The sequence below is a fragment of the Vidua chalybeata genome, chromosome 2 (genome assembly GCF_026979565.1).
Source record: "Vidua chalybeata isolate OUT-0048 chromosome 2, bVidCha1 merged haplotype, whole genome shotgun sequence".
Classification (NCBI taxonomy): Eukaryota; Metazoa; Chordata; class Aves; order Passeriformes; family Viduidae; genus Vidua; species Vidua chalybeata.
The window spans coordinates 79355806-79499694 of record NC_071531.1 but is presented as its reverse complement, the minus strand read 5'-3'; the positions used below and the strand labels follow the sequence as shown (position 1 = coordinate 79499694).

The 143889-nt window shown below is 43.2% G+C and overlaps 4 protein-coding genes and 1 long non-coding RNA gene across 9 annotated transcripts; 2 read left to right on the top strand and 3 right to left on the bottom strand.

Moving 5' to 3' along the window:
* Positions 1–1710: 1710 nt before the first annotated feature.
* Positions 1711–5021, bottom strand: FAM181B (family with sequence similarity 181 member B). The gene is given in 4 exon segments (XM_053934767.1): positions 1711–3860; positions 3862–3915; positions 3917–3979; positions 4935–5021. Coding segments are annotated over 4 exon segments (1524 nt in total). The 3' UTR covers positions 1711–2540.
* A 24534-nt stretch (positions 5022–29555) lies between these two features.
* PRCP (prolylcarboxypeptidase) lies at positions 29556–56683 on the bottom strand. Of its 2 annotated transcripts, none has more exons than XM_053935005.1 (9): positions 56431–56683; positions 40765–40905; positions 39570–39671; positions 39049–39230; positions 38217–38374; positions 37450–37622; positions 35945–36109; positions 34664–34851; positions 29556–30338 (listed from the first exon to the last, which is right to left on the bottom strand). In XM_053935005.1, the coding sequence occupies exons 1-9, from the start codon at positions 56554–56556 to the stop codon at positions 30134–30136; spliced, it is 1440 nt and encodes a 479-aa protein (XP_053790980.1). In that variant the 5' UTR covers positions 56557–56683; the 3' UTR covers positions 29556–30133. The 2 variants fall into 2 exon arrangements, with proteins under 2 accessions (XP_053790980.1, XP_053790981.1); XM_053935006.1 differs by lacking the exon at positions 29556–30338 and adding an exon at positions 32293–32476.
* A 190-nt stretch (positions 56684–56873) lies between these two features.
* Positions 56874–65968, top strand: DDIAS (DNA damage induced apoptosis suppressor). 2 transcript variants are annotated; one of them, XM_053934999.1, is made up of 6 exons: positions 56874–57121; positions 57224–57349; positions 59246–59372; positions 60123–60284; positions 61364–61481; positions 63186–65968. In XM_053934999.1, the coding sequence occupies exons 3-6, from the start codon at positions 59260–59262 to the stop codon at positions 65673–65675; spliced, it is 2883 nt and encodes a 960-aa protein (XP_053790974.1). In that variant the 5' UTR covers positions 56874–57121; positions 57224–57349; positions 59246–59259; the 3' UTR covers positions 65676–65968. The 2 variants fall into 2 exon arrangements, with proteins under 2 accessions (XP_053790974.1, XP_053790975.1); XM_053935000.1 differs by lacking the exons at positions 56874–57121; positions 57224–57349 and adding an exon at positions 57408–57428.
* Positions 65969–70133: 4165 nt separating this feature from the next.
* RAB30 (RAB30, member RAS oncogene family) lies at positions 70134–118899 on the bottom strand. 3 transcript variants are annotated; one of them, XM_053935008.1, is made up of 6 exons: positions 118415–118899; positions 105059–105158; positions 87031–87131; positions 85577–85660; positions 80627–80810; positions 70134–78680 (listed from the first exon to the last, which is right to left on the bottom strand). In XM_053935008.1, exons 3-6 carry the CDS (start codon positions 87121–87123, stop codon positions 78430–78432), a joined length of 612 nt encoding a protein of 203 aa, XP_053790983.1. In that variant the 5' UTR covers positions 87124–87131; positions 105059–105158; positions 118415–118899; the 3' UTR covers positions 70134–78429. The 3 variants fall into 3 exon arrangements, with proteins under 3 accessions (XP_053790983.1, XP_053790982.1, XP_053790984.1); XM_053935007.1 differs by lacking the exon at positions 105059–105158; XM_053935009.1 differs by lacking the exons at positions 85577–85660; positions 105059–105158 and having other exon boundaries at positions 118415–118898.
* Positions 118900–119434: 535 nt separating this feature from the next.
* Positions 119435–124872, top strand: LOC128783130 (uncharacterized). The gene is made up of 2 exons (XR_008429012.1): positions 119435–121365; positions 121648–124872. It is a non-coding gene; the product is annotated as an uncharacterized LOC128783130 (long non-coding RNA).
* The last annotated feature ends 19017 nt before the right edge of the window (positions 124873–143889 follow it).

The following is a 143889-nucleotide window of genomic DNA, read 5'->3' as shown; positions in this document are numbered from 1 at the left end:
CACTGGGAATGAGGTGCCAGCCCAGCCTTGGATCAGCCCAGCTCCGCTGGCACCCACAGAGCTGCTTCTCCCACTGGTTTTAGACAAGGTCTAACCCAAGAAAGCTGATTGATGCTCAGCTTCTGAGCAACACAGGTCACCATCTACAAGGCAGCAGAGCACCAAATGAGCAAAAAACACCATCTGGTCACTTTTGTGGCCCTTCAGGGCTACTTAGAATAAGAAGGCGAGGTCTGTGAGCAATCAGACTATTCAGGTTTGCAATGTCTGTCCCAGAACCAATTACTGAAAACCTCTTTTGACTTTTTCTGAGCAAAATCGCACTGACATCTGTGAGACAGCTGACATGATAGATTAGATTAGATTAGATTAGATTAGATCCCCAGTTAATTTTTGCCTATTGAGTTTATGAGATAAATAAATCCTAAAAAAAGTGGGTTTGTTCCTTACCTGGGACCACTGCATTATCAGCTCCCCCATCCCACCATTCCCTGGCCTGCTGAAAGCACAAATCTTAGGTGCACAGCTCAGGGGAGTAAAATGGGCACTGAGATTATTAGCACAGCATCATCAAGTTGAAATAATTCTGAGCAGCTGTCAAGCCATGCTGCAAATTCACATGCTTGAAGTAGGAACTAAACAGACAAAAGAATAATACAACACACCTCCACCTGACATAACTCCCCAGCTGGTCTTTCCCAGGTAGTCTCAGATGCAGTTAGATGCAAGCTCTGCTGGGATTTGGCAGTGTGCAACTCACTAATGCAAGCTGGGACGTTTGCCAAAGTGAAGAAGGTAGGACAGATCTTACAGAGCAGAACATTGTCCCATCATCAAAACCAGCAGCAGGGCAGGATTAACCTAATTTGTAGCTACCTTGGCTGCCCATTGATCCTCATACACGCTCTCGAGAAACTGAGTGAAATAAACTGCTGCAAAATTGTTCTTGAAAAGTGCATTTCCTCAACAGTACTCAGCTATCAAACGCCGGAGTGTTGTGGACATTCATCCATGGTGGTTCCTTTCCGTACAGCTTGTGGACACCTTGGGCAGCTTGTGGGGAGGAAAGAGGAGGCAGCAGTTACAGCTCTTGCTTATAAAAGTAACATTAAAACATTTCCCAAATGTTATGATATCTCAGTTTATCTCCAAAAGATTTTGCTTCACCTCTCCACAGTTGCCAGCATGCTGACCCCAAATCTCTGAAAAGTTAAATCTGGGTAGAAGAATGAAAAAAAATTGCTTTACCTTCCACACTATCTTTTAAAATACAGAAGGCACAAGGATTTGTCACCACCACCGATAGTAAAACCCCAGGCTGATCCCTATGTGGATCCCATTTAAAAACAAACAATCCACTTGGGGCTGGCAGGGAGCCAGATTGCGGGATTGCCTTTGAAAACTTGCATCTCAATAGGAAAGCTCAGAGTATTTTGATCTGTTTTCATAACTGTAACAATTTTCATCCCTTGACTTTGTAGCATATTATTGCTCCTTTCTTTCTACTAAATTACAGAAACAGACAGTGCAAATGAAGGCCAAACAAGCATGGGTCGCTGTGGATAAAATACGGTATTTCAAAAGATTTAGAAAAGACAAAACCTGCTGCCTGTCTTAACTCCTGCCAAGAAACCATTACAGAGGATGGAGGCACAGTGAAAGCCCCCTAAACGCCGTGTCTCAACAGCAGTAACAACCACACATCTTGGATCTATTGTGCAGCTTTATTTTTATAGGACCTATCATAGACTCTTTTACATAACTTAAATGATTATCAAATAATCTCCTGTACACAGTGAGACGGAGCCGCATCGCTTTCTGAGCTTTGACACATTCCTGGAAGAAATCCAACAGTATGTAGGAATCACATGGCCGCAGTGGCTACAGTAAATTTTTGTCCCGAACTTACACCATCGATTAACTTATGAATCATTGCGAATTGCCGTTTTGCAAGATCCTGCAAGATGCTGTTAAAATTTCAGGACACTGAGTTTTGGTAGCAGCATTTTTAATTTTGCTTCACTTTCTTGCCTTTGTGTCCTCAGCTGAACACCTGCCAGCACTTGTGACAAACGTGAGCCTGGGAAAAATGTTAAATGCACCTCAAGTTTTGACATGAGCTTTAGGTTTAGACTGAAATCATTGACGAGCGGTCTCCGCGGCCTCTGAGAGCGCAGCCCTTGTCCCCACGTCGCCTACAGGTACAGCAACGCGTCTGCCTACAGCCAGCCAAGTCCTGGCCCCTAAGGAAGGAGGATGAAAGGGGGGCACCGGCCGCTACAAAAAGACCTGAAGAAACCCAAAGTTTCACATTTTATTTGCAGCGTCGCCCAAACCGCAGGAGGAGGAGACTGGCAGTGCACAAGGGTGAATCCTGCGGGGGCCGTGGCCGCGGTTTCGGCTGCGGGGCTCTCACATGCAGCGGAGTGTGCGGAGCCCCGTGCGGCCTCCGCGCTGCCCCAGCATCCGCCCGCCCCCGCGGGGGCTCCGGGCTCCGCTCCCCGCCTCGCCGTCCCGGCGGACCCCGAGCCGCGGCCGCCCTAGAGCCCGGGGTAGCCCCCGCGGTGGTACCCGCCGCCGTAGTCGTAGGGCGGCTGCGGCGGGGGCAGCGGGCACTCGGGGAAGAAGGGAGCGAACCCCGCGGGCAGATGCCCGCCAGGCTCCTCGCTGCCGCCGCCGCCGCTGGGCACGGGCTCGGCGCCGCCGGGGTAGATCGGGCGCAGCGGCTCGGCCGGCGCCTTCCTGGGCGGGCTGCAGGGCGCAGCCGGGCTCCAGGGCGGCTCGGGGTAGAGCAGCCCGCCCAGCAGCGGGTGCGGCCCCGCGGGCAGCGGCAGCTCGTACAGCCCGTGCTCCAGCCCCAGCTCGGCGGGCAGGCGGCCGCCGAAGGCGTCGGTCGTGGCGGCGTGCTCGGGCAGCAGCGCGCCGTACTCGGGGCACAGAAGCTCGAAGAACTCGGTGGCCTCCGCGCCCCCGCCGCCCTTCTCCGGCTCCTTGGCGGGCGGCCCGCGGGCGGCGGGGCCGGGCAGCGCCGGCTCGGTGAAGAAGGAGGGCGGCAGGTTGCGGTCCCGCAGCGGCACCTTCCGCGGGCCACTCGCCGCCTTCTCCCCGCCGCCCGCCTTGGCCTCGGCGCCGCCCGCCGCGCCCCGGCCCCGCTGCAGGGAGCCGAAGAGGGCGGCCAGGCTCTTGCTCTGGAGGCTGCTGCCGGCCGCCTGCGCGGGCTCCCGGCGCGGCGGGGGCCGGGCGGGGCAGGCGGCGGGCGGGCAGGCGGCGGGCGGCGGCGCGGGCGGCGGGGCGGCGGCGGCGGCGATGATGCCGGTGCAGCGCTTGATCTGCTTCTGCAGGTACTTCCTGTGGTTCACCTTCCGCCGGGACTTCACCGGCCGGTCCAGCGCCAGCTTGATGTTGCTGGAAGCCGAGTCGATGAAGCTCAGCAGGTCCCGGGTGGCTTCTCTAAAGTCCCCCGCGTCGCCGCCGCCGCCCTCGTAGCCCTTCTCCAGGTCGGCATAGCCCAGGAGCCCGCCGGCGGCGGGGAAGCAGAAGGAGAGGAGGTGGTGGGGGCTGAGCAGCGCGGCGGGCACGGCCATGGCCGGCGGCGAACGCCGCCGCCCCGAGTTCCGACAGAGTCCGCTGGGATGCGCCCGGCGGACGGCGGCAGCAGCAGCAGGGAAAAGGCGGCGGGCGGGGAAGGAGGAGGAGGAGGAGGAGGAGGAGGGATCAGAGCGGGGCTGGCCCCGGCCCTCCCCGCCTCCCTGCCGGGAACCCGGGGGCCGGGCTGGCTGCACCCACCAACCCACCGACCCGGGCGGGAACACTGGCAGCGGCGGGGCGGGACAAGCATCACCCCCGGGACTTGGACACACCCGCCCTGGGACAGATACGCAGCCCCGCGGGACAGGTGTACACACACACCCCTGGGACAGGTGCACAGGCATCCCCTGACCAGACACACGCAGGCACCCCAGAGCAGGTGCACAGCATCCTTCAGACCCCATCAGTCTTGTCCCCCCTCCCGCAGCTGCTCAGTTGGCAGAAAACATGTTCCTCCGTCTGGGGTCAGGTCTGGTGCTTGCAGGGCTCTGGGTGCGAGGGCACGGGGACATGCTCTTGCTCTTGACAGCCGCCAGGATACACACACTTAAATTGATTTGTAAAGGATGCTTTTTTCCAAGCTCATTGATATGCACATTACATAGCGTAGTCTCTGTCTAGTCAAGTCCTAAGAAAATTCAGAGCTGTGATCCAGTAGAGATTTCGAATGACTGGGTGCATGGAGTTAAAGTCATAGAATTATGTAGTGGTTTGGATTGGTAGGGACTTTAAAGATCATCTAGTTCAACTCCCCTACAATGAGCATGGACACCTTCCACTAGACCACCTTGCTTGTGGTGGTGCATGGATTTAGTGAAGCAGCAGTATAAATCTTCTATATAGAAGGTAAAAAAGTTAGTGAAGTGGCCACTTAAAGTACTGCTAACAGCTTCTGAAGGAATTGTCTTTTTTTTATGGAGAAAATGTATTTCAATTTGCCTTCAGAAGACTCTTATGTTTATGCAGAACAACCCTCAATCCAGCTCCAGATTTATGTTCAATGCTTTCATATGTCCAAATTTGAATGAAGATCCATATCTGATTTGGAATTAAGTAAAGTGAGTTTTCATGGTCTGCATCAGTTCATTAGAAATGCAGCAGATTTGTATTGGAAGGAAAAAAGAGAAAGCAAAACTGCAGAAGGAAAGTGAGACAGGGTCCTTGGACTGTAATTAGTGGTAAAATGGAAAAACCAGCCATATTCACCTCACTGTGGTTTGAAACACTTGTTGAATGCAAAGCAAGTATTGCAAAAAGAAAAGAGGAGAAAGCACATATTTTGTGAGAGGAAAAGGAGGCTCAATATCCTCTACAAAACAAGATTGCTGATTTTCTTGATCTCTCACCAGCATCTCAGCAGGTCTCTGCAGGGTCCCAGCGGCAGGCAGGACCTCACAGTCCCAGGCACAGCCTTGGCTCTGGTGCCAGCCCATCTGGACCAGGTCTCCTTTGCAAAACTTGCTCAGCTGGAATCTTCCAGAGTCTCATATTTCAGGACTTGCTCTGAGTGTAACAGTGTAACTGAAGCAAAAAAAAAAAAAAACCCTGGTAGGCAGAGGGCTATGGGAAGTTGATGTATCTCTCCATGTCAGAATGAGTATGTCTACATAGAAGGTGGATTTAAACTACTTAGCTCGAATACAACTGACAGGGATTAACGATCCGAGCTGTTACCCTCAGGCCCTGTCAAGCCCTGTCAAGCTTTGCAGCCTGCTCCAAGCTCCCTTATTGATGGGAAAATATAAAGAACAACATATACATCCCCTGTGTGCTCCACTAGATAGTTTTGCACCCCCTGTGAGGCCACTTTGAACTGCACATGGGTCTAGAAAATGGGGGTCACTATCCTTCACGGGATGTGCAGACAGTCTGGGACTGTTTCTTATCTGAGCAACGCAAAATTATTCAAACAGAGTGGCAATGAAGTTGTCCTCAAATTAGCATCCGCTTCAGCATGGTAGCAGCAATATTCCATAGCTTGTCTAAAGGGTTTGTTAATGAGTCTGGGTGGCATTATATGCAGAGTGGATAAATATCCGGTGGCTCAGATAAAAAAGAGCTGAAAGCCCCAGCTTCTCTTCTGTAAGGCTGAATTCATTCAATTAAACAGCTTTGAGAGCTCAGCTACGGTTTAGCGGGAGACTTTATTACCTCCTAAAACTTGGAGAGTATTAAAACAATTGTCAGGCATGCAAAGGAAAGTTTGCATTCAGTTGTGCTAAGCAGCTGAATTTACATATTCTCAACCAGATCTGGAGATTTAGAAAGCCTTCATAATTGCATTAAACATGCTTATTCTCCGTGTTCTCTCAGGCAGAGCTGATTACCCCGAGTTGGGCAATGCCTGGAGGGAAATTTGCTAAGCCACATGATGTCAACAACTTGTAAAGAAACTTGATTTTTTTTTTTTTCAAGGAAATAGTAGTTTGGTTATTCCTGAAAAACATCTCTTTTCTAGCAGCTGTATGAGCCTGCTTGTCTTCTGCCTGTGCTCTTTCAGGATGCTGATGCTCAGCCCACTTGAGGTGACTCTCAGGCCCAGCTATCCACCTCAGCTCACTAGCAGGAAATGCTGGAAATGCTGGGTTTAGACCCACAAAATAGCCCCAACCCCAAGAAAAATTTTGGACCAGATGTCCTTTTCCCTCCACTTTATCCCTAACAGACTGGGGTGAGTGAAGTGGCTGTAGAATTGCTTCCACCACCCTGAACCTTCATCCCACAGGAGAGCACTCAGTGCTTACTAATGGGCTCCAGGGGTTATACTGCTATTTTTTTCCCTCTTTTGTGTAGGAAATTTATCTGGTTTTTTAATTTTCTTGCTTGTTATAGGGAGCAGCATCTCAACCACCTTTGGGGGTTGAACCAAGGCTTCTGAGAGTAATGCCCTTGGCATCAAGCTTGGCTTTTTTAGAAAACCAGGGCACAGTCACTCTGAGAATCAAAGGAGGTAGGAGCATGCCCTGATCACTAATGCTTTCCTCTGGCCATAGACTGAGCTCATGGCCACACGATCAAGCCCTTCACAAGAAGAATAATTTGTTATCCTTGCAGACCAGGCTGGACAGAAAGGAGAGCAGTTTCTACAAGCAAGGAAGCCTTGCATAGTCGAGGGCTGCGTTACAATGCCAGCACTTCTGTGGAGCAGCTCCTCACTGGAGCCAGTCACAAAAGCTCTGACTGCCCTCCTGGTGCTCATGGGCCACCCATCTCAGTGTCCAGCCCCAGGGTAAATCCTCTGCCATGCCGGAGCAGGATCTCACTGGGATTCAGCCTGAAGGAAACATCTCACATTGTGCCTCATCACTGAAAGGAAATAGATTCAGGCTGATATAAGGAAGAAATGTCTTATGATGAGAGTTGTGAAACACTGGCACAAGTTACCCAGAGAGGTGGAAGTGTTCAAGGCCAGGTTGGATGAGGCTTTGAGCAAGCTGAAGATGTCCCTGCTCACTGCAGGGAGGTTGGAACCAAGTGATCTTTGCAGTCCCTTCCAACCCAAATTTTTCCATGATTTTATGATCACTAGCAAAACCTTCTCCTAGGGAAGGAAAACCAAATCCAGCACTGAGCCCAGCTCTCACAATTCACAACACCCATTTTCCTTTCATCATGGCATCAAGAAGGCAGCATGAAATAAGAAAATCTCTGCGACAGGGGAGGGAGGTCTTTTTTTTTTTTTCCCTTCCTGGTTGTATGGCCCATATGGTTATTGAGTTATGGGAAAATCTGGCTGCCCAAACAGGTGTCACTGCTCCCAACCTACAGACTCATTTCCTGATTGCGTCTTAATCGGCAAGTTGGTTGTGAAAGTTGATTTCTTGCACATTCTTATATCAGTGGGAATTTCTGCCCTTCCCTGACAAGTATTATAGGCAGCCTTTGACATACAGCCCTACAGGACCTAAATAGGCTGCTATTCTTTCCCTACACTGAAAGGGAGCTTTGTGCCAGGGATTCATTAAACTGCACTGCACAGCCCTTCATAAATGGGCTCAATAATGAACAGTCGATTTAACTGGAAAAGCTGCTGGAGCTGTTAAATTAAAGGGAAATAAAGTGCACTTCAGGCTCAGTCTGCCAGAAGAAAATGTTGACCTAAAAAAAAAAAAATCTTTATTTTACTCAATCTCTTGCAAACAGGCTAAAATCTTCAGGAAGTTTATACTCACAACAGTAGGAACAATTTTAAAACATACTGATTTGCTTTCCTACTAATAAAGAAAGAATTGCAATAAACTACTCAATGAAATCAGGAGAGATTAAAGGAAATATTACACTTAAGCCAAATTTAGTCCCCTTAACGTGAATTTAATATTTATATGTAGATCTCTCATCCCATCAACTTTATATAGGCAAAGTTTCCACTGGAGCGGAGTTCATAAAGTCATGAGGGAGATACTTTATTTCCAGTTTGCCAGTATTTCTGAAATTTTGCAGTGCTATGCAGTCCAGTCCTTCAGTGTCCAGTTCTGCCATCATGTTGCTCATAATGCAGTGGTTGTTTTGCCCATCTGAGGTGTGCAGGACTCAGCTGAAAAACAGGCACACACTCCATTTAATCTTCTGAATGAATGCAAAAGTCTATCATTCAGCTGAGCCTGACCCAACTCTTGGTTTTGGAGGACTGAAATTCCTTATTTCAGTGAGGTTACTCCAATGTAAACCTGGAGCAGTGAATCAGCTCTTCCATGACAGCCAACTTGCTCTCCTTCATCTGGACAGTTTTAAATCCTGTTCCTCACCTGTATTCTGTACTTTATACATGAAATATTGTGAAGAGAATCTATCTGTGTGAAGGTAGACTGGAAGCTTAAGGACAAGAAGATCAGAAGAAGTATGCAATGGGGAAGGGACTATGTCCAAATCTAATTCCTGGGGCAGCTCATCTGAAAAGAAACCTCAGCACCAGCTTAAAAAACTTGGTGTTGCTTTCACATTTCACTTTGTAGCTATTTTTTCCTTTTGTAAACTTCCTGATTGAACTTCCCTCATCTTCTTCATCCTGTTGTGATTTTTGTTCAAATCTTGTATACAATATATAAGCTGATGGCAGCAGGCTTTGAGCTCTTCACAGCTACCTTCAGTGGACTTAATATTTTTCAGACTCTGAAAACATGGAGCATTCAGGAAGAATGCTGAAATTAGCTGAAATATGCCAGTCTTCCACCTAAATTTTCTATAATTATTTAAAGTTTGATTATAAATTACCTGGAGTAGATCAAAATCCTACAAGAATTGCAAAATCATGAACTTGTCTGTCAAAAAAATAGTGCATTTAAGTTGATAAGCCACCTCTTGTGCTGGTGACTCACCATTGCAAGAGCTGTGCAAAAAAAAACCACTGGCATCTTCAGGAAAGAGTTTTGGGGGTTGAAATTGTAATTTTTTTTCATTAATTATTCATGCTCATAATCCTGCACATGGCTACTGGTAGAAATCTTCTATGAGGAAACATTTACAAATACATGAAATTAATTAGAAAATAAATAATTTTTCATACTATTGAGAGTATTTTTTTTTGTCCTCAGTTCTTGTGTATTCCTTGAAATTTTCAGGGTTTTATCTTCACTCAGAGACATTTCTGAAGGTAAATATGCAGGGGTTAGGATTGAATTCCTTCCTTTATTTCTCTAGTAGTGCAGGTTGCTGCTTGGAAGAAACGTGAAATGCTATCAGACAGCAAGTAATGTCAAGCACTGTCTTGTTTGCTGCAGACTGTCTTCCCTGTAATGTTTTTTTTTTTTTTTTTGCTTGGCAGGAGCCAGCTTGTTTGATCTCCTGGTCCCTGACAGGCTTTGGGGAGGTGCTACATGGCTTTGAGGAGGGGCTGCGTGGCTTTGGGGAAGACAAGAGCTCCTCAAACCTCACCTGATGCAAAGAGTGAGGATTTAAAAATGCTGCTAAAGACCCTTCATGTATCTCAGAATGGCCACTGATACCACAGGTGCTCGGTGTCCCTCAGAGGTCTGGCCATGCACCATCCACAGCACAGGGGAGAGCGCAAGAGGGCCAGGTGCTGGCTGGGCTGTGATCATGGTCACACACAGTTTGGCAACGCTGATTCAGAAAGAAGCTTTTCTCTTTCAGGATTTATGCTGTGAAGTAAGGACCTGGTCCCATTCCCAGTGAAGCAATTTCCACTGAATTTCATTAAGAGATTAATAACTCTGGCTGATGGATCTAACGTTCACAATTGCTGGGCATCAGCAATTTTCATGACTCTGGTAAGCCAGTCCCTATCTCTGCCCTCTGTGAATAATCAATTCTCTTGAGCCAGGAAACCCCATGTCAAAATCTTCATATGATTTGTGGCATCTTTGCTCCATGTAGCTATGAGCTGAACTCTGCTTGTCCTTCCAGCTCTCCCGTGGCCTGGGATCAGCACTCTCTGCCACTCTTGGGCAGCTCTCAAATGCTTCAGCCATGCTCACTTGGAGGTGACTTCTCTCTGACTTGAGTGTGATTTTCAGGTACCTCTAATCACAGCAGTGTTATCATAACTTTTCCTACTCCTTTATGTCTCTCAGACAAACGTGGTTCAGCTCAGCTGATGGATCAGCCTGGAGAGGAGAAGGCCCTGGGGAAATCTTGAAGCACCTTCCAGTACCTAAAGAGGTGGCGAGAGAGACAGAGAGGGGCTTTCCACAAGTGCATGGAGTGACAAGACAAGAGGGAATGGCTTTAGACTGAAAGAAGATTGGTTTAGGTTAGATATAAGAAATAAATTCTTTATTGTGAGGGTGGTGAGGCTCTGGAATAGATTGCCCAGAGAGGCTGTGGATGTCCCAGCCCTGGAAGTGTCCTAAACCAGATTGTATGAGGCTCTGAGAAATCTACTCTAGTGGAAGGTGTCCGTGCCCATGGTAGGGGTTTGGAATAAGACTTTTAAAGTCCCTTCCAACCCAAACCATTCTGTGATTCTGTGTGACCCCACAGCAGACAACAAGAGAGCCCACTCCTCACAGATATTTACCCACAGGGTTTTTCTGGTGTGTTACAATTGTTATGAGATATTTGCAGTGCAAGTTCATCTGTAAAGATACTGTTCAGCAACATGTTCCAGTATTTAAATAAAAATAATTAGTTAATTAATTCAAATAAATGAAAACTGATTAAACCCCATTTCTTTACAAGAATCTTTTTCTCATAAAAAGAAAAACAACTGTGGCAATTTTAATTGTTTTATTTTTAACTTAGAAAGCTATCAAAACGGCATCCACTTTTGTCTATTAGGAAATTTCAAATCATCTTTAACAAGCTTAACTCAACAGGCAAATATGATTTTCTATTCCCAGCCTTGCCACCCATCCACTGCAGCACTGGGCTGCTCTGAGGGGCCCTCCAAGATCTGAAGCCAGACCAGGAATACGTTTTGGCCAGGGTGACATGAAGATCCATGTGAAAAATTATCAGGCGCAGGACAGCTGATGTTCCTTGTCTGAGCTGCCACAGGGAAATCAAAATCCCAAATTAATTTAACAGTCTTCAGATACCAGGACCAATTTTATTAACTCTATTTTTTCTCCTATTTGTTTTTCTCCCTTGCTGAGGTATGTCTGCAGGGAGTTTAATCTCACGGAGAGCAGGAATTGGTCCCAAGACCCCTTTCTTAAAGCAAAGATAATGTTCTCAGTGGTGCAGCACAGCCTGGAGACTGAGACGGCCGCTGTTCTGCAGGACCTGGGCATGGCAGGAGACTGTTCCTGCACAAAGAGCTTCCTTGGCCCACCCTTGGCCATGATATGTTCTCCCATGGGAAGCCCCAGACTGTAAATCACCACAACACCAGTGTCAGTCACCCAGGCCAAGCTCTGGGTTTCAATGGGTTTGCTCTCCTGCTTAGTTCTGGGCATATCTTGTGAGACGAAAGACTTTGCTCACAGCAAGAGGGGTCAGAACCAGTTTGTGGGGCACAGCTGCCTTTTAAATGGTACCTGTTGTAGGTTTCATTAGGAGTTTAGATGCTAATATTTTATTTAGCTATAAATTGTCTAGATAAACATATAACAAAGACATATATAGCCAGAGTGGGAGCATACTGTGTTTAGGAGCTTTGGATACAGCCAATACTATATATAGACTAAAATATAGACTAAAAATGCTGTTAAGAAAAGACCTATTTTGTAAAGCTATAGCTGACATAAATATTGCATTCTTGGTTACCAGAAATGTTTTCTTAACCAGATGTTTTCAGTCTTTTCTTAACAGAACCACTCACAGATTGTTCCCTGAATTATTTCATGTTTAGAAATGGTGTCTGGTTAAAAGAGAGGGAGACGGAGGGAGAGAGTCGCACAAACTGCCATTATCATGCAAATAGCTCCAGAGGAAAAAGGACAGTGAAAATGATAGCACTGATCTAATTATCTGCAGGCCAATATAGCTAAGTCACTGAAAGAGGCCCACAGAAAAGGCTGCCACAGAAACACAAAAAACAGCCAGAAAACAATAAGGAACTTAGCAACAGTATAAAAACGGACTTCTTTCTGTGCACAAAGACTAGTTTTATGAGCATTTTTCTTGCTTTCAGTTTGCAGAAAAGGTTAGAGCACATTTTAAATTCTATGCCAGGATATTCCCCCTCTTCAGCTCCTAAAGATCCTTTGGCACGCCGTCATATCGCGGCATGCCCGGCGGTGGGAACGTGCTGCTCCTGCTTAGCGTGTCCAGACCGCCAGGCGTGATGGGGGCTGTGGGGACCATGTGAGGTGGGGTCTGGCAGCACCGTCCTCCATGGCTTGGGCCTCCATCACCAGATTCAAGCATTGCCCCTTTCCTGTGTTGATGCTCTTGTCTTCCTTCCTGCGCTCTCAGGGGTTCCCAGCTGGAGGATGGAGGGTTTCTTTGCCTCCCACCCTCCCTCGGGTGAGCTGTGCAAGGGTTTCTCATCATCCCCTCCATGTGGAGCCAAAAGAGGAGCCCAGCTGTGCTAGCCTGAATGGGCACAGCCATCGCCACAGCCGTCATCCAGCTCAGCAAGGACCTTGATAAGGACCACAAGACCCTGCACACCAGATTGCCAAATACAGACATTGACAACCAAACAAGAAATACTCAGAAGCCATTGATTGTGGCTGTCAAAGAGGACCCTACATGATCTCACCCCTAATCTCTTATTCATGGGGAGAAACAGGCAGCTCCAGAGTAACTTCCCTGCCCTATTTCAGTGATGCTGCTGACCTTGTTTTCCTGCTGACCATGAAAAGGGCCCCATTATCAACCTAATCAAACTAATCTCAACCAGATCTGAAGAACTCAAGGCACCTGCCGACTTGTCCCAACATCCATTGGAGCTACAAGTGTCAAACCAGTGCAGGCAGTTGCCCAAAATGTCCTGAAAATGGTTTTTAGAAATTCAGAGGTCACCACTCTCCTTTTTGAGGAAGACACTGCCATCCAGTAACTACTTTTGTTCATTGCAGGTTTAAATTGGACTGGGACCAAAGCTGGAAAGGGAAAAAACACAGAGCACCTCTCTCAAAAATCTCCAAGTCATCTAATCCCTCCTAATCCCATTTTTAGGTTTAGAAAGTCTGCTAATATATCTAAATATCCATAATTAGCCTCATGCCAAGAATGTACAGACACTACAACAAATAGTTGCCAGATGTAGTAAGCCTTGTTCGTATGACTGGATGCTCAGGAAAAAGAAAGTGAGTAAGGGCATTGTCTTCCAAACAACATTTAATTATTTCTTGTGGGCCTATGAAAGGGACTTTTAAAAAGGATCTGAAAGGGAATATGGAGCCATCATTCAGCTTGGATGGGGACACTCACCAATACTGACAAAATTCAGTCTTCTTGTGGCATCACAGGAAGGAAGAATAGAAAAAAATCCTCCACTGGAAAACTCTGAGGGATGAGAGGATTCAGACTGCATCCTCAGACACAGACAGGGTGGGCACTTTTGCCAATGACTCAAGCCAGTTCTGAGCCTGTCACCCTCACAAACATCCAGACATGAAGGTATGGAAATACAAACACTATGCACTCAATTTTGCCCAGAGGAAGTTATGTATACATGTTTTGAGTACATCTGGTGATATTTTTTGTGCAAGATACCAACTTTGAGCCATCTCTGCAGTGTGGAGCCTTCATCTCTGATCTTCAGGTGGAGACCACTAGATGTGAACCTCTGCAGAATTAACACATGGCCTAGATGCACTATTTAAAGGTGGTTTTCCTTAGAAGCATGATTTTGGTTCATGGGATGGTATGGGCTTCATCAAGGAAGAAGCAGAGGGAGAAAGAGGGCAGAAGGACTGTTAAGAGAATTTTGGAAGTGGTGGGCAGATTCACTTGAAGAATTTCTTTCTTGAGGAAGACAACTATCAGGTGCTTAAAAAAATAATTGTGGATAAAATGTTCCCGTATCTATCCTTTGAGGGCTCCTTGAGATCCTGCCCAGTCCCATCGGACTCACTGGGGGTTTATAATGCACATGACTTGAGTGGAGATCTATGGAAACTTGGGGCAGTTTCAGAGGGAATTGGTCAGGGCAGCAGAATCTTGTTAGATTAGAAATCTGCTAATGAGCCACAGGCAGACCTGTGCACATCTGTCATGGTCATTTCTTTTTCCCTGTCTCAACCCCAGCTTCCACCACTGTCTGTAGCCAGCATCACACAGAGCCCCATGGTGAACTGCCCAAATTGCTGCTAAAAGATAAACCTGCCCTTTTTCAATTTTGACAGGTTCACCTGAACCCTGATCAAACTCCCAGAGCCCTTTGCTGCATTGCCAAACCCTTGTACCAGCTTTTCCTACCTTACAGACCTCTTGGAAATACAGAAAATCACAAAGGAAGCCCAGAAGTCAAGTTGGCATGAAGAGTATGGCAGGCAGCTCATTCTCCAGTGTGGCCATCTAACTGCACAAAGTCTCCCTGTGTCTGAAGATACAACAGACAACAGCAGAATAAACAAATAAACAAGTATTCAGCCCCTCCATCCAGCTCTCTGGGGCATTCATTACATCTTATTTTGATTTTGTAGTGCCCACAAAACCGATATGTTTTCTAGGCGAGCTTTGTTAGCATTTATGCTATTGTAGGGGGAGCTGTCATGTCTGTGAATAGTCAACTAAAGTCAGAAAACAGATTTTGGTGGCAAAATTGGTGGTGTCAGATAAATGTTAGTCATGGTGATTATCTGCCAGGGAATGTGAACAGGCTATAAAATGATAAGAGGAGCTGCTGGCACCAGAGATCCAGTTTAATTTTTTTCCATGGAATTTAATTTATGCCATCTTTACAAAAAATACCTGACGGCTGTGTGAAATGGTCCAGCACCAGAACAGCAGCTGCCAAACTGGTACCCAGCTGAACTCACCTCCTTGTTTGCTGCACCAGAGAGAGACTGGAGGGGAGTTTGAGCCTTCTTCCTCACAGTTCTCTGCATTCTTTGATCTTCCACACAGAAGTCTCTCCCCACCTGATACTTCAGGGAGGAACTAGATCAAGCACTGCTTAGGTTAACAAGGGCCATGAAAACTAGACTTTATTGTCAATATCTAAACCACCCCCTTATCATTTCAGGAAGTGATGGGTTTAATTCCTTTCTGTGTTTCCCAGCTGCAGAATACACACCAGTAATCAGCTTGATGGAGGTGTGGAGATGAGCCTCACAGTCTGATGCCCACCATCCATGATTTGCTCTGTGACATCAAGGGCTGTGTAGAGAGGTCCAGCAATAACCCAACGGGGTATCAGTCTTTAGGGCTCTGAGACCAGAAGCAGCTTTGGGAGGATGCCCTGGGTCAGGCACCATCATTAAAGAGCTGTCTGTCAAGGCGCTCTTCCCATCACCAAGAAAAAAATATGGGCTTTTAAAAAGTGTCTGGGATACACAGATCCCTTTCTGAGAGCATGAAAGATATGTCTGTGTTAGTAGCCCAGGGAACCAGTTTCCAGCTACTTTGACTGGTAGTCTGATATCTGACTTGCCCTTATCCTTGTCCCAGCTGATCCTGCTGGCCCTGGTCCACAGTTACTTGCCAAGGAGGGGATGGTTATACCTCTGTAATATTTGTCAAAATTGGGCACCTGGGGCCACAGAGGCTGCCTGGGATGTTCAGACTGATGTTTAAGAAAACATTTCCAAGTCACTATTATATGCTTTCCTCTGGGGATGGCTGAACACTTGCTTGCCCGTAGGAAGTGGGGAACAAATTCCTTATTTTGCTCTGCTTGTGTGTGCAGCTTTTTCTTCACCTATTAATTAAACTGTCATTATTTCTCACTTCTACCTTTCCCATTCTCTTCCCTGTGCTGCTGAGGAGAGTGGGAGAATGACTGCATGGCTGTGGGGGGCTGAGCCGCTGGCTGGGGTTAGACCACAACAAAATGTTAATTTCAGAACATAGTGCAGAAGTTGACTTGCACCCCTCACACTGGTGTCCAATAATTGAGGATCCATTGGGACAGCAAGCTGAAGAGTTCCTGTAGCTTTTGTGCCAAAGGCTCCTGCATGGGTTGTGAAGCCCTGGGTTCAGGTATTGGCTCCCAGTGCTGCTTTGGTGTTTAATATGACAGATGAAAATGCTGGTCACTTTCACTTCCATCCTCTCCATTTCCTCCTGGATCAGCAAAGATTGATGTATATCTTTGTATCTCCAGAAAGGACCTTCATGTTCCCTCTAGTTGTCACAGCAACCTCTGCCTTGAGGATGAGTCCCAAAGACAAGGATGTTTCATACACTGGAGTTTTAGCTGGAGAGAAGATGCAGTTTGCTGCCCACAGGGATTTTCCTGTTAGGCTAAATCTTGAGGCTCAGACTCCTAAAGGTGTCCAATCCCTACCAGTTTTAACATGACTCAGGGATATATTGCCTAAGGCCAGAGATGATCTGTGATGGTAACTCTTCAGGGTTGTGAGACTCTGTTAAAGGAGAGTATGTGACACTTGGTCAGGTTCAAGCCAGCTATACTTTGGAATTTTATTCACATTTCCCAGTTTTCCTTTTTCCTAGTTTCCAGTCCATCCAGCACACATATCACTATACTTTTGCTTCAGAAAAAGAGAAAGAAAAACAGAAAAGAATGAAAAAATAGGGAAACAGCAACCCCAGCTTAAAAAGTAAAAATGCTTTATTTTAAGAACACTTGGCAAAACAAATGTCATTTAGCAATCTCAGCCAGCTCTTGGTAACAAGTTGCTCTAGGAGTAGCGCCATATTCCTGGTTCTATTCCTGTGGCAGGCACATGGGCACACCATTCACACTGCCACCGCTGCCTTCCTCCACTGGCCACAGCCTTCCCTGGTCAGGTCCATCACGGAATCATAGAATCATGGAATACTTTGGGTTGGAAGAGACCATTAAGGCCATCTGGCCCAACCACCCTACAATAAGCAGGAACACCTTCCACTAGATCAGGCTGGTCAGAGCCCCATCCAACCTGGCCTCAAATGTTTTCAAGGATGGGGCATCCACCTCCTCTCTGGGCAACCTGTGTCTCTATACCCCCATTGCAAAGAACTTCTTTCTTATACCTAATCTGAACCAACACTCCTTCAACCCTTGGCTGCATGCTCTGAGCATGTGTGGGCTGTGTAAATTCCCATTCTAAGCAAGGGGCTGCTGCAGCTGCATTTTCTCTCAAGATGTGTGCACGTCACAGCTTGCTGCTGTCACTGTCCTCTTTTTTTTTTTTAACATAAAACCTTGCCCAAAAGCACTGTGTAAAGATTTAATCAGATAAGTGCTTGTAATTAGGATAACTTGGAAGGAGAAAGGCTGGAGGACTGGTAATGTGGGACCCTTACCCACCTTGAGGACACAGCCTACTTATGGAGTACAAAGCCACCAGCACATTTTCAGGACCCAATCATTTCCTGACAGGGCTTACCTGAGAGTAAGACCACAGTGGTCACTGTGCTGAAATCCTGTTCTTCCCACTGGATTTAAGCCCCCTGTGACCACAGTGGGAGCAGAGATACCCTGTGATAACTGATATAACCCTGTGATAGCACCAAGCCATAGGTCCCAGCCTTGCAGCAGCCCTCTGCATGCAGCAGACACCTCCTGAGTCACTTTCCCAGGCTCTCAGGGCTGTTTCTCCAGGAGCCACTTATTGACTCGCCTCAACCCAAAACAACAATGTCCATCATCATTCCTCTTCCCAGCTCAGTCCCCCGCCCCGAGCAAGGAAAAGTGTGGAATAATCCTCCTGCTGCTCCCTTCGTTTGGTGTGTGGTCTGCTGCTCGGTGTCGTCATGCAGACAGTGCAGAGACAGGGGGTCAGGCGGGTCATCAGAATGCTAATAAGAAATCTGATTGATGAGCCGGTGCCTCGGGGATGAATGGGATACTTAATTAATGACTTCTGCTCTGTTTAAGAAAAAGTTTTCCTTACCTTCCGTCTCTCTTTTTCTAGGAAAAAAAAAAAAAGAAGGAAAAGAAAAAAAAAAAAAAAAAGAAGAAAGACAAAATCTCTATAATCCCAAGTTTTCCAAACAACATAAAGGGAACTTCAAAGACAGACGTGGTCAGTTTTTATGTGTTGGGTTGGTTCAGTGATTCTTTCCTTTCTTTGTTTACAAGGGCAGCCAGGCTTGATTCCAAGGCTGAAAAATAAAAGGCCACATTGTTCAACCAGATTCTGAATTTTTACAAGAAATTTCCTCCTTCCCAGTAGGGCAATTAACTGCTTCATTTCTGGCTCTGCCAGTACCAAAACATGCCATCAGGCCTGTGAAACTCAGCAGAGGTCAGTTCCTGCCAAAACACTGCTCTGCTTCGGAAACAAGATGTACTATGGAGATGCTATTGTCCCATTAAATCCAACCAATGATCCAGGACTGGTTGTTTGTGGTTTTTTTTGCAAGGAAATAAAAGCCCATCGGGAAAAATACCTGGTAGGCACTTAGCTTAGGAACATTGGACTGTGTATTCAGGGCGATTTGAATGGGATTTCAAACCAGCAATTAGCAATGGGAAAACAGCAACAGTTGCAAATTATCTCTTCCGGATTGATTTGGAGGGTTATTTCATGCTAAATGAATAGCAGCAGGAAAGAAGATGAAAAGAGAAGAAGGAAACCCACACAAATTATTTTTTTTTTCCCTTTGAGTTTTTTTTTTTTTTTTTAGGAATAAGCTCAGCTGCAGCATTGATGGCAGAACAAACTGCTTGGTGTCAGCACCTGGGAAATGGGAAATAGCAATGAAGGGATTGCAGGGAGTCCTATTGGGTCCCACATGTTTCCCACACAAATTCATTCACTCCCAGCAGACGGCTCCTGGTCTCCATGGGCCCCAACACCACATGAAGCCAGGCCCACAGGCTCAGCAGATCTGTGGGATCTTGAGCCTCTTTCTGGACCCAAGCAGGGAAGGAAGCCACATCCCTCAGCCTCACCCAGGCTTCACCAGCCCTTTGCTGGGGTTTAAGTGTGTCCCAAATGCTAGGCTCATTGCAAGAACATTTTGGTAGGCAGGAGCTGCTCATGCACCACTAGTCAGTGTGTATTTAAGTGCTTGGTTGATCTGAAACCTATGGGAGGAAGGCAAGGAGCCTGACCAAGTCCATGGCTGCCTCTGGCAGTGATGGTCAGCTCAGGATCACAGCATCTGCAGGCTGCCTTTGGCTGGATTGGGATTGTGAGAGCTGAATTTTGATGCTGGTGTCTCATTTTTAACTTCTCCCTATAGTAATCCTGTACATATCAAACATAACCTGTAAATATGTTCAGCTGTAGCTTTAAATACAATTTAAAGTAATTTATTTTTAAAATAGGCAAGAGATGCTGAGGACACAGAGAGTCAGCATCAGACTGAAATTTGGGCACATCATGAAATGTGCCAACTGCAGAAGAAGAAAGGGCAGGCATGGCTTTAACCTGGCAGCCTAGTCTACTATTTGTCCTTTTTAAAAAATTGTGCATGAATTTTCTAAGTGAGTAGGCACCTGCTTTGACCTAAGGGTTTAGAGCACTGGTTACTCTCAGCAGCCTCGCTAGTTTAAATCCCCCTTTTTCAAATCCCACTTGTGAGATATAGGAGTCACTCATTTAGGTAGTTTATTACCTAAAAATTCTGACTTACTTAAAGCAATGGGAAAGTTCAGAGTCCTTCCTCCCTCTGATCTTGGGTCCCCAGAGCTGTGATTTCCTACTCAGTTTTGTCCAAGGGATGAGCTATGCAGAGCAGCAACAAAGCAGGAACATACTGGCTCACCTGTTCTCATCTGGAACCAGTGTGGCCCACCTGACTATTATTTTAGGGAATTTGAGTGAGCTCTGGTTTATTTTTAGCCCTTCAGATCTTTCTGCACAAAGGGTTAATAAAGACACAAGTCGGGCAACAGGAGGAGGAGGAAGAGGAGAGCAGAGGTGTGGGAATGAAGCAGGTCTCTGACCCTCCTGGGGACCTCGCTTCGGACACACCAGCTAAAGGAAAGGGAGGAAAAGAAACAAGTGAGAAAAGACCTGCCAAGCAATGCTGGCCAGACAGAGAAAAAAAACCCCAAAAACAAAACAAACAACAAACCAATGTCCCAGAGCTGATTTGCATTTGTATTGGGCACTTGGGGAATACGGATAAAACACTCTTTATTTTTCAGGGGAGTTGAGGGAATATCAGTAGCAACATCCGTGCATGAGCACAAAAGGGGAAATAGAGGAAATAGAAGTATTTTGGTAATCCTGTTCTTAGGCAGTAACAGTGATAACATCACAATAACATATCTCTCACCCTTTTTTTCCTGGGTCTCATCAAGAGAAGCAGCACAGGCACAAAATTGCCATCACTTCTGGCAGTGCTGTGTAGGAAAAGTCAAGGAGAGAGGTTAGATGGGGGGGAGGCACCAGCAATATATTGCTGAACTGTGAACAAAAGAAAGGGCCCAGAGTCTAAAACTAGTATCAGAAGGCCCCCATACCTCTCGTCATCAATGCCTGCAGTGCTCTGTAGACCTCCTGTCTGCCTGATGGGCACTGGCAGCACAAAAGCAAAGCAGAACTGAAACCTGAAAAAGAATGCTGATCTCTATTGAAATATTCTAACATTGAAAAAGATCACAGAAAGAAGTAATTTGTGGCCAGTGAACAATTTGTATGGCTGAGCTGCTTCTTAAACCTCAGGCTGTGACTACTCACCATGGGTGTAGGACACACTCATCTATCCTACTTCCCCCTGGTTCCCAGCCAGAAATCCCATCACATTTCCTTATATCAAATGAGTTGGGTTGGAAGGGACATTTAAAGACATCTAGTCCATTCCCCTTGCCATGGATAGGGGCATCTTTCTTTAGATGGCTCAAAGCCCCACCCAACCCAACCTTGAACATTTCTAGGAATGTGGCATCCACACAGTTATAGGGTTGTCCCTCCCTGCATTGCCCAAGTGCCTACCTGCTGGGACTCTCTCCAAGCCTGGTGGTTTTGCAGGTTCCCAGGCACTTCTCCTTGGCAGATGAACATTTATCAGCTGATGGACCTCTGCTTAATTCTGATTTAGTTACACAGACATCTGGATTCTATCCAGCCTATGAAAAAGCAGTGAATTGACCGTGTTCACTTCTCACATGCCAGGCGTGCCCAGTGGAGGATGAACTTGTCCAGGGTACTGCCTGCCACTGGGCAGCTCTGCATGGCCTGCTTCTGTTTGCCACAAAATTTTGTGGAGATTTACTCATTTTGCACTTTTAAGTGGCAAAAAGGACCACTGAGTTCATCTCATACCCCAAGTCAAAGTGCTGATGCTACTGCTACTGTAACAGCCTGACCCTGTGGCCAGAGATGCTCCAGGAGGGCCCTGCAGAGCAGGGCACGTCAGGCATGATGGTCACTTCCCGGTCAGTAGTGGTGGCCTATTCCTCACACACGTTGTGGGTGGATCAAGTAAGGACATGGACCCACCACCTCAAGGAGTGCCTGAGGTAACAGCCCAGCTCCATCACTGTGTTACAGGAACAACCCTGGGGCTAAGAATCTTCTACTGTAGGCCAATGTCTGCTATTTTATCCCTGACATAATGGACAGCTCCAATGCTCTAAAAGCCCTGAAGAATCACTTGCCCTCATGTTTAAATAAACTGCGTGCTCCTCTGCATGAGGAAGGATCAGAACCAGGAGGGCTCTGCTTGGCTGTTTATTAGCCATGTGTACCAGATCAAAGCAAAGTAGCAAGTAGCCCTCTGCTGTCATTTCCCAACTGAGAAACAACTCGGGGTTACTTCAGGTTTCATTCCTTTCAGGCTTTGCCCATGTAATTCCTTATTATGCATTTGCAGTCACCTTTAGAGCACACAGAACTTCAAGTGGGACAGGAAGGTTCAGAAAACCCAAAGTGGTTTTGTGAAATTATTTTGAAGTACAGCTGTGCCAATGCCACCCTATTGGCACTTGCATCTCTTGGCACCTGCTTGCCAGGGTCCACACACATTGCAGAAAGCACTGCCCTCTACACCCACTCACAGGTTTCCTATACATCCTTCCTATCCAGAAATTCTCCATCCACCAAAATGTATTTTTGCTGCCATTTCTTGACATTCTGGAGGACAGGGGGTGGGACGGGAAGGGAAGGAACTGAGGTAGCAGAGGTCGAGCCCCAGGCTTACTCTGCTGATCAAATCCTGGGCTGCGGCATTACCTTCCCTTTCGGCTGACCCAGTCCGAGTGCTGTGACTGCTTATTCCCACGCCACGTCAAAGGGAAGGTTTACATTGTTCACTGGATATTAATTTAAATTATTCTGGGGTGCTTGGAAACCACCTCCTCCCCCACTCCTGTTCAGTCTCCATGGGGACTATCACAGAAGCTGGGCGATAGAAATGAGCGGCACTGACACACGGATCTTCCTCCCCTTCTGTTGCAAACTGCCATCAGCCATTTCCATTGCCACAGGGGACACATTCATATTTCGCTGAATGACTTGCTAAGACAAGATAGATCAGTTTCTAGAGTCTGGTACAATATCCTACTAACACCATTTTCCATTTGTTCCTTAGGTTCACACGCTTGTGTTGTGGCTCTTTTCTTCACACCAACATCCTGCTGCTTGTTGATGGTATTAATAACACCCGCGGCAGGAGGCTGCGCCCCCCGGGGCCTGGGCTGTCGCAGTAATTATTGAATGACATTGGGGTTGTTCTGTAAATTACTTTGTGACCCAGGAATTCAGCAGGTTACCGCTATAACTCAGGCTCTCACAGTTGATTGCACTCACCTCCTGCTGCCCCGACATTTATTAGTCTCGTTTGCCTAGCAAGCGCTGGCCTCATCTGTGTGCTCACGCATAGATACGTGTCCCATGGAGGGCAGCACGCTGTCCTCCCCTTAGACCAAAGGAATGGGGCTCACATCACCAGAGCCTGCCTCAGCCAAAGAGTTGAGCACAGCCAGTGGATCTGTGAGATGCTTGGAGGAACACCAAGAGACATTAGACAATGCAAAAAGTGGGGTTGCTTTGTATCAGACTGATGCAGGTGGAAGCAGAGCTCTGGGCACTCTGGGAAGCCAGTCCTGGAAATAGTGACACACTGAGCTATGCCTGCCATCACTCCAGTGACTCCTCAGCATCTGCCCACACGTACTGGATAACTTCCCAGGGAATGCTGAGCAGCCCTGGAGCACCACTCAAGATTTGGACAGAGACACACATTAAAATGTTTATAATTCCTTCTGAAGAGAAATAGTCAAGACCTAAGTGGTCTTACTCTGGTCCAAATTCCCTACTTATGAAACAGTTATATAACACCTGTGATGAAACATTGGTGATCCTATGCATAGCCTCTCTCAGACTTGTTTGACCCTATTAACCACCCTCTAAAAGAAATTCCTTACCCTTGTAGGGAGGCAGCCCAGACTGCTCCTCTTCCTCATCCCAGTTGCTTGGACAGTGATTAACTGTTAAACCTGCCTCACAGTACCTCTAAGAAGTGACTGGGCCCTGTTTTCATTGCAGCATGGAGGCTGTGAGGACTGAACATCACTTCTAAAGCTCAGAGCAGCCAAAGCTTTTCCTCCCTTGTCCTGGTAGCTGGTCAGATCTCAGCTGAGAATCCATGATAGGATTGATGTAGGGATGCAGACAGCAAGAAGGTGGTCAGTCTTTCAGTGCTGCAAAAGTTTTAAAGAAAAAGTGTTTTCAAAACTAGTCCAAGCATATCTCCTACAAGAAAGACAATGAAGAAGCTATGCTGTTCTCAGATTTCAAGTTCTTTGGAATGTCTTAGCCTTGCAGATGACACCAAGTCAGAGGGAAGAATTGAAGGAAGGGTGGCCATTCATACATGTGCTGAAAGAAGGAGACAAGAACTTCATGGCATTCAGTGAGAGTGAGCACAAAACCCTGTTCCTTTGGGAAGGAAGGACTCATTGCAGTGGTGAAGAATTGCTTCCCCCTCCTTCAGAATATTCAGTTTGATACAATCTGGGACTGGTTTTTATGTGGTGCACTAAGTTCTTTAACACTGTCTCTCTCCACAACAGAGAACCCAGCACCAAGTCCACACATAGTGATGTTGAGGTACCTCCTTTTCCTGTGTTGCTCTACTGGGTGGTGAGAGGAGATTGGGTTTCATTCCAACTGGGAAAGGCAATAGCTCAATATCCTTTTCCTCCTGATGTGCTGTTTTGAGGATGCTCAGAAAGCATATTAGAAAATGCAACGTGTTTGTCTCTGTTGTAAAGCCAAATCCATTTGCTAAAGAGCCCCAGAGCCACTTCTTGCTTTGTTAAATGCTTCAGCAACATGAGGGGTTCTACCTATCTTGCTAACAGTTCCCAACAAGATTTCCTAATGTGTCTAAAACCTGTGCCTTCAGATGGACATGGGGAAACCAAAGAACCACAAGCCCAGGCCTATGAACAGCAGAGAAGCTGAACACCACCAGGCTGGTGCCAGACAAGATCCAGCTGTGGCTGCATCCCACAGCATCACCCTTTGGTGCTGTCCTCCCTCCCCTGCTCAGGCACCACTCTGCAAAAACTTGTCAGAAGGTGCAAACCTTTCCAAGGGGTTGATATGGAAAACCGGACCTTAGGGTCTAAAGCCCCAGATCTGCACGGGTAAGGCTGCTCACCCAAAGCACAAAACCAGACAGAGTCTTAACATCCAAGTAACTGCAGACGACTTCACCACACGCTCAGAAAGGAGAATGCATTCTTGTATTCCATGTTGCAAGGAGTGTGGTTTTGCAGGAAGGCAAAAAAGGAGGACCCTCTATTCAGGTGGCAGTCAAAGGGAGCAGAGAGTGCTCAGCCGCCTGCCGGAATTGGCCCTGTATTGGTTACACCCCCAGCTATTTGAGGTAAAACTTGGCCTCTCAAAGCTCTCTGCCTCTCTCCTGTGCCTTTGTATTCTCTAGAAGGTGAAGCCTAAGGGTATAAAAAGCTGCAAACAAGTTCCTACCTCTGGAGACCAGGCATTTACTCTAAGAAAGAAAGACCAATTGCTTCCCAGAGCATTGTCCACCCACATTAGAGAAAGGATTAAGCAGATACATTCAGCTATTCTAACAGATTTTCTTTAAACCTTGAATACGCCTCTCACACTTGGTAAGATAATCACATTAGTTTTGTCATTAAAAGATCCCTTTTATAGAAAGTACCTAAACCGCTTAAACCACCCAGAGAGGTCGCATACATTAGAAAACAACAAGACAAACGGAAGGGATTTGCTATTCCCGGTCTCAGCGTTTCACTGCCCCTACTTTCTAAACTGGGGGATGGAACCAAAAGATTTTTCAAATGACCAGCAGAGGGAAAAGCCCCTGAGAGCCCCACCCGCTCTGGGGAGCCCTGGCTCCACACCCAGGAAACACTTGGGTACAGCACTGAAGACTTCGGAGAGAACATTGTTACACAAGGAGATGCCACAGGTTACACCCAAAGCACCCCCACAGCTGATTTTCCTCTGCTGAATATCCGGCACCCAAAACCCATCTGCAAGATCAGCGACAGCCGAGGCTGAGCTGATTACTGCCTTGCGGAGCACAGCTGTGAGGTGCTCTGTGCTGAAGGAGCACATCCTCGCTCTTCCTGGTGTGGGTGTTGAGGGCATTGCTGTCTCTGCATCGTGCCCCAGGACCACAGGATCCCCACAGGGGGTGCAGCAAGGACAAAGCAGGTCCCCACCTCGGCAGGGTTCAGGGTAGGAGTGCAGTCAGCTGTCAGCACTCTCTGCTGTAAAGCAATTTCTTCATTGGCCTTGTATTATTGAAAGGATACAGAGATGGATACTGCCTTGAGGCATGTGGATCAAATGGTTTCACATTTGCTGGTAAAATAAAGTTGGGCTGGGGGGTAAAACAAGAAAGGCTTATGTTCCTGCAGCTGGAGGCAGTGCTGGGAAATTAAGGAATGCAAGCAATACAGGAGCACAAGTCTACTACGACCAGTGGAAGTTCCAATGCCCATCATCTTTAGATGATAAATCTGGATTTTTTTAACAATAGAAGGGAAATTAAAAAGTACTTAAGCACTGTTAATTTACTGCAGACATCTTCAGTTCATATTTTTTGCCACTGCTTCACTGCACATTTTCTGCTAACCTGCACTGCTAAAACAAACCATTTTAGGTTTTTTGACCGGGACAGTCTTAAAAAAAGACAGATTTGCAGTCATCTTTATAAGACAAAGGCTTTGGTTTAAAAACACACAGAGAGGTTACATTATTTTAAAAAACTCCAAAACTTAGAGGCTACAGTAGTAACACTCAGTAAGATGCCAGTTATGGCATAATATGATGCTCTGAATCAACAGGGGAGAGGTAAAAATGGAGGCTTGGAGTATGCAATCCCCTGTATTCTTTCATCCCATGTTTAGTGGTTTCATGCTGTCCTCCTGACTGCCAGAAAGACAATGACTGCACCCATTAGTCCTGCAAGGAGCTAAAATATCCCAGTGTCTATGTGCTGTCTTTAACCTACATAATGCTCTTTAGGTCACTCATTATTCCTTAGAGATTCAATTCACAACAGCTAAATACCCATTTTAAGAGCAGTGGTAGAAAAAGAAACCCCTTTATTTAAAGCATAATGACATTTTTTGCAACATCCTTGGTGCACAGTCAGCACGGGAGACAAAACTTCTCACTTTTCCTGTGATTTAGAATCCATGCTCCAGGAGGGAATTTCCTTTCTATACACTCTTTTGATGATGAAATACTTGATCATCTTCAAAATTAAAATTATCCTACAAACAAAATGAGTTGCAGAACCTATTTAGCTCCTTCCCAAGAGTCTGCAGCCTAAGCTCTATCCTGTTACCTACTCGGTTAAAACCTCCCCTTGCCAGGTCAGGGGACATTACAGATCTGTCCTCACAACCTTCCTCAGTACGGACATGGGAAGTGCGTGTTTGCCTGGGAAAGCTTTCAAAAGGAAAATGGACTTTTCCCATTATAGGTAGCTCGACTGCATTCATTGTGGTCACCTACAGAGAACAACCAGCTCATACACCTGCTCCTCACCACAGCCAAAGCTCTGAAGTGAGAAACTCCCAAAGGAGTGCAGACTCACCATCTGTCATCCTGACTGCCATGTGTGTGACTCGAGGATTCCTGTAACCAGCTCTCCCCTCGCTCCTCAAGAGTCAAGTACAAACCAGACAATGTCACTTGCAGAACTTGGAATCTGCCAAAGGATAAAAATTGATGTCCCTGCAAAAAGCCAGTTCCAGAAACTCATAATTACTTTAATGCATTTTTATCTATACGAACTGCAGGCTCACCACTAAGATTCAGGCTTTGGGGAAAACATTAACTCTTTTTCCTTCTGCGTTTTTCCCAGTGAGTAGGAAACACACAATCTTAAATTCCAGTAATTTCTAACACAAGCCAAGGACTTACATAAGCGTGAGATGAAGTATGGCCCATCATCATATGCCTGGAAAGAAAAATCAACCATTTGTTATGGCTGAACTCGTTCTCACCTGTATGAAACACACAGGAGAGCTAACATTTAGATGAGGTAGCCAAACCACAAGGCAGTCCCTTGGTAGCATTCAGAGATGTGTACATGGATTTTAAGATGAAGTCTGAATGTTTGAGATAAATAAGACCTAAAGTTTTCACTACTCAGCTTGACGGGAAAAAAAGTAAAATTGATTAAAAATTCCATAAAAACAAGTCACATCATTCATAAGCTGGTCCAACCAATAAGAACCTGATCCAAAGTGCATTTGAATCAGTCTCACAGACAGAAACTGTATGGAACATTAAAGCGTATTAAACCCCCCCACAACAAACAAAAAACACAAACAAAACTCCTCTGAAAAAAAATTTCTAAGTGTCATTTCACAAAACTTAAAGCTGAAAAACTGTATGTTGTCTTAAATGTTGTTGAAGGTAACTTTTCTTGCTTATGAAAGGAGTGAAAAGAGAAAGAAGAATGAAATTTTCAATTACTTATGCAGATTGAAACTAAAAAGTGTTTTCCATACAAAACAAAGCAGCAGCTGTTTCCTGAGACAGTAAGTTCACTAGCAGGGGAGAGAGGAGACACAAGCTGACTAATAATACAGAGTAGCTGTTAATTTGGGCTGTTCACATCTTTATCCATACAACAAGGAAATGCATATCCCAAAATTTTCACTTTGAGTAGCACCCTGAGCAATCAGTGGACTAGTGGGAGCAATTGGACCAGGATCTTGTTTGCTCAATTAAATAATTTCTGATCCCCAAATTTCTATTAAGACTTACAGGTTTCATTCCTCGCCCTGCAGTAAACTGGGACATTACCACACATCAATTAATGTGTAAGAAGATACAACAGTATTTCTAAAAACTTTGCTATAACATAACTGATTAAAAAACCAATAAATTTTGTTTCAAAAGAATCAAGGATATGTTATTCTAAAGTCCATGAGTGAGAGTCTGGAGTATATTTCCAGCAAAAAACTGGAAGTATTGGAAAAGGGGAACACCAACAGCTTTCAGTCAACAGGTTTCAGGCAAATCCTACACAGCTCATCTTTTAGCCCTGGCCTTGTTCTCTGGAGTCTCTAAATTACCTTGCTCAAAAGCACAGGCATGTTCAGACTGCAGAGTCTGAACATAAATGCCATGTTTAACACTAGATGAGGAAAAAGATAATCTATTGGAAAGAAGATACACAGGAGTGTTTGAAAATACAAAAATTTGGTGTTGGGTTCTCTTTGTTACCAGAGGACAGGAGGAGACTGGAAACAGAAAAGGCCACCAGGGATCTTAGGAATATACTCAACTGTCAGGCATATCACCAAAGCTGAGAAAACTTTTCAGGAGAGATGGAATTTTAAAGAGTCTGGGGACTTGAAGACTTGCCTGAGTCATTCTAAAATGGAGTTGTCCTTTAAACTGCAAAGAATCCTTTCTGAAGAAGGGATGCAGTGTGAATGAAGCTAAAGCTGGAAAACAAGGGGACTTCCCCAGCCATTTATTAATGTCAAATATGCTGTCTCATGAATCAGGGCAGTTTGTCTGGTTTGGAAGCCTTACAGAAAGCCCAGTGCACCTGGCTTGGTGAGCTCAGCATCAGGCTTTAGGCTGATCCAAGGGAATAGCTGCATTCTGTGTTTTCAATAGTTTGTCCAGCAAACAATTTTTTTAAAAGGCTTTTATTGAAGAGCCATCAGCAAACAGATCATGCAGAATTTGAACAATACACAGAATGGAGGGGAGGGAAGAACCCACACAAGGCACAGCCCCAATTATTTGTCACTTCATAAGATGTAGCCAGCACAAGTGTCACATTTGCTCTTCAAGAGACTTGCTTCAAAAGCTTCTTGATTTTAAAAAGCTAAGTATTTGTGAGGGATACACACACATACACACACAAAATATACTCAGTTTTCTTTGGTAACCATCAGCACAGATAGTGACATAGCTCAGAATTAGGACTCATAGCAAAAAGTAAAATCTTGATGCAGATTCTGCATCCTCAGCCAGTTATCAGCAGAGTGAGTCTGGGCCCAGCCCTGACCATTCAGTACAGCACAGAATACAAAAACCCACCAATTAATAAGCTGCTGGAAAACTAGGTAGGAAAAAAAATTGTATATTTATTTCTTTTCCAACTCTGATTCCAAAGGGTAAGGGCTGTTCAATTTTCTTACAAACAGCACAGCCACTTTCCCCAGGCCTTCCCTACCTCTCCCTTACAAACATCACAGTAAGATGTGATTTCTGCTCCCTCATTATCTCCACCAGCAGAGGATGTCTGAAATTCAATCACAGTGGAGGCAGCAGGAGTTTCACCACCAACAGCACTCCCATGTAATCCACTGCTGAATAAACCAGCAATCACTCAGTGCAGTGAGGAGAAGAGCAACAGGAACAGGAACCCATTACTGTCCAGTAAAGAACAGCATTTGAGAAGAGCAGAAGAGGAAAGCAAACCAGAGCAGGCAGCTCAATCCATGCACTTTGACTGGAGTTTATCATCTGAGAAGGCTCTCCATCCATCTGCTGCTTGCCTCTCTCATGGACACAAGCCATGGTGACCACTGTGGTGCAGGTGAGGAAGCAAGAGGGAAATGCTCCAATGACCATATCACAAGGCCTGGCCCTACTCCCAGAAAAGCCAAGAGAGGTGTAATGGCCACAGTTGTACTACCACTTCAGTGGCTGTGCCTGCCCTTTTCAATCCACTCCTTCATGAGGCAGATCTCCATGGCTCGAGCTTGCTGCACAGATTTGGGGTCCAAAGGGTTACGGCTGCGTAGGTCCAGGTGATGCGCTCCATCCGGGATCACAACTGCCACGAGGGAATCGGTGATGTTCTGGGTCACCCCACCTGCAGACCATGGATCCAGGCCACCATTGCTGTAAGGAAAGACTATTTCATTAGGGTGCATGTGCACAGCAGTCAGCGAGGCTGCAGCTCACATCAGCCTTTCTACTAGGTTTGCATGTACAGCAACAGAAACAGACCTCAACCCTGTCTTAATGTCTTGTGCCCACCCCTCTGCTAAAAAGCAACTTCTTGACAGAGCTATGGAGATATCATCAGCTTAAGCAAGGTTACACTTCTCAATTATCTGCTAATTCAGATAATAATCTCTAACAGTGCAAAAGCCTCTGAAGAGAAATCTGCTGCCACCTGTAATTGTCATTAAAGTCTCTACCAAAACATGCCCAAACTCCCAAACCAAAGCACTTCACTTTGCTTCTTCACAGTCTGCCATAAACAAATTACTCACTGGACCCTGTAGAGCTGAGTTTTTAGGAAGTTCTACCTTTTGCTGTCTCAGCTGAGTGCCGACCTGGTTCTGCAAAGAAATGCTTGGATGGTTTGTTATTGCGCTGACTTTAATAACAATCATATGAAAATGGAGATTATATCCCTTAAAAAAATGTCTAAACTGACTCTTCCTCTATGACAGGACAATTTAATACCATTTACTCCCCCTCCTCACTCACCCTAGATCCATTTCAAAAATTCCTTACGCTATAGATACGGCTCCAAAGAAGAGTCCATAAAGCACGCCAATGGTTCAGCTGAGAGAGAGCTTTCCATCTCTCTCTCCTAGCTTTGGACTTGATCCAATAACCCCTACTACATCTTATTTTCCTTTACTGCAATGACCTTCCCAAACATGGCCCATCTTTCTGCACAAAGAAAGCAACATCCATACACTTGTGGAACTGCACAAACCTAGATCTGTTTCTCACTTAAAACACTGGACCTTGCCCACAAAAGGAAATGTCAGAGATAGGCTGTGGTATGAGAGGGTAAATTTCTAGAAGAAGCTAAGAAATTAAAACATCCTTGACACAGAGATATGCAGCTAGAAAAATACCACCATGGTAGCACCATAAAATAACAGTAAAATAATGAATTTTTAAAAAAGTTTTTTTTAGAAATAACCAGAAGTAAAAATCTGGGGTCTAAACTAATATTTTAGGTCTTGTTTCACCACTGAAAAAAAACCAAAACAACTAAGTATCTTGAGTCTCTGTAGTTCTTCACTTTCAGTGATTCTAAATATGACTTAAGACAAGAGAAACATTTTGTATCTGCAAAACAAAAAGCACTGAGAGCTGCCCAATAAGCCAAAAGCATTGGATTTAAAAGGTCATCTGAATCAGCAGAGCACCTTGGCAACAGGGGATGAGTTGCTGAGAGACTCATCATGCACATGAACTTGGATGTTTGGTCCCAGTCATGTGGAAGCTAAGCATGCCACAGGCTTTTCTGTGAGCTAATGGCTGCATCCACTGCATCTCCTTCCAAAGGATGGCACCAGAGGCACTGACACAGTTTGGGAAGTGAAGCTTGAAGGGAGAGGGATGAAGGGCTCACCACAAAATCATAAATCTTTATGGTTTTTGCAGATTAAGATCATTCCAACTGGAATCATTTATTTATGTGTTAAAACTAAGCAAGCATGTAAGTACTCAGTTGCCCATCTCACGGGACAGGAATTTCCCAGTATAAACCAAAGAAGCAAAAGAAGAGAAAGAATAAGTTAGCCATTTCTTTCTAGCAGTGGCCAAGCAAGCAGGACTTCAGGAAAAAAAAACGAATGCAAAAAAACAGCATGCTAGTCCTGTTTTCAATTAATATACTTCCTTGATAGCATACATAGGGTTCTGCCTATCCCATAGCACACAGTTCTCTTTCCTATATTCTCTTCAGTCTCCTCAGCCCTCCTGCCCTGCCCAGAAGTTTAGCACAATTGTAGCAGCACTGTCTGTGCATCCTTTTTTAACATGACCACCCTCCACAATTGGCATGTTTCCTGTTAACTTTTTTCTCTAACCTTTTCTCTTCAGCCACACATTGTTCTGCCTTTTCTTCTCTGCCTCCATTCTCTTCTTTAGTGCTAACAATTCTCCCTTCTGCACAGAGCACCAGAATCTCTTAAAATGGAGCCTTCATGTTCTGCCTCTCCCATGCCAGTGCAGGACTGGATATGTGGGTGCCCTGACTTAGAATCCTACAACTTAGGTGTGATTCACTGAGATTGAAAAAAAAAAAAAACATTTTTAGACTCTGCACACCAAATTTCATACTGTCTGATATAACCTGGACTGATTTTGACTACCACAGTATACTGATGATGAGACACTACAACTGCTACAAGCCCTCTGCCACCACATGTATGAACAGCGTTAAAATGTCACTTCCCACCACTGTGCAACACTTCCACAGCAAGTACACAGCATGTTCCCATAAGAGGAGGGGAAATTGCTGGAAGGGAAAGGGGAAACAGCGTTCTGAAACCCCCAATTTCCTCAGACTAGTTTTAATAAAGGTGTACTGCCCAGGACAGGCAAGTACCACCTGCTCACAGCCTAAGTAACCACTTACAACTGCATAACTCCAGGAAGGTACCAGAATGGCAATGGAATTCCCTACATTAATCCCACACAGTACAAACAACAGGGTGACTGTGCAGAGTGATGTACTGCTCACAGAGGGAGAAGCAGCAGCAGCAGTTTAAGCATCCTGGCCAAATCCCACTGCGTCTGGATAAATCCACCCTACAGTGGTTCTCTTTAGTAGGAATGCTTTTCCCTTCCTGCTCTACGCTGTTGTGCAAGTTGCCTGTCACTTGAAACACAGTCCTTTTCACCCCACAGGGAGCCACATCCCCTGGTAAACACTGGGATGTTTTTTGTAAAGCACTCTGCAGTGTTTGAGGATAAAAAGCTCTTATATAAAATGTACAGTGTTGACAATGTATTTATTTCAAGAGAAGCATCCCAGCTTGAGATCCAAAAGCTTTGTGTGTACAGCACTACTTTAACATTCATTTGGTTGCTTGCAGGCTTTTCTCATTTCCAGCTCCTTCAGCTGGCATAAATTCTTAAACACTTATTTAGATTTGTTTGCTTGTCTATGGCTTACAAAGCAGATTTCTTCTGTACAGAACTGTGCAGCCTTGGAAATAAGCAACACTGCAGAAACTAAGTGAAACCAAAAAAATTTTTTTATTAAAAAGTTCCAAAAGAGGGTGGGACTTCTCCCTCCAGAGTAGATATCCTGCTGGGACAGAAACAGCAAGAGGCAAACAAGAGGAAAGCAAAAGGCCTTTGCAGCCAGACCAACACTAACAGCTGTGATCCAGAAAATATTCCCCAATTCAAGTGAGAACTTTCTACTTTTAAAATGCATACCTATCTACCACATCCAAAAGACTAATTCTGAGCTTGGTTTGTAGAAGTGGCAAGGTGTTTTATGAAAAGGCCTTGCAAAATTTTAACCAGAACACAGAAGAATACATATCCAGGAGCTTCCCACAGTGTGCAATGGATACAGCAAGTCAGGACTCCTGACGTCTCAATGGGTTTGTGGAACAGCTCCTTCCTACATAAGCACCTGATGGATAGACAATACTCACCTGGATCACCTCACAGCATAAGTAAAACCTCATGAACCTCCCTTTAAAAATAGCAGAGTTTACTCTTAAAAATCAGGGAAGTGAAGGCTGAATAGAGAACAAGCAGCACGGACTAGTTTTTTGTGCTAGACTGAAAGGTTTCTTTCACTTTTTGTCCACATACAAAGGTGATTCAAACTTTTGTTGTATTACCAGTATTCCTTACTAAAATAGAAACATCTTTGTATTTAGATCTTATACTTTGTTGAAACCTGCCTAAATGCCACTAAAAGAAAAAGCTGTTGGCAGTAATAGAAAAACTCCCAAAGTTACTTCCCTCTCTTTTCTGTACCAAAGGGAAAAAGGAATGCCACGCCAGCCTCTTCACAAGGCTATCACTCAGAGCAGTAATTTTGGTGACCAAGATTCTGTGTTATAGCTAGAACTCATTTAGACTTTCCTTTTGTGTGTAAGCAACAGTGTTTTGGGTTCATAAAAGTAGGAATTTACCAGCATGGGAAACCTGGAATTTGGCCACAAGATAAGAAGGAATCCACACGGAAAGAAGACGTTTGGCAGAATCCCAGCTCAGATTCTTCTTTTAGAGTCACACAGGCAGTAACAGAACAGTTGGCTTCCTTGGCCACTGCAGACTGACCATTTTACTCTCAATAGCAACACAAAGCATGCTCATCATTTATTCAGCTGGAGTGCTGGAGACAGATCCCTTTGCTATATCCCTTTGCTATTTGGAGCAGATTCTCTACACTGGAAACCCAAACTGGTGGAAGACTCTACAGTATCAGTTGAAACAAGGCTTACCTGAAGATGATATTGCTGTGTGAACTGATGTTTTTTCCTCCATACATAGAAAGAATCCAAGAGAGGCGAGGCCTCACTCCCCACATCCTGTAGCACTCTTCTGAAAGGGCATCAAAGTCCCACTTCTGAGGCTCAAACATATCATGGACACCATCTGTGCACAAGGGCATCACCATCTCAGTGCAAGCCTGAAAGAAAGGGCAGGTCAGTAGAGTATATTCCAAGGAGAAGATCCAATAGCTGTTACAGCAGTATTTAAAAAGGCAAGTCCAAACAGCATTTGATCAGTAATTATTACCTAACTGTTACAGAATAATTTAGGTTGAAAAAGACCTTGTAAGAGTGAGTTCAACCATAAACCAAAAAGTGCCAAGTCCACCTCTAAACCATGTACCTATGTGCATAGTATCTTTTAAAAAACTCCAGGATGGTGACTCCACCATTTCCCTGTGTAGCCTGTCTCAGTGCTTGACATTCTTCCTAATATTCAATCTATATCTCCCCTGGTACAGCTTGAGTCCACTTCTTCTCATTCTATTGCTTGTTACTTAAGAGACTTAAGAAACCCACCTGCCTACAATCTCCTTTCAGGGAGCTTCTCATCAGACTTGTGCTCCAGACCCTTCCCCAGCTCTGTTGCCCTTCTCTGGACACACTCCAGCTCCTCAATGTCTTTCTTGCAGTGAGGGGCCCAGAACTGAACACAGGACTTGAGGTGAGGCCTCACCAGTGCCCAGTACAGGGGACAATCACTGCCCTGGTCCTGGTGGCCACACCATTGCTGGTACAGGCCAGAATGCCATTGGTCTTCTTGGCCACCTGAGCACACGCTGGCTCATGTTCAGCTGCTACTGAACAGCACTCCCAGGTCCTTTTCCACCTGGCAGCTTTACAGCCACTGTGCCCTCAGCCTCTAGCCCTGCCTGGGGTTGTTGTGACCCAAGTGCAAGACCCACCACTTGGCCTTGTTAGACCTCATACAACTGACTGCCCCACACAACTTAAAATTGTCTGCTGTACGTAATTTTCCAGCCTATATGAACAGCTGAAACTCAACAAGCAGCTAGATAATGAAGATACAGTCTAAACCTCCTGGGAAAGCTGCTTCTCTTTCCTGCCTTGCCTTCCTCACTACAATCACACTTGGTTTGTGACTAATTTTGTCATCAGCACACATCAATACTTTTGGCACAATATATTGACAGCTAAATGACAATTCTCATCAGCTGTAGATTAAAAAACCACCACTGACTTGCAATTTATAAAGATTAGTCAGCATACCTGGTAGTACCAGCCCATGTCACCCAGACTCTTCGTTGCAGTCTGTGACACATCTAAGCACGAGGCTTCTCCTGTATAATTGTAATATAAATTTACTGCCTGGAAAACATTCTGCAGCAACAATTTGTCAGAGAGACTGGGATCCTTCAAGAACTTGCAGACTTCCTGCAATAAAGAGATAAGAAGTCTCAATCTATAGGAATTAAATATTGATACATGACACCTGGTGGGATATTAATTTCTTGTCCAAGTACAATCAGACCATTTCCAAAAAGAGGCTATTAAGTTATATAGCCCAATTATCACAAAATGCAGTATCACACATGTGTAGTGCGTACTACTATGAGGAACCTGAAACTTAATATTGCCTGACTAAAAAAATTTTTTAAAAACCCAACAGTTCCACCTTCATGTTTCATTCACCAAATTTTTCAATCATTCTCACACTTCCTCTCTAATTAAAGACAGCACATATAACAGAGAAGCTCCAGGTATCAACTGGGGCTGCCTGCAGTTTGAAGTAGGTAGCTCACAAGAGAGAACAGATTAAACATACATACATGCATACATATATATATATATATATATATATATATATATCCAGCTACTCATTAAGGTTAGAAAAGACTTCCAAGATAATCAAGTCCATATTTCCCTCCCCCTTTTTTGCCCTCAGAGTCCTAATAGAGCTACTGTTTCAGATAATAAAGTATCCTAACAGCTTATATAAATCAGATTTCATACATTAGTATTGTTCAGATGGGTAGTGGCCTTTTCTGGCTCAGGTTTATAAGCAGAAATAATTTTCAAGGTGTTTATCCTGCTCTTTGCAGTCAGCCACATAGCACAGATTAATTTCCCTCTCTCCTCCACCAGGCAGCTCTACACAAGGGAAAGATTTTGTTTTATAATTAATTACTGCCTAAAATACTTATATCTTACCTACCTCACATAGTAACCCAAAGTCCTGCAGGGAAATTCAGCCAGAGTCTTAAAAGAATAAGAACACTCCAAGGATAAACAGAACTGCACAAGTGAAGGCTTGCAAGTGTAAGAAGAGGTTCTGCTTTGAGAAGAGACCCTGCAAGGAATATGTTTCTGGAGATCCACATTTTTCTCTCTCACTAGTTTTCTCACATCAAAAAGGACATAGGCTCAAAACTTGTTGAGTTGCAAACTCTGTCAGCTAAGTCTCACATCAGAAACTCTAATTGCATGTGCTTTTTGTACAGCATTTCTGCTACTCAGGAACAGCTCTGCAGGACAGTTGAGGTTTCTCAGTCATCCCTGGCACTTTTTTTCTCCTGGGTTATTGATATAACCTGTTAGACCTACAAGGGGCAGTTAGGCAACAAATCATGCACAAGATATTATCTTGGTTGTCTTTTCTCAGCACATTGCTTCTGTGGAGCCACGAAAACAAAGGAAAAGGTACAAGCTAGGAGAGGAGGAGAGAATTAATTAAACCTAATACTTAATTCTATAAGATATTGATTCTAAATTACCTGTATAGGCCAAGCTGGCAGAGGCTGCAAGAAGTCAGCTTTATAGGGATAATTCACCATAGCCAAGTTTACCCATGTTTCACTCAGCCAATTTTTCAATACAGCAGCATCCTGAAGAGTTTTTAAGGGGCTGCACAAATGAAATGTGTTGGAAAGCCACTGCAAACCTGCATCTTTAATAAAAATAAATGAATAACACAATATTTAATGTATTGTACCATTAACACATACATCAGCTGTGCTGCTACTAAAAATATTTTCACTTAGCCTAACTAATTTAGTGAAACTATTCCACACACAAACAAGCACACCAGATCAAATTTTAGTCAGCACCTCATTACAACCTCTTTTCCGGTAGCTGTTTAATCACAGAATCACTTAGGTTAGAAAAGATCTCTAGTCCAACTGAGTTCATAGTGACTACAGTAATTTTCTTTTCCTGAATGCCTCAGCTGGCAAACAAAGTACTTTTTTATAGCAATGACTATCTGGCCTATTTTGTCAGAAGGAATATAAGCCTTGAGGTTCTGATCTTAAGTCTGTTGTTATCTGACCTTAGGACTGTTTGGACCTGGATTTTGCATCCCACCAGGCCTAAAAGAAGTTTGTGATACAACAAAACAGGCATTTAAAAGTAGTGCTAGATTCAAGTTTTCAGTACTAGGAGCAGAGTTTCAAAAAACCCAATACATACACAGGTGAAACCATCTGATCATACACACTCCTGATCATTACTATTCTTTGAAAAAGCACTGGTGAGGTCTTACCTGTTGAGGAAAGGTGGTTAATAGCATTCCAGGAATTCCGGATGCTCTCTGAGCAGCCCTTGCCACTCTTTTTGAAATCATTGGTCACTATGCTGAAAAATGTGCCACATGGAACCAAATCACCAAACTGCCAGATTGGGGCAGAGGCTGCCAGAGCTCTGCAAAGGGACATAAAAAGATACTGAACTCCTGCAAAATGGACTTCCATACCCTCCCCACAGCCACTATCTAGGCAGCATTTATAATTCATCTTGGACACTGTGCTCTAGGTGAACTAACCATAATGCTGCAAAATTATGCAAAAGGCTGCTGGACGATATGGCTATGGATATGTCTTGGACACTGGTACAACAATATCAGCAAATACAAAAGGCAGACATTCAGACTTGATTACTTTATTGTTTTTCATTCTCATCTACCAATTAGGCCTTTCTCACTAGGCATTGTGTGAACTCAAATGAAGAGAGGCCCGGTCCATGAAAATATACTCTCTAGCTTGTTTCCAAGAGGGTAACTAGGGTATTGAAGAGATTAAAGACCTGCCTAAAGTCTGGAGACCCTAAAAAAACATTAGGTGCCAAGTCAGTGTTCACAAGTTTTCACAAATCTAGCAGATAACTCAGACAAAATACACCATCCACTACCTGCTGACCAACATTTGCCTTTGTCAGGCAAACAGCACCTCTTCCCAAATTCAAAGTAACTTGAATCCTTCTTCCAGTACTGAAAAATTCAAGCCAGCTTGAATTATGGTACTTCTCCCAGAGCAGTAATATTTATAGCACAGAAGTAACAAATGCCTGCTCTGTTTAAGCAGGAGGAGCACACTCACCCAACCACCACATGTGGATATTTCATCCTAAACCAGGCTGCAAGCATTCCTCCATAAGACCCTCCAATAGCTATGACTGGACTGTGCTGGGCTCCTGCAATGGTCGCCTTTAAGTACTCAACAAGTACTGCAAAGTCTGCCAGAGCTTGTTCTGATGTCAGGTAATTGAGATGCTTGGAATCCTGAGAGAAAGAAGGCAGGTTACGGACAGCATGAGTGATTTCCAGCAACAGTCTTTCTGTTCCCCATGGCAGCTACAGCTAAAATCAGGTCTACAGCTAAAATCTCAAATCTAAATCTGTGCCTGAGAACAAATGAAATATTCTTTGCAGGTACATGAAGCACTAAAAAAAACCTCTAGTTTGTTGTTTGTTTTTTTTTTTTTTTACCCTAGAATTGATAGTTACAAAAGAGTTACATATTACTCAAGTTAACACTCAATGCCCTGGCAAGAATTAAAATATGCAGAATTATGTTTGTATGGAATACATTTATTAGGAAGACAAAAAGATGACACTTACGCTGAAAGACTCATTCCCAAAGGGCAAAGACTCTCCATAATATCTATGTTCAGCAAATACCAACATGGCATTAAGTTCTTCAGCCACATCCCACATAAAACCCTGGTTGGAGGAAAAGACACTCAAAATAATTGATTCAACTTGTTTAACAGTCTCTAGTTTCAGTCTAGTGTATTCCAATTCTTTGATTAGAAAGGTATCACTACCAAAATGCCACTAGAAAGACAGAGTGCAATTTGGTTTTAAGGTATCACTGAAGTAAGAAAACACACAAAACAGGTATCAACCCAGAGAAGGTGATATATACAAAGACATATATATATATTTCATGCTGCAAAATATTAAGTATCCTTGTTTTGTGACTACACACAGGAAATTTAACAGAACTCCTATGGCACAAGCTTAATGCACAGGAAATAAAAAAGGCTACAGGAGAAAAGCATGCATTTGAGCTAGGACTACATTACAGAAAACACAAAACTTGTTTGGCAATAAGCAATAATCTAGAGCACTGCAATACAGTTATTTTCAACTAATAAATAAGTACAACTTGTTATTACTTGTTGATAAGAGTTTGCTACCACCAGCTATGAGAAGAAGCAGACAGAGATCATCTGCTGGCTGCACAAAGCATACAAGCAGTCCTTGGTGGCTTTGAGCTCAGCACATGCCACCTCCTGTCATGTTACTGGACATTGTATTGGAATGGCTGAAAAATGCTACACACTCCCTTCTGCATTTGTATCAGTTAGGGAAGTAAAAACTTCCACATGTACTGTAGAAAACAAGAATTATCTGGCTCTGATTTCCAGTTCCCTTCATATTTTTCTTAATAAAGAAACAAAAATCCAAACATGAAAACCCTCCATTTTACTAGGATAAGTTTAATTTGGTCCAAAATTCTGAACTGTTAGCTCAGGGCAACTACAGTGTTTCCTCTAGAAATTTTCTTCACTGCTCCAGGAATTTAATACAAGTGTATCCCTTTGGTTTGTTTGGGTTTCAAATAGGACCCTGACCCCCATAAACTTTTTCTGTGCTTTTGTTCAGCTTTCTCTTCCCCGTATAACAATCACAGCAATCATTACAAACTTATCCTTCAACGACCTTCTGTGACTGTCTTGTTGATCCTCCTCACTTTTTCAGTATGCCATTTCTGGCAGGCAGGGCTGTAATCCCATTATTTCCCACGTACCGTGTTGTTGCAGAACCACTCGATGTCTCCTTCATTGCCTGTATAAAACAGTATTGGTCCATTGTCCTTCTGCCAGTACTGATCTGCTACCAGGTACCGCTGCTGGAATGTACGATTTTCATCAAATCCAAAGTGATCAATCTGTAAGAACAAACATCAGCAACATGGTTAGAAAGCTAGAACTGAACCTGAAGGCCACTGGGAGTGCTGACAGTTACTTAACAGATTAAAAAAAATATGTCATTAAATTAATTTATATTCCTAATCCATCAAATTATTTCTGATTTGTGAAAAAAATTCATCAAAATTACAGGTGTGTATACTGAAGGAGAAATGCTATCTTCAGGCATTAAGAAAAAAAATCCATGCCCTTTTTATAGCATTCTACTTAACACCAGATATTCTAAATATATTTAGGAAGTCAGACCAACCAGCATGCTGAGAGGTCACAATACCTCATGCAATAAAACTGTATGAACAAGTAAAAAGAGTCATCACAGGATGTTTTGAGTCTCAGGAAAACCTTACTATCCTAGTTATTATTAAAAAACAGCAAACTAAACAAAAAGAACTCCAAAACTAAAACCAACAAAAATCTCACCTTTTCTTTCTCTCCTCCTTCTGGCATAATTAAATTTAAACAGATTCTTGTTAGAAAGTGGGTTTTTATTGTTTACCACTGCTCTACAAATATTGCCAGCCTATATACATCATACCCCTTAACCCAAACCCCACAGTGTTAGATTTATTCCCTCGTTACAAATTCAATTCCTAAGGTAATTTTTTTCCAACTTTAACTCACACTGCTTTGTATTCACCATCCACCTTGACCCTTCCCGTAGAATTCATGCAACTGAAAAGTTGTGCTTTTACAAGTAAATTGCTTTTACAAGTAACTTCCTGCATAGGCATAATCTTATTCTGGGATACCCACACAGGCTTTTAATATGAAATATAAAAAAAAAAAATAAAATGTAACCAAACCACAGAATTACTCCAGAAGATCTATCCTACTTAATTACCATGTATTCAGTATTGTTATTCATCAGCTGAAGATGACCTGTAGCTTCCCAATTTTGACTTTTATCAGTGCATCGATCTACCTTTTCCTGTCATAGTTCCTGCTAGTGGTAACAGCCTGACATCTGCTGGCTTGAGGATCTCTGCTCACCCATCCATCTGCCTTCACACCCAAACTCTGCCACACCTCTCAGATGCTACAGGAAACAAACTTTCACATTCCCTGTTTTGGGAGCATCTGCAAGTTAAAGCTGAAAAGCAGCAGATCACACCCAAATCCAACCACTTGCTGTTATCACAGTAACATACCTGCTAGGTGGATTCCTTTAGGCAGCTCAGAAAAGCCTAATGCTTGACCTGCAGGAGCCAGCTATTCCACACCAGGTACTTCTATTTGCTTTGGATGAGAGAGAGCACAGGAACTTATTTCAGATGTACAGCCTGCTGCAAAATGTCTTTTCTGAACTCCCTCAGAGGTTACTCACTCTTGGACTCAAGTGGGAGGATGTGTGTGCTGCAGCTCACTGCTACAAGAACAGTGAGGTCTGTGCATGGTGTGGACAGACATGAGACGAAGTCTTTGCCTCAATAAATAACTTCAGTGACTGCTTCCAGACCCAAATAAAACGATTTTATGTACTTTCACGGTTTTCCTCAGGGAGGCCAATTGCTCCTTACTCTTAAGTACATGGTGATGCTATCATGTGCATGTTTAAGGGCTCTTTCACTGAACTTCAATACTGACAAAACATGCTGGGCTTGTTTCACACTGACAACTCACCTGTGTAGCTATTTTAGTTTCACCTATTAAGAGTGATTAAATGTAGAAAGGCAGAACAAGGTCAACTGAAAAAGTCTTTGGTCATAAGACCTTGGGACAATTAAAGAGAACAATCAGTTAAGGCACATCTAAAAAGTCCCTGTATAGTTTGATAAACTCCAACACTTTTAGAAAGTACAACTAACCCATCTTTTGTTCCCTGTGTGTTTGTAAAGGGAGAAATTATTTTTCTATTTAAAATTTCTTGTTAGGCTGCTTGCCAGAGATAGGAAAAACAGGCCCTTGTGTCCTGCTTGCCTTTTATGGAATCATCTAAAATTAAATATTTAGATTTAGAACTTGATTCTGCATCCTTCCTGCCTGAAACCAGAGTGTCAGCTAGAGGACTACACCCCAAAAAGTATTCAACTTTCCTAATTACAAAGATATATACCAGTGCAGGTAACTTAACATGCAACAGACAAAAAAGAGTACAGAGGGAAAGCCAAAGCAAAAACCAAAAAAACCCCAAGCAAAAAAAAAAACAAAAAAACCCCAAAAAAACAGAGAAAATTCTTGATACCAGGCTGAGCTTATCCAACGGGGTATTGTGCAGAACAGATTCTAAAGTCCATCTTACTGTTCCTGTTTCACAGGAGCCAGAAAATTAGGAGAGTGATACTCCAACATGCATATCTTTTCCCAAATTATGGCTAGTTTTCTTTAGAGATGCGATTTACTGGAGTTTTCCTTTCATGTGATCTGCAAATCTACTTCCCCAAAACAAACCACAAAATAACAATACTCTAGCGAGTCTGTCTTTCAAAACCAAAAGGGAGAAAAATACAGGAATTTAAGTTCTCTTTTGGTGGTTTTAGTAACCATGTTGATCAAAGAGTCATGATTCTGTCTTGACTCTGACATGCTCTACACTCCCTCACTGCCATCAGCCATGTTATTCTTTCCCATTCCTCCCTCAATCTGTAGAAATTTGATACACCCACAACAGCTAGATTGCCTCTGTTCATCACACAGCACATCCAGCCATGGACACGTGTAAGATCCCAGGCAGAACAAACACAAATCCAGACTTCTCCAGAAAAAAAAAAAAAAAATCACAAGTAGCTATTACTCGGCTGAAGTGCAGAAACTCCTTCAGTTCTAGATGATGGAGCTTCATACCTTGTAGTAGCCTGTCTTTGCAAGGGTAAGACATACGACATGAGTAAAAAAAAATCCAAACCAAAACAAAACCTAATGTTTATAAAGCAGTCAGGGAAGAAAGTGTCACAAATGCTGGTTATTGCCAAGAAATTCAAAGACATTCTAAATCCAGAACATCAAAACACAGTGTGGAGATATCCCAATGAGTATCTTCTCACAAGAGTAAAAACTGTGTTAAAATTTGTCAAGCCAGAGGGAAGAAGCCCGAGAATCAATATAAAATTGTGAGGTGAGAGGTTTGGACACACAGGGAAAGCTGCAGTTGAGAGCAGCAGATGGAGCTGTTGTGTAGCCAGAGTGTGCAGCAGGAGCGTGCAGGGCTGGGCACAGGGGCTGCTGGCTCTCATTCGAACTACTGCTCTACCTCACCATTCTTCATGGAACAGGCAAGCAAACAGATAATAAACCCCAGCAACTGTGTGAAGCCTACTGTAGTATTCAAATCAATCAGGTATTTTTATAGCTTTTTTTTTTTCCTTAAGCAGATGTCATTAAAAAGATGAACCAGAAAGGGGTTTTTTTCCCCACTCTTACACAAATGAAGTAAGATAAAAGTAATGACTTTTACAACCAGACCACAACAGCAAAAAGAAAAAAAAATCTGTTTAGTACACATTTAAAATACTTTAACTTCTGGTTAAAACAATTGTAATGGTATGCCAGCAGATATGCGTTTTTTCCACTTAAAATTTTCATAATTACAACTGTGTTCAGGATGTCAGCAGTAAGTACAAAGACCTGAGCAATCCTAAACAATTTTTAAATTTGCCCTGCTCCCTGTGTGGGAGGCTCGAAGAGATGATGGCAAAAATCACTTCTAAAACAAAACTATTCTAGAATTAATGCAAACCAGTTACTCAGCCCAAAGTTCTAAGCTTCTGTAAACAGGACTATCTGGCAAGTTTGGTAAAAAATAACACAGTCATCATCTGTGATGCAACAGAAATGTTTAACAGAAGGAAGTATGATCGACTGACACAAGAACAGTCATTCTGATACTAATAAGAGGAAGGATACAATTAGAAAAAGCAGCACTGAAACTCATAAGTTATGGATAAGTTTTTAAGAGAAATTCTTGTCAGCTGAGGCAGGTAGGATGGCAAAGTGAATACTTAAATTTCAGTTCCACATACAAAAACTTTTGTGAACACTGCTTGATTAAGAAAGCCTTGTATTTTCCTGCACACCTTTGAGTCCAAAGGCTCACAAAGCATTTAGGGAAAATAAAAACAAACATACAGCAGATGGCTCGCCAGGGAGGCAGCTCTGATGGAAGACTGTAGGTGCTACCCAAGGCAGGACTGCTGCGAACTGCACTCCCTGAGCTGATGACAAACATCAGTGGGCAGCACAAGGCATTGAGCCCATGAGACTGATGAGAGCACCAGACTGAAGGCTCAAATCAGCAGTTTTGATCCTTCAGCTCAGAGAAACTTTCTACAGAGAAGTGCAGCTGATCAGCTCAGGGTGAGGCAACTTCCCCAGACTGGTTTACTGAACAAACTCACACTGGGAGGAATGGCCAAACCCCACCCTGGTGCCTTCTGTTTGAACTACATAGCACCTTTCTGTATCTTTACCTTATATGTACAAATGTACCATGTGCTTTGGTTAGACTCTCAAAGATTACTTATCTCAAGGTGAGTTTTTTGTAATGTGATTTTTTGCTATTTTAAAAGTCCATTTAAAATAAAACAAGCCACTCTGCTACACATCTCCCCTGGGGAGGAGACAAAAAATGCTCAACAGATGTTAGCTATTGTACAGATGTTAGTCTGCTTAATGTACTTCTGGAAGCATTCAGGAACTCAGGCAATGAGCAGAGTACAAAGACAAAACAGGACATGTGGGCTAAAACCCACTTCCTTCTCAGCAGCACCTTAAGGACATCAGTGACTACAGAGACAGGGCAGCAAAGCCAAGGCTTTACCAAAAAAGACTGTAAGTCACAGGGCAGTTTTTAACTAAAAGCATCCAATACCATTTGAGGTGGTAAATCAGCACCCGATGGTTTTATGCTTTTGGGTTTCTGGCAAGATTGTGAGCATCTGAAAGCCTTTCTGTGATGCCTTGAATTTCAATCCTCTATGCGATAGCTTTGTTTTCCCAAATTGAATATTCCACTTGAAATCAAGCCAGGTGTTTTACTGGTGAGAAGACAGGGGATTTTCAGTTGTTTTAAGATTTTTAAGTTTACTCTCCACATGTCCATGGAGTCGTTTTGAGTGCTCATCCTGTCTGAATTATTTCCTGAGGACAGGAAGATACAGGATAGCCTAAGGATATCCTCCTGTGTGAACAGCAGTGTGGACCTTAGCCTCCCTGGGATTTCACTGATGTGCTTCTATTCCTGCTTTTACTTCTGATGGGCTGTGGGGGACTCCAGTTCAATCAGCTGGCCCTATTAGTTTTGTTTCCTCTTACAAACTTTGCTTCCTCTATTCAAATTTGAAGTTCATGAGGGCAGGGACTTTCTTGTCATGTCTGTATAACAAAGGAGGAGGGCGTGGGGGACAGATTTTATTGAGCCTGCCAGGACTGAAGTTTCATCCTACCAGTACCTGCTAAGATTCTCTGTCCCTGCTCAGTCCAGGAAAGGGAGGGGAAAAAAAAACCCAAGAAAATCAAGCTTAGCTTTGTTTCATATTTTAATTTTAAATGCAAGGAATGAGGTTTTTCCTTGCTTTCAAGGCTGATAGTTGTGCAAGGAACAGCAGAGATTGAAGCTTTGCACCCCACTGTTGAAATGCATAATCATTTGGTACTCTGTGAAAGAGCAGGGAGGTGTAAACTGCACCTTTTTGCATCAGCTTGTGTAACCCACTAAATAGAAAGTCTTCAATGTAAATAATACCAGAAATTGAAAAGAGATAGGATCATAGATTAGAATAACATAACTACTTAGACTGGAACAACCTTTAAGACCGAGTCCAACCAGTAACCCAGTACTGATAAGCTCACCCCAAAACCACATCCACACACCTTTTGAACACTTCCAGAGCTGGCAATTTCACCACTTCCCTGGACATCTTGTTGCAGTGCCTGACAAGCCCTACAGTGCCAATTTCCAACTATCCAATCTAAACCTCCCCTGTTGCAGCTTGAGGCCATTTCTTCTCCTTCTATTGCTTGTTACTTAAGAGACAGAAACCCACCCTCCTACAATCTCCTTTTGCATAGTTGTAGAGAACATTAAGGCCTCTCAGCCTCCTCTTGTCAGACTAAACACCCCCAGCTCCCTCAGCCAGCCCACACCAGTTTTGTGCTCCAGACTCTTCCCCAGCTCCTTTGCCCTTCTCTGGACATGCTCCAGCCCCTCAATGTCCTCTAGTGTGGGGCTCAGAACTGGACACAGGATTTGAGGTGAGGCCTCACCAGTGCTCAGTACAGGGGACAATCCTGTTCCTGCTGGCCACACCATTGCTGATACAGGCCAGGATGGCATTGGCCTTCTTGGCCACCTGAGCACACGCTGGCTCATGTTCAGCTGCTACTGACTAGTACTCCCAAATCCTTTTACCCTGGGCAGCTTTCCAGCCATTCTTCCCCCAGCCGGTAGCACTGCCTGGGGTTGCTGTGACCCAAGGGCAAGGACTGAGCACTTTGCCTTGTTGAACCTTATACAACTGGCTTCAGACAATAGATTCAGCCTGTCCAGATCCCTCTGCTGGGCCTTCCCGCCCTCCAGAAGACCAGCAGCTGGATTTAACCCCACTCACTAAGCCACTCTCTGGGCTTAGCCACCCAGCCAGTTTTCCACTCAGCAAAGGGTATGCTCATCCAAGCCAAGACTGACTCTGTCATTGTCATTTTCCACAAGCTTCGTAATTTAGAGGTTTTGCTCACCAGATTTAATTTTAGTTGTTAATCCATAACATGTACCAAACCATATGGATAACAATAGACATGCTTTTTGACTGTAATGAGCTTCCAGCCAAATATGCCCCCAAAGCAAATGCAGGCTTAGGATCCTTGTAATGGAAAGAATCTATCATTGCAACTGTGTCCTTGAGAATACACTGGCCTTTGATAACGCGCATGGCTTAGTGATAAACCTGGCAGTGTTACATTACAGATGGACTTGATGATTTTAAAGGTCTCTTCCAGCCTAAGTGTGTTTATGATTCTACACTTCATGTATCTTTCTGAAGCTTCTCTTATGATGCAGAAATCACAGCACCTGCTCTTGCAATGCTGTTTAATAAAGTCTGATTTTTAGCATTGATTTATCTCTTCAGTGATTAAAAGACATGAACAAGGAAAACTTCAGACAGGAACTCTACCCCTGCCCTGAGTCACACAGTTTGGACAGGCACTTGAAAAGACCAAAGACAATTTAAACTGCTACAGGATATGCTGTAGGAAAGCACCAGGGTACTCAGGTCAGCCCTTGTTAGAAACAAACAGTACATGATGAAAGGTTATTTTTATGTCGGAAGCCCAACCAGCTAATGAGAACACAAACAAATTTATTTCAACTTCCACAAACCATTAATTGTTTTGTGCTGCAATTGAACCTCCAGATTCTGCTTACCACGTAAAAATGAAGTCCATAAACACATTTAGGCTTTAAAATCCTCCAGCAGACAGTGAAGATGCTATTCTCTATTAAAATTCCTCCATTTGAAAGGAGAAGACCACAGGCAGTCTCAACATTTTCTGTCCCAGACTTGAGAGCCACAAAGCTCCAGCACAAGGGGAAGAATGGGTGACCAAGGCAGGAATCTCTTCAATCAGCTTTACTGCTATCATTCCTTAACCAGTCTCCATTCCCCTGCCACCTGGTTCTTTTTAGAGCAATGAAGAGGCTTGTTCTGCTCAGACTCCACCAGTTACCTAAGTCTGCAACTAACTACTGTGGCAGTAAACACTCCAAAAGTTCACATCATTGCTGCTTCCATTCAAGGTATCACTTTCCTGGTGAAATTCTTCCACAGGACAAGTGATGGGACAAGGCATGGGGAACAACCAGCTTAGAGCCCTACTTCACAAGGTGTGATTTCTCAAGGCTGAAAAAAGCATAAAGATGCACTACACCAGCAAGAACAAAGTTACCCTTGTGCAAGGTCTCTCAGACCCCTAACAGGCAAAGGCCACTAATTTTTTCCATATGCCTTCCAGATTGTATTACAAATCCATCATATTCAGAGGATTAACTTCAGAGGAGAGGAAAAAATTGGATGTGAAATGTCAATATGTCACAGATTAAGCAGCATAAAAGCATTCCAGGTCTTTTTTGGAGTGACCTAAAGTTCTGAGTAGGACTAATTGTTTAAGCAAAAGAATTTGCAAAGTTTAATCTTCTCTGATGAACACAGTTCTCATTTGAAAGACTTCCTAATTTTTTCTTTTTTTGTATAAAGACACGGGATATAAAAGCATTTTAGATCCAAGATAATATTTTTATCTAGTCAAATTCAATATTTAAACCAGCTCTACCCCCTACCCCAAAAAGGTCTAGAACTGTCTACTTTGCTAAACATTTTTAAAAGGTTTAATCCAGGTTGCAATTGTTTTATTTCCCAGTTTTTCAGAACTACAAATAAATTTGCTTTATCATTCTCCCAGACGTAGTTCAACCACTATTATTTGTATTTTATTTTCTATTGCTAATCCTATAAAAAAGGATCCAAGGAAGTAGAAATGAACAATGACAGCAAACAGGAAAACTGTCCTGTCATCTACCCAGATAATCTTCTAATTAGGCTAAATGACACAGACTAAATGACAAAAGCTCAGTCCAGGGATGGCAATCCATCAGTATTAAAAGGCTAAGTGTTTTACATGTGCTACTGTGGATCATGCATTTAGCAGCCACCAATTCTGATCAGCACTGAGCTGGGGAGAGAGAAAGTTTCACAAAACAAAGCAGGAAAGCAGCAATTACTTCCACAACCCTGATGCAACAGCAAAAATACCATGTAGTGACTACTACTTTGGCAAGCTTGCAACACCAAGGAACAACTTCTGCTTGCAGGGCTGCAAGATGTTGGTAGACAGGATGATGGGAAAACCAGCAGCATTCAGGGAAATATCATCTGCAGCTCCCTGCACCACCAAGTGTGTCCCTATCGGTAATCAGAGGGAAAGGACATCACACAGTATCACGGCTCCATGGTATCCCATGCAGGTAGGCTTTTCAGTGAGCCATCTTCTCTACAGGAAAGAGACACATCTCAAATTTCACTCTACAAGCACCTTTTCCAGCTAATCTTCACATAACCACTTTGGCTTCAAGCCTGACACAAGGGTGAACTTGTACGTAAGCTCTGTATCTTGGCTGCAGGCGTGAATAATGGAAAAGCCTGTTACATCAATTTAAAGTTAGAAACAACAGCCCACAAGGATCAGAAGTTTTGTTCTTTGCTCACTGTGTGTGTCCAGAGAACAACAACCAGGCACAGCACACCTGACAGCAGCATTATAACAGCACCAAATATCAGAACATACTACATGCATGCTAGAGCTGAACGAAAGCACGAGACAGAAACTCGAAATTTAAAATTAAAATGATCCCACTATACCATAGGCAAAGGGTATCTACTGACTGTGCTTAAAAGAAATGCAATTCCCATTCTTCCCATTCTTCTTCTTCCCATGCTTAATTCTCTGAATTGACATGCCTGGAAAACAAGGAAATTAACCATTCTGCAAGTATCAGTAAGATGGCCCAGTACAGACTGGTTTACCCCACTAAATTTCTTATAAGCTTCACTGCTTTAGATATAAAATCCAAGTATTACAGGATGTATGAAATAAATTAAGGTATTTGGTTTTTGAAAGCTTAAAATGAAATAATCAAGTTTGACTTCTGTTCTCTCACCAACTTGGCAAAATGCTACAAATTATCTGCACGATCTACAACAACTTCTTATGCTGATGGCTGGTCTTGATCTCCTCAAAGTCAGATGAAGAAATAGATACACAACCATTAGCATAAAATTTAATTTTGAACTTCATTTTCCTCCATATCTCTCCACAAAAAAAAAAAAAAAAAATAAAAAAAAAATCAGCTCAAAGACTCTGCTTCAACTTGCAGAATCTCATTATACAAGCCAAATGCTACAAAGGTAACAGGAGTTCTCATGCACATCTGGCTTAGGAACAGCTTGCTACTTCAGCCATAGGCAGTTCTGTTTACTGTTTTGTTCTTTAGACTTTCCTTAATCTAGATAGCCTGTAAGAAATCTTTCAGTGGCCTATTACACCTTTTAATGAATAAAGCTAGTGAGATATGCTAATTTTCAGTGAGAGAATAGTGATCATTGATGTTTTTTGAGTCACTAGTATTAACTGCTCACTCAAAGGAAGAGGCTGCACGTTGTGAGGAAATTGTTTCCTGATTAATTTGAGAAGCTGATGTCTGCATTGTGACCCCACAGATAAGTAGTGCATAAAAATAAAAATTCACTGACAAGCTTTAACAAGTACTTCCCCGTTTTCCTGTTCACTGAGTAAGAGCTATTGTTCCTGGTTTATAGCTTACAGCTCCCGTTTTAAATCAGGCTATGAAATCACAGAGTAAGAGCTGCCAAGTACTCCTGTACTACTTGATGAGTAAAACACATATTCCAAGTAATTCACCTCAGAGACAAACATCAGCATCACTTCTTCTCTAAACACCAGCTTAACTTTTAATTGGTACCAAGGGGCTCTGTAAAAAGCACTTTGTTTTTTCCTTCACCAGAAGCCAAAAGTGCTATTGTATTATGGTGCCAGGCATGAAAAACAAACCCATCTCAACCATTCCTGACATCTGTTACTATTCTGAGACACCAACCTGAGTCACAATAAGATGCTAACCACAATTAAAAATTGTAACCTCAACCCATCTCAATGTCTTCCTAAGCAAGTTTTAGACCTATGATTGAAAAGTACTTCATTAGGTTTAAAAAACATTTATATCCATTCTAATTTTCAATCAGAGCTTTTATTTTCTATAATTCAGAATTTCTGCCTGTAATAAAAAACAGGGTATTAAAGACTCCTGATAAAGCCCAAAAGGATCAAATTGGATTACTTTTTAAACTTAATCACTTTAAAGCATCAACATATCTTCCTTTTATCTACACACAATATGAAGTGTGGATGCATTTCAGAGCACAAAGACTTGCATGTGAATTTATTACGAGATACTGACATAGGTGTGAAACCTAGAAGTTATGAAATGTAATCAGAATCCTTCTTTTGGAAGGGGTGACATAACTGACATGTATTAGTTCAAAAGACAATCTGACTGAAGGACCAGGCTCAGTAAGTTGCCAAACAAAAATTAATCTGTACTTGTTACATTGGTTCTTAGACAAATTCATAGCAGTTCACAAGCTGTGATTGAGGTGAAGGGTTCCCCAGCACAGAGTCTCACACGGCCATCAATTATCAACTTGAGTGAAGAGACACCACATCCACTCTCCTTCCTAAGATTAGTTTATCACTGAGAAGCCTTCAAATATCAGCAATTTTAAGGCATCATGCTCTCAGCAGCACTGCACATAAAGCACCACAAGTCCTCAGGCTGTGGTTTTTGTAACACTGGTATGTGTGCCAAAGACAGAGATATAAAGGTACAAGACAAGGCTCCCCAAAGGTCAGAACTGACTCCAGAGCCTCCTCAGTATGCTGTAAGGTTATTTCTGCTTGGGTAAAGAGAACTAGATGGATCTTGGATGCCTCACCAAGTCATTCCAATGAATTTGAACTGTAAACAGCTGCTTACAAAGAAGCCATCCCAACAGTGGTGATCCTAATATAGTTCTATACATTCTACACATCATTTTCTCTGTAAAGTTCCATTTTGGATGGATTAATTTAACATACAAATCACAATCAATTGGGTAGCAGGCAAGCAAATTACCACAGACTTGCCTACAAAAGTCACATTAATACATCAGAAAAGCTATAAAGGAGATAATCATCCCATAAACAGACAAAATTTGTTAAAGATGTGGCTGATGGCAGAGTTTCTCCTTCAAGGGTCATCTCCTCTTCTAGGTCTGCATGAGGTACCTTGCTACTGGGGTAATTTCACTCACACATAGGAGTAGAGGGATGAAAGACATCAGTTATTTTTGAAGGGAGAGGAAAAGAAAAAAAAAAATCACACCTCCAAGACAAAATAATAAAAGTTATTAAATACATACACAGGGCAACAAACAAGCTAAGATGCTAGTCACACTGACGCAGGCACTACTTGACTGATTTCTCAATATTCTAGACTTTAGCCCCATCGTCACAGATGTCTGACACTTAAAAGTGGTAAACAGGAGGAAGTTTAATGCAAATGAGCATTGAGCTTAACTCTGATCCTGTTATTTCCCCATTTTTATGAAAACAGACTTAAATGTCATTGATTCACAGTAAAAGTTGACACTAGAGCTTCAAACAATGTTACATGTCTATAGACTGTCATGCCTAGAGGTTCCAATGTGCAGCAGTAATAAATTATTCACAGTGATCAAGAAGTAACTTTTTAGGCAACAAATCATGTAAGGAATCTATTTACACTTTCAAAGTTTTCTTCTGCAGAAGTATTTAAAGACTCTATGTAAAGATATTTTTAATATTAATAGGTATAAAACCGTTTCCTTTGTGACAGCATAGTATTTTGGCATCTTATGAAGTATTTTTTTATATTGAATGCTTTTAGATAAATTATTTCAATTTGTGATGAAAACCACCAAAGAGAGAAACAAGAATCAAAACAGGAGCCTTAGATAAGAAGAAAGACTTGACAGCAAGGAACACAAGCAGGTAATTAATGACATAAGAAATATAATGTATGTAATTAAACTTCAACAATCCTGAGGGGTGGCAAAGTATCACAGCACCTTATTTAACATGTTAATCATAGCTTTTATGTTGCACTAAGAATAATAATGCAATTACAAATTCCCAGACAACAACACTGAGTGCATGTTTTATCAGGGCTGAATGCTGTTTATCAGTTCTACACACTGTGCCACTGATAGCGTGTCCTATGCTCTCTGTGTGATTAGAAGACCTCTCATGCTACCCCTGTATCTTTCAAGTGCCATGCAGCAGAATTCAAATCTTTGGTGAACACACCTCTCACACTCTGTTCAACAATATTATTAAGTCTTTGGACAAGGAAAGAAAAGATTTTCAGGCCAGTGAATGGGCTCCCTCTTTCCTGCAGCAGTCACTCTCAGCCAACATGATTTTGCTTGAAGCATGAGAGGAAGAGACAGAAGGGTGAACAAGATGTGGCATCAATATTTGCAATAGGTTGTTACTGTAACTCTTCCCTCCCATTTCTCAATACCTATCTATGTCCCAAAATCCACAGGTCTCAACCACACCGCAGTTCTGCCGCTTTGCTGGCAGCTGGATGGCACCTGGGCCATCAGTGCCAGAGCTGAGGAGAAAAGCCAGGTGACACCACAGCCCCGGGAGGAGATGAGGACAGAAGTGTAACAGATGGTGACAAAGGGTGGCTCAGACCACGGTGCAGAATTAGTATCACTGATGCTATGATAGCAATGTGCAACAAGCAGTGTGCCACAACAATTAGGGTTAATTACACCACTGCTGCAGGAGTGACATCCTGGCCAATGCTGGCCACACACTGCAGAAGCAATCTGCAGTATGCTCACAATACAAGCTCCAGGGCTGTTAGAGGAGTTAATGCAGGGACACAGATCTCAAATCATTACCCGAGTGAATGTTAGGCAGAGATGTTGTCAAGACACAGGAATTCCATGATTTATGCAGGGAGATCCCTGGAACAGGAGCATTCCCAAACCATTAACACTATCTGCAGAAGACTGTAATCTCAGTGGATAGATTTCTCACTAAAATCATTCCAAATCTATCTTCCACCCCAAATGACAGGGACCTTGCCCCTAAAATTATTCCATAGCTATTTAGTATAATCTTACAAAGATTATCTATTTTCTTTACATCTGTTCTCCCTGTCAGTGTATGTGGTAAGCTTATCATAAGTGTAATTTTCCCATTTTGCTCAATCTACCATAACTTCACCTTGTACAAAGCTGAAACAGGAGATATTCAATCCACATATCATCCAAGATGCCCAGCCATAAGTTGCACCAAGAAACATTTAGATAGGATATTTAAAAAAAAAATTCACTGACACAGTTAGCAAGCAATTGGAACAGGCTTCCCAGAGAAGTGGTCAAATCAACAACCTTGGAGGTTTTTAGAAGAGGTGTAGACATGGCACTGGGGGACATTGTTTAGTGGTGCATTTGGCAGTACTGGGTTAATGGATGACCTGAAAGGTCTTTTCCAACCTAAACTATTCTATGCCTGTAAATTTAACACCTTCTCCTTCCCAGCACTCCCTATTCAGAACAGAACATGAAATTCAGATGCACGATACAAGCCTGATTCTGAGCAAACCAAGAGAGTACTGGGAAAACATCCTCCTCCCTGACTATGCCTCCCAGTAAAAAGAACCACTGCCTCCTCTAGGAAACCCAAGTACAGGGGACGATGCAGACGCTGCTCAACACACCCAAGGAACTTTTGACTGTTTTTATGAAAACCTATGAACAAGGTGGGTTTCAAGTCTGATTCAACAAAACCACACCAACACTTAAGACAATGCAGAGCCCTCTATTCTATCCACATGCAATGGATTTCACCAACAAATTGCTGGAGGAGACAGGATGACAAAGCTCAAGTTAGTAATAGAAATCTGTCCCATGTTCCATTTTTTGCCTTTTTTTCTAATGTGGAAATGAAACTCGAGATAATTTTACTAAGGAGGTAATTTAAAGGTGGATCTTTATTGAAGGCTTTCAGAGGCAGCTATGAAAAGATGTCCACAAAAGCCCAGCCCCTTGTACAGGGCTCAGTACATTTTTATAGGTTTTTGGAAATCAGTATAACTGATAAAAAGCACCAGTTAGGAGGACAAGTGGTGACACAATTCCCGCCCAGGTCAAGTCCTTTCTCTGGAGGCTCCCCCTTTGGTACTAGCTGTACTTTGTCCATGTATCTCAAAGAGCTGCTCTCAACCTTGGTTCCCAGAAAGAACCAAGATAGGAAAGGGGCCTTGTGCCCCTGGGGCTGGGAGCTCTGGAATTTGTTTTGTCTTTTTGCTTAGGGAAAGGCCATGGAGAACTACTGGAAAAACTAGCCACTAATACAACAGGCTACAGAACTACAAATACGTGTGCAAAGAATACAGAGAACGTATAAAAGAGAAAAAAAAAAAAAAAAAAAAGGCAAAAATCAAAAGAGCATCACCATCCAGGGGAAAGTACCCCTGCCCATGGCTGGGGGGAAGGTGGAATTAGACGGATCTTTACGGTCCCTCCCAACCCAAACCATCCTGTGATTAAACAAAAAAAACCCCACGCCACCGCTGTTTGCAAGAACGATCTGAAGGCAGCCGCGGAGCGCAGCCCCTCGCTGCTGGCACGGGCGCGGCGTGTGCGGGAATACGGACTCCAGGGCCATGGACACAAAAGAGAGCGGATCCCCCGACACTTTAAACACCGGAATACGCACGGCTTGGAATGTTTCACAAAAGACAGCCGGCATTCAGTGTTTATTTAAAAGCCTGCGAAGAGTCGCGTCCCGCCCGTGGCTGGAGTGAGGCTACTGACAGGGGAAAGTGCCCCCAGCTCCCCACTGAAACTCCCTCCTTCCCTCCCTCCCCAGCCGGCTCCCACCTGCTGGCTCAGGTAGCGCGTCAGGTAGGGGCCGACGGGCAGCGAGGCGCGCCGGTGGCGGCGGAGCGGGGCGGGCAGGGCGCCGGCCGTGCCGAGGAGCGGCAGGAGCAGGAGGAGCCGCAGCATCGCCGCGGGCGGGAGGCGCGGGAGGCGCGGGAGGAGCGGGAGGAGAAGCGGGAGCGGCGCCGGCCCCGCCGCTTTATACGGGCCCGGCTCCCCCGCCCGGCGCTGCCCCGCGCGGGGAGCGGCGCGGCCCTGGGGGTGGGGCCAACCTACACGTGCAGGGGCGGGCCCTAACCAGCGGCGCCCTCCGATTGGCTGCCGGTCGGCGGTTAGCTCGCGCGCGCCTTCGCAGTTGGCCGAGGCGGCTTCCATAGGTAATCGCGGGGAGGCAGCGGCCGACGTTCTCGCTTTGTGATTGGGCGAGAGGGACAGCCCTCCCCCCGGAGTGCGTCGCGATTGGCTGAGCTCCGCCTCGTCCCGCCCCCGTCGCGGCCCGCAGCAGCCGCACTTCCGCCCTTCCGCTCTGCCCTCAGGCGCCGGGACCGCCCGGGCGGCCGAGCCCCCGCTGCTGAGCCCCCGCTGCTGAGCCCCCGCTGCTGAGCCCCCGCTGCTCAACCTCCGCTGCTCCTCCTCCGCTGCTCCTCCGGCCCGGTCCGGCCCGAGCGCTCCGAGCGCAGCCCGCGCCCGGGTGAGTCGAACCGGACCGGCCGCTCGCTGTCGGCCTCGGGGAGGCTGAGGGGTGCAAACGGGAGCGAGATGTGTTAACGGCCCGTGCTTTGGCTTTCCTTAGGGAGAGAGCGAGGCAGCGGGATCACCAGAGGGCACCAGGAACCGCGCTGGGAGCCGGGCCGCTGAAAGGCAGCGAGCGCGGCAGGAGCAGCTGGAGGGCTGTGTGATTCCCCGGCCGGGCGCTGAGGTTTGGGATGTTTGGTTTATTACAAAAAGTTCAAGTGAAACAGATCTATTCGTGCCGACCTCTTTCAGTCTGCATCCCGGTAATGAGTTCTGTATTTCTTCCAAAGGGAAATAGAGGTGGAGATCGAGTCTGTTTGCTCTTTGCCTGTGTGAGCACTTACATGCTGTCCTTTCTCTCCCGTATTTCAATTTAATACTTGCAGCGTTCTCTGTTTTCTGGGGTGTGCGTTTGTGTGGCTTTTTTTTTTTTTTTTTTTTGGTATTGTTTTGTTGTGCGTTTTTTAATGTCTCATAAAAGTGCAGGTAACAAAAACTATGTAAACTTTGTTTCTAGAGTTCTGATTTGAAAACAGGTGGGAATGAAGCACCTGCTATTTTCTCCAAGCCCACCTTTTTGGGCAATTAAAAAATCAGACTTAACTTTATTACTCCTTTTTTAAATAAAAAAAAAGTAGTAAGAGTTGAAGGCATGCACCATTCAATATACTGAGTCAAATTAGTTTCTGTTAATCTGTATGTTCTGAAGAGATGGTTTTTTTCTTATTCTTTTTGGCCCCCTATTACAGCTTTTCCCTTTCCCTACCTCCATTTTCCAGATGTAGGGAATATTTGGATTCTTTTTTTTTTTTTTTTTGCACCTGAACTACTCAGAGCAGTAAGTTTAGTTTAGTCACTCACATTATTCTAATACTCAATGTTACAGAACTTGTTTTTACCAGGATGCTGAGAAAGGTGTTCCAAAGGGCAAAGGAACAGCCTGTAAGTTTAACCTTCCAGTGGCAAAATATGAACAAAACATCATTGTTGATTATAGAATGTGAGAATTTTTTTTTAGCCTGTAAAAGCCATACTTGAGTCTCCTCTATCTCTTTGGTGTTTTGCCTCTCAGAGAGAGTTTTGGGATGAAGATGTGGAATTCCCTTCCTATTCTGCAGTTTATATCAAAGAGAGATTTATGTTATTTATATTTAGCTATGGCTGTGATAAAAGAGCTATTGCAAATGCAGAGTTTTAAGGAGTCATTTGATTCAGCTGTAGAGAACATTTTGGCCATTTAAGTTGGAGCTCTGTGATTTGAGGTATTGGATGAGGCTCCAAGTGGCTTGTCTAGTAGAAGGTGTCCCTGCCCATGGCATTGGGAATGGAACTAGGTGATGTTTAAGGTCCCTTCCAACCCAAACCATTCCAGGATTCTATGATTGTTGTCTACATTTTTTTAACAACTACTGAGAAAAAAAGTTGTCTGAAATAGGAGAAGTTTCCTAAAGCTTGATGTTTTGGGCAGTATAGTATAATAAAGCCTGTATAATAAAAAAAATCTGCAGGAAAGTAATACTGAATAAAAATTAATTCATTCCTATTTATTTAAATGTTTAGTTAACCATTTATTTGTCAAATCTTTACAGCCTCTGTTGACCAGGAGCTGCCCTTTTAGCTCAAAGGGCATGATATAGGAGCAAATATAATTGCTGTTGTGAGCCTTTTTCAAGATTTCCTGAGTAATCTCTCCCAAGTCATTGGAGTTGAAACATTTGCAGAATTACAAGTTCAGTGTTTAACCCCATGTTGTGACTTCACTGTAAATTAAGGAGGAGACTTAGAAAGCTATTTACTGCAGTGCTGTGCCCAAGGATAATTCTAATAAAGATCCCTAAATGCAAGTGAGAATTTGCATGATCTGTCTGCAATGGTGTGCAAATGGCATGAACAGTTCCTTCATATTGCATAACTTTTTTTTTTAATTTTTTAAGAGTTAATTAATAGAATTTCTATTTTCAAATGGAGACTATAATTTCGTGAACACTGCTGTTCAAAATGTTAAAATAACCCAACTGAAAGAAGTTAATATTAACATCTCATGAGAACTTTCCTAACCATTTCAACTTACTTGTTTCAGGTGATGCTGAGCACATGAATAGTGTGCAAGGACTCTTGGCTGCCTCTGTGATTTCCATCCAGAATTCCTGCTTCATCTATCCTGCCTGTCAAAACTGCTTTTCTAGGCTGATACTGGATTCCAGGAGGTATATCCTGTTTTGGGGATCATATACTGATTTCCTTTAACTTGGGGATCTCTGATAGCTGAACAGTAAACAAAGTGGTGAAAATCCAGGCCCTCCAGGTCAAATCCTGATTTTATTTTTTTTCATTTCATTCTGCATGTGCAGTGCACCTGGTAGTCCTGTATGACTCTTCACTGAGTGCATGTCCAGAAAGGGATGAGCTTTCTTTTTTAATTGCAGTGTGGGTGAAATCTCTGACACACAGAACAGTAAATCAATGAATGTCAGTGCTAAATGGAAGGAGCTGACTTTGTAAAACAAGGATATCTGTTGTTTCAAGTGCTGAAGTACAAGATAACAGTGCTGTTTCCTGATTATTTTTTAAACCTAGGTATTTACACTCAAGTTGCAGGAGGAAAAATCCCAAACCAGAATGAAATGTGAGAAAAATGAGTGCAGGAAATTCAAAATTGCACCCCAACAGTCTCTCAAAACCCACTGTCCCTTCAATTTCACAACAGGCTAGCATTTAATAAATCAGTAAAAGAAACCAGAGATATTCTGTCATAATACACACATCTTGCTCTGAGCCTTTGGTAAGATTAATGCCTCAAGGAGTAAAGAATAAGAAAAAGATCTTACAGTTTTGTATGGAATATTTGATACAGTATAGTAGTAATATTTACGGCTGCAGATGAATTCTTACCTCAGCAGTGATTAACAGAAGTTCATATATTCAATCTTTTTTATCCTTTTACTGTCTTTTGTCAGGTTCAACTGTTTAAAATGTGGCTGCACAGGTGAAGCTAAAGAAGCAAGCTACAGATATAGATTGTCCCTAAAGATTGCTGACACTAATGATTTGTTTGACATCACTGTTTTTGGAAGTTGCTTAGATCCATTCTTTGGGGTCACCGCAGAGAATCTGCAGAGGTAAGGAATAGACTGTCTGACCATATATAGCTGCTGCTATTTATTCAGCCTAAAAAAACTCCAATGAGCCTAGATGGTGGAGAGATGAGTGGGAAGTAACTGCTAAAGTGCTCCCTTCCAGCATTTTCTTGGTACCCATCACCTTGAGAAAGTGTGGAAGTTTGTTTCTTCCTGAAATCTTGATGTTTTGAGATTGATTACTTCTAGGTAGTAGAAGAAATCCTCCACTTGTCTATTCAAGGCAGCTACTACCTGTTAAGTAAGCCTCACTGCTTGGTTGGTTTGGCTTCTTCCTTGTGTTCTTTCTCCTTTTTTTGAGATCATTGAATTTCCTTTGTTTAAGTAAGTTGGCTTTTCCAGATAGAGCCTCTGGCTTTTCTTTTTTAACAGTTTGAATGCACCTTGTGACTATTTGGCAGTATGACCAAATTTTCCTGAAGAAAGAAGGGATTTCTAAGAAAGTCTGTTAATCCTCAGAGCCTGACCACCCACATGATAGGCTTCAGGTTTTCTGAAATGTGAAACTGCCAGGGTTCCCTGCTTCTTTCTCTAGTCTGTTATTTTCCCAATGCCTTGTGTTATCACTGGCTCAAGGATGAATTGTTTGTAATGGCATATTAGCAGCATTAATAACATGCTTGTGACAGGCATTCTGCCCTACACTGCTGTACTGCTATCAGCTGTGAATAGCAGCTATTTCCATGTCTTACATGGATACTACCATGCTGTAAAGGCTGGGCAGGAAGGATGTGTAAGGAATAGCAGCATCTTGACCAGCATTGCACAGTCACTGTATTGGTAGAAAAATCACAACCATGTGGGGAACACCTGAAAGTTGTGTGTGTATTGAACTTGTTCAGAGTGGTTGTTTTGTTTACTTTATCTCACTAACAAGTTAGGTGAACTAAAGAATTGAATTTATAGGTTCATGTTTTTCCTGTTTTCATTCTGAGTTCAGTTGAAGCTAGCACAAAATCTTTACCTTAACATGTGTCCTCATTAGCACTATACTACAGCCGAAATGCTATGTAAGACTTCTTCCTCTGTTGGTCCAATACTTCTGTGTGTTTTTATTCTAGGTATATTCAAGACTTCAATCAGCTGTCAGGAGAAACAAACACAGAGTCAACTACAAGAGCATTAGTTCAAGCAGTGGAAACCTGTTTCATTGGAAAAAGGTTTATATTTGGAGTGAAGGTAACTTTTAATTATGGCCTTTTAGTGAGTTTCTGTAGTAGCCAGTTAGGGTTATCAAACCCTCATATACAACTTCTTTTTGCGAAAATGTGAGGCTAGGACATGAGAAAGATTCTGCTTCTTTTTTTTTTTTTTTAATGAGTCACATCCAAAAATCATCTTGAATGGTAGTAGTCAGCTTAACAGCTTGTCAGGGTGCTTTTGGAGAGCCTGAGCAATGCCAGCTCCTGTGCATATCAGTAACAGCTTGGAGCCTGTAAAAAAACCATGTATAGTTGGAGCAAGAAACAGACTCTCTTTCCAAGCACTGCCCTACCTTTCCCATGCCGTGTATTCTCCTTTCCAGTCTAAAATGTCAGAAGAAGCACATCCCCTCGTACCATTTTTATATTTCTGGATTTAAGAGCATTTTCAAAGTGTTGTTAAAGTACAGCTGTTCACCATCTGCATTGGTGACTCTTTTATGTGTTTAACACATTTTGAAATATTAGTTCTTAACAATATTTCTACAGGAACAGTCTTCAAGGTTCTCTTCAAGTGGTGCTTATGTGAGTCATTCATATTATGAAATCTGTGAACTAAATCCTACCTGGCAGGGGTTTTGCCTCTCCCACAGGTTGTATCTGAAGTGAGATTTTTCCTGATGTACAGCATCTTAAGTTATGGAAGTTGGAGGACTTAATGGATTAACTTTACTTACCTGGAACCCTTGAGCAGGTCTGTGGGCCTGATGCCTTGACAAATATAACTAATCCCAGATGTCATCAGCCTTGTGGCTGCTCCCGCACACGCAAGAGCTGAACACATTCAAAGACTTTGTGTAAAGCCCTTGGCTGTATAGTTGTGTTCAGCTGTGTATATGTCCCAGATAATACTCAGAATCAGCATAACATACTAAAGACTTACCTAGGAGGGTGTTGTCCTTGGCTAACAGCCTTTAGCCTTAAACCTTGCACAGACTCAGGGAGGAGGAGGGTTGTTGGAGATAACTATATCTGCTTTTTGGCCTCTCTGGCTTTGCCAGACCTTGAGGAGTAGATGAGAAAGGGTTTATCCACTTCTTAAAATATGAGCTAATTCCCTCTCTGTTTAATGTAATTTCTCACCTGTGATTTCAGTGTAGAGAGAAGCAGGTTTTATAAAGAATTGCAGTTAAAGCTCCTTTGAAACACTGCTCTCCAAAAAAATCTGAGCAGATAAAGGTCGTAGCTTATTTCCCTTTTACGGATGTAGTGCACAGAAAGTACCACGCTGGCTTTGGCAGCTGAGCTGCCAAGTCAAGTGTCTGGTACCAGAGTGCTTTGTTTCAAGTGCTGCCGAGTGCCTCCTGAATAAAAGCAAAGCACTGGCCTTAGGCTGCCAGGCATTCACACTGAACTGCACTAGAGGAGGCCCGGAAGCATTCAGTGCCCTAAAGGGAGGAAGAAATTTTCTGTGAAGTCCTTTCTCAGAGTTCTTGGTTGTTTTTCCAGCTCCAAAACTCTGTAATTGCAACAAGCAAAGAACCTCTCACTGTGACGCCCTTTACAGCCCTTGCCAGGGTTTATTTCCCAGGGAGGGCCTTGTGTGACAGACTGTTTTGTATTCTCTCCCCTGCTGATCCTGACAAGAAGGGAGATCTAAATTTACGCCTGACTTAAAAGACATGTGTTAATATTTTTTTCTCTAAGTTGGTTGTTTTTTTGTTTTCTTTCCCCCCCTCAGCGTTGTGCAAGGGAAGATGGAGGCCGTTCTGCTGCCAGCAGCATCTTGCAGAAGTGTTCCAGAATTAATAGAAGTACGAAAAACCTTGTGGCGTGCCAGATCTTCCTGCCAAATGCTGCTGTTACTGGCTTTACTGTTTTCAGCTACTTAGATCATCTCCTGCAGTCGGCAAAATTCAGGAGCTGTAATAACAGCTCATATTTACCTGATGCGTCATCAGCTCCCATAGATGAACCTCTCAGTGAGCTCAGCAGCTTGTCTACCCTGAGCAGGAGCTCCTGTTTTGTTCAGTCTAGTGGCAGGGAAAGTTTTTTAGGGTGCTGGCAGCAATCCTTAAGTCTGACTTCATCTGTTGCTTGGGTAACAGCGGAAGACTTTCCCACTCTGGAAGTGGGAAATCTGGTGAGTGAACAGCATGAACAAGAGGAGAAGCCTGTCTCTGCAGAATTGAGCAGTGTAAGCCTCAACAATCAAACTCTTTGGGACTCACGGTTTCTGATCTCTTCTGTGAAGGAAGGAGATAAAGAGAAGGATAATGAATCAAGTTCGCAGCTTAATCGGACTGATGGTATCTCTGCAACTGATAAATTGGAGAGAGTTTCCTCTTCAAACACCAAATGTTCACATGGAAACAGTTCCAAGTTGTTACAACATCCCTTGAAATCTGAGGTAAAAAACAATTACCCAAAAACTAATAGTAGAAACTATTGTTACACAGAAAAATCCCACAACTCCCTTGTTTGCAAGAGAGATGTTTCAACTCCTAATCACGTAAATGTAGATGGAGTGTCTCAGATGGACTCTGTGTTTTGGGAAGAGCTCCCATTCTCAGAAAGCCTGAATGAATTGTTAGCCAGAATAGAGGATGGCAGGAATGTTGTAACATCACCTAGCCTTGATGCAGGCAAATTTGTCCATTTTGAAAGTAACAAGTTGGGTGTAAATCTTAACAAATCATATTCCAAGCAAGCTGTAGGTGATTTGCCTGCAGCCAGTGTCTCAGGGAGGCTCTTGCCACCAGCAGGGAATGATAGTTGGGAGACCACAGTGTTTGCTTGTCTTCAGTCAAATGCAAACCCTCCAAGTGATGTCTCACAATACGAGTCTTCCCCTAGTGATTTATCTTCAACCCTCAAGGAAGGTGGAGCATCCTCTCCAGTTACACCAGAGCCTTCAATTTCTCAGAGCGGATGTGTGCAGTCCAAAGAAGCAAATAATGACAATGCAAATTCATCTTGGTCTTTTATTAGGCTGCATGGAGAAACCTCCTATTCAAAAAAGAGCAAGACAGCCACCTGTGTGCATTCTGCATGTGAAAGCTGGTTAGCTTCTTGTGAAAATAAAGAAAATTATTCTACACCAAGCCAAAAAAAGGATCTTACACTTACAGGGGCCCAGGTCTCTGATCCACCAACTCCCAGCAATGCAAGAAGTATATATAAAAGAGAATTAAAACCATTGACAGAACTGTCAGGTAATACCTTCAGAAGTGTTAGTAGGAAAGAGCTGCAGTGGAACAACACCTTCCCTGAAGGCAGCTACAATGCTTCTGCTGATCTCTTTGATGCAAGTGTAAGAGATGTAGCAAAACCTGTGGAATTCTTAAATAAATCATGTAATTCTTTAATACAGGAAGATACTTTGACAGAGAAGGTCACAGCTGAATCAGTGCTTTCTCCTGGAGGTGTTCCTTGTAACAGTTCAAAACTGAGCTCATCCCTACACAGGTCCCCTCAGGCTTTTAGCAAGCACAGTACACCTGTAACTTACTCCTTTTGGGATTCGGAATGCAGTTCAGTTTGTGCTCAGGACTTAGTTCCTTATTCACAGTCAACTCCTATGACAAAACCTCTGCAGAAACTATGGCCTGCTGGGGAGAGAAGCTCTTTTATCACCCTCTTCACCCCTAAAAATCCCACTCAAATCCATTCCAAAGGCAAGCGATCCAGGTCTTCCTTTCAGAACACTCTGCTGCAGCAGCTTACCGGCAAGTTAGTGAAACGTGAGAGACCAAGGAACACGAAAGACAAAGAAAGTGGTAGCTCTGCTTCCCAGAAGTTCCTTAACAGCCAACTGCCTGCCAGCTTGGAGGAGTGGATCCCTCCATCTTCAAACAAAGGGCTGAAACCAACTGCATCTTTAAAATTAAAAACAGTTAGCTGGACTGCTGACTTGCAATCCACATGTGGGCACACTGGCAGCAACCCTATTTCTGAAAGCAGAAAGAAGAGTGAAAATTATGAAAATCTCATCCAAAATGAGAGAATAAGCCCTGGGGATAGAGCCGGGATTCTAACTCCTTTATCTGCAAGTGTCACCAAGACCTCATTTTCAGATGATCTCGTCCTGAAAACTTGTTCCCCTTCAGAAGGTGAGAATTACCTCTCAGGTGGAAATTATTCAGAGCTTGTGTTGGAAGGGCCAACTCTCTGGTCTCCTGAACTGTTCTTCCAAGCACGGACTCCTTTTTCCAAGAAGCCAAAATACTAGGAAAGATACATTTCTGTGCTGTGTTCTTTTTAATTTTTTTAAAACTTTTGGGAAGGATCTGGTGAAAGGAAAGAGCTATTTAAAAGTTAAATTGTTTATACACCTGTCAGCATATGTCTTGCAAAGAGGAGTTAGGTTTATTTTCAGACCTTTATACCACAGAGATGAGGGAAATTAGAATTTGTAGTTACTATATTTTCTTGAAAATTAATGAGGATGTGCAATAAACACTTTTGTAAATGTGTGAGTATTGAATAGATCTCACTTCATAAAGAAGAAGTAGGTGAAGTGTTTTAATGTTCACTGTTGTCTTTTCATCATAAGAGCAGCCCTGGAATCCATGTCCACTCCAGATTCTTGCCTGATGACTCTTGGGAGAAGGGCCAGGTTTTCATCAAAGATTTGATGGTGCCTTGTATCTGAGCCTATTGGGATCCTGTGACAGCCTTGAGCTGGGTGAAGGGGACCATCCTGAGAGCTTGGTAGCAGCTCCCTGTTTTCCTACAGGTTTTTTTCAAGTTAAAGACTGCTAGTGGCAGATTCCTGACAGTGTCTTCCCTCTCCTTGCTTTAAGGTCTTCTGTATCCCAAATTCAAAACAGCTGCATTTAGGATCATGGAACAGAGAAATCTTGGATCTGCTGCTTGTAAGCTTGTAAGTCAGGTCCTGCAGAAGGATGATGTGGGAATCTGGTGGCACAGGATCTGAGCAGCCTGAAAATGCTGACATTTTGTTGTGAGAGAGTGTTTTAAGGTCCTGGTGTGGCCCAAGGGGGTGAAGGGGATGCACCACATTTGTAGAACCAGAAACACACCTAAAAGTACTTGCTGTGACTTTCTTTTGAGGTATAAAATAAATATGAACCATTTACATTGTGACTAGTGACAGGGAGGGGTTACTTGGTTCCTTCTCAGCTGCAAGGTGGATGTTTTTATCTTCCTATGTTTGAGGCCTCATAATTTCTACAGTATCTACTTAAGCCTCCCTCTTTGCTCAGAAGAGTTTTTTAGGAGCAAGGGCATTTACTGTCACTGCCTTGTTCCATATCCATGATTTTTAGCATGGATCACCATCACAGAACATAGAGGTAAACTTTTTCAGTTTCTCAGTCTTTAGCCTAATCTTCTGCAATGCTTTTAATCAAATGCTTCTCTCTTTGAGGGATGGGAAGGAGAAGGGTATTTGGAATCAAACAAGCTTCTCCTGTGGCTGAGCAGGGTATAAATGAGGTACAGCCTCTCCTGCCAAGGGTGCAGATGTGCTGAGGCTACAGGTTGACCCAAGAAAAAGTTAGACATGGTAATGCAGCAGGTCTGCACAGGTAAATTCCTTCTACAAAGAAACTTTTTCAAGTCAGCATTGGTTGGTTTGGGTTTTTTTTTTTTTCCCTTATTTACCGTTGAAATCTAGGCACAGGTTCAGAGACTTGCCTGGCATTAAAAGGACACGGAGCACAGCTCTGCAGATCACTGAAAGACCTTATCTCCTCTTGCTATCCCCAGCAAGATACTCAAGCACACCACAAAAGTTCCTCTGGTATTAAAGGATCCTGCAACAGCAGATGGCAGTGGAAAGAGGCGCAAGATTTCTTCTGACAGGTCCAAGCCTAGAGTTCTGCAGTCCCTGAACCCTAGACATAAACAGAAGAAAAAGGAACATCTTGTTATAGCAAAGAGAGAGACAGAAAAAGAGCAAATTAGACATCACAATTTTTAACAATGTTTAATTGATAAGCTGATGATGTTTTTAAACTGAGAGAGGGGAAATTTAGGTTAGATACGCAGAAAAAACTCTTCACCGTGAGGGTGGTGAGGCACTGGCACAGGTTGCCCAGAGAAGCTGTGGATGCCCCATCCCTGAAAGCATTCAATGCCAGGTTGGATGTGGCTCTGAGCAACCTGGGCTAGTGGAAGGTGTCCCTGCCCATGGCAGAGGTTTTGGAACGAGATCTTTAAAGTCCCTTCCAACCCAAAACCATTCTGTGGTTCTGTGACCAAGGTATAACCTGTGAGTGGAATCGCTTGCTAAGTGCAGTGCCAGTGACAGCAGAACATGGCAGGGCTCTGCTGTAAAGGACACAGAGCTCCCTATGCAAGGCTTCCTGGCACAGCCAGAGGGACAGGAGGTAAGAGCAGAAATTGTAAGGCCTTTGCAAGCTGCTGCTGAGTTGTCCAGCTGAGCTTTAGCCCAGCAAATCAGCGCACCAAAACCACACCAGGGCTGCTTCAGTCAGGGTAGGGCAGGGCTCCAGGATGAGGCCAAGTGAAAAGGCCTGGACTTGTGCCTGCATTTACCAAATGCTGTGCCTATTGGAAAGATTTTATATATTGCAAATAAAATCCAACTTGATGAACCCTTGGGGCAAGTGGAAAAGGAGTAAGAAATGTTGCCTGCCTGGAAATTACAAATCTACATGTATAGCTTATGTAGAAGAATTGAAGTGAAAGACTCGTATCCAAATCACTGAGCATAGGGAAGGCAATACAGAAAAGGTTTGAAGACATCATAACACTACAGCACATAATAGGGTACTGCAGTTACCATCGGCTCTTTAAGCACTCCCTTGTGATGAACTGGACAGATACCCACTCTATCACCAGGAGTTGGAGTTGATCCAAGTGAGACACCAGAGACTTGATGCAGCTTGCTATGAAGCACTGCTAGAGCTTCTACATCATATACCTGACAGCATCCTGACATGAAATGTTTGGTCCAGCATGAGTGATTTTTTTTTCACCAGACAAGTCATTCACATACTAGGGTAAGTGACAGCTTTGGTGCAGGCTGATGTGATTATAATGATAAGCTTGTACAAAAAGACTAAAGCTCAGCATGTTTAATTCTGAGGGTAATAAAACTGAAAATGCACACTGGGTTTGTGATTGATTCCCTATGCATAGAAATCCATAAATCAAGACAAGATTTTAAATTAGGCAGGACTGTCTGTGCCATACCATGGAAATTAAAGCAGGGCACTCAGATCTCCTGTGCTTTGTGCAAAAGGACTGCATACAGAGTGAGAGCAAAAAGTATTGTTGTGTGACAGGCCCCTGTCAGCAAGATGACATCTTCTGGGCAGAGCTCCCCACATGCTCGATAGGGAGACTTTGACCATGAGAGGATGGAAGAGAGGTAGAAAAAGCTCTCTTGCTTTTGCTCCTGTAGTCAGTCAGCCTTGCACATCTTCCCCTGGGCAGCTTGTTCCCTTTTTGGAGGGAGCCTTTGTGTGCTACCATTGCTTTCACCCTCAGGAAAGCCTGCCACAGGCTGTACCCTTACTGCTACACCTGCTGAACAAGAAGGTTGCACATCCCACTGGTTACATGCTCCTTGGAAGGAAGAGCTGCCACTCTTCACCTGCCCCTTTCCTTTCCCCAGGAAGAATTTGATCTGTTTTCTCCAGCCTTCACCTCCAAAAGCATTACACTCCAGCCCTCCTCTCTTTCAGTAAATATTCACTTCCCAAGAGGTCTGAGTATCTGAAGGATGTTTCCTTCCCCTCCCTTTGCCTCGTACCTACCTAGAAGCACGCAGACTTTTCCCTATCCAAATGCCTCTCTGTTCTCACTGACTCAAATTGCCAGCTTCCTGGGGAAGGAAGAGCAGATGGTCCAGCCCTCATGTCAGACATTTACCAAGGAAGGAGCTTCAAGGTCAGTAGAAGAGGCAATAAAAGACACATGGTGTCTTCAAGCTTCACAGCTCGTTTCTCAGTGTAAGTGTTAGCAGGAGTCATCTTTGATGTGGGGCACAGCACAGGGGGGGGAACCTGATCCCCAAAAGAAGCCTGAGCATAAACTGAAATGTATTTACCAAAAGACAAAAGGCTTAAAATGGGAGATCTTGTCCAAAAGGATTTTAGGCCTTGAGGAAGGCAGGTCACTGGGGCACTCCAGTGGAGTTCAATGAGGATGAAAACAGCAAGTTGAAGGCTGAACAGAAGGAATGGCATTAAAAAACCAAAAAATTACTAGGTCAAAGAATAAAAGACAACCAAAGCATCCAACCATCATCCAACATTTATCCTACACAAATCCAGCATCTTGCATCTTGTGGCAGGTTAAACAAGAGTTTATGTTAAACTCTTGTTTAACCTGCCACAGGTTTGCAACGTCAGTGAGTGGATGGTGCCTCTGTGGAAAGGCCATCCTCTAGTGCCTGATGATGGCATTTTTTTGGCATTTCAAATCTCTATAATTTCTCCCACTTTGAGTATTTTTTTCTCTTCTACTGCAAAGGGACCTTGCTCCCATGGGCAGCAGCTCTACATCTGCTCTTCTTGTGAGGTCTCAGTGCTGCAAGAGCCTCAGTATGGTCAGCCCAAGCAGAAAATCCTCAGTAGCCATTAATTTGCTGGTCTAATGTCAAATCATGTCAATTGAATGCTTTGCATTTAAGGCAATTTTGCTTTGCAGTCCAAATCAAAAACCAAACAAATCAAACACTTTAGACACCAAGTGGAAAGGATTAAACATTTATTTACATACAGATACACATGTAAGTAATTTCTAAGTATAAAAAGGACATTACAAATAAATGTGAAGCATCATACATTCATCATCCTGGTCATCCAAAACACATTCCTTTCTCAAGCCCACTGTACCACACTTGACCACAAGAACTTAAAGAGACAAGCCAAATGCTCCTGACAGTGAATGATTCACATTTTGGTGATTTGCTAACACCTATACCCTCCCCAAAGACAGCACTATCCCACCAATGAGATCAATTGTCTGACCAGCTGTAGTGCATTTTCTCCACTGGAATGGTTGTGCTTGATCAACAAAAACCACATCCTCTCCTCATCCTTCTGGCCAAATGTTTAGGAATGAAGGCTCTTGCTAAAATTCTGTACATTGTGCTAAGTTCACAATTGTTGGGGAAAAGACAGCAGACCTTTGTGGGAAAAACTCCAACACAGAAAATTCCTTTAATGCTGTGAATTCCCTGGCATGGATATGACAAACAAAATGCTGCTGTTAGTGCTTAAGCAGATTTTTAAACTACAATTCAAACTATAGTTGATGGTGTAAAATATACTTTGTTCATACTGTAAAAGAAATTACGTGTTTCAATGTTGATTTGATAGTAATCAAAGCTGAGGGTAATTCAGGTTTTCTCCTGAGGAAATGAAGATGCCTTTGTAGCATCTCTAAAAAATTATCATAGCTTTCAGGAAAGAGGAAATGTTTCAGATGCAAAAGTCTAAAGGTAATGCAGAGCATGACAAACTTGTCAGTTAGATAACATTACAAAGGGAAACAAGCCAGTAAACATAAAATTAAAATGCCTACTCAAAGTATGAATGAATTCAAATGAGAACAGGGTGAGTCTTTCTGTATAGATCAAAAGCAGTTTGGAAAAAATCTTGTGATCTGCAAATTCACAGAACAGCCAAATATGTGCAGCAGAACAGAGTGAAATGGAAATAAAAGAGCAGAAAGAGCCTTGTCCCATATTGACAGCTGAGTGACTACAGCTGCTCCAATCTCAGGGTTTTGGTTGTTTTTTTTTTTTTTTTGTTTTGTTTTTTTTTTCCTTTTGTAAACAGCTGTAGAGAATAAAATGGATGTGGCATATCTGCAGTGCATCTTATTATGCTAAAAACTATGGCATATTTTAAACTACTTCCCTAATATCCAGAGATATACTTGTCACTCCCAATCAGCATAGTAACAAGCACTGGGCTTGCTCCATACTCTCATTAGAGGGCCTTTTCTCCACTAAAATGTTGGCTTCAGAAGATAGTTTTTCCCCCTTCAGTGCTGGCTGTGGGTGGGGGGGAGTGGTAACCCTTTCTTCCCAACAGTCTGTAAGAACTGAGGCAATGGTGATGCTTGAAATCATAGCAGCTCTCCCCACCAGAGACCAAGTATTTTATTCCCCCTTTATTAAAAAGTAAAACTGGCATTCCCTCTCCTCTGCTTGCCCTTCTGTAAAGACTCAGCTGCTGGGACACTGCGGGACACTGCATTTACTAAAGCTCAGTGGCAATGATGCAACCCCAGCCCTCAGAGACATCCACAGCACCCTGACTCCCAGTGACAGCTCCTCCTCCACACCACCCCAAGTCTCACTGGATGGAGAGCAGCACCCACCTACTCGCTAGAGAGCAACTCATTTGCACCAAACTCCCATAAATTCTTAATGTCTGAATCTTTTTTATTGGTCCTGTAAAAAGGGAAGTATTCCTTACAGGGTGTCCTGGCTGGAAGGGGCTTATTGAATTATTAACTTTATGTCCATAGTAAGAAGCTCGAGGTGGCACAGAAAATGAGTCTGTGCTGCTCTTCTTTCTAACTAAAGCAGGAGTCAGATCTAGTGTTTCATGCAATCAGATCATTCCTCCACAGTGCTTGAGGCATGAGCAGTAATTAGAGGAGATTCATTGATGAGAGGTACTAAGGAATCAAGCTTTGAGAAGTGCCAAGGCTTGCATTCGTGTGACACCAGACACTCCAGAGCCCTTGACTGCTGCCCATGAAAGCCTAAGAATACTTTTAACATCTCCTCTGCCCCAGGGAACTGTGCACAGCTAAAACCATGACTGACACAGGTTTTGGCCATATAATTTTTTGCCTGAGGACCAGGCATTCAGAAAATGCTCACCAGAGACACCACCGCGTACTCATGAGTGGGCATGTCCTTGAGAATGTTATCCCAAAATAAGCATAAGTGGAAAAAGCAAAGGTGCAAATGTAAAACTGGCATCTGTTTTTGAGTAATATTGTAGCACTAACCAGAGCTAAAATTATCTTCTGAGCTTACTGGAAAAGGATAACTTGTTCAAAAAATGTGGTCACATCCACCAAGTCCTAATTGCAAGTTATTAACGTGAAAACAGAGACAATCTCGGAGTATTCTAAACCCAGCTTCTGTTCATCCAGACAGATAAGCTGAGCTGTTGATCCTGGCTGTGCTCTTAAAACCAGTCTAATTTTTCACTGACAACATTTACAGCCTAAATTACACTCATTGCCGCCTCATTTTCTGCTCTGTCTGGGTTGTCTTCCCCCAGTTATGCCATTGACTGTATTTGAAGGAGCAAGCTTTAGAGATGAGGCTTTTTTTCTGGATATGTGGCTCCCACTGGGAAAGAAACACACACCTGTAACTCACATGACATAGTTTTTACTTCTGGTTTAAGTTACAGCTTGTTCACATGAGGGGAAAGGTTGTGATGGCGTCTGTGAGTGACAACAGCTAGTGATCTATCCCAGCTGGATATGGTTCAGTACAGCAAAGGCAACTTTGGGTCAGGTGAGTGAGGTGGTGATTAGAGGGGTAAGTCAGAGAAGGCAGCATGCTGCTTTGGGAGCCCTGAATCATGCTCAGCATGACTACCCTTCTGTCTGCTTTCCCAGCCAAGACAAATCCTAAACTGAGGCAGATGTGAGGTCAGTAACATTTATGGTACATTTAGCTACAGCTCAAGTGGATGATTGCATTTCAAAGCCGTCACCAGTTCCAGTTGAGGCTGCTCTGCTTAGGATGCACTGCATGCTTATAAGAAATCAAGCTATTGTTTCACCACCATTCATCATCATAAGACAAGACTGTCCTTCAAAATGATGACCTTTGAACAGCAGTTACAACAATTATCCACAGCAACAAGAGGATAGAACTGATGCAAGGAAAAAGGGTGATGTCAAACCCAAAATTTGTTCAGATAACAAAGTTTATAAAAAGAGGAAGAAAATACGTTGATTTAACATGGTTTTCACTAGTAGAATGGATTAGAGTATTTCCTTTGGCTCCAGAGAGTTTTCTGGTGGGCCCTTATGTACAGAGATATTTAGAAAAGGATGGAGCGTTTCCATACTTGGAATTCACCAAATATCCTCTAGAAACACCTTTTTCTAACTGAATTAACTCAAAAAAGGACTTTGTTGGTAGAGTTGGTAGGAGCCAATCACATAAGGATATTTGGTGCTTTGACACTAAAAGTAAAATAAATGCAGAATTTCAGACTAAATTTCAAAGCAAACCTTTAAGAAAGCCCAGAGCAATCAAAATCCTATCTATGGATGCAATTTTAAAAGAAAATGGGATGGAGAAAATCCTGAACACATGGAGCCATCTCTTTACTTGCATTTTCTACTCCAGAGAGTCATCTTTCCATTGCAGAAATGGCTGTAGCATTCATTTCTGCCCCACAGCTGGGAGAGGGTTTTTGCGAGTGTCTCCAGCCATTTCTGACCCCAACGGCACCACAGGTTCCCAAAGGGCACCACAGGTTCCTACATGTTTGCTCAGCCTGTTTCAGTAGCTGGAGAATTTCACCTATTTTCCAAATGAATTCAGTCTCTGACTGCAGGAATCATGCCAGCTCAACATTTCAGACTGATTTGCAGACAGTCCTTCATACTGAAAAGAGAAGAAAAGTGGAAAAGCAGCTGAACAAACAACAGTTCCTTAGGGATAACAAACAAGGCAAAACCCAGTGGATTTGACTCCAACTAATTGCATCCCTTGTCAGCAAAAGCTCTGGAAAGCCTGTTGTCCCATGTGTGTGCACCCACCGTGCTTCTGCATCACTAACTTCGACTTTCCCTCTTTTCAAATCACTGTCTCCTGTGTCAGCCCCAGTCTGCTCCTGGCATTACTGATGCAGAAGGAATTCGATAGCCATTAACTGCTCAACCTAGACTAGCAGGAGCCAACTGTTACCAACAGTCATCTCCAAAAAAACACAAACAGCACCAGCAGGCTGACAGATTTTAGGGGCTGTTTCATGTGTTCTACAGCAAAGAACAAAGTATCTTGCCTGATAATTTGTCATGTGTGGTTTTCATTAAATAATGATCATAGAACCATTTAGCATTCAGTACAAACATGTATCTGACTGCACGCTCAAACAGCTTACCTGGAGGTCAAATCAAGACTTCAGGGTTCGAGGTAGGAAGAGGCACCCAGCATCCCCTTTCTTTACAGAGTTCGTAATTTCACTTCTCCCATCTTATTTCTTTGACCTGAAGGTTTTTTTTTTTAATTTGGGTTTTTTGTCCCCTAGCATTTTCATGGGGGAATTCAAATATGGACAGAAGGGAGTCATGACTTGTCTCAGCAAACTCCATGTCAACACTCAGTGCAAAACTTCACAGCAAGTTCTTCACACCCAGCCATCTGAAGCACTGAATGTTTGGTGGTTTACTCAAGATCAGCCTGACTGAATCAGTGGCTCCCACTGGAAATCGGAGTTTAGACCATCCAGTTTTCAGAGATGCTTGTATTAATCTCTGCTAACAGGCTTGCTAGATTCAGCAAACAGCTGTTGATCATCCAGTACTGGCTTCTGCTTGGACATAATCATTGTGCTAAAAATGTCATGAAAGGGTCTCATTACAGGACTACTACAAAAATTAACATTCAGCCAGAAATAAGATTACTCTATGGCTGTGAATATATCACCCTCAAAACACATTCAAATCCAGCAACCACACTAAAAGCTTGGCTCTTGTGACAGTAGAGAACATTCCCAGTCAAATTTGGCCCCATTATATAAATTCTGCGAGGGTTTTGGATACTTTATCCAGCAAGCATCACAAGGGTTTTACTGACAGTTCTCTCAAAAATCTAGCAAGGTGTTTAGTTGGAGAGCTGATTATCACATAATTGGGATTTTTTATTTTTCAAGACTCTGCAGTTGATAAACTTCCTCTTCCAGTTGGGAAGCCTCCAGCAGTGGATCAGACTGTAGAAGAGAAGCCCTCAGTACTACAAGGAAAGTTTGGCTCTATGCTCTACAGAGATATTCAGAGGCGTACAAAAGTAACTCCAGAAAAGGAGTTACTACAATAAAACACCACTTCAACAAGAGGTGTGTTTGCAAACAGCAGAAAGAGAGGCGAGTCTCAAACTACAGCTTTGGTTTATGGCTGCGTAAGAAACGTTGCACATACGATTGTTTCCTTTCAACGTTTTAAGTCTACACAGAATAAACACTGAAAGGAATCAGTTCAAATTTGACCGGAGAAGTCAGATCATCTACTTGAACATCAGCCCAACCACTGCACTCCACCCCACCACGAAAGCACATCACTGTCTGGATATGGAGTCCTTACACAAAGATTCATTAGCAATAAAAAGAACCAGTGCTTTGAGGTTGCTAGTAGGCAGCTAGTCTCCAAAATCATCACCTACAGATTAGGAAAGCATTGGGAAAAGATTTAGGCTTCTAAAAATCTCAAAGTAAATAGCCAAGAAAATAAAGTTAGCAGTTTCTGCTATTTGACCAGCTCAGTTTTTTCAGTCATGTTCCAGATCCAGAAGTGATGCAAGGAGCACTTTAAAATGCATTTATAGTGCTACGTGGCAGGGATGAAGATTCCATGCCCAGCTTTGATCTTTTTGGAAAACAGGCTGAGTAACCCATGGGTGTGTTTAATTGGGCAGTCTCCTTCCTCCTTGATTAAACTGATCAAAGAGCCCTGCCCTATTTGTTATCAATTATATGCTGACAGGTCCAGCTTCAGGGACTAAGAACTGCTACAAATTAAATACACATGGTATTGATTTTTAACTTGAGTGTTACCTGCCACAGAACACCCTGAGCCCAGCTCTAAAGAACTACCTAAGAGCTGTACAGAATCAGCTGTCTTGGGTACTCTTCACAAGCTCAAATGAAGCTGCATTTGGTGATTTGGGGGAATGCTCAAGGAAAAAGATACTGCTCTTCAGCACAGATCACATGGTCCAGTACAGCAGAAGCCACCAAAGTCCCACACATTTCCAAATCCTCTGGATTACATGAGCAGAGGCTGAAATGGACCAGAGCGGAGCAGCAGATGATGTGTCCCCCAACATCTCACACTTGCAGAAGCTCTTTACTAAATGTTACCTAAATGACAAACAAGCTTCATACCACAACTTCTACATCTTTCTTTTACCACTAGTCATAAAAATGACCTTAAAATAGGAAGAAAATATTAAAAATGGCCATATGACAAACCAATCCCCCCTCTCTCTGACACAGAGTCAACTTCCTGTTACAGATCAAAGGCACAACATGATGCAGCCCAAAAAAATCTTTCCAGGAAACAAAAAAAGCATTTCAAAATGCCTCTTTTTTTTAATTGCTATATTTTTCAATAAGTACTTACTGGCAGCTTTTTATGTCAATACAAAAGCTCTGTTATAACGTTCAGTAAAAGCCAAATAACAATAAATTGATTAACTCTAAATTGCAGCATATCACAGCCATGTAATCGCCAGGAGAGATTTATCCAGATTAGCTAAACTGAACTCAGACTCCTAAATATAATTGTTTATGTGCGCATTCACTATCTTCTGATTTTGCTTCCATGCCAATGTGTAAATTTGCAATGCATTGTATGGCACGAGAGGTGGAGTAACATCACAAACTCCAGGGTGCTTCCACTTCAGAGGTTCTGTAGGAAGAAGTTGCCTAAATGGTTACATGTACCAGGGTTTGGGATTAAGGATGCAAAGCATCAGGTAAATAAAATGACTCTACAGCCCTGAACCTAAAAGCTACCCTAGCAGAGAGATCAGATACCAAGAAGAGACCTTAAGGAGCACCTTTGAGAGCAGTTCCACAAGGTGAGAGCTGGATGGAGCAGCATGGAAGGACACCACTTGCAACCCATTGCTACTTCCACTTACCATCAAACAAACCCTCTACAAATTTGTACTCCTGCCTTCCAACAAGAGCTGTATCTACAGGCTTTGTTTTTCAGCTGCACACATTGCAGACTGCCAGTTCAGACTGTGCTTCCTTTAAACCCTTGTACGCCATCCATGCACGCACAAGACTTTGGTCATGTCTGGTGCACTTTCACCAAGTCCACCAATCACCTTTCCCAAGGCTAACTTTTTACATCAGGACATGACTAATTAGAGGAGGAATGGTTAATTTATTTATTTATTTTTATTTCTGGAAAGTCTTTTCATCCTTTGTTGAATATCAAAGAAGCACACAGTCCTTTCCCACTATGTTCAGGCCTAGAAAAAGAGGTAATGAGATTTTTTTATTTTTATGAACAGTGCTTATTAGTGTTTTTTCCTAACCAGTCTAAGTTACACATTCAGAAGAAAGTAATGTGGTAAGACTAGGTTTGGCCTATGGAATATTTGCTGAACTGCTAGCACCAAAGGGAGCAACTGAGCCATATCCATGTCTTCTTCAATCTTGAAAATGCTGCTATATGTAACTTTCTTGTTTATTCCATGTTTATGAAAGTGCCTATAGATGAGAGACATAACACTATTTCAAACACCAGAGTCCTCCATGAAGACGCAGGGGCAGACGTTATGTACACATCCTACGAGCTCGCTCTCTGACAGCCCAGAAGATTGCCAGAGTAGTCCAAAGTCAGCATTCATTGTTGCGTTTCTTCTTACTTTGTTTTACTTTAAAAAGGATCAAACACATTGTTCTGTAAGAGAGATTTTGATCTCTTCAGTATCTTCAAGAAAGGCTGGTCTACTCTCCCACAGAAGGAAATAAAACAGCTCATGTTCTGCATTACATGAAGCACTTGTGCGACTCTTCCTTTTCTGACTTGCTCCACAGACTGCAAGAAAAATTAAATTTAAACCCTGTTGTATTCTGCTACATTGCCATGCAGCTGGAACCATCAGCCTGCCATGCTTCCAAGACTGTAACCTGACTCTGAGTAAGCCAGATGGGTCTGATTGGCAGGAACTCCTTCAAGTAGATAAATCCCAGCATAGAAAAAAAAAAAAAAATCCACTTGGCCCAAGGCAGAAGGGGCAATCACATGCCAGCTCTTTAATTAAAATTACAGCAAGTCAAGTAGCTGATACTTTTCCCCTCTCCTGGTAAGGGGGATGAGACATTGTTCACAAGGGTGTTCTGTCGTGCCTCGCTGATCAACCGGCAGGCCAAGTCCAGGAAGAGTTTTTCCACATTATCTGATTCTTTTGCTGATGTTTCCAGATAGTACATGTCCTGTGCTTCAGAAAACTCTGCAGCTCTTTGCTGGGAGACTTCCCTCTTATCAGCTAAATCAATCTTATTACCTGCATTGATAAAATATTTTAGAAAATGAGTTAATTTAATTTCAAAACCAAGAGAAACTGAGGTCTATAAAGGATAAATAAGAGGATAAATAAATTGGTTTGATATATGTATGGACAGTAATTTGGATATGTAACTCCTAGTGCTTGCTCTCCCTTCCAAATAATGTATTCCCTGAAACACCCAAGTCCATTTAATATCAGCTCTTGTAATGAAATATGCCCTGGGAACGTCCAAGCCAGTGTGCTTTAATTTAGCACCAGTGTGTCTGTTTGCTGCATTATCAACCAGCATTAAAGGATTTCCATGCTAACATCTATTGAAAATTCTCCTGTGCTTGCTCTGAGGAGCACTTAATGTCAATTATAGCATATGAGACACTAAATGTGATATTCATCATGTTGTTACAAGCTTTTTAAAAAGCCTGGCATGGAAGGAAGGTTCCCTATTTCAATATTGCAGTGTAGGATTTGTCTGTGGAGGCTGGAAGAGGAATGGCCTTGCAGGGCACTTGCAGAGTGAGGTGGGGTGAGAAATCAACCCTTTGGTTCAGAGGGATCTGTCTAGCAGAGAGTCGAATAAAGCCTCAAGCCAGCATCTGATATGACTATACACTATTGCTGGCCGCTCAACTTCAAATGTGATGTTTCTGCTGTAAATTAATCTTTCAACAAAGATAACAGACCAGGACCTGCAATAACAGGCTGCTCTGTCCACAGACTCAGCAGGTTCAGGAGGAGACCTCTCCTGACCCCATTCCTACCAGCAATTTTGTGAGAGCTCGTGGGAGAAAAAGGTGGTGCTTCCACCAGAAAGCTTTCTTTCATTGCCTTTCCCTCATCCAAGATCTCCTTTCCCAATAAAGCAGTGTCTTGGACCCACTGCCTGCACTGAAGTTACCCTTCTAAACAGATTATCATCCAACACAGGTGATTTATGGGTGTCATAATCTTCAAAGGGTGCATTATGACTAAAATATGATTTATATGTTGTGCTGTAGATGCTAGCAATTAACCTAATGTTCACTGAAAAAATTAATGTACATTTGTTAGTCATTTATTAATTATTTCTGCACCATTTGTACCATACTCATGGAGTATGAGTTTCTTGTATGGAAGCTCTATAAACCCCACAGCTCTATAAACCCCACTTGAAGTAGCTCTGGGGCATGTTAAACTCAAAAGACTTTTTTTTCCTTTAAAATACACTTTTAGACACCTCTTACAATGACCTAGATTTTTTCATTTAAATAGCAAACTATTAAAGGTGACACTGTAGCATGAAACTTCTTAGCTTTCCCCAAGTTATTTTTCCACTGTTCTTTATATATTCTTGGACCTTTAAAAGCCAAGCCCCAATTATCAGATGCTGAAAGCAGAGCATGGAAAAGCACTGGTAGGCAAAATAACCTTCCCCTTGCTTGTAGCAGACAGATGGCCTGAGGTCTGTTTTGCCTTGAGATGAAGCTCTACAGATTAATATAACATTCCAGTGTTTATTTTTAGTCTCCCTAAAATCCATGCAAGAACATCCAGTTTTCCAGCTCTGCTCCACCTATGAACGCTATGATCCACACAGCCATCAAGTCCTGATGTGGTTCCCAGATCCTGACCACTTAAGACAGGACTGGTTGTCGCACACCTATGGAATACAGCAAACTGCAAACATCACCAGCTCGAGCAGGTCCTCACTTATTTGTGGAGACCTGAGCTTGGAGTCGCAAGGGGAACTGCTCCATCCTTAGCTTGGTGGTAAGCTGCACCATCTACACTTCAGTCACTTATGGTGGAAGCATCCCTCTCCACACACAATAGCCTTAGACCCCAAACAGGACCACCCTTCAAGGGGTGGCATCCTGAACACCACTTGGAGCACCCTGGGGCTATTTGCAGAAGGAATGGTCCAAGCACGGGGCTCAAGGCACGCACAGTTTGCCCCTCAGGCTTACCCACGAGCACGGTGATGACCTTGTTGCTGGCGTACTGCTCGATCTCCCGCAGCCACTCGGGCAGGCAGCGGAAGGACTCCTCGCAGGTGATGTCATAGGTCAGGATCAGCGCGTTGGCGCTGCGGTAGTAGCTCTGCGTGATGGATCGGAAACGCTCCTGGCCTGCTGTGTCCCAGATCTGCAGCTTTTGCCATAGCAAGGAAGGGTGGTAAAAGGCAAAAAAATGGTTATTTAATTTTTTTTTATTTGATAGCAGCACCATTTTGACCTAAAAAAATCCCCTTCAGGGTAAAACCAATGCTGGGAAAGCACTCTCCCTTTGGCTTCCCCTCCCCCAGCATTGTTTGTTTCTGTTCCTGCACTTGTGGATTGAAATGCAAGGCACAAAGTCAGCTGGCACTGTGGCTGGCAGCCCTGGAAGCTGCAGGTCTGTCAGCTTCCATGCAACTTCTAGCATTTCCCTCTGCAGTGGGCAGAGCTGCCAGCCTGGAGAGGCTAGAGGGAGAAAGTAACTTCTAGTTAAGTCTAACAACAGCAGCTTCCATTCCCAAGAAGGAATAAGAATGCCTCTCCTCTAGCTCATGGAACTGGTTGCAGTTATCCAGAGACAATGCAGTGATGGGTGAAAAGCACAGGATTGAACAAGGAGCTCAGCTGAAGGCTTATCTAAGGTTTGGAACACATTTCCTCTCTACAACTTCAGCCATCTCATCCAGCTGCTCACTGTTTTCCTTCCCAACATGCAGAATTGGCTACATCACAGAATCCCAAAATTGTTTGAGTTGGAAGGAACCATCTAGCTCCATCCCCCCACTGCATGGGCAGGGACACCTGCCAGCAGACCAGGTTGTTCAAAGCCCTATTCAGCCTGGCCTTGAACACTTTCAGGGATGGGGCATCCGCAGCGTCTCTGGACAGCCTGTTCCTGTGTCTCACCACCATCAAAAAACTCATGAACATTTGCCAAACCCTCTGAATACACAAAGACAACCTACATTTCCCAATACAAACTACACTTATACTGTTTTTTATATTTTGACTATCTGATAGTTTTTAGTGGGTCATCAAAACCTCAATTCTTTAAAAAGGAAGTCTAAGAAAAACATCCATGATTAACATAATTTCAAGATAAAAGAGTATTTCTCTGCTTCAGCTCTTATTTTTTTAAAGCACTTCTCCCTGGAATTAAATATGTTAAAGGATGCTTTCCAGCCAAAATCCTGTGTATTTTGGGAAGAAATAGGTAAAGTATTTGAGATTTTCTTCCAAATATTCAGCAGCCTGTACAGAGAAAACCTTATCCTTGCCCAGTTCCAAAGCTGAGCTATGCCAGCCACTCATCATAAATATGTTAGCTTGAAATGAGAGCTCCTGGTGGCAGCTTTTAGATGTGGGGCACAATTTTGGAAAAAAAAAAAAAAAAACAACAAAAAAAAACCAACACACAACACTTTTTTCAGAGAAAGTATTTGTGGCTGGCTCACAACTCCTGGGCACCTTTGTGCTTTCATCTCTTGGCATAGTTGTACTTATGTGGCTGAACCTGGTGTCTGTAAAGTGACACACAAAACCATAAGTGAAATTACTTGCACATGAAAACCAAATAATGAATGAGTCCTTGTTAAAACAAACCAGCCTCCAAACTCTGGCAGATGGAAAGATACAGATAATTCTGTTGTTATTCAGCTGTTTCCCAGGAAAAACATTTCATCACTGTCTACTGGCTAACTCCAGCTTATATATATTCTGCCTTTATTGAGAAGATCTCTAAATTGATAGAAACTTGATGTGAATATGTTCTTCCACTGCTTTAATCTAATGAACAGTGAAAGCAGGAGAGATGTGGGATCTGGCGAGAGCAGACATGAGTCTACCTGTGAGATGGGTGCAGAACGCAGGGAAGAGCCCCCAGTCTCACAGCCACTGAAAAACACTTCCTGCACCCAAAATGCACATCTCACAGTTTCTCTCACCGGTCATTTCTGTCAAAATATTTCACAGCAACTGTTTTATATGTACAATTTCACCCCCCCCCCCCCCCCCCCGAATAACCAAAGGACAATGTCTGACTCAGCCTGCAGAAAATCTAGATGTTTATTTTCTTGGTGTCAGCTGATGCTTCCTGCCCTCTCAACATTTGCACACACATTTAGCTTTCCACCAAGTCCATATAGCACAGCCCTCTGCTCACAGCACTGAGGATGCTTAGCTTTGACCAGCCCATGGTAACTGCTATCTGCTTTGCTTCAATTCCTGGGCCCTCTTGGTACAAGTGCTGCATGTATTTTTGGAGTTTATTGAAAGAAGCCAGGCAGATCAAAATCCCCCCACAACTGCACAGTGCTCTCCCAGCTCATTGGGCAGAGAGCTTTGGTAGCTGCTCCTATCTGGAAAAGCTTGCACACAGCTTTCATACTAGCAAGTCCCTCTCCACTGACTTTATAATGCTATTTTGAAAGTTGGAAAGTATTTTTCTTCAGAAATCCATAACTTATTTTCAAGTCTGAAAACTCTTTTGGTAAACAGCTCTACTCCCTCATTCTGGATCCCAGCAGACATGCAGGGGAGGCTGCCCAGCACAGAGGCAAGAGAGTCATGGCTTGGGCACTGCTAAATGGCTAACAGCCAGAGCAGCTCTGTTCTCTGACTCATTCCTGCTTTCCCCTCATTAAATGTTCATTCTCACAAGCACTGCTTACTCAAAAAGTTTCAGCTGTAAGACCACTGAAAGAAAACTGTTTGCCTTCCAGACACCAGAGGGCTCATTTCAATGTCCAAATATATCACACTAAGCTCCCACCAAGGCTTGGTCACTGAAACTGAGCTCCAGCAACTCCAACTTACTGCACTGGTGGGGGCAGGAGAGGGACTTTAGAACCCAGTTTTGGCCATGTCAAATATAGCAGATACACCAGCTAGCACTTGCTAAGGCTCTGTGACACAGTCCTGCCCCAAGGTGATTCAGAGAGGACACTTGTACATTCATCAGACATTTGCAGGGCAGCAGAGACTTTTCATTTAGCTTGTAGAGCTCCCCTGAACCATCCTTGCCCCTCAGACAGTTCATACTTGCACAACTACTTCCAATATTCTCTTAAGAACTTTGAAAGTTCCAAATCCTCAGTCCAAATTAGTCTTAAAACAGGATTATATGACAGGAGCAACACTTCAAACACAGACAAATCCTGAGGGTAAGTTCACCAGTACAAACCCCAGACCTCATATACAAGTAATGTTCTAAAGCTCCAGCAGAATTTGACAGAGAACCAGATGCTTGAAAAGGAGAAGTATCTGAAGTGGATGGGATTCATGTCCCCTGGGACTGCTTTTCTCCCTCTAATGACCAGGACAGTCTTGAGGCCACTGATTTCAACTATGTATATAAGAAAGAACGAATTCCACCTCCAGTACAGTGATCACACCATTTACCAGCTCAGATCCTCTGAGCTGCTTCACTGGAGCTGCTTTTGGCTGAGAGAAACATCTCTGCTGTCTGAGGAGCTTGGGACAAGCAGCATTCATGTCCTGGCCAGCCCTGCTAATGAGCATCGCAACCAGAAAGCTGAGCACCAGCACCACCTGGGCTACACGTGATCCTCTCTGCCTCCCTGCCTGCTGCTCTGGCTCATTTGCACAGCACATGCTAAGCATAACCTTGGTCTTTATCAGCTTAAAGATTTTCTACCTCTTGTCCTTCATTTTCTACTTGTTGTTCTTCTTGTCACCTGCTCAGGTGGGAAGGTCTCCTGGTGAAGCACCACCACTTCCCATAGGTTTGTAAGCTCCTCACCCAGCAGACTTGCAGATTGCTGACATGACCACAGCTTTCAAAATATGTCCTAAACTTAGCAACACAATGCCCCATTTTCTTCTTAAACCCCTCTGTGGTGCTGTGGTACAGGTTAAAAAAAAAAAAAAAACAGGGTGCTGAAAATCTGCCCAAGTCCACTGTTTCCACACCATCACTTACACAAGCTTAAAAACAGGTCTCAGTCACATACCAGCCACTGTCACACTTGCCACTCTTGGGTTTGATAAAGACAGCAAGGGGAAAACTGCTGGTTTTCACTTTGATTTTCATGCAGGCAGAGTAAATCCAGGGACGATGGACACCTTGACATTACAGGCTCAAATAACTGCTTTTTTCTCATCTCAGTTACCACAGCAGCTCAAGTGAAACCTCTAGTAATGAACAAAGTGATAGCAGCCAACACTTCTGGGCTCTGGAACCCAACCATGGACCCCATTAAAGCATGAGATTGAAAACCAATCTCATGCTTTGTGTGTTTTGGCACAGGCAAAGTAGCTCTCTGCCACGTGATGCTCAGGCTCATTTTGGGAGTCAGCTCAGGAAAAGGACAGTTTCCCAGAAGCGGCTTCCATCTTATTTTAGAGGGTGAAAGAGTTAAAAATATGGAGAACTTTGCCCTTTGTTTGCTGAAGCACAAGTACTGTGATGAGCTCTGCTTCTCCCAAATCCGTAACTTGGCAGAAGTGGAAGATGAACCTCTGTTGTGCAGAGCCACACAAGTTCAGACGTGTTCTCCCCAATGGCCATCTTGGGAACTCACAGGAGAAGACCTTCCTCAAGCACATCCCAGTGGGAATGCAACAAAATTCTGCTTGCCAGAAACACAGAGAGCAGAGGCTGCATGGAAATGCTTCTTTGGGCTTCCTCAAGCTAGGCATGACCTCACTGTCTCCTAAGCAAGAACAACAGTTTTGCAAGGTCTCCCTGTTCCATTTTCTCCCCTCCAGCAGGTTCACTTTTACAATCCTGATAGCAATGGTGGAGAGTGGCACACAGATTGTTAGACCCTGCATTGCCCAAGCCATGCCAGACAGCCCTGACCTTCCTTGAGTGTCTTCCAGCAGAGGAAGGGCTGCAGCAAGAAACCTCAGCTATGGTACAGCTGCATGAATTTCAATTTTAAATCATCAGGCTCCTACCTTTACTTTTTCACCATTTATCTCCACAGTTTTAATCATAAAGTCAACCCCAATTGTGGCTCCTTGCCCTGGTGGGAAAAGCCCCTGGAAGAAAACAAGAGTTTGATTAAACTTATTTCTACACCAAGACAAAAGTCTCACTGGGTGCCAATCCTCACCCTTTTCCATCTTCAAAACTATTCATCTGATGTCCCCTTCCCATGACACTTCCATCACATTTAGAGTGTGACATTTCCCCAGCATGAAGGTTACCATAAATTCAACCCTGTTGTGTTCTCCCTGCCTTATACATCCATAATTATGCAGCAAGTCATTGACTTCAGAAGTAAGGACACAGGAAAAGAAAAGAAGGAAAAAAAAGAGAGGAGGGAAAACCCTTCTGTACAGTTGGAAGAAGCAGGGGAAGGGTGAGGACCTTCCATCCTACTTCTCAATGCATTGAAAGGTGTGTGAACATCTGTGTGGGATGAGATGCATTTGCAACCTTTTGCAAGCTCACACCTTCCCTTTTCCCTCCACGGCACCAATAGGCATTTCTGGCAGCTCTCAACAATGGGGTTGCATTGTTGGACAGCATTTCAGGAGTGAAGCACAGTGCCAGCCATCACCAGTGCCACAGCAATGGCAAGGGACAGTATAGTGCTGGTGGTATTTGATTGCAGCACCATCAGAAAGAAGCAGCAGCAAACGAAATGAGAGCTTTTTGATTTCTGGTCTACCAACTCATGTTGATTTTGGGGCACATCCATCCCCTACAGCTGTGCTGCCAAAGAACAAGCAGCAGAAGTTGCCAAAGATTTCTGCTGTAAACCTTTTGGGTATGACTAGCTTTATTGCCACTGGCTGCCACATGTTTTTGGAGAGCATCTAAAATCACTATAGCTTCAAAACTAAAATTAACAGCGATGGGTAAAATTGCTGACAATTCCTAGTGGAGAGTCCACAACCCCACAATTTGTGCTTTATGATGCATCATGCAAAGTCTTCCCTTGCCCTGGATCACAGAGGCTATTCTGCCACAAAAAAGGACACTGGACTGACAGCTCAGGACCCAGATTATTTATTTACTAATGACAAATAACAGGGAGCACTTTGTGCGTCAAAGGTGGAGGAGGAGACCAGGAGATCTGTTGGTCTTATAACTGCTCCAAAATACCACCAAAACAGGAGGAGCTGTCCCAGTGGCTTTCAGAATGGACTTTCCACCTTCAGAGAGGAATGAGGTTTCTCCAACACAAACTCCAGAACAGGGCCAGGTGCAGCATTAGATACAGATGCACTGCTTGTACCAGTATGTCACTATATGTGATGTGTGCACCAAGGGTGTGAGCAACAAAATGTTTTGGAGCTGTGATGCTGGCAGAGCCCTCAGCGCACAGCCGCAGGCTCCACGCTCCCATGCCAGTGGTGTCCCCATCCCAGCATTCCACAATCCAAGAGGTAGCCAGCCTTACCTGAGTGAAGCGACGGACTAAGCAGGTCTTCCCCACCCCGGCGTTGCCGATTAAAACAATTTTGAAGAGGAAATCATAATCTTCCATACTCATTTACGCAGCTGCAAGAGAGACAGAGAGCACAACGCTGTGTGAACCAAGTCAGTGGGGACATGCCCTTTTATCCCAGCTGAACTTTATTACGCCAAATATTCAGAACAAAGGTCTCTTGGCACACACATGGATCCTTGATAAGGGAGAAGAACACTTTTCACTCTGAGCTAGGGCATCCACGTAGTCAAAGTCAGCTGCTGTGAAACCTTGGCCCCATTTTGGTTCTCATACGGTCTCACCTGGCTGCCCACAAGTTAGGGATGCTGGTTTCAGCTTTCCAAGCAGTGCTCCACAAACCTGAGACACTGGTTCCTAGATGTTCCCAAATGTTTGTTTTACTTTTAACTACATCAGCTCCAAAGGACAGCATGGACTTTATCACATTGTCTGAGGGGATCATGTAATTGACTCCTGTTAAGGAAATATCCCAAACCCCACCATGAGCTCCTCCAGGAGCACACTGGGTGCACACAGAGCAGGGCTTGGGCACACGTGAGGTCAGGTAGGGGACTTCATTTTAAAACAAGAGCAGTGGTGCTTGCCTTTAAAATAGAAAGAGCTCATGTGCTAAAACTGTAGTGAAAAGTGGGGTAACACTTCAGCTGAAGTACAAGAGGATTTTAGAAGAGAAGAAATAATAGATGCTATTAGGAACATTACTACTCTGATAATTTTCTTTAGTTTTGTGAGGAATCTTTAGATTGCTCAAATGGGAAGTGAACAGAGAGAAGCTTAGGAATTATCCAGCATACTCCATGCCCCAAATCCAAGCTCCTTGGCAGGATGCAGAGACTGGTACTTCAGCAATGTCACAGGAGATGGGCAGGGTTGCCTGCATGGGGGAAGATCCACATGGCTTCCTATGCCACTCACAGCATGGGGAGGACCAAACAGACAAATGCAGAGCTGAGCTGCTGACAAATGCATTTGCTGCAGCTGAGCAAGTCATGAGGGATGAGCATCCACACCTCCATCTCCAGTGCTCCCACGGGTGCTGCCAACACTGGGCCCAGAGAAGTAGTCTGTAACCTCCCAGGAAAGCAACAACAGCCAGAAGAGATTCAACTGGAGATTTTAGGCAGAATGAAAAGCACAGAAACAAGGAAGCAAAGGACAGTGTCCAAATGTAGCTACATCCAGGAGGATTGAGGTATTACACACAGCATCAAATACCTGCCCTCAAGATATCAGAAAAGAGACAGATTTACATGCCACCAGTTCAGATACCATGTAAGGCAAAACCAAAACATCAGTACCTAACCCACCAGTAGCTGTAGATTAGGTATAGAATGAGGTGATAGAGTCAAGGATGGTAAGTGTAGCAGAAGTATGGGGCAGATGGGTGGGGAATGGGGGGAAAAAATGTATTTCAGAAGTGCTATCCTCAGTAAACCCCCAGATTGCTTAGAGGAATTTTACAGAGCTGATGAAGGGAGGAAATGCAGGCTGGGTCAAACCAGCTTCTCACGCTCAGTCCAAAGTCAGGGTGCTGTCTCCCACTGCCTCCAAAAGTCCTTCCTTTGGAGGGTTCATTGTGACACACACCAGAAGGCTCCAGCTACAGACTCCAATCCCACCAAACAGCTGTGATAGGCTTATAGTCAAACAATCAGAGAGTACAAGATAAAGCTGATATAGTCTGTTTCTGCCTGGCAGAGAACATGGAAACAGCTCTCCAACCAAGAGTCTGGCAGGCCTGAGGGCAAAACAGGTAGAAGACTGACTCAGCTGCTTCAACATCTATGTGGCCCTTGGCCTTTCCAACAGCCTAAAAAAAGGGTAAACCACACCAATTAGTGACTAATGAGCTGCATCACATCAGCAGATGGTTAGTAGGAACACAGCTGAGTCACTGCATAGAAGTAGCTTCACCGGGGTCAGGGGCACAGTGCAGCACAGTGTCACCAAACAGTAGCAGCTGGAGGTGTCCTGAGGATGCTCTGACTTCACTTTGCTCCAACACATAAGTCTTTCCTCTCTTAGTAGAGTGAAAGACTGGGACCTTAAAAAGCAGCCCAAAAAAATGCGCCCTTTTTTATTTTCTGGGGTACTTACTTTGTGTGATTGTTTCATATCTCTGTGACTGGCTTTCCCAGAGCGGGACTGATAACAAAAGCAGTATTAAACACTCGTTGACAGTGCTCTTAAATGAAGACTAAATGTTAACATAAGGTTTCACACTCGTTACTGCCATGTAGAAAAACATGATCATCCACCAAAAGTCTATTTCAAGACTAATGATACTCACGCAGCACTGCATAATTATTCCTGGGATTCTTCATACCCCAGAGGGCATGCTCCATCCAGAGAGATTTCAGTTCCATTACATGCACCCTAAACAATCCAAAATTCAAATTTATCTTCTTAGGAAGCTTAAAAATAAACTTTCTCTGCAGATCTTTGAGGTCAGAAATGCTAAATGGCTCAGACATACCCTAGAGTTATGTCTGATCCCCTTCATTAGGCTCAAGGACTAATCATATGTGATAATGACCCCAAACGGGAACTGAAAGACGAGCCAAGACCATAAAACAAATCATGCAATGATGAGATTAAATGCCAGAACTGAAGAGATACAAGAGGTCAGGGCATGGGAAGGGACAAAGCAAAGGAAGCAGCAAGGAAGAGTGAGCAGTGCTTTGTGAAGCAGAGTGGGCAGGTGAAGCTGACATCGCTGCCCTATCACCCCAGCTAGTGCTCCTCCCTCCGAGTGCACACGCTGCCAGTGCTGGACACACAAACACTGCACTGGCCACGTTATGAAATCCTCTCCTCCTGCACGCCCAGCCTTGCAGCCAAGTGACCTTTGCTGCTGACTCAGGCTCACAACACCCTCCCCTCTCCCCAGAGAAGATGTGTCTCACCCTCTACCCCACTTACCACAGCTGGGGAATGTGCATTTCAGCAAGACAGCACATTGCATTATATGCTTTAAAAAAACCCAAAACAAACACAGAGCACAACTTCTCTATTTGTTTTTGTTTTCTTCAGTTTTTTGGTGTGGGTTTGGGTTTTCTCTTCCCCTCTCTTTCCTTGCATTTGTAGGTGCAAGGCTCTGCCTCACATCCCTGCAGTGGTTTCAGGTGTTCAGGATGCAGCTGCCTGTCCCACCCTCTGGAGGAGACAAGACCCTGCAGTGAGGGCGGGAGATGGGATGCCAGTCCATGCCTCAGCCACCCTTCATCACACTCATTTAAATCACAAACACTACAGCACAGAGACATGTCCTGTCATGAGATGAAGCAGGAGTAGAGTCCAAGGCTGGCAGTAGGGCAGAAAATTTGGTTTCACAGCTGTTTTTCCCCAAGGCAGTTTATGCAGATGGCATCCCAACCAGCCTCCACGGGCCGTTCCTGCCAGCCTCACACAAGAGCAGTTTTGTGGGCTTTTATTTCATTTGTGTCACTGCTCTGCTTCACTCCATCATGCGACCCCGCACATGGTCAGTCTGGGCAGAACAAGAGGCCAGGAGGGATAAATCAAAGCAGGGCTTTGATTCTACGTGAAGAGGTGATCCATCAGTGGGAATGCAGCTGAAGGACAGTTTAGACTTAGTTTTCACAGATTCATAGAACCATTAAGGTTGGAAAAGACCTTTAAGACCATCAAGTTCAACATTGCCAAGTCCACCACTAAAGCATTTCCCTAACAGACACATCTACATGTTTTTCAAACACTTCCAGGGATGGTGACTCCACCACTGCCCCAGGCAGTCTGTTCCAGGGCTTCATCACCCTTTTAGTGAAGAAATTTTTCCTAATCCAAATCTAATTCTCCCTTGATGCAACTTGATTCTTCCTCTCATCCTAGTGCTTTTCACATGAGAGAGGAGACCCACCCCTACTTCACTACAATCTCCTTCCAGGCAGTTGTAGAATGAGAAGGTCCCCCTGAGTCTCCTTTTCTCCAGGCTAAACACGCCCAGCTCCCTCAGCCACTCCTCATCAGACTTGTGCTCCAGACCTCTCATCAGTTCCACTGCCCTTCTCAGAATATGCTCCAGAACCTCAATGTTTCTCTATTTGGGCAAGACAGTGCAATAAATGCTTTCGATATTATCCAGTTATTAATTCCAATTCAACCAAAAAGACTGGCAAGATCCACCCAAACCAAAAGCACAGGGACCAGGGACTTTTGCCTCTACTTCTCTCACCCAAGCTTGTACAAACAAGTTCCTGCTCCCATGGAGACACCTGAAAAGGGAAGTGGGCTGCTTTTCCCATGCTCATGTTCAGCTGCTGTTGACCAGCACATCCAGGTCCTTTTCCACCAGGCAGCTTCCCAGCCACTCTGCCCCCAGTCTGTAATGCTGCCTGGGTTGCTGTGATCCAAGTGCAAGACCCAACTTTGCCTTTTAGAACCTCATACAGAGGTTCAGTCCATCTGATGTGATCCACCTGACTGCCACCCACCACCTGACTGAGGGTGCCCTTGATCCCCTCTCCAGATCATTGATAAAGACATTAAACAGGAGAGTCCCCAAAACTGAGCCCTTGGGAACACCACTTGGGACCAGTTGCCAGCTGGATGTAACTGCATTCACCAACTCTCTCTGGGCTCAGCCATCCAGACAGTTTTCTACCCAGTAAGGAGCTGGATGAAAAATAAAACAGAACAAAAAACAAACTATCCACAGCTGCAAAGGTTTCCCCCATTTAAAGACCAAAACCATATCAAGCCCAGAATGCTGATAATTTGCACCTCAGCTCTATCCCACCTCAAAACCCCATTACAACCTTGTGGTACAATTAGGCACAGAGAAGGATCTGCAGCCTTTTCACCTGCTGGATCTAACCAGTAGGCCAGGGCAGGTTTTGATGTATTTATAAAGTTCTTAATAAACAAGTATTTTCTGTTCTTCATCACCCAACAGCTATAAACATAAATAAGTTTACCCAAACATCTCAAGTTCAAACAGCAGCAGTTATGTATACAGATATTACATTGATTGCATACGCCATATGAGCAACAAAATTCAAAACTAAGGCTAATATTTCAAGCAGAAAATTACTCCTTGCAGGCCAGAAAATTGCAGGGAATTCAGGTCTGGACATGCTGCTGCATTACAAAACTCAGGATAAAATATTTTCGTTACCAAAGCACCTGCCAACCCAAGCAGGCTCCTGCACTCAGAAAACATGAGCCCAGCTCATACCCCCCTGCAAACGAGCAGGCTGCATTTCCCTCTGCTTCCTTGCCCACCTTCCTCACTCCTCATCTCCACAGGGTTTGATTTCACTTCCATTCACACTAGAAAAATTAAGAAGGACTTAATTCCCAAAAAAGTCTGAATCATGCATGCCTCTGTGGTGATGGTGGCAAAACCACAAGTACATGGGATGCATGCTCTTGGCATGGTGCAACATTAAAACTCCAGGAATGTATTTTCCAAAATCAAGGGAGAAAGATTTATTGTAGGCACTTAAGGTTGCAGAGCTTGACAACTCTCAACTTCTCCCACCACACTTACCAGTGCAGGTGAGCTAAATCCAGTTGCCTGTGCCCTGGCAATCCTAAACATACCTCTTCAAGGAAGGAAAGAGGTCCCAACATCACTCAATAAATCCATCCAACACTTCCAGGAGGCACCAAGCAACTATGCACATAGTGCAGGGAGGTATGGACTTTCCCCATGCACAGCAGACCCAGCAACATTGGCTGATAAGCTGGTGATCATTCAAAAGTCTAGACACATTTTAAAAAGTGCATCTGGAAAAAAACTCCAGATTACAAAAACCTCAGCCCTAGGCTATATGGAGAGATTCATGCTCCTTAATGCTTCACTCCGGATGTTTCTCCTACAGCAACCAAACAAGTTGAGAAGGTACAAGTTGTCATGTAGCAGATATATGTTTTATTCCACAGATATATTTCTACAAATAAAAGGAATGTTGAAGGGTTTTGGACCAATGACCATACAGAGAACACAGGCTTCCCCTTACCCCTTTTGCCACCATGGAAAATCTGGAGCTCTCTGAACTACTTTGCTCAGGCCATGGCTCACACATGAGTTGGCTTCCAGGAGCTTGTGCAGGTACTACAGAGGAACACAGTGGCCAGCAAATACAGCTGCTTCCCCACAGAACAAGCTAGGTAAATCCAGTACCAATATCATCCCAAAGAAGAGCCTGGAGCCAGAGCTCCAGAGAACAGGATGCTCTGCTGTGGTGCTCCCACAAGACACCCCAGGCTTACCCCAGCCCATGGCTGGACATCAGAGGTAACTGCCTGCAGACTGCCCTCTCCATCTGCTGGCTTGGCTTAACAGTAGAAGTTACAGATCTCACACTCGGAAATAATCTTTGGATTTTCACACATTCCAGACATCCCCTGATGGTGAAAAGGTTTTGTGTCCACTTCTGAATGAAGTCTTCTGAGGAGCTGTACTAGTATAAAGAGCAGCATTAACACACATCATTAATCATTTTGGTTGGATGGTAGAGAGATGTGTTTCGGTCAGATACCTCCTGGGGGATCTCAGTGCCACCAAAGACCCTTCGTAATAGATCAGGCAACTCACAGCTTGCCTGGTGCAGTGTCCCCATCTAACTTTCTCACCTCCTGGAGAGAAGGTTGTCTCACTCAGAGACATTGGTGCATGTCAGCATTAGGAATGGCCATAGAAGTGCTAAATATCACATACAGACAGCAAGTTATATTCCATCACACACATCTGAGGACTGAACTGTTAATAATAACTATTCTCCTTGCACAGATAAATGAATCAGATTTCTGTGTTATGAAGGAATAATGAGGTACATGCAGTAGTTACAAAATTATAAATGGAAAATTTCTTTAGGATTAAACAAAAAACTGCTGACACGCACAGCCACAATGCCTCAATGGTGTCTGACCAGACCACACACCAGCACCCCCAGGACACACACCATCTTTGGAAGCATGAGAACAGCCTGACACTCCATTGACTGTCAGAATCTGGGTTTTCACTGCAAAAAGTTGGTGCAATATTAACACTTGCTTTTATAAACAACTTTTAAGACATGCCTGGGTATGGGGACAATACTGCATGCTCAAAACAACACTCCATTGGTCTTGGCTTCATTTTAGCACATCCTGTGACCACCAAGCTGTACGCTCTGCAGCAACACGTTTTTGTGTGTTGAAGCATTTACAGCCAGCACAGCAGACAGGCTGACTTCCAAGTGTGGAAAAAACTCCATTGCCAGAAATCCAGCCAGACAATGCTTTTTCATCCACTCAAAAACTGCCTCTTCCCAAAGGGGAAAAAAAAACCCCAACAAAATTATTTTTTAAACTACACCCAAGAGGTAAGTGAAACATATCTTGTATGGAAAAGCTAGGAAAGCTTACTGAGTCCAGCTCTCTGGATGAAATAAAACTTCACACCAAGACCCGATCCACTAAAATGGGGAAACCCATCAGAAACTTATGTGAGATTTCGTGTGTTTAGAAACCAGGTGCAGGATCAGGCTGAACCCCAGGTGTCTCCCACGAGGTTTCTGGGGACAGCGCAATTCTAAGCAGTGAAGTGCAGGCTGCCCACCTCACAAGGAGGCAAAGCCAGTGGAGAAACAAATCCTTGCTTTAGAATAAAGGCATGTGCATGTAAAACACATAAAAAGCAAAGAAGTCTCCTGATGCATTAGTTTGCTGGGCTGGCAGGGGTTTGAGCGGCATCATGATCATACATGGAAAAGTTTTGAAACTGGGTGACAAGGTTCTGCTAAAAACTTGTAATATTAGACAGCTTGACACCATTTTTGAGAATATACAAGAAAAGCTATCATAACTGAAGAATTTCAATAAAGTATTTACAGGAACATCATGACTCAAATGAGGTTGCAAGTGCCAAATTAGCACAAGTGTAACTGTGCCATTTAGCAGTGACATAACCATAAATGTATTGTGAAATATGAATATGTGCCTTAGACACACTTTCATAACCCAGACTATCCAAGAAAATTTTCTTGAGTTTTAACTGCAATGACATCTCTTACTGCTGTTGACCATCTTGTTTTCATTGTGTCAGAGTCTGTGGTATGAACAAAACAAAAAAAAAAAAAAAAAAAAAAACAAAAAAAAAAAAAAAAAAAAAACCAACACTAATAAGGTTTTGTTTAGCAAGAATGCTTTCTAATTGAAAAAATAAGCTGTTATTTCCATGTCCTCATTTCTGCTTAAGTAAGCTTGTGATTTACTGGGATTTATATCACTTCTCCATCAAACCTATTAGAAGTAATAAGTAATTAAACCTCAGCTAATTGCACTTTCAGGTGTCTGAGGTCTGGGAATTGCTTGGTACCTCACAGCTTGGGCTGTGGGCTCCATGCAGCCTGGTGAATGATGCTCCTCTTCCATGTCATGTCAATGTCATACCACTGGTGAAACCCAGGCTGTGTCAAATCAACAGTGTACTGGATTAGCAATCAAAAAGCTAAAAAAACAATGCTTTTGGCTCAGGACAGATGCATCATACCTGAAGTCTAAATATAGAATATATAAATATATTCAAAAATACATTTTAACATATAAAGTAATATGTATTTAAATACATAATACATATTTTGTATATATTATAAATATGTAATTTAAATATTATAATAGTAATAACTTCACAATACTAGCAGCAGAGGAAGAGAAAGATAAAGATAAAAATCATAGATCTATACAACAGTTTGGGTTGGAAGGGACCCAGGAAAACCAGCCCTGGAAGTGTTCACGTGCATGAGACACTGAGTAATCTGATCTACATGAAGGTTCCCTGTCCATAACAGGTGATCTTTAAGGTCCCTTCCAAGCCAAGCCACTCTAGGACTCTACAGTCTTGAGAGGAGCTCAATCCCTAACCAGCTCCTATCATACATTTTGTTACAGCCTGAAGTGCAGTGAAGCAGCCTCCTCAAGACAATTGCTTAAAAGAACTTTATCCAGGAACAAGCACAAAATTATCAGGGCATTAATTTGCAAAGTTCAAACAACCCATTTTCAGTCCATCATTTGTATTTGTGTTACAGGAGCAGCTTCTTCCTGGTGACTCAAAAAGGTGGCTGTCACTCCCAGGCAAAACTTTCAGGCATGCCCCCTAAATGAAGGGCAACCTACTACTCCAGAGGTAGATTGTTAAGATAAAAGACTTCTTTGTTGTGGTTATTTTTCAACTAACACGAGGAAATAAAGAAGTGACCCTGTGTTTCAGCTGGAGGCTCCCTCTTCACAAGCACACATGCAACGTCATATGTGAGCCACATGTGAGCTGTGCATCACATCTGGGCCACCATAATAGGACAGGCAGCACTTTGCCACAGCGGGTTTGCATTTCAGAAGGATTTCTGGCTCTGTTACACCTTTTAAGGGAAGGTTTCTTATCTAGAAGTGACTGTGTTTGTGAGCATGAAGCGATAGGATAGGAGGAATAAAATACAGTTAAATGTTACAGGCTTTTGCCTCCAAAGATGAGCTTGGAATCCCAAACCAGGGGGCCCTCTCTGCCACTGAAGTCAAGTTTCAGGTGATAAATTCTGACCTATTCCTAAGCTGATTATTGCCCCAGTGGTCCTCAGATTACCACCTCCTATTTCTAGATGGGAAGCACATTTTACCTGTACCAGGCATGCTCATGCACACAATGCTTCAGCTTCCTAATGGAACTACACTACCAGCTCAAGCATTGTATGTGCCCTCTAAGAAGTCCTCCCCTCTAAAAATGGTCTCATCTGATGGAAACCCCTCAGCTGGGATCGACCATCCTGTCTGGCAAGTGACTGATTTGGCAGGGAATATTCTTTGCATTTCTGCAAAAAAACACTGCAGTACAGCTTTAACTGTGGGTATCTGCCAGAGCAGCAGATGTTTCATGAAAACAAATTGTTCAGAGAGGGAAGAAAGTAGAAACAATAGAGACTTGGGTGTAGCTTCAGGACTGGCTTAAGAAGATGTTTCCAAAGGGAAGGCTTCCAACCCTGCCTGCTCCAGACAGCTGCAGGAGGGACCCAGTCCAGATGGGGAAAAAAAAAAACCTGAGGGTGGGACAGCAGAATTAGACCTTATAGCCTAAGTTACAGAATTTAATTTTGTAAAGAAGTATGTTTACTATCTTGAGTATCTCAGTAACATCATATAATGGCTCCCAAGTAAGATTTTTATAAGGGTATCACCGATCTCTTCAAAAGGTAAGTATCGGTATTCATGCTTTGGTTACATTTTAGCTCACACACTAACACATAGCCTATTTTCAGCTCCTCTTATAGTTTCAGGTGGTTACAGTAATTTTTATTTACCCTAAGCCACTGCAAATGTACAGTTAGTCTTCTAGGGCAGCTATCTGCTGTTAAAACTTCATCTCAGCTTTGGACCAGCTGCAACTCAAGAAACTCCATGGGGTAAATTTGGCACTACAACAAATCCTTAAACACAAAAAGGCAGCTCTTTAGCAGAAGCTTTCTGCTCCAGTCCCTACTACTGCAGGGACATTAGTCAAACAGCTCACCTAAAAGTACAAAATCTGAAAACACTATTCTAAAAATTGTGTTCCAGGGTCGTTGAGATTTCTTGTTCAGAGCTGATGCAGCAAGCAGTACCTTGAGGACTAAGCAGGCAGGTCCTTACAAAACCAAGCACTGCATGTGCATGCACACACATGTTAAAAGATGGCATTGGCCACAGCCACTCTCTAGCCCAGATAAATCATGTCTTCACCTCTGCACACCTCTACACCCAGCTCAGCTACTCCCCATCTCTGAGCCAGGTTAATAAATTATTGCAGAGATCTGCAGAGAAAGATTTGCATTTGGAGAGAAGGTGAAGGCACAACTGAAGCTTCTGCAGCACCAATATTCACCCTTCTGATGTCATCAATGACCAGCAACTCTGTGACATAGCCCAAGATCTCCCAAAGAATGGTGCTTTTGTACAAAAATATGTTCCTATCTCTCAGGGCTCTTCCAGTACAGACATTGCTGTATTACAGATATAAGCACACAAAAATATATTTTTTTTTTCCTGTATTACTACTGCTGGCAGCAGCCCTCTGAAGTTTATACCTCTTTGGGACTAAGATTAGGAAACAAAGTTACTTCCTCTTGCTTACTTAAAGCAAGCAGCAGCCAGTCCTTCCTAGACACTGATGCCAACGTGACGTGTACAGCCTGGGCAGTGCTGCCACTGGGACAGGGACCTTCGCACTTGCAGCTGCACGGTCATGGTGACACAACCTGGCACGTCAGCACCCTGTTTGTGACCATCTATTTTTATTCCTTAGCAACAGAGCAGCTTTTGGGGTTGAGCTTTGAGCTTATGGGGCTTTCTTTCTCGTGTTGAATATTTATTTGGCACCCTGAGGAAATTCCTAAATAGAAGACAGCAATTTTTAAAAGAGAGAATAAATGCTGGCACTCAGCTTTGCTGACAGCAACACCACCACCAGGCTCTTGCTTAGTGTGAAGTGCTCAGACCTAGAGCCAAGGGAAGCTCTCACATGGACCAAGCATCAAGAGTCACATCCCTCATACTTTCTGTTTTTGCAAAACCTTGCCCTGGCATTAGAACAGGAAAAGACTTATTGGCTTATAAAGTCCCTAAGCTATTTGTATCCTCTGTAAACCAACATCTCCAAGGCTCTGAACCTCATCACTGCTCAGCAGCACTGATGGGTCCCATGATAATTTTTGTCCTGTGGGAGACAGTGCTGAATGGTCCTGTCTTAAAGGGGGAGAGGAGCAGAGGGGGGAAGACTTCAGTACAATACAGCAATTCTGAACTAAGATTCCATCCTTACCATAAATCATGGAAATATCAATAACCCCTAGCTCTCTACAGCTCTTAAATAAAACCATGCAAATTAAATCCTGACTAATCGACATGAGAAAAGCAAACAACACCTGATGTTTCCCAACTGTTAGCAACATGGCCTTAAATTTTTTAAAAAAAAAAAAGATTTAATCACAGGAAGGATAAAGATATCACATGGCTTGGCAATTTCATTGGTTGTCATGGCAAATGAAAATCCCTGACTCTCCAACTTGCCTGTTTTAGAAGAAAGGAAACAACAAAAATGCCCTTTTTTATGACTGGAAAGCAATGTTTTCCTAATAATCACTCATGAACCCACTGCACACTATATATAAACAGCTGCTCCTTCCCAGGGAAAATGTTTGCTGTTTCTTACTGAGCAGCTCTTGGGGATCCAGACAATTCAGCCCCAGCAGACATTCAGGCGCGGGTAATGAAATTCATGTGCTCTCGGATGTGGTGACTTGTTGCCTGCCAAAGGGAGCCTGAACTAGCTTCAAGGGGGGGTCTCAGCTCCACAAGGGCTCAACCACCAGCTCCCAGGGGAGGCTGCCAGTACAGCATGGCCAGGAGAAGCTGGCAGCAGTGTGAGCCCCACACTCAGCATCACCGTGCCATTTCTTGCCACATGTCCAACAATGGGTGTGTTTTTTCCTGTGTTCTCAAAGCAAGCCAGAACCAGGGATGCTTGTGTGAGTTTTAATCTGCTAGACAGGTAACAGCAGCAAAGACACCCCAGTGTTTGCTCCCACCCAGGCAATCCAAAACACCTTGCTCCCTGCCTGCATGACCAGCACCACACATCTTTCATTACAGTAGATTTTCTAAATACAGGGAAATAATTTGTCTGTAACTTCAAAAGCAGGTCCTCAGAGAGCCTGCTCCTTCCAGTCACACTGCCTTTTATTTTTGGCTGCAGGCTAAAAATCTGGGAAGCTGAGGATACCCCCACAGCAGAGTTACATCACTTATTTCATTACCAGGTTTTAGTTCATCTGTTTGTCTCCAGCCCTTCCCCTCCTGTAAATCACTCTCCACTTCTGGACTTCAGTGCAATACTCTTGTCTAGAAGGAACAAGAGGACCTTAAGGAATAATGTTTATTGTACAGTGTGGCAAGCAGTGCTCCTCTGTAGGTTATGTTTTTTCCAACACTCCCATCCACTGTGATTGCTTGGGGGGGGGGGGAGCAGAAGTTGCTCCACCAGAGATGTGCAGCTGGCTGGAAAGCAGCCCCTTCTCTAAGGAAAGCCACAAGCTCTTTCCCTTATCTTCCTGAAAAAGCAGCTGTGTACCAAACTGCACCACTGCACTGCAACATTGGCTGTGTCTGTACACCGAGGCCCACATCCTCCCAAAGGCTCAGTGAGCCTTGCACTGCAGAACCTTCATCCCAACAGCAAAACCATGCTTTTGCACAAACATCATCCATCATCAGGGATGCCCATACAAATTAGCTAAAGATAATGAGATAACACATGGATAACTAATTTGGATCCTTTATCTTTCAGACATGAGGCAGAAGGAAGGCAAGTCATTGCTGTCCTTCCTCCGTGGCGGTGCCTGCAGGACTGCGGGAGAGACACCCACCTTCATTTCCAGGCGCATGTACCAAAGCCAGGTCACTTTGTATCAAGTACGAGATAAACAGATTCTCACAGTAACTTCAGCTGCAACACTGAATTGTATTGCAAGCCTCATGCATTAACCTTTACCCACACCAAAGAGATGGAACATTCAGGTTACTCGAGTTTCTAGGAGAACTTGGCTCTTTCACCCATCCAATAAGCCAAAGACATAGAAAACATGATTTTTCCATGGAGGATTCCAGCCAGACCCTTGTCACACTGGTTCTGCAGCATGCCCTCCCTGCAAGGGTTGCTAGCTGGCACACTCGGCACCCTCAGTTCAGGGTCCAGAATGTTGCTGGATTGCTGTGCATGTATCTGGTTGTGGAAAGGAATGGGCAAGGGAAAGAGCATGGGCCAAAAGGGAATTTGAAGACATGCCGCAAAAAAAAAAAAAAAAAGGGGAAAGTGAGACAACCAAAACCAAGCAAGAGTAGTTCTCACTGGGTATTGCAGAAGAACAAGCTGCCACTTTTGGACACCACACAGTTCTATAGCTTTAAGTTGAAAGGATGTGACAGAGCAAATATTTTTCAACCTGATTAGGAGACCTAGTAGTAGTCTCAAGGCTACAGCTAGTTACACTCAGGTGTTCAAGATCTTGAAACACAATACAGGAAGAAAAGTGTTTCAGTCACAAAAAAAGACTGCATTTTCAGCTTCTCAAAGACATATTTACTTAAACATTTTCCTTTAGGATAGAGCTTGACAATTGAGATGGTATGAGGCAGACAGACTGTGCTTATGGGGGTAAGGCACATTTCACATTTGTTCATCCCTTGCATTTTCCCAATTTTGCACAAAACTATTTAGACTAGCACCATTTGTTCTTTAACAAAATGGGCAGTCTACCCAAAAATACTGCTTGTAATTCAAAACTCAACATAAGGCATTTTTATTTAGGGAAATAAAGAATTCCCTCACATTGTGTTTCAGTTTGCCATTTATCCCCTCAAACACAAGCACAGCCTTGCTGCCCTCCAGCACAGCATGCTCCTACCAAGTATAAAGCAATGAACCAACAACAGCTCCTATTACACAGCAAATTGCCATGAGTTCTAAAGAGATTGCATGTCTAACAGAGCCTGTGTAAAGCAAAAACAAGAATTCTGTAGAAGCTCCATATTTATTTCCTTCTGTATGTATTTCTATACTACACATGACTGAAATCGGATACCCAGAGAACAGAATAGGTTTTTTTTCCTATTTGGTGCATATTTATCCTTTTAGCGGGTTTTTTAGCAGGTAAAAGACCAAAACCACAAGTCAGAATATAAGAAGATACTTGGCTGACTGCTTGCAGGACAGGTGCTATATAGCACTTTAGACTTTATTCTTTCCACTGCCCTGAAATGGCACTGCAAGCCCAAATCCACCCCTCCTGCAAAGCTCTGTGCTAGGAACTTGAACGACAGCATTATCTTATATCTTAATTTTAAGAGCAAATTTATAAAAAGTCACTGGTTTTCTCTTTGAAAACAGAGGGATTACAATGACTCGCACAATTTTATCGCAGTCAGCTAACTCCAGCAAGAACATAAGGATTCCAGCTTTGAACCACCTTTTCAAACTACTCTTTCCTCCAATCTATTTAGCTTCTCTCCAAAGGAAAAAAAAAAAAACCCTCCCTCTTAACATGTGCTGCTGCTCCCTTGTAACCTAAGTTCCTCAGCGCCTCTGTCATGTGCAGAACAAGTGAAAATGAGGCAACTTGAACTACTGGATACATGTATGACAAAAAGCAAAAGAGAAGCTGCTGTGATGGTAAAGAATCCAGGCAGGGTAACAAGGCTTGTAAAACTGGCTTCATCTGGACTGGAATATTTGCTTAGCTGGCAGTACTCTCAATTGCTACAGATGATGGTGAACAGAAACATGTTACAGCTGTAAAAATCTAGGTTCAAAAAGGGAAAAAAAAAAGGTGTTTTTAAAGAAACTATGAGGCAATTTTACATTATGATTATAAAAGGAAAAAATAAGATTTATAGGTTGCAAAGACAGGGGAAACAGGAAGAACAGGGGATGAATCTGGGCTAAGAATGTCTAGGCAGATGCTGTTGGAGCACCAAGGCATGAGCCCAGCCAGCCGCACTGCGGAGAGGAGCATCCCTGCCCAGCACAGCAAAAGAGGGCAGGAAAAACAAATGGCAAAAAACTATCCCTAACTCTGGAATGACACCTGCCAGCTACCTACAGAGATAAAAGCCATGAGGTTATCTCTGCCAAAAGTTAGAACATCCTCTGTTTTTAAAATTGCAAAGGAAGTGCATAAGCTGGCAAAATTGTGTGATGGATCTCTGAATCTGAATTCAAACCCTGAGCATGAATCAGGTTCCAGCGCCAGCCTGAACAACAGTCACTAGAGCCCCAGCTAACACGTCCACCTGTAACAGAACATGCCTTTGTAAGTCACAAATAGGCTTTTGGTTCACTATCAAAAGTACCAAACAGCCCACAACAATCAAGGAACATTAGGCATTAAAGATCAAGTATCTCATTTGTGGTGCAATGCAAGGGGACAGGGTTTGAGTATGGTTTTGGCATAGCGATGTAGGTGGGCTTGGGGCAAAGCCAAGTGTTCCACAGCCAAAAAAAGTCTATGTAGCATTTGGAGTGAAGAACTTCACCTCCAGTGGAGAGATATAAGTTTTCATTGTGGGCTTGCTAACTCCATGCTTTGGTTCACAGCCCTGTTGATGCTATTCAGCAGGAGCCTCACATACTGCCTGAAGTCACAGTCAGAAGTTCCAAGTGCTCCCTGAAACTCATTTGGGTCTCTTTTCTCAGCAACTGATAACCTCTTCTCTCCCTTCCCACAAAATTGGGCAAGCACCAAGTGAGAGCTCCCAGGTACAACACAAGAGTTGCAAATAATGGGGGTCACACAGAAAGCACTGTGCTTGGGGTTTTTTGTTTGGTTGTGGGGTTTTTTTGGATCTTAATTACACTTAAGCAGTCAGCAAATGTTTTTTAAGCAGTCAGTGCATGCTTTTGGAGCAGGTCTGTGTCCACTCACATCTGCCCCAAAGCTAGCAAAATAAAGTCTCAGCATGGTTACAAATATTCCCTTTACCCTCAACACAAATACACTCATGGACACATTCAGAGCCTGGTAGTGAAAAGCACATAGGAATTAGGAAGCCATAATTAAATATGTAATATAGAATAGAAGGAAATTATTACTTCGTTCATTACAACAGCCAACACTCAACATGAAACTAAGTCAAACATTAGCTGGATTATGTAAGAACACCAGAGAAGAGTTGCAGACCTTATGTGGGTGGTGTCTCTGCTTTACACACTTGTTGGACTCTTCTTTGTTTTGTTTTCTCCTTGTTGGTACCTCCATGTGCATGACAAGAGTTTTCTTTATACCACATTGTACAGAAGGTTGTAGGGGCTCCAACAACATGCGACTTGTGCTTTGAGAGAATATATCTCTTTTTTTGGTCTATCACATTGAAAGTAGCCTGTGGCATTTTTAAAATGTTGGAGTAAGTCAAAAGCTTCACTCAACATTTAACTATTACAAGCACACTTTCCATCTAATACCTACCCCCTTGTACATCCTTTAAATTTTAAAGGAGAGCAAGTTGCTCATAAACAGTATGTACATATTCCCCTTTCCTCATCATTAACAGTAACTTCAAGCCTGTATCATGATAAAATCTGAATTTGGGGCTGGTGGCCTGACTATACTCTGTACTATAGAAAGATTACTTAAGAATTATTGTCCATCTTTGAGCACTCTGTACACAGAGGCAAAATGGGGAAAAAGTAACAGATCAGGTAACTTGTTCAAAAGAGAGAAACTCAGAAATAACCCCATGTAATCCAGACCTATGCCTCATATTATCTTTGTTGAACTATTTTACCTCTCCAGCCTCACTTTCCCTGCTGACGTCCCCAACTCTGCTTTGCTTTTCTTTACTATCATTGGTGAGTATCTTTTCATTCTGCAGTCTCAATACCCACCTTCCTCTGCCCTGGTATCATACTCTCTATGTGCATTTTTGTCTTTGTCTGCCAAGGAAGTTGTAATAGGGCTGGAGCTTTTCTATGGGAACTATTTTTATACCGTATTCAGGAAATTTTCTCTTTTAACTAAGTTTTGTATAAAAGCTATAGCTGCCACAACAGAGAAGATAATACTTTCTTCTGCCTTCTCTTCCCACTCACTCCTAGGTGCTAGAAGACAGGCCATCCATGATGGCCCAGCCTTTCCTGGGGTCTTCACCATTTCTCCATGCAGACAGGCCACATCCCATTACTCTGCAACTGTCCAAATCCTCTCCTAGACACTAGTGCCTCTGTCCCCAGACTCAAACAGAAATACTATATAGTACTATTAAATCTATCCTGATTTAATGTTCTACGTGCAGCAACTGAACTGGCTGATGCAGCTCTCAAGTAGCTGATACTTACCTAAGAAGATTTCAGATTTCCAGCTTAAAACTGACACCACCCAGCTTCCCTTAAACCCTCTCCTCCCTTTTCTCACAGAACAGTCCTACTCTTCCCAACCAAAGCCTCACCAACCTGCACCTTTGCTGTTCACACAGATCATTCATATGAAGAACTAGTTTGCTTTCAGCTGGCAAGAGCGTTATTTCCTGCAGAAGTACAGCAGCGAAGCCTCCTTAAAAAAAAAAAAAAAAAAAAAAAGTCGTCCATCATTCCAATCCAACCCAGCATCTTCTCGCATCTCAGTTACTGGAATTGTACCTCTCTAGCCTTGATAGATCTCATCTTGGATCACTGGTATCCCCACACAAACAAACCAAAAAAAAAAGGTATCCTGTTAAAACACAATTTGCCCAATTTGTATCTTCAGGGTTTCCAGTTGTTCTTCTTTCTATGGCTCCAACTCCTTGTTATTACTTTTCTCATTCATTTTACAGCCTAGCCTACATCCCACTAATTATCCTGAAGCAAAAGCAGCCCTGTCAACCATGCTCTCCCTCTCAGCTGGTTGGTCTCCTTGAAAACACTCACTGAGCTTTGCCCTGCACAAAAATACTGCTGTTATCTGGCCTTTCCCTACCTCTTAGTGATCATAACCTGCAGTCACCCATCAGAAAGCACTGAGCTCTGACAGGTGGAAACTGCATTTTGCCATTGACAGCTACTGTGGATGCAATGACAGACCATGGGATGCTGCAGCAACATACAGTGGCAGGAGGCAGAAGGAATCTCACTTGAGTGGTCACTCTTAATTTAAAGCAGCAGGTCTCCCCTCTTGAGGCTCATTCAGCTGCTCCTAAATGGAAATGTTAGGCTGTTATGCCCCTGTTACTCATTTTCCTCCAGGTCTGACCTATAGAGAATGGCAATTCCTCTTGGATCCATCAGGCTGAGAGGTGATGGTGAGATGAAAGCATGTGGCTTGGGTTTCTTGCAAACAGCAGGAGAGTAGGGAATTATGAAGGATTTGAAATGTGACACAAGATGCATTTTTGATATTTACAGGGATTTCTGTGCCTTCAGAGGGAGCCCTTCCCACGCAAAAGCAGAAGTGTGATGGAGAGTCTACTTTCCCAGGAACAACCAAAATAGCCTTTATGAGCCTGTTCTTTGCAAGAGGACAAACAACCTCAATCCCACACTGAGGCACACTGGGACCCACTTTAGGCTTAGGATAAAATCACAGATGTTCCTTTTTAAAACTACAAGCTGGAGAGTAAAATGTCAGAGCCTTGGACAAAGCCCTCAAATGCCAAACAAGCTTCACATCTCACACATGAGAAAGCCAGTGAGTTTCAGCACACAGCTTTTCCCAACGTATCTTCATGTACCACAACACATATAAAGACTCAATTAATACATTCTCCCTTTCAAAAGGGCACACAAGTTATAAGCACTTTCCTCTTTCCTAAGAAGAGACAGATGCTGATTACAGGAAGGAGTTCTCTGTAACAATTCTCTTTCTAAACCACACCAATTGTCTTGCCCATTTGAAAGATGCATTTGCTGTATCAGAAGAAAAAAGCCTTATTATTACCAACGTCTGAACCACTAAACATCAAAATTGTTCACTTACTGGGCACGTTGGTTTTTCTGCATAGCACCGCTTGAATCCCTGTAGCACCTTTCCAGACAAAGTGCCATTAACATGCAAATGAAAAGTTCCCACTCCTGCTTGAGATGGTACACAATTATAGTCATAAGCTAAGGTAATGAAAGGCTCAAAACAAGACAGGTTGGTTACACATGTCACAGCACTGCTTGCAAATCATTCTCTCCTCTAATTACCACAGCACTTCCAGGAGGAATCGATTACAGCAATATGGATGAATGGGATCCTAAAACTGAAAAATGTACTGAATTAAACATTAATGCACTCATTGACTCTTATCAATATACATATATTTAATGGTATGGCCTAGGAAAATACAGAACTGAATATCTAGAAAGACCAGAATCCTGGACACTGAGGCTTTAAAATAGTCCTGGTAACAGAATATACCAAAAATATAAATTCATCCACCAGGCTATAATTACACTTCGCGTTTTGTTTTTGTTGTAAAGATGGCTGTAAGCCTATAGCCAGGCAGAAAGCCAAGCCACAAACTCTGCTCTATTGACTGCTGAGGTCTCCATTAGGTGCTCCAAAAGAAATATTCGTTTGCCCACATCAAGCCTAAACATGATACAATGCAACCTCTACTCCATGCCAGGCAATCTTTGGATGAGCACTGCCAAGCATCTGAATTCAACAAGCTTCCTGCTCCTCAAAGCATTATACACGCTTTAGCCCTGTTTTCTAAGAAAAACAAGCTTTTACAATCATCTAACCTGGCCAACAGGCTCAGAATTTACTGAAGGAAAGAGTGTTTTGGCAAAATTATAAAGAACAATATGATTGCTACAATTCTTTTGATATCTAGGTGGGTGGGATGAGCCCAAAATCAGCATCCACACTGTCACTATTGGGCTGACCTCTGCTCTTGCCATTTTTTGTTTGGTTACAGCTGGCTGGTTGTTCAGGACACTGGTGCCTGTCAACCAAGAGCACGCTTAGCAGCCATGCATTTATTTTCCAACTGTTCCAATCACAGCTTCCAGTTCTAGCTATCTGGTTTCTGGACCTCCATCTACTGTTTCTGAGCCATTGAAGCTGCAGTACTCAGCTGCCAGAGTTGAAAGTGCTCAAACCTTTCTAAAACAGATGTTTCTGCATGGGACAGAAAAGCCAAACCACTCCTTTATTAATAAGGGATCTGACACCTTAAGCCCTGTGCCTAGTTCCACTAAAACACTAACAGGTCTGGCAGATTATATCGTACATGGTGGCACTGTTTTATCTTACCCTTCTTTGAGGAATTAACCAAAATGACCCACTTCTGACTCTGCTACCTCTCTGCAATGATGGTGTCTGAGACCTAAAATAACAATGTTATTTAGACAATGCAACTTGGGTGCCTATGATTCAGGGGGAAAAGCCAAGGCTACACCATTCAGTGAACAAACTCAATTGAACACTATAAATTCTAAGCAAACATCTTTGCAAAGTTATTTACACTTTCTCAAAGGATTTAGGGTTAATGGGACATTAATAGTAAAGAGGGTATGCTTTCAAGTCTTTTGGATCATATACAGGGCAAACTCCAAGCAACTGTGCCTTTTGCCTCTGCAAGAGGAGGACATCACAGAGCCAACCACACCAGCCTGAGGAACCACTGAAAACACATTGCTGCAGCCCAGTATTTGAATTAAGACATCCAGAAACAAACACACACACTCTGCATGAAAGGAAAACCCTGGTTGCTAGCAGGGCTTGTTCTGCTCGACTTCAACTGAACCAGTACCACAGCATCATGAGGCTGCGACAAAAACACCACCTTTCATGTGAGATTCACTTGATCTATAGGAATCAATCATGTCAAAGATAAAAGTCAGAATTCAGGCAGTGGCTGCTTGTTTTCTTACTTCTCTCCTTATGTCACCTCCAACGCTTGCAGAACTCTTTTTTTTTTTTCCTCGCTATCCCCTCATATCCAGCTGCACTGCAATATCCATCACACAGCACCTCCCTGATAGCTGGTGGCTGCTAAGGCAATATTTACACTGTGGCTTGCATTACAGTTTATACAATTCTTTGGAGCTCTTCCAAAGGGAAAGCCCTACATAAATCAAAGTTATTAGTGTCAGCTACAGGCTAAGTCCAGTCAAGAATTTGCTAGAGCTCACTGTGGAGACTGCAGATCTTTGAAATACCAATAACTGTGCAGCAGAGGGGCTGAGTAATAAACTTCATTAGCATTGCTGGTAACACTTTTCAGTGGCATACAATAAATCACTGATGAATATTCAAGGCAGCCCTCTGAGGTTATCTCAATTTTATGCATGGAGGCAACCACAAAACAAAGTTTAGAAGCAACTTGCCTGTAAACACAAGAGAGATGCAGAATTCAATTGTCTTGCCTTCAAAGTACAAAAGATGTAATTTCTAGAGGAAATTGTGAATCATATAAATTGATTTGCAATGAAATTAAGGAGACTGTGTTTCCCCAAAACTACTAATGGCTATTCCCACCCAAGTTACAGCACTGGTTGCTCACATTACAGTAACACCTACAGACTGTAGAAAACTGCAGATTTTTCACTGTAGAAAGTGGGGACTAACAAACAGAAGTTCTAGCCCAAAGACCTTTTAATGGATAATAAAACTCAATCTATACACAAAATACAGGAGCAGCCATAAAGAGATTAATGACTCAAAAACTGCATCAGAGGAAAAACGAGAAATGGATCAACCCTCCGGAGTATCAGGCAGACATCAATAAATTCATTAGCTAAGCATCACCCAGCATTGCCCGAGAGATATTTTTAAAACCTTCCTCTGTATCTCCAAGAACTGATGTCATCAAGTAAAACAAGAAATATTGTGAGAAATGTGCTAAGAAGACGGAAAGAATTTTTATGTAGTTTCACACATTTTCCAGCAAGAAGCCTGACATTTAAGCAGGATGACCTGGTTACTAGTGGCTACTCCACAAACTGATGCAACAAGCTCTCCCCCACAAAGACTGACAGCTGCAGTAAGCAAACAATCATTCACGCCAGGTTCTTCCTCCCCACGGCGACAGCTTTTGCAAAACTGCGGAACTTAATGAGGTGCTTTATTTAATATTTATTTCACAATCAGCCTCGTTTATTCTAACAGAATTAGCTTCAGCCCACGATGAATGTTTTCCTTGGTTATTTCATTGTGCAAATCAATACTCAATTTATTCTGAATTTCTTCAGTTGCGAATTCTTAACTAGGGGGGATTTGTTTTAAACATGCCTTTATTTACTGTTATTAAATACTAGCTAACCACCCACATGGCTGCAAAATTAATCAGCCTGAGGATGCTATCCCAAAAAGTTAACCTAGCAAAAAAAGATTAATTTTAAGACAGACTAATCCAAGCAGTTTCCCAATCCAGAGGCACAACAGATCAGAGACAACACTGATATAAATGTGATGGCCCTTGACAAAAGACTGAATACTCACAATGAACAAGGTGAAGTTATTCATGATAGAAGCACGCATGAAGGCCAGGCAGCAGCTTGAAATAGAGCTTTAGAAGTTCCCCATATTACATTCACATCTGCAGTAGAAAATTCAGGAATGGTCCATAATAACCACATATAATGGCACAGGACAGGGCAATCTCAAGCATCTCCAGCATAGGGATGTGACCCAGCAGACCCTTCTCACAAGCCATGATTTTGAAGACATTTTTGTCAGTGCTTCCTAGCGACACATAGGGACCAGTGACACGCATAGCTAAGTGCAAGTGCACCAAGACACAGCTTTCCTGCAGAACTGTGACAATAGAACTGCGACTTAAAAGAAAAGGAAAGTAGGATTTCCTAGTAGAGGGAAACACTCTACAGTAGCAAAAGTAATTTACAAACATAATGGAAATACTGAGAAGTACCTCAGAATCACAATATGGATATATTTAAGTTTATTTTACAGTTTTGGGTGATAGGCAAAGAGACAGAATCTGGAGTTAACAACTGCTAAAAGACACTGATTGTTTCTGCACTGAACATACACTACATCCCTGCACAAGGTGTTCAGGGTATGCCAACCACAGGTCACAACACAAGACGAGACTTCACTCCTACAGATCCCACAAAGCAGTTTCCATCCGAGTCCTATGCTCATGCTTCCTTCTCCTAAATAGGTTGAGCAGAAATCCATTAGCCTGGAGTTAAGAGCTCAACTTTAGACTCCTGTTCGCCTGCTGAAATTAATGAGTTAACAGAAACCTGTGTTTATCTGGGGGTTTGCTATGCGTGCACAAACACATCAATACAAGCAAAATGCTATTACCACATTTTAGAAATGTGAATACTGCTGACTTGAAGGGAATGGGCACATTTCCCTTTTTAGAAGGAACAAATTGTTCAGAACAAATGCAATAGAGAAATCAGGCACCTACTCTGCATCTACAGTTTCAAGCTGCTGGTACATGTAACTCTGACACAGTCTTCACATGTTTGGCTTTTTCAATAGACCCAACATTGTTCAAGAACCCCCTCATAACTACTTAACACTCTCAAGAGCAAATATTTACAGTAAGGATTCTTATATGTGAGAAATTAGAGGGTACCACAATCTTTTGTTAGCTACAGACAGAAGACAGCTACTGCCAACAAGGCTGGAATAATTGCAATGGTGCAGATACTCACTGCACTTGAGTGCATTTTAGACAGAAAATATGGAATTAGCTGCAAACTGTGTCAAAACATCCCCTTTAGAGTAAAAGCACTCTCTGTAATTATGCCACAGAAAAAGGGATTACAGAGAAGAACAGCAGAGCCCAAAGCCATCAGCACACAGGTTGAACTCGCTGCTACATCTCCAGTGAACCAGATGCTGACTATTCTGATGTCCTCAGCAGTACATAGTAACACAGAAATCCCAAACCTTCCCTTACCTTTTTGTGACAGCTAGAGATTTCTCTAATCTTTGCTAGGGTTTAAATAAACTCATTACCACAGGTTTATCTGAATTTACACCTTTTCTCCACAGGACACATTGTACCGTGAACTTCAGGGGGGATGCAAGAATAAAAAGGCTGATGTTAATTCTTTTAACCTTCTTCTCAATATGCAAAAATGAACTGACACCCCCACAGCAATTTCAGGCTACCTGATTCTCACCTCTAAAGATTACTCGTCTCAGGATGGAATAATCTGATGTCTCCAGATGACTAGCAGGGATACCAAATGAGCCAGGAAAGCTTTTTCAAGCCTATATTTACTTTTCAGGTATTTGTGTTAATAGCTGTAAAGCAAGAACAACAGAAAAATAATTATTTTTTCCAGTGGTAGTTGTCCTCTCTCTCAGTTAATCAAGTTCAGTGGGTATTATAATAAAGTCGCAATCTCCAGTATTGGAGAAGAAGGAACTTACAACGCCCTTCCACCATCAGAAAGCAACAGGAAAATAAGACCACACAGTATGGAGATGTCAGAGTGGATTTCTTGATGTCAATTCAGGTTATACAAGGTTGTCTTACCATGTTTTTAAGTAAGCAGGTTATTTTCAGTAAATATTCCCATGCAGCCCCAACTGTCATGAAAACACCACTCTTCAGGCCCTAGAAGCACCATGAAGAAATTCTCACTAATTAGACACAAATCTGTCTTTCTTTAAAAACTCGTTAGATGAAAAGACTTGACTGATCTATTTTCCATTTCTCCAAGTTCAGGCAATGAAATTTAAATCACAGAGAAGTGCTAATGATTATTTTTCAAGTCCGCTTTTCATTACTGAAAACGTTCTTTGCAATACAGCAAGCCCAAAATCTCTTTTCTAATCCTGGCAATCCTTTAAGTTTTCTTTGATTGGTTGTAAATCTGAATGCTGATGTTCACATCTCAACTAATGGCCTATGTCCCAAGCATGGATCTGGGATTTTCTGGAGCACAGATTTTTCTGGATCTCTCATCACACTCATATTTATGGATAAATGACTATTTGGAGCAAAAGAATGACCATTGAAAAGACAGGAGGGTTTGATAAGTTCCCATGCCTTAAGTTTCATGTCTCATGTAGGGTGAGACATGAAACTTAACATGTCTTATCCATAATGAAACATGTCTACTAACCAGACCCAAATTCTTCTACTCAGCACCTCTAATAATCTGTTTTCTATAGGCATCACATCCTTTTCAGTTAAAGTCTCCATTTACACCTACTCCTCAGATTTATTTGTAGTCTGGGAGTATCCAAGCTCTTGAAGGTGCAGCTGGGGTGGCTGCATTGGAGCAAGAGGGTCAGGCAGATGGAAAACAAACAGGGATAAAGGAGGTGGGAACAAGGACATTAGCAGCTCCCCTGGAGCTGGTGCTGTCTCTTCAGCAACACCCCACTAAGTAGTGAAACATCCTGTACAACCCCAAACAGCTTTGTCAGGGCTGGAAGAGCACTATGGACAGCAGTGAAGGCTTTGAGATTCTCTGGTTTGGAGAAAAGAGGTGACCTCATTGCTCCCTGAAGCTTCCTGAGGAATGGATGTGGAAAGAGAGACGCTGATCTCTTCCCCCTGGTACCCAGTGATAAGATGCATAGCAATGGTTCAAAATGGCACCAGAGAAGGTTCTGACTGGACATAAAGTATTTCTTGACCAAGAGAATGGTGAAACACTGCAACAGGCTTCCTAGAGAGGGGGTCTATACCCCAGCCTGTCAGTGCTCAAGAGACATTTGGACAATGCCCTTAACATGTTTATGGTCAGCCCTGAACTAGATGATCCTTGTACGTTCCTTCCAACTGAAAATATTCTATTCTAAGTGCTTGATTACTCTGGAGAGGGGTCCCATCCTCCCAGAGCCAGGTAACAGGGTAATCCCTCCTGCCAAAGCAATAAAAGCTCCTTTTTTTTTTTCTGCAAGCACATGCAAATGGTTGTTACTGTGGGGGATGCAAGACTCTCATACACAGACAGATTCATTTTCTGCACTGTTAAAAAAAAATTGGCATCAAGGCTCAGCACCAGCCTACAGGATGGTAGTTCCATGACAATTCTCTTTTACAAACAACAGTCTGGATTTATATCAAGAAATACTCCCACTTTAAATGTACACATGCTGCCCTTTGACAAACTGAGTTTTTGCTTAATCAAAAAAAGCAGAGTTTAGTTTTTGGAACCTTCATTGCAGAGGAGAAGCAGCACAGTGCAGCAGTGGGTTGGGCTGCTGGGGCCCTGCATGAAGTCCCTCTCTCTGTGGAGGGCATCTTTAGCAGGACACAGTAACCCAAGCACTGCTTGACTTCCGTACTTTGGCATCTCTAACACCTCTTTTTTTTTTTCCTCCCCTTTTAAATTCAGCCTGCAGGATACAGTCTTTTAAGAAACCATGCACAAGCTCATCTTTTTTCATGCCAGCACAGCCTTTCCTCTTCTCTCTTCCCTTTTCTCATTTCTCTTTTCAAGGTCTAAAAGAAAACACTATTCAGATACTTAAAGGTTACAGTTAACTTTTTAGTTCAGCAGTACTCAAAAGACAGTATTTCTGCTAAAAGGAAAGAAAATAAACAGGGTATCCTGTGATGTTTAAAAGGACAGCGGCAGATTTCTGTGAGACCTTACTGAAGGTTTTCTCCTCTCTTTGTACAAGTATTCCCTAATTATCTCAGGAAACTAATAGCTAGGTTAAATAGGTTTTAAATAGGTTTAAATTTTGCCTTAAGTATATTAGGGAAGAGTGCACCTCTGCAGAGTAGTAAAAGCAGTAACTTCAGGAGAGGTGAGATGACAAATAGCAAAGGAATCTCAAGCTGTTCACAACCTAAATATCTCTGCTCAGCTCAAAGCAGCAAAGCTCACTAATTATTTTTATCTATGCAAGGTGAAATCAAATGACATTACAACACAAATCTCACTAATACCTTATGCAGGGCCAATGTTTAATAGCACAGATTAGTTATGAAACTACTGCAACAGCAACAGACTTCAGTGTGGTCTTGACTGTTTAAAAGCTGATAATGATTTTAAGGGACAAGTTTTATCCTTGTTCTGCCCTAATTATTTCAACATATTAGCACCTGGGGAATATTTGACTCAACCCCTTCCCTCCCTCGACTTTAAATTCATGATTTATGCACAGGCCAACCAGGATTATATGATAAACATGACAGACCACTTCTTTCCCACTGTAAAAGAGCCATTAAAAATAAAATGAGAATTTAGTTAGTTATTGACAGAAGCACTGGGAGGGAGCGGGAAGCTAAATGACTTGCTGCAAAATGAAATTGTGGAAACTAGAAAGTAAATCAAACACTGCCTCAGGTCATCTCGTCTGCCCTCCAGCCAAAGCAGAGCTGTTGCTGAGCATCTCTGCCTCAAGACCTCTCCAACTGGGCCGATGTTTTTGGTGTCAGAAACCCATCTGTAATATAGGAAATTATTTTACTGTCTCCTAAATTTCCTGTTCCAAAGTTTTGCAAACCTCCATACAAGCATCAGTATTAAGGAGCTTCATCACTGCAAGGTATGCCCATCCTGTGCTACTTTCTGTACTCCTGCCACGCCATCCACACAGTTGCAATGAATCTCTCTAATTTTCTCACTGCCTGGGTGGTTATTTGACAACATGCACGAACTAGCATCTAGCACGCTCCCCACTCCTCCTTCTGTACTCACAGAGAGCAAGGCTTGCACTCAAACTGCTGGTCCTGTCCTTAAAAAAAGGCAATAAGCCTTAAAATGAGAAATAGAATCAAACTAGATCCCAGCTATTATAATTTCTTGTTTGGTTACATTTTATGTAAAAATAAGGAAATGCTAACAAACCTATGCCTCCCACAAAAAAAACCCTGCTGCAAATACACGTCTCTGGGACACACCACAAAACTCAGAGCAAGTGTCTCAATTTGCCAGTTGATGGATGCCAGCTTGGCTGTCCCAGCAAGGACCCAAACCAAGGCAGCTCCAGAGCTGAAACCATGCGCTCTCTACAGCTTGCACTAGAGAGCCACCACACTCCAGCTCAGGCTGTGAGCAATACCTACCACCTGCAGCTGGGTCTGGGAAGATGGGGAGCACACATCACAGAGCAGCCAACAGAGAAAAGCTCTTTCACAGCAGGGTGACAAATGGGGGTTGTTTGCTTGCATTCGCCTTTCTCCCTTTGCTTGTTTGGGAAGCGACTCCGCAGCTCCTCCCTGAAGAGCCACCTTCAGCCATCCACCTCTGGCTTCAGGAACTTCAGCTGTCTCACCAGATTCCAGCTCCAGGCTACAGAAATCCCTGTGTCATAGCTCATCTCTGGATCAAAGAGGAAAGCTAAACTGAAAAGTCAGCAAGGCTGGCCCAGCTCTGGCTCTTCCCAGTTTCCCTCATCTCACCAGCCTTTGGGCTCCCCTGTACATGAGGCTGGGTGACACCCAAGCATCCCAGGGCAGCAACACTTCTGGGACAGGCAATTTAACACAGTTCAGGGCACACAGATGATGCTCATAAAACCAATTTGCAAGGATGTGATTTCTGGCTTCACTAGGAAGCCAAAAATTGGCATCATACTCAATTTCATGAGGAACAGGCCTAAAATACAAGAAAACTCTGGAGAGTATGACTATGAGAACACCTAATCTTAAATTTCCCTTCAGAAACTTGACATGAGTAAGAAAGGGAGGGAAAAAGTTAAAGACATGAGGAAATGTTTAGTGCTGCCTTCCTGGGATATTTTCTTTGCTTCCAGCAACTGGCATTTTGAAGAATTCTTGATTCAGAGTAAACACATACACTGCATTTAGGTCTTTGTGGGACAAGAGGAAGGGTCCCCTAGCTCATCTGGGTTGAGTCACAGCAATCATTGAGTGATTTTCAGCTTTTTGTCCCTTTTTATATTTCAGTTTCTGAAAGGCAAAATTTCAGCTGATTAATACAATAGTGTATATTTCTGAGGTACATTTTTAATCTACCTCCTGATATAGTATAATAGTTTGAAAATGCTAGCATGCATTGTCACAAGTCTTTCTGAATCCAACAAATGTAATAAATTTTGAAAAACATACAAATATGTACTGCTATTTATGCTTGTTTTGTTCAAGAGATATACATATAGAAAGATGAAAACAAAATTTTAAAAGATTGGTATCACAAAAATTGTATTATTTAAATGCAAAATCCCTTGCGATGGATTCTTTGCTTGTTCTCACCAGCTTCTAAATCAGTATTTCCCAGAACAATTCCCAGCCTACACTTTCAAATTATTACTTCATATCCAGTGCCTTCTATCCCAAGCTAACAAAATCACTGCTATAAAACTTCTCCTTTTACAGCCAAGATGGGAAACCCTCTATCAGATTATCTGTTCCCTGCCATGTAAAATAAAGGGGGAAATGCCATTCCAGGAAACAAAAACGTTAAAAAAAGACCAACCAAAGGCAACGTCTGTGTGCACTGTTGTTCTTCCCCATTGAGTCAGTACTAAAGAGGAAGGAAAAAACACAGTTAAAATAAATGCAAGGAGGTGTGGATGCAGCATGTTTATCCCCCTGGAAAAAGGGAAGTTGTAAAGCACCATCCCTTGCATACGGACACCCCAACACTGCCTGGGTGTTTACAAACACTTTGAGCAAACCAAACAGGGAGCTTCATTGTCCCCACTGCACTCATGTCACCCTCTCCCCAGCACTGCAATTCCAGGGAGAGCCCTGCCAGAGGACACACAGTGCCAGTTACACAAGAGAAGCGCAGAAGCAAATAGGCAGCAGAGGGGAGGAAAAAAATTAAAAATATCAGCTCAGCTGCACACTCTCTTGCTGCTCTCAGAACAGCCTCCAAGTGGGGCTTTGGTGGGGATTAACTTTAAAAGGCACTGAAAGATACTGACAGACTTGAAGCGAGCAGGACCCCTCTGTGTGCACACATTTCATTGCAACCAGCACAAAATGAGGTGTCTGGGGTCCACTGGCAATTGCAGAAGTAATTTAGTTATAGAAGGGGATAAAACCTTCTGATGTCACATAATAACAAAAAAAATCTTTTATGTTGTACTAATACCTTAGCACTGTTCAAGTAAAGATCCAAATTGCACCTCACAAACCGCAAGGAACAGGGAAACAAATAAAAAGCCACACTAAAATGAAGCTCTGCTGGACCACAAAATTTCTACAAAATTTAAAATAGAGGCACTTCTTGTATTTACGATAAAAGTGAAAAATATCAGAACAGTAGTTTGAAAGTTGAAATAAAACATCAGACTGTCCAGCTAAGAATTTTTAAGATACTAACTCATGACTTGGAAAAGAAACCTGCACACAGCCAGGACTGCGAGTCAGTTGGATTCAAATCTCCCCCGTTTCTCTGAAAGAGGGGAGGAATAGCAGTGTCAAAGCAACGAAGCCGCACGACAGCACACCAACGCCCCCAAAACCACCCTAAAGCACACCTCGTATTTATTCTGTCCGCAGGAGCCCGGCTCTCGCAGGCTCCGCAGCGTTTAACGACAGCAATTTAAAATCTATCTTATTTTCCACTCTTATCCAGTGAGGGAGACAAACGAGACAGGGCTTCCCGCCGGGTCGGATCCGCGCAGCTTCGGGGCGCCCGGAGCATCCCGGAGTTGCGGGAGTTTCCCGGGGGCTGCGGGACGCGCAGCGCGGCGGCGGAGCAGCCGCCGGGCCCGAAGAGCGGCGAGAGGGACTCATCCCCGCGGGATGAGACCACGCAGCGGGTTAGGGCTTTTTTCCCCTTCCCGTCCCTCCGCCCCTCCTTTTTCAGCAGGACCAGGGAACGACAGCGCAGTCCCGCCCGGCAGCGCTGCTCGCCGCTGAGGAACGCACAGTGCGGGAAAGGGCACCGGGAGATGGGGGCCTGGGAGGGAGGAGGTAACGGGACAAGGAAAAGCACACAAAAAGAGAAGAGGAGCACAGAACTCACCTGGTTTGGGATTTTTCCTCCCTCTCCACGACCATAAAACGAGGCGGGAGCCAGGAGCCGGTCAGCGGCAATGGGAAGAAGCGGCAGCCCCGGGCTGCCGCACGCTGGGGATAGCGGGGCCGGGCGCTGCAGCCCCCGCACGCCGGGCTAGGTGCGGACCGCGGAGATGAGCGCGAGGCAGCCCACTTCCACTGGGATGGGTGCCGGCCACCCTCCCGGCGCAGGGCAGCTCCCCGGAATGGGTGCAGCGGGGTCGGGAGCAAGGCAGTCCCGCTCGAGGATGGGTGTTCAGTCCCCACCGCCCGTGCAGCGCAGCGCAGCCCTCCGGAACGCTGTCGAGCCGCCCTGGGGCCAGGACGCCCGGGACAGGAGCTGCAGGGCTCGGCGCAAGGCAGCCGTCTGCGGGGATGCGTGCAGGGCCGCCCGCCCCAGGCAGCGCAGGAGCGGGAGCGCGGCCCCCCCGCCGTGTCCGGCAGCGGACGCGGCACCGGCCGAGCACAATGAGCGGCGGCGCGCGGCGCGCCCCCGCGGCCCCCGCTGGGCAATGACATCACCCCTCTCGCCCGCCGGGGCGGGGCCACTGCCCGCGCTGCCGCCTCGCCATTGGCTGGCGCCCCTTGCCAGCGGGGTCTTCTGGGTTTTGTAGTTTCTGTTCGGCAACCACATCGCAGTAGCGTGCAGGGCGTGGACTCCATTTCCCGGCAGATCCCGCGCCGCGCGGCCGCCCTGGGAAGCGGAGTAGGGAAGGAGGCGGTGGCCGCCGCCATGTTGATGGCGTGGGACGCTTAGCTCCGGAGGAGCGGTCGGGGAGCCGGGTTAAGATGTCGGAAAAGGGGGAAGGGTGGGAGTCCTGTCTTCGTTTAAGGGGCAAGAAAGAGCTTGTGCGAGCGGGTGAAAAAGAAAGGGGAGGCTGAGGAATAGCCTGAGGGGCGCGGCGGGTAGGAGAGGGGTCCCCTGGAGGACACGGCCGATTGTCACTCGGTGACTGCCGGCTCTGGGTGAGGCAGCGCCTCTCTGTGGTGGGAGCGGGGCCGTGGGATGAGAGTCTGCCCCGGGGCTTGGAGGGGCCCGCACGGCTGCGGTGGGTGCGCGGCAGGAGCGGGCGGCGTGGCGGTGAAGCGGCGGGCGGTCCCGGCTGCCGGGGCGGTGCTGGTCGCGGACGGAGGCCGCTCTGTGTGGCGCAGGAGCCGGGGCGGACCCGGTCGCTCTTGGGGATGTGCCCCCCGCGCCTTCCGGGGAGAGGGGCCCGTGCGGGGCTGTAGCAGCCACAGTGCTTGGCCCTTGGATCAAGTGCGCACCGTGGGTTAAAGAGCAGGCCTGGCTTTGGTGGGGCGGCTCCCCTCAGGCAGCAGATTGTCCTTGTCGCACACCAGGTGACAGCCTGCGCATCGCTGGTTTGAGGGGGTTTTTTGAGGGTTCTGACTCTGTCTGCTGCCTGATAATTGCACTAATGGTGTCTGGTTGTCAGAGACATACGGCTTAGCGTGACCAGCAGGAGGAGCTTTGCTTCCTTTTAAAGTCCTTAGTATGTCTGGAAGAGGGTAGGTTGAGATCAGATATAAGGCAGAAATTCTTTACTGTGAGGGGGGTGAGGCACTGGCACAGGTTGCCCAGAGAAGCTGTGAATGCCCCATCCCTAGAACTGTTCAAGGCCAGGCTGAATGGGGCACTGGGCAGCCTGGTCTACTGGAGGGTGTCCCTGTCCATGGCAGGAGAGGGTTGCAACCAGATGGTCTTTGAGGTCACTTCCAACCCAAATGTATAATTCTATGTCCATAGACACGTAAATCATGTTTGAAAAAAGCTGAGAGAGCAGATGATATGATGTAAGACATCTCAGCATAGTATGGGAGCAGCCAAGCCGACTTGCTTCCCCACTGTTTTGCCTGGGATTGCTGTCTCATGTTGGCATGGCTTAGCCAGCTGACTAGGTGCTGTCTTAGCTTCAGCCCTCTGGCTGGCATGCAGGACGTAGGATGGAATTTTGAGCAGTGGTTTTAGACTTTCTTGTAGTGAACATTATCCCTGCTTGTGGTAGTCTTTTGTGCTGGGGAATGGGAAATACTTGTTCATCAAATGAAAGAGTAATCAAAGTTCTGTGAGCCTTAAAGGGACTGGAGTTTCCTGAAACCATGTGTGGAAGGCCTGTGCTCAAAACTGGAAGGGAAGATGGTCAAAGTGTTGCATGGCTTGTGAAATAATACGCTTTCTAGTTACAGCTGATTCCTGTGAAATAAAGCACTTCATTATGCCAAGAGGATACTTAATTGGAAAGGGTTTTGAAGAGTTTTGCAGGATTGCTTGAAGTCTTGGCAAAAGTCCAGTAGTGGTACAGCTCAGGTAAAATGGAGTCACAAGGGTGTATTTCATTCTTTAGCTCCTCCTGGAGGTAAGTACAAGGCATTTGCTCAGGGCATTGCTGCCCAGTAACTACACAGGTGGTGTGTTTGCTACAGGATACATGAGTGCTGGAGGAAGGATGTTGTGAGATGTTCTGTGGTGCAGATACTTCGCCTGAACATTGCAGCCTTTCAAGATTTGCTGGTACTACAGAAATGTGTGCTATGCTTTTATCACTTTAGATGCAGCTCTCTCTAGTTAAAGAAGCTGAACCAGTTGCATGCCATCCTGCAAAAAGTCCAGTGTTCTGAGGGTGCTTCTCCTCACAGGCAGGTTCTCCTGTTTTATCATACTCCTCACTGAAGAAAAGGAGTGGTGGGGGTGTAATGCTCCGTTAATAAAATTTGTAGCATCAATAGTTCCATACATCTGGAGAATTCTGAATTACAAGTACAGCCCCTTTTATTTCTTTCCTAATTCTGTTTCTCCTCTACACACATACTTTTGGTTAGGTGAGCTGTGGGTGAAATAAAGGGCACAATGACTTCTGTCACAGCTGTTGTCCGCTGTAGACTTTAGGCCTCTGCTTTTATCTCTGCAGCTGATACCTGGTAAGGATGATAAATATTGGAGTGGAGTGGTTGGGTCAAGCTTGCTTATCTTTTCTATAACTGTCAGAAAAAGTGCATGTGAAATTCTCATCCAGGATGGTCTGCTGGCCAAATGACAGTATGTTTTGTTAAACTGGTTTAGAAACAATTGGTTTTACCTGCAGTGGTTCCATTCGCTCCCTCCCCATCCCCCTGCAGTCAGTGCTGCTGCTCTGAGGAGGATGCTGTGCACACCACAGATGATTGTATTTTGTTATTTATATCTTATTTCTTTATCTGTAGATGTAGGTGCCACTGATGTCTCATCTAAAGTAGGAAAAAATAAATTACTTCAGAAAGACCCAGATGAGCACCTGATGCAAGAGAGAAGTAAAACAAGTTTTCTCTGTGTGTGTTGTTCACTTTGGTCTGTTTTGGAGGATTTGATACTTGTCAATGTATGGATCTTACTTGTTGGTCACAGCTTGTCAGACATGTTAATGATGAAACCTGTGTTACATATCTCAGACTTGGATAATCTGTTCACCTGAAAGTGCCAATGTCCAAATCTATCCTGACCCAACAGGCCTTAATTGCAATGTCTGTAAGAAGCTTACAGTCCTATTGCAGAAATAGGTGCTGTGGCTGCATCTCATATGAAAAGACAGAAGGTGACAGTAGAACTAAAAACCCACCTGTGGCTTTTCCTAAACATCAGTATGCTCTGCTTTAATGCTGTTAATGAAAACCTACTCCTCTGTCTCTGTGGTCCTCAGCCTATGCAGCGGAGAGGTTAGTGTGTACTTTACTATGCTGACATCCTGCACTGCAATACCTATGGGTTGTCTTTGTGACGTGATTTTGGTGGACTCTGGTAAGCAACCACCCTGTTTCCTGACCTGGAATCAGTTGGAAGATCCTGAAGGAGGGATGAGGAAGTTAAGTAGGAATGTGATCACATTGCTCAAAGAAGAAAATGCTCAGTCTAAGTTTAATCCAAGTTCTTACAAGAAGCCTGTATTCTTGTCTCAGTGCTCATTCTGACAAGTTTGCTCTTAAAGAAACCAAGCATTTGGATGCTTAAATAGAGTATTCACTGGGTGGTATACAAAGCCAGGCTGCATAAGAAATACAGATTTCAAGATGAAGTGTACTAATACATCATGTCATAATTTTTAAGGTGTATGGTGGTCAAGTCTACTGTCACTGTCACATCCACAGTGCAGCACAGAAAACTGTCGGGGTCCTTGGAAATGATGGTCAGGCATAATGTCATTCCTGGTATACAAATTAACTGGACAAAAAGATTTGCATATGCACTGAAACAAAGTGGAATATGGTTTCTAAGAGTGATACCATCTATGCTCGTCTTGGCACGTAAATTTTGTTTTAAGATCCTCTTTTTTAAATTATCCTGGCTGTAAAACATAGTTGTCTGCAGTCCCTTTGGGGGAAGGAGTGGAAGTGTCACTGACCAACTGCTTATTTCAAAACCTGTGGGGGAAGGGTGTAAATCCTTTCAAATTAAAGTTACTGCTCAGATGATAGTGGATGAAGAAGCTGTGATGCAGGTTGGTTTATTTTGTTTCCTATGGAGCTGGAACTTTCCCAAGAAGTTTCTGGAGCTGCAAGGGGAAAGGTGAGAGGATGAGTTCAGCTAGGAAGAACAGGTAAGTACTTGTATATCGCATTACTGTTTCCAAGTATCTTAATGATAATGATAAGAATACATTGTGAGCTTGGAAAAACAGGAAAGAGTGGAAGGCTTCTCTGCATTTTTAAAGTCTGCTAAATGAAAATGTGGGGAGTCAGCTGTTAAACCAATACCTTGAAGAGCCTAGTATTTGTGCATAGCCAAACGAATGTAAAGCAATTCTGGAAATAATTCTAATGACTAATTATAAGGTGTTACCCTTCTTTTGTCTTTCAGCAGAAAGAAGAGTGCTCTAAGAGCAGTGAAGAGTCAAGTTAGGATGGACGTGTTCTTCAGCTGAAACATGGCAGCAGTTCAATACAGTTACACAACAGAAAAGGGTGTGCAGGCTGCTGCAAGTCCCTGTGTTCTTAAGATCTGGTATCTGAAAGAACTGAGTAGAGAGAGAAAGGTGGTTGCTTCCACAGCTTCGAACTTGTTCAGTTCACTCTAACGAACTCAGTTGAAAAAAGAGCTCATCTAATACTGAAACAGGAAATAGATTTTATTTTAGATACTGGGGAAGATAATCACAATATGCAGAACATAAAAGGGCTAGTCAGGACACTGAAAAGCTGCTGGCAGCTGAAGTACAGGAGGCTCCAAGACTCCAGTTGTGGGAAGCTCCCTTTTGGAAGGCACACTAGCAGTGGGAAGAACTTGCTAAACACAAGGGGAATCAAAAGGTCTGCAGCTGCTAGCTACACACAGATATATTTCTTAAGGTGAGATGGCCTGACATGGCCACTAAAGACCGTAAGGCTGTAGGCAGACTGCATTTCTCTTAAAAGGATATATGTCACTACCCAGATCAGAACCATCCAAACAGCTTCAGTTTTTGTCAAATACTCTTAGTTCTTGGAACAATAGCTTTTCTTGGTCCACCTAACTCCTGCAGAGCCAGCTGGCTGATTGTAACTGTGCACTGAAGATAAGCCTTCACCACCCCTGGATTGCTGGATAATGGCACACAAATGTGGCTCAGATAGACTGAGGGCTGAGCGTAAATCCTTTGGCTGCCACTGTTCTGACTTTAATATATACAGTGGGTGCCCTGAGCACTTCCATGTGGAACAAGAAACACTTGAAGTGCATGTTTAGATGTATTTTCTATGTGCACTGCCCTCTGCAGCACAAATCTTGATGAAATCCTGTATTACATAAAGCAGGTAGAGTGTATCCCACAGAGGTTATGGTTGGTGTGGACCTGACTCAGTTGTCACTAATCCAGGGAAGATCTATTTATGTTGTGGTGTGGTAAACCTGAGTTGGTAACTGATACTGTTTAGTTGATGGGCTTGTCCATGCCAGGAGAGCAGTTCCTGAGCTGACAAACTTTCAAGCATGGTACTAGCTTTTATGTCTTTCAACATTGAAAAAAAAAAAAAAAGTGGGAGGAGAGAGAACAGGATTTTTAAGGGCCACATAAATTTTACTGAAATTAAAAGCTCACTAAGAATATGTTCATTGAAGGAATGCATTTTGGGAAATTACCTCTTTTGACAAGGGCAATACAAGCCTTTGGTTATGGCAAGTGTCCAGCACTGTTATTTGGCCCTTTTGTAAGGTTGTAGGGGAAGAGTGTTGGATGAAGGGAGAGTGAAAGCCATAACCAGAGGTTAACATTTAATTTTAGCAGCTATGTTTATGTGAAGTGATGCACCATTACTAATTTTCAAAGGAAGTCCCACACCTAAATTGATGGAATCCCTGATCGTGTGTGCAAGTGTCTTTGGGTTCTTCAGCTGTTTGAGTGCAGTGGTGCAAAATTACATGTTGCTTCCTCTATGATTCAGTTTAAAATACAAGCTTGGGCAGTGAGTACCTAAACAACAGCATTGTAGTCAGAGCATTCCTCCGTACACACAAACCCATTTCCTTTTGGGTAAATACTGCACTGCGAAAAAACACGCGGTTCCTAGGACAGCAACATTTGATTGTGTTGCCTGTGCCACAGTTCCCTGGGTTTGCTCTCTTCCTAGCCCTGGACTCTTTACCCAAACTTCTAGTATTTCTGTATGTTACCACTGGTTGACTCTTTCATTTTTGCGTGGGGTTTTTTGCTGTTTATTTGCAAATGCTTCTTCCTGGAAAACTGGCAGTGACAGTAAGTATCTCAGGTTCCTGGCCAAGTTTCCACTCACATGGTTTCACTTGCTCCATTTTGTCAAGTTATTTACATGTGGTGTCTTAAGGATGTAATTTAGTGGATTGCTAGTGAGGAGCTAACCTTGATGTGTGGGCTGCAGTCCACATAGGTTACACAAACCTGCTTCCTCATGAATTCAGTGGCTACTCTTGCAGCCCTTGGTTTCCTGATGCACAACTTTATGAAAAAGGTAATGTTATACTGCTCTTGCAGAGATTTAAACTTGGTCACATTAGTGTTGCACACTTTACCTGCTGAGTTGCGTGACTCAGAATGATTTCTGAACCTTGTTCTGCATGCGCAACACCTAGAATGAACATAAGGTGGGAAAGATATATTCTTCATGTCTTAATAGATCTGATGTGCCACAACACAGGAAAGATAGCATAGAGATGTGTAGTTGATGACTTAAGCAACCTTGCTCAAGGTAGTCTTAACCCTCATATTCTGTTTTCAGGGGTATCAGCATTGTTTTGTTTCTAGTAGAGCCTCTGGGCATGCATTCCCAGGTGGTGCAATTACTTGCATTCCATGCTTCTGATCTCTGGAAAAATGCAGTTGCATGAAGCAAGGCAGCAGTGGCATTGGTAGTTTGAGGAGTTTGGTGTTACCTCCTGCCCTTGCCTTCCCATGCTGCAGTACAAAATTCCCTTTCACACTAATGCAACTACCTTGAATGGCGTATGGAGCTATCAGTGTCTTAATCAGGGTGTTAATATGCACTCCCTGCCCTGGGTATGCTTTTCTGTGGGTCATTGCAGATGTTTGGAGGAGGAGGTTTGTAGTTCTGTGGCTTTCTAGAACTTGAATTACGTTTGTGAAGTGCTTTAGAGCGTTTTCACCATGGCAGAAAAAACAGCTGGCCGTGTGCATGACAGAAGTCCAGAGTTGTTGCCTTGTTGTTGAAGTCTCTGACTCATTAAATCATGCGTCTAAAGATACTGTTAATTTTGTGGAGGAGGAGCAGCAGTGTCCCTTGTGCACATGGGTGCTTTTGTTAACCACATTTTTTCTGTGTTAGGTCTCATGGCACAGCCTTTTTGTGGTTTTGCTGTGTGTAGCCTTCTGACCAGGCAGCTTAAGCAACCCTGTTGTCTATAAGCAGCACTAGAGGTGGTTCAATGTACTCCAGACAAATCATTGTGCAAACAGAGCTGGAGTAAGATGTGGAACACTTTTCTCCTAAGTTTGTGGGACTTTTTATTACTGAAACTACCAATATATTTTCCTTTGATTGAACTAATTCTTACATATATGGAGTTGTATGTTACCCCTGCACACATAGCCAAATACAATTATATATTCAATGGCAGAGTAGATCAGCAAAAGAGAGAATTGGGTACTAAAATGTTACACATATGATAGGTAAAAAGCTAATCCCTATTTTCATTTTTGCAGTGTTCCTGCTTCCAGTGAAGACTGCTCTGCTGTGAGCTCTTACTATGCAATTATGATTTCTTTTCTCCATTCTGATAATGGTGAATGTTGCCCTCTGATGAGGACAATGAAGTGACAGCTGTTTAAGAGAGGCCTGCAGTGGCTTCACTGTACATGTTCTGCCTCAGTGGATATCAGCTAAGAGAGTAATTGCATCCCCCAAGAGTTAGGCTTGCTGCTGTTAACCTTGCTGGAGAAGCAAACATGAGGTAGAGGCACATGCAAGCCTCACATGAGCTGGCAGCCAGGTGGGTGCTGGGTGTCACCAGGGATGACAGGCAGTTACACTTTACTAACTCACAGCAGTGACGTCCATTTGGCCTCCTGAAAATTGTTGCCCACTGAAAGCTGTCAACTCCAGGGTAGATTGTGACTAGAGGAACTGCTGTCCCAGTGCTACCTCCTGGAAACAAGGAGGTGATGAAATGGAGTTTATTTTAGTAGGTTCAAAGAGAATAAATGAAGGTTATTAATTATAATTATTTCTACAATCATTCATAAGTATTTTTATAGTGTAAATTGTTTCTAAGTACATATCTGGAAATCTGGGCATATATATCTGTATATAAAATGTATATATTTAAATACATTTGTATACATTGTTTTATATATTATTCATAATTTAACACTTGTTAAAATACAAATTTGTAAGTTGGGAGAATCATAGAAAAGGAGAGGAACTTTGTGTTGACAAACTCATGGGATGGAAAAGCTATTCGTTTTTGAGAACAAATAGAACACGTCTGGTCCACAGCAAATACAGTTGGCATGAATTGTTTTGTTAAAATGTCTGCTCAAACTCTTTTAAACTCTTAACCTTGAGAGGGTGGATTAACCTTGTCATGAGTACTGAGGCATGTGAAATGCTTGGCCATGAAAGCAAGGATGTGAGGGGTCTCTCACAAGTTCCTGTCAACACTTCAGTGATGTGGCTCTCTGGGATGGGTGGCACTGCTGCCATTCATTCTGAGTGGTATTGCAGCCTCATTTGCATGGGTTTGATGATACCTCAGATATCCCATACTTTTGCTATATTTGGTTTTCTGCTACCTGAAGTTAAATTTAGGTACAAATCACATCAGCCAAGATCTTGCTTTTGGAATATGTCTGCCTCACTCTTTCTGGTATGAGTGTCTCTGCTTCTTGAGTGCTATAGATTTATCTTATTTCTCCCAAAGGAAACATGCGCCCTGAACTTTCCTTGTGCTCTGGGAGTGCTTTATGTATGCAACCTCCAGGTAATGTTCACCTTCATGGATGTAAGGGAATAGCTGTCCCAGTCTTTGCTGAATTTACTGCTCAGCAGTCAGTGACTTAGCAGGAAAAACAAGGCATTATTTTGCTCATGTCCACTATCCACAAATGGATTTGGTTTTCATCACCATTTTGTTTCTAGCTAATGTGTCTGCCAACACACAGGTTTTCCAAACTCCTTTTTTTTTTTTTGCTTTTTCTACCTTTCCTTGTCACCCATAAGTAGTACGTTGCACTCAGTGTTTAGTGTGTGAGAAACCCTAGGATAATTCTGTATAGTAATAAATTTTAGCTGTGGGGAGATGGTGATTTTGGTGGCTGGAGAATTCCACCTATAGCATCCCATAATTATAAACAAAAAAGTAAGCTTAGAGGAAAGAGCCCTCCTTGAATCTGGGTGGGGAAAGAGATGTAATAACACTTAAAAAGTAGACAAAAAGTGCTCTTCATGTGGTAAGTTTCATATATTTAACCTTTGCATTTTAAAATTTTAAAGTTGTACCTTCTATTTCCTAAACTGATGACACCTGAGGAAAACCAGATCTCTGTTGCCAGTTGCTTCAAACACCTATACCTCTAATACAGAAGTGGTGTTTTGCAGATGCCCAGGGAAGATGCAGACCTATGATATTGCTGGGAACCAACCTGTCACAGCTAAAATACAATAGTGCAAAACCTGTCAGCAGGCTGAGCAAACCCAGTCCTTCATACACGTTATGTCTACAGTGTTCTGTGTAAAAGCTGTTATCCCTTGGAAAACTTGCTGACACATTTTAACAAGAAGAATCAAAGACTTAGCAGTACTTCTGTAGGGTTCTCCTAATTTGTAGTGCATTCATAATCATAGTCAACTACTGCTCTCTTTAGTAAAGATTATATTGGAAACCATCTGTAGGTAAATAACTACTTGATACAGTTTTAACTATTCACCCATTTTCATATGGCCTGGTTTTGACATAGCAGGTATGTTCACATTTCTGAGTCCAAAATGCAAGGTAGCTTTATGTTATTTCTTTAGAAAACAGTAGGAGTCATAAAAGAAGGCCTAATCTTCAAAAGAGAAACATTACATTTGTATTTTATTTAAAATAAAATGAATGCATGCAGGTGGTTGTGCAAGTTTCCTAGCCCACCTGTTTTGCCTGCAGAGCAGCAAAGAGCGCAGTTTGTGCAATCATAAATCCTGTTCTCTCCTGGCAAACTCCTAGGGACATGGCTGTAAGGTGAAACCTGGGCTGGATGCAGCTGTAAGGGGAGAAAGGGAATAGCAGAGCTTCCCCTGCAGAACCCGAGGCACCCTGTAACTCAGAGGGGGGCTTACCTTGTTCCCTCCCAGCTCCCCTTGGGTCACACTGCTCAAGTCTTTAGGGGAGCTGAATTCTACGTGGTGCTGCAAAATGCATGTCAGGGGCATTGATATCTGCTGGCTCTGAAACTGGAGAGGCTGCTGTAGCTGCCTTGGCTGCTGGCCCACTGTACCCGTGGGTGTCCACCAGCAGAGGGTGGCTCTAAGACGGTTCATGTATTGCTGTAATGTTTAAACACTACAGCATGAATATTGAGTGTGATGGCCTCGGTGTTTCCTTTAGTGCCTAATACTTTAGTTAGTAATTACAAGAAAGTATCTAGAAGAGATTTTTGTTTCAGCTTTCCCTCCCTGATTTGTTTTTGAATTTTTCTCCTCTGGCATTATTGTTCCATCTAAGAATAACCAAATATAATTAAGTTTAGGAAGACAGGTTTGAAATAATGATAGTTTTGATTGGGAACTACTTCTGCCCAGGATCAAGGTATTTGAAATAAATAATTGCATAAGTTGTCAATGCTCTAGCATTTATTAGGGATTGAAACATAAGACACTAGTAGTGAATGGAAGTAATTTCCCTGAACTTCAGACGCCTAAGGTGCCCAGTGTGTGTTTGGGCTTTCCTTGCGCTCCATGGAGAGCACTGCACACATCCCAATATTGATTTCAGCACCTTTTACCCTCATTCAAGATCTGAGTTTTGAGAACACGAGCTAGCAGGAGCCTGAGCCCAAACAGCAGTTGTGTGTGTATAATTATTCTCATGTGGAGTCCCACTATGTGCGACAGTTAATGACTAGATGGTTAGTTATGTGAGTAGTTTATGTAGGAATGGATTCAATTCTTGTGTCTGTGCTGCAGGGAGACTAATTTGTCTCTTGAGATGTTTGTTTGTTGACCACAGAGGAAGCAGAGGTTAAATTAGCTCAAAGTTAAGATATCTGACCTCCACATCTAGCTGAGATACAGCTCAGCCGCTGTGCCTGCAGGCTGCTGCTCTAACATTGGGTAATACTCTGCTTCATCTTTGAAGGCCTGCACACACCTATTAGATTTTATAGATCTGATTTCACATCTAAGGGACTAAAGTGTAACAGTTAAAGTTGCGTAATTAGTAGACAGTAGTTAACTTTCCTGAAATCAGTGGAATTTTACATGGGACCATGTGTGTGTGAATAAGTAGTTCGGGCTGTTGTTGAACTGGAGACCTGTTGAGAAGCTTTACAAAATAAAAGGTAGTAGTAAATGATGATGGAAAATGGTTTGTATTCTAATATATAGTGATTTATATTCTGAATTAGATGCTCTGTTCAGAATTTTCCTACACATCTTTAAGTAGCTTTAAAAGGTTTGAACTAAAATTTAAACATTTCTGTTCTTGATTTCAGTTTATTTAGCACTCAGAAATTATTTTCAAAATAGAATTCCTATCTAAAGTTCTTCAATTAAAAAACTCAAACACCTGAGTACCAGCAGTTTGAACAACTGCAAAAGTATAGCACAGATGCAGCCTTAGTATTTACTAGAGCAGGTAAAATTCCTCACTGCGGAAATAGAACAACTTAGGGAGCAAATCAAGCAAAAAATTGAAGAGGCATCTTCACAAAGGCTACAAACAGCAGATACAGCATATGACCTCTGGCTTTCTCTTCTACAGAAGACAGGCAATACCAAATACGAATAGGATTCACTTCCTCCTCCCTGCCTCATCGGCAGGTATCAAGCCTTTTGAACCTGTTTCCAGAACTGTGTCCATAGTGCAAGAAGTGTTTGATGTATGTAAACATAGAGACGTGCCACAACAATGATTAAGAGGTTAGAGGAAAAGGGTCAGAAGGATAAGAGAAGATTATTGCAGGCACAAGGGTGTATTCATGACACCAGCATACACAGTGGTTCTTCTGGAAGTTTCCAGTCTACACCAGACTATACAGAGCTTTCTGCAGGATGTAAGTGTGCCCAGCATTTGTTCTCTGCTTGAGGTTAAGATGAAAAATCCTGTGTGTGATTCCTTGCTGTAATGACCTGTTTGTATACAGATGGGCTTTCAAGTTATGGAAATGACCCATGACTTATGAAATAGCCTCTTCCTGTTTGTAATGATGCAGTGAAGTATTGAGTCATCTCTAACCCTTGAGCCTTCCCTGTACAAGCTCTTTGTTGTTTGCGACCAGTCCCCTGGGATTTGGATTGATGATACTGGACAACTGTTTTCACTTGAACTGGTCCCAGTTTTACCAGTTTTGGATTAATTACTGCTCTTTCCTAGGGAAAAGATTTGATTCACATCACTACTGATTTGAATTATAGTAACTTACTGAAAAATTACCTGTGTATAGTTAGGTTTAAATTAATGAATTCTTGATTTGGGGGATTAATTACTTGTATTTACTGTATGTCCCTAACTGTCCTCCCACAGCATAATGAGTCCAGGGGTCCACAAAGTTCTGTATTCAGATGGAAAGTATATACTGTAATGCTCCACAAGATTATATTTCACTACCTTTTGGAGAGAGGCCCTAATGCCAGTGAAATCTCAGCAATATATCTGATCCTTCAAGGGATGAAATAGAGTAGGTGTCTGCAAAAAACACAAAATCTTTTGTGAGGTATTTCGTTGGGTATTTTATCCTTTCTCTACAAAATATACCAAAGGCTTAGGTAGAGCAGGTTGGATGGCCCTAATTTAGAGTAGTTAAATTTAGTTTAACTTCGACATAACATCTTGGCTGAAGAGCTGCATTTCTAGTGGCTGTGCAGACTGCTGGGTGAGCTGCTAAATAGCTGGAGATTGCAGAGTGATGTTGCTGTTGTTGTTTCTGCCAGAGAGACATTCCTGTTCATCTCTGGGACAGCATCATACCTCACTGTCTTGGTTTGAAAAGGCAGGTGTCTGCTAAGGAAGGCAGGAGCCTCCCTTGAAATGGAAAATGTAAACCCCCTCCCTCCGAATTATTATACTTTCGAAATTAAGGGGCTCTCAGGCAAAGACATGGGAATAGGAATAACAGTTCTTTACTAGGAAAATTAAAATAAAAAATGCAGTAGTACAAAAAAAAAAAACAAAAAACAAAAAACAAACAAACAAAAAAAAACAAAAACCAAACAAACAAAAAAAACCAAAAACAAACAAAAAAAAAACCACCAGAATAGAACCTGACACTATGTTGGTCAGTGTGTTGGTAGCAGTCTGATTAAATGGTGGCTGCAGTCCTCCTGGAGTGATAAATGTGGTTCTGTTGAAGCAGTGATTCTGTAGAAGGGTGCGGTTCTCCTCTGAAGGTCTAGTGGTGATGCAGACAGGTCTGGTCTTCCTCTGGGAATCCAGTGGGAAAAGGTTAAACCACCTGTTTTTAACAGCTGGCCCATTAACAGAAAATAACTGCCCCGCCTGCTTTTAACAGATGGTAACAGAATACATACTTGCGGTTACATCTTGCATTGCAACCTAAGACAGTCGCTTATTAATCCTGCCCATCGCTGGACCCAGTGTGAACTCAAGCATAATGTATATGCCAGTTTAAAGTCACTGTGCCTTCCTAGAAGCAGCTCATTTTAGCTGTTGTCCTATAAAGAAGGAGGAAAGAGGGTGGAACAAACCAAATTACATCAGTGGGGTAAAAGAGCCAACAGTTTTCCAGGTTTGCAATGCAATGCCTTTAGACATTGACAACTGACAGTTGCTTCATCAAGGCACAGAATTTTGCAAAGTCTTTGACAAGTTAAATACAGATGCAACATGAGGCATTTTCTTGTGGAACATTTTTAATGGCTATTCTTGGTGTTCCAGTGGGATCTTACTTTCTTAAAGCAGAGATTTGTCACCAGTTAATTGATTTGTCTGAACTTACTGCCAAAATCAACAAAGGAGGAATTGACAGGACAGACTTTAGAAACAGGGAAGTTGTGACATGTTTGAAGAGAACGCATGCTCAAAGGAGGGTCTGCTTCTCTTTCAAAAAGCAGTTTCCTATCAGCAAAAGAAGCTCGACTCTTTCCTGAATGTATATTGTCTCTGCCTTGCAGCAATGCTACAGGGGTGCTTCATCTTGTGAGAAGCAAAGGGAAAGAGATGTACTAAAGAACAGCCTTGCACATGCTATTGCAGCTCCAGTCGTTCTATTGAGTTGAGCTAAGGCAAGCATTCAAGCAAGCAGAAACTCTAAGGATTAGGAGTCTTCACAGTAATTACAGGGTCTGTTTTTCTACTGACATGCTGCAGCTTCTATGACAAAGGAAAGAAGTACATATCGGTACAATAGTACAGAAAAATATCACCCTGCTGCCTGGTCATGGCTGATGTGGGGCAGACATGTCAGTCTCCTGAGAGAAATCAACAGTGCAAAACTTGGGTGGTTGCAAACTGCCATTTTTTAATACTGAAAGATCAAACTTCAAGCAGCGGAAAATGTGAGGCAGTGCCCAGAGCAGTTCTATCTTTCAGAAATGTAACTAAACAAAAGTAGCCAGGAGTTCAAGAACTAACTTAAAACAGAGATTATACCACTTCTCTCTCCATTCTTCTCCTCACCCTTCCCTGAAACACTACAACCAAAACCACCAGCATACCATGTCTTCCCAAGCCTCAGTATTTACTCACACATAAAGAACATGCGAAGCTTCTTAAAATCCCTTGACAACTGGTACAAGAAAACTGTTTCGCTATGAGTGGAATGTCCTCTTACAAAATGCCAAACAGCCTTGTGTTTTTTAGGCCAAAAGCTAACAAGTTGAACTGTGAGCTCTTATTACTTGTTCTGTTCCTCCACAGTAAGAATCTGGAGTGCTTTAAAAATGCTGAGAGCATGACAGTGATTGACAAGAAAAGAAGGAATGTAAGGACATAACTGTAATTTTTAAAATTTTAATTATTTTTGTAAAACAAAATTGACAGTGATGGAGGTCCCGCATTTGCAGTTTGAACCAGGAGCCAGGGCTGTTTTCTCAACCATGACCCTTACACACTGCCTTGCATCCTTATGTAGGAACACCAAATTTGGTAAAATTCCAGAGTAAGGAAAGAGATCCTAAGAAATTAAACAGCTGCTTGAACCATTCATGTTTTAACTTTTTCTCAGTGAAAGCCTGTCTTAATTTTAGTGTGTGCAGTGCATGTGTGAGGCTCTTTCCATCATTTTTACTGGATGTGTGCAGTGATGGATCTCCAAGCATATAGGTTTGGTTCCAGTTCAGAGTGGGCACACAACCACCTTGCCATTGAATTAAGATATACACATGCAACACATGGAGTTCATATGAGTTTTTTTAATAGTTGGTAGCTGATATCTAATCTGACATGAACTGACAATGGCACAGAGAGAGCAGTACTTTTAGTCACATTAAGTGTGTCAGTAAGAAATGAGCAACACTTTAGAGAAATTTTAACTGACAGTGTGAGTGAAAGCTGGATCTGCACCTTGGGTAGCAGGTTATGGTATATCTGGTCCGATGCCAAGGGCCCTAATGTTGAATTTATTGTGTCATTAAGCCATGGCCAGAGAGGAGGAGGGTGAACTGCATGTCTTAAAGTTGCTGAAAAAGGAGAACACTGCCACTGGTATGTTCTTCTCAGTGAAAAAGCCAGTGCTATGTGAAAACTGCTGTTGGAGATGATTCAGCCATCATCTGTCTGCATGTTAAATCTTCAAAATACTCTGTAACTGCATAGAGATGCCAAAAACAATGTGAAACTGCTAACATGTACAAGCAGGGAGATTTAAGGATGTGTTGCAAGCATTTGTATAGATACACTTGTTGAACTGAGCTCAGATGCAGTTCTTGTCTGCTTGGATCATTTAATTGGCCAAAGACCAACATATACCCTTAATTTTCTACAGACACCTATGCCCAGTAATGACAGGGTCCTCCAGTGATGTGTTAACTGTGTCAATAAAATATTAGCTAAATAGTAGCTGGGTTTTTCTGGTTAAAAGAAAACTAGACTTTCGTTATATTCCAAGATAAGCTTAAAAAACCTTACTTTTTTCATTATGTGACCTGGTTATCCGCTGTGGTAACTTGGTGACTGGACAATTTGGATCTGCTAATTTATTGACTTCACTGAAAACACAGCCTAAATAATGGAAAATATAGATCATTGCTTTTTTTGTCATCAGTCTGCTGAAATTTTAAGTAAACTAGGTAAATGTGCTTTGTCAGATTCATGCATACATTGGCATGGTATCTGTTTACTTCATCAGCTCACAAGCTGGGTCACAGTCTGTGAGGGCATACAGCTTTGGTGTAAAATCACCAGCTTCTTGCACCCATCTCCACAGTGACTTCCTACATGCCTTCCATTACACAAGTTCTACATACCCAAAAAAGTGACAAGAGATTGCTATCCGGACAATGTAGCTGTTTATATAGAGTATAAACATGCATGTGCACTCTGCATGCACTAACATGCCTTAATTTACCCACATAAGTCAACACAAGGCACAAAATTGTCTTCACCTGTAATGAACACCTACCTGGACACACAGCTGGTTTGGAATAGGACGAAATAGGACAGCTACAGGGCATCTAACTCGACTGCCGCAGGGCACAGCCTTGGGCTTCCTTCTGCAGCTTGCAGGGGGAGTACCTGCTCTCTTCGTGTTCACTATCTATTGTGTTCCCTGGAACATGGTGTGTAACAAAACATGCCGGCTGTTGTTTTGGCACCAGGGAAGATGCTGCCTCTGTCTTGGATGCTGCAGCTGTGGTTGGAACCCTGGAAAGGGGACAAGATGCTTTTCTTTGGTGCTGTTAAGCATGATCAGTTGAGTGAACCACTTTAAGGATAGGATGGACAAAGTGTTTGGAAGAAAGAACCTAAACTAACACGGGGTTAATTTAGAAACTTTCTATTCAGCCTAACTTGAAGAGTTCTCTGTTGTTGTTGGGGTTTTGTAAAAAGTATTCCTGTATGTTTAACAAAATCTTATTTCTGAAGTTAAGAACTTTGTGTTTTGGGATGTATGTTTCAAGGGAAAACTGGAGGTAGGTCTGCCTCAAAGATCTGCTGACTCCACCAAACTGTTAATATAATTATAAATGTTTATTACCTCCAAAATGAGAAGGTGCCTGCTTTAAGGTGTCTTGCAGGATTATAATATGAATTTCTTAGTTCATTGCTGGAGATGCTGTTCCTCTGCCCCGTGCTTAGTGGATTTGCACTTAGTAGATTTGCACGTGTACATGACAAGAGCCAATTGCCAAACACAAAGATTTGAATGTAAACTCATTGCTAAACTTTGGCCTGGAAGCATCAAGTTGTTCTTCTGAGCATTTGCACGTACAAAAGGTGAGTACAGAGGTAAAGAGCAATAAAAGGGCAAGGCAAAAGAGAAGAATTCATAAAGCACCTCAGCAGACCTGCCCTGTTGGCCTGTATCAATGAGTCTGAGTTTGCCCTTTTAAATGCTTATGCCTTTGCACACTTTGCACCATGGGGCCCTTTACAACAGATCCAGAGCTTGAACAAAGCGTATTTGCAGCTCTTCTACCTATTTCTGAGCTGGTGTGTACACTTTGCAGTGTTTCACATAGTGTGAGTGAAACAAATAGGTACCTTTATACTTCCTTATTCCTGATGGAAGCAGCAAGGGGGAAAGGGCAAAAGGAGAAGCCAGAATTTCTGCTATCAGGAAGAAAATGGAGGTAGAGAAAATCTAAGATTTTATTTGAGCAACCTACTAATGTGTCTGCTTGCTAATGAGTTCTGCTATAAATCACTAGCTCATCAGTATGTATATATTCTGTTTATTTGCTGTATTTACTTAGTGACTGGATAATTCAAATCTGCAAATTTATTGACTTTACTGAAATTGCAGCCTAATCATATAAAATGTGGGGTAAATACATATCTGGATTATTGTGGGTTGGTTTTATTATGGGGCTAGACTGTGTCTCCTTTCACAGCACTGAAGTGGTTAACTAGACACAGAAACACATAACTTTTGTCTACATATGTTTAAAAATACGCTAAGACACCCAAGCACAGTATTGTCACATATAAACCCAGCTCAAAGCAGTAACTGGCTGTGATGAAGCCAGAAACCCGTCCCAATTCTATCTCACCTGGCACATCTCCAAGTGCTGATTCTCATGGTATGTCCCAATATACCTGCTGCTCCCAGCACAAAGACAACAGTTCGTTAGTTCATTATGGATTGTTTATGATTGACAATATTTACTGTATGTACATTTTGAACAAACACAGTGCTGTAAATAAATAAATAAATAGGGATATTAGGCAGCTGTTCCTATATGGTTCCTATACCATGCAAATAAACTGTAGCTGAAGCTTTTTTCCTGCTAACAACTCAGGCAAACAGATTGTAAAAGCAGTTGGGAATTAGCCCAGGACTTCTATGATGGTTGTGAAGAAGTACATTGTAAGTACTTCTGTAATTATTCCATTTAGGTCAGCCAGTTAATTGTTTTACTGTACAGAGTCCTCAAAATGGCTGCACTCAGTTTGGCATTTACTGAGGGACAGGCAAGGGCTTTAGGCATGGCCAGTATGGCAAGAAGTCATCGTGCTCATATCACTTTTGTCTTGCAGTCCTGGGGAATGGGCTGGCAGGCACAGATCTGCTGCAGGGCCCCTCCTTCAAGGCCATAATTTCTGTCCTCTCCATGTCCCCCACACCAATGTGCCACCATTGCACTGATGTGATTGATGAGTAGGGTCTACTCACACCTTTGATGAAAGAAGTGCTGATTCATGTGGACCTTGTGTGGGACCCCTTGGGCAGGGTCTGCAGGGATGCTGTGACTTTAGCCCCATCCTACCCACTGACAACCACTTTCCACCTCCTCAAAACCTTTGCAGCACAGCCAAGGGAGCTTTCCTTTTCAGTATACCGAAGTGATTACTCTACTTACTCAGGGTGGTTTTTCCAAGTACTGTGGCTGCTGGCATCTGTATGCAACTACAAAGCTCTGGGGAATCCTCTGGAGATGGATGCAGGCAGGGTATTCCGGCTCAAAAGTCCTCAAGGGCAGCACAAAATGTGTATAATCATTATGTCCTTCTGTATATTCTGACCCTGTACAAGATGAAGCTGTGTGTCATATGCTTAATATTAAATGGACTGAACAGGTTTCTCTTTAATTCTTTTAATCTTCTTACAAGATACAAAATAGGCTTAAGTCAAAAACTGTTCCTTAGTGTAAAGGGTTGAGGGGGCTGGCTGCTCGCTTGGCTGTATTGTGATGATGACAGCTGGAAGGATTGGGTTTGCCGAGCACTGAGACTACTCTCTGGAGCAGGTTTATGCCTCCTTGCATAAAGGTTTCCATAAAGATTTCTGGGAGACAATTGCAGGCCTAGCAAAGGAAGAATCAGAATGTAGTTAAACCTTCCAGCCCACACACATTAACAGGAAAATCCTGTTTGAGGAACCAGGGGAGAGCCTTTTCTGGATAACAAGAGATAAAATGCTGATAATGCTGCAGTCTCCCCACCCTCTATGTGGTTATCCCGCTAGCGGAGTCCAGCCCCCTGTGGTTTGATATTTTTCAGGGTCTGTCCAGGGTGGGTGAAGGACTGAAGAGGTTCTAAGAAGTGTTTCTGCAGTTGAGCTAGCAACAATTGTATTTTAATGAACACACGAGCTTGAGGGCACTGCAAGAATAATTTGTTTTCTGATCCATGCATGGTTTTTTTTGTCCAGGCTGAAAATTAGAGAGGGAAGAGATGTGTTAGTAGGGAGATGCATAACGTTACAAGCCATCCAGCATGGGAGTGGGAAAAGAGAGGGAGAGTGCCGGCTTTGTCTCGTACTCAATGGGTGTTAATGTTCCTGGAACATTACACCCTACTCCTGCCTGTTAATGTGTCCTACTCCTACTCGTGGGTGTTAATGTTGCTGGAACCACAGCTGTGTTAAGTAAGAGTTAAAGCACCATCCCAAGGCCAGATTTACTCTCCTCAAGAGAAATGATGGAAACTTTCTGCAATATAATACAAAAAGATCTTCCACCATCACATAGTTTTGTTGGGCTAGTAATGTAAGCTGGACCCCAAAAATGGACACTTTCAGGCAAATGGGAGATTTTTAGCCTAGAATCACAACAGATTTTCCCAGAAACATGTCCCGAGGAGCAGTATAAAATTCAATTCAATTAGAAGGTGCTTTCTTCTAATCTAAATGAAGAGCTAAAAAGAAAGACACCATATACCTTATCTATTGATTTTGGGAAATCTACTTTCCACCTTATTGCAAAACTGAGCATTTTCTAATGGACAGGGTTCTTTTGTTAAAAGAGAAATTGAAGCTTTGCTTTAAATTAGAAAACACCAACCAAACAAAAAATCCCACAAATATACATTTAAAAAAAAGTCTTGCAAATCTTTGCCAACATTTCATTTTTTTTTTACAAGAGATAACAAAAACATTAGTAATTGACAACATCAATTTATCTTAAAAAAATATTTTCAAACCAATAGCAAACCTTGCATGGGTAGAGAGATTTCTGGAGAGGAAAAAAAAGCACTGAAAATGTCCACATGAGCAGGGCTGTTGCTTCACATAACAGTCCCATAAGCAAAGCAGCTACAACTTCTAAGGAGGTGCAAAACTGGTTGTGTAACTGTTCTCAGAACATATTTATCAGTGATTCACTGTCAGAGCAGAGTGATGTGCACCTGCAGGCATTCATCTCAGTTTTGCTTCCATAAAGACTTAAGAGAATAGCTCTTTCTCTTCAGAGCTTGAAGTTTATACTCTTTTTTATTCCCAATTGATTTTCACAGTGTTAGTGCAAAGATCAGATGCTCCTCTGCTAGTCAAGTCCTCACTCACTGTGAGCACGCAGTGGTGCAGGCTGTAAATTCATTATATCAATAAATTCCAGCATTTCTAGTGGGTTACTGTAGGGTGTGTAACTTCAATACCATCAATAAAAAGTAGGATCTGATGGCTTTGGTCTTTGGAACTAGCAAATTACAGAGCAGCCACTTCCAGTCCTTCAATTTGGAGTAGATAAACAATTACTTGTAAGCATTTGGAAAATAACAAGGAGAGGAGTAGCAGCTACAATGGATTCATCAGGTGTAAATTATATGTAGTAGAAATTGCAATCAAATTTCTTTCTATGATAGACTAACAAGACTCACAAATAAACAAGAAGTTGTAGATATCATCAGATATGTGGAATTCAGTGAGATTTTTGTCATCATGCATGTTCATAAACAAACTAACTGAAACCCATACAGGCCCCGTACAAATTTGGTTTCGTATATTCTCAGCACAGAAAGGTGGCTACACGGTTCTATCCAAGTTTTTTCAATGTTTCACTAACAATGCAGATGATGGAATAAAAAATACCCATCTGAAGTTTACTGATAGTGCAAAACTGAGAAGGCCACAGTTATAATGAAGGATGGGATTCAATTTCAAAACAAACAAAAAAGTTTCAAAACAAACCTGACCACCAGAGCAACTTTTTCAGGACTTCAACTTAATGGGGACCAGCATAAAGTCAGACACCAAGGCATGAACAATCAGACACACATGCTGAGTAGGAGCTGGTGAGCAGCTGGTTTTCCCAAAAGGATCTGTGAAGTAAAAAGATACACAACACACCTTCCACCTCCTGCCATACTTTGCAAGAAATATCAGTTGCATGAATATGACTGGAGAGAAAATACTGAATTTTCTCTCATGTGGATCTGTGTGCTGTCGCTGTTTGGAGTTAAAATCACAACCAGAAGTCTATAGCTTTCCAGTCTCCTTAGTCCACAGAGTTGGCAGACTAGGAATATTTCTAAAAAGGGACCTAGGAAAATAAGATGCATTCTCCCATACCAACTTCAAACATTTATTAAGATGGTGCAATGCCCAGAAGCCTCAAACCCCTCCAGAATATCCCACAGGCCGAAACAGCTGTGCTGAGTAGAACAGGGGAGGCAGGAGGGGCTGTAATTCATGTGGCAGCTCCTAGCACAATGATCTGGCACCTACAACCTCCAGCAGATGCAAATGACCACTAAGGACAAGTGACATTGTTATGTTTTGACCCCGGATGGCAACTAAGCCCTGTGCAGCCCCTCACTCATGCTCCTGCACCTGTGGGAAGGGGGAGAGAATCACAAGGGTAAAAGTGAGAAATCTTGTGGGTCAGGATACAGACAGTTTAACGGGTGAAGTAAAAGCTGTGCACACAAGCAAAGCAAAACTAGGAATTCATTCCCCACTTCCCATGGGCAGGTAGGTGTTCAGCCATCCCCAAGACAGCAGGACTCCGTCACAGGTAATGGTGACTTGGGAAGACAAATGTCATCACTCCAAACATCCCCACTTCCTTCCTTCTTCTCCCAGCTCCATATGCTGAGCATGACACCTTATGGCCTGGAATATCCCTTGGGTCAGTTGGGGTCAGCTGTCCTGTCTGTGTCACATCCCTGTGCACCCCCAGCCCCCTCGCTGGTGGGGTGGGGTGAGGAGCAAAAAAGGCCTTGGCTCTGTGTGACTGCTACTAAAGGGATAACAAAACCAACCCTGTGTTACTAGCACTGTTTCCAGCACAAATCCAAAACACAGCCCCATACCAGCCACTGTGAGAAAAATCAACTCTATTCCTGCCAAAACCAGCACACACTTACATGTTAAAGGACTTTATATCAGACCACACTGTAACACAAAAAAAAAAAAAAACAGTCCATGACTTGAATAGAGGCTGGGCTAGCTGCAGCCACATTAAACACTAAAACAACCCAAATACTGTTTAACTACATGGAATTTACTCACAACATTCTTGGGTGTATCTTCTTGCTAATGATGGATGAGACTGGCTCATCCAAACACTGCTGTAGACTCCATCTATCCAATATTCAATGATATTTATCCCATACTCCTTAACATCTATCCCGTATTGGTTGACAATCATTGAAAATAGTTGCAAAAGGGGATGTTGTTGTAGGGGGAGGAAGAGTTGAACTCTCAGAACTGAACAGCAGAAGTGCGGCTGAGAAGGGGATGGATTAAACACTGGACAGATAGTTTGCATAGATGGAAGAAGTTGTAGTGAAAGGGGTTTACAACTTGTGCAGAGGGAATCCTCTTGAATTTGTGTGTAGAAACAGCATTTCAGCTCTCCAGCGTAATGCCAAGTTTTAATGAGCACTCGCAGTGCCCTGTGTAAACAGAGCCTTAGCATCGCATCACGAGTCCCTCACTGCTATGGGTACCCAGTGCTATCTGTGCCAACGGTTGCTCGTGGGCAGAGGGACCCAGGCAGATCTGAAACACGAGGGAATCCTTCCTATGTTAATTCAATGGTATTATATGACTGCATGCTCCATCTGTGAGAAAGCCAGCTGCCTCCTTGGTGGCTGTACTGCACGAGGGATGGATGGGGGAGTGTGATGCCATGTGATAGGAGCAGGCTTAGTTAAACCAGGAGTCTTTCTCATTATCTTTCTGAAAAACAGTTGACAGAGAGGCACACTGGAGTTGCTCTTCTGAAAAAAAAAAAAACCAAAAAAACATTAGTCTCTAAAGCAAAATGTTTCCAAAATACAGTCTACCTTAGTAAACATGCTTTTAAATCTCTAGATATTAGCTCCAGCTAATTGCAGCTTCTTTCCTTGGAGCTGCCAGCCTGTTTGTAGGGAAGGCATGGAGAACTGGCCAGCAAAAATGTGAATTATTTATGTTCTTGCTGAAAGCATGAGTCTTGTCACTAGAGCCTTGTTTGATTGAATGGATCTGTAGAGACAGTTTCTGTAGCAACCCCAAACCTTGCCCAGCAAAATGTCACCCAGTTAACACAGAAAGGTAATAAATATCTCTCTGGGTAGCTGAAGATGACACAGATGTGCCAGAGTAAAATATATCTGGGTTTTGAGTCCTCCAGTTTCCCAAGACCCACGAAGATGTCATTTCAGAAGGTGAGCTGGTGGCATGTCAACTTGGGTGCCAGTAACAATCTAGCTGTGACAACATGGAGTTTCCAAAGATGACAGAAGCCTTCCTGGGGAGGCAGCAAGTCTTTAGCACCAGGAACACAAGGAAAAAAGGTGCTGTCAGCAGGCTTTTAGTGGTAGCCCACATAGTTAAAGTCAGTGTAAATAAGGATGTGCTTCATAAGATTTACTGTCACATCTTTGGGCGCTATGTCCACATACCAAATACTGAGTTTGATAATATTGTCCAAAATATTTCCGAGATCTTTTAATTGCCATGGTATTTAGTATAGATTGACAAAGACAGGAATATGTAGATTCAAGAGTTTCTTTCCTGTCTATCCTTAGTCTTTGATCTTGACTCATTGCTGTTTGAGGTCTGTCTGCCTTCCTGTAAAGATGAACCCATCACGTTGAAAATCTTACATAGATTGCAAGCTGCCATGACTATCTTGCAGAACTTTGAAAGGCAATACAGGTTGTCTAGACAAAACATTTGTCTAGACATACTAAACACGTTTTTCACTATGTCTGTGTTTGAATTTTTCCTAATTATCAACCCAGCAAACGATCTTTTACTAAATACAGACTTCCTAAGGCTAACATATTAGAAAAGTTACAATACCCAGAATTTTGAAAGTAAAGAAATGTTAGTAGGTGGTTCATTCATCATGCATCTCCAGCTCAGGTGTATTCCCCAGAAAAGTAAACTGCAATTTTTTGTGCTTCCACAGATCTGTAATTACAGCATTTCCTACATTTTGACCTTATGAGCAAAACTAGGCTCTCCGCATTCAGAACAACCC

Coding starts and splice junctions, on each gene's coding strand:
- RAB30 (XM_053935008.1), bottom strand. CDS start 87,123: ATGAGTATGGAAGATTATGATTTCCTCTTCAAAATTGTTTTAATCGGC. Junction 85,661..87,030: donor TAGTCCGTCGCTTCACTCAG/GTAAGGCTGGCT, acceptor GTTTTCTTCCAG/GGGCTTTTCCCACCAGGGCA. Junction 80,811..85,576: donor TAAATGGTGAAAAAGTAAAG/GTAGGAGCCTGA, acceptor CTATGGCAAAAG/CTGCAGATCTGGGACACAGC.
- PRCP (XM_053935005.1), bottom strand. CDS start 56,556: ATGCTGCGGCTCCTCCTGCTCCTGCCGCTCCTCGGCACGGCCGGCGCC. Junction 40,906..56,430: donor CGCGCTACCTGAGCCAGCAG/GTGGGAGCCGGC, acceptor TTGTTCTTACAG/ATTGATCACTTTGGATTTGA. Junction 39,231..39,569: donor TTGGGAATGAGTCTTTCAGC/GTAAGTGTCATC, acceptor TCTTTCTCTCAG/GATTCCAAGCATCTCAATTA.
- DDIAS (XM_053934999.1), top strand. CDS start 59,260: ATGAATAGTGTGCAAGGACTCTTGGCTGCCTCTGTGATTTCCATCCAG. Junction 60,285..61,363: donor ACCGCAGAGAATCTGCAGAG/GTAAGGAATAGA, acceptor TTTTTATTCTAG/GTATATTCAAGACTTCAATC. Junction 61,482..63,185: donor GGTTTATATTTGGAGTGAAG/GTAACTTTTAAT, acceptor TCCCCCCCTCAG/CGTTGTGCAAGGGAAGATGG.